At 42.0% G+C, this 140,637-nt stretch overlaps 7 protein-coding genes, 4 non-coding genes and 4 pseudogenes across 17 annotated transcripts; 10 read left to right on the forward strand and 5 right to left on the reverse strand.

The window, feature by feature from the left end:
* Positions 1-1,705: 1,705 nt before the first annotated feature.
* On the forward strand, positions 1,706-2,915 carry LOC127761979 (uncharacterized; annotated as a pseudogene).
* Positions 2,916-7,181: 4,266 nt separating this feature from the next.
* Positions 7,182-13,452, forward strand: LOC127762102 (NADPH:adrenodoxin oxidoreductase, mitochondrial). The gene is made up of 13 exons (XM_052286464.1): positions 7,182-7,891; positions 8,287-8,391; positions 9,417-9,530; positions 9,638-9,691; positions 10,112-10,228; positions 10,691-10,800; positions 10,913-10,986; positions 11,100-11,161; positions 11,418-11,613; positions 11,684-11,747; positions 11,967-12,034; positions 12,152-12,294; positions 12,699-13,452. Exons 1-13 carry the CDS (start codon positions 7,730-7,732, stop codon positions 12,927-12,929), a joined length of 1,500 nt encoding a protein of 499 aa, XP_052142424.1. The 5' UTR covers positions 7,182-7,729; the 3' UTR covers positions 12,930-13,452.
* LOC127762100 (probable leucine-rich repeat receptor-like protein kinase At1g35710) lies at positions 13,452-16,642 on the reverse strand (annotated as a pseudogene).
* Positions 16,643-30,815: 14,173 nt separating this feature from the next.
* LOC127762101 (probable leucine-rich repeat receptor-like protein kinase At1g35710) lies at positions 30,816-33,453 on the reverse strand (annotated as a pseudogene).
* Positions 33,454-36,048: 2,595 nt separating this feature from the next.
* LOC127761980 (glutathione S-transferase T3-like) lies at positions 36,049-37,984 on the forward strand. The gene is made up of 2 exons (XM_052286314.1): positions 36,049-36,161; positions 36,928-37,984. Exons 1-2 carry the CDS (start codon positions 36,049-36,051, stop codon positions 37,982-37,984), a joined length of 1,170 nt encoding a protein of 389 aa, XP_052142274.1.
* Positions 37,985-39,080: 1,096 nt separating this feature from the next.
* On the forward strand, positions 39,081-40,423 carry LOC127761981 (uncharacterized). The gene is made up of 2 exons (XM_052286315.1): positions 39,081-39,204; positions 39,987-40,423. Exons 1-2 carry the CDS (start codon positions 39,081-39,083, stop codon positions 40,421-40,423), a joined length of 561 nt encoding a protein of 186 aa, XP_052142275.1.
* Positions 40,424-42,234: 1,811 nt separating this feature from the next.
* Positions 42,235-44,090, forward strand: LOC127762103 (probable leucine-rich repeat receptor-like protein kinase At1g68400). The gene is made up of 2 exons (XM_052286466.1): positions 42,235-42,686; positions 43,639-44,090. Exons 1-2 carry the CDS (start codon positions 42,251-42,253, stop codon positions 43,770-43,772), a joined length of 570 nt encoding a protein of 189 aa, XP_052142426.1. The 5' UTR covers positions 42,235-42,250; the 3' UTR covers positions 43,773-44,090.
* A 2,676-nt stretch (positions 44,091-46,766) lies between these two features.
* On the reverse strand, positions 46,767-54,319 carry LOC127762098 (MDIS1-interacting receptor like kinase 2-like). 5 transcript variants are annotated; one of them, XM_052286460.1, is made up of 4 exons: positions 54,075-54,319; positions 53,911-53,974; positions 48,149-50,555; positions 46,767-47,920 (listed from the first exon to the last, which is right to left on the reverse strand). In XM_052286460.1, exons 1-4 carry the CDS (start codon positions 54,218-54,220, stop codon positions 47,544-47,546), a joined length of 2,994 nt encoding a protein of 997 aa, XP_052142420.1. In that variant the 5' UTR covers positions 54,221-54,319; the 3' UTR covers positions 46,767-47,543. The 5 variants fall into 5 exon arrangements, with proteins under 5 accessions (XP_052142420.1, XP_052142419.1, XP_052142422.1 ...); XM_052286459.1 differs by having other exon boundaries at positions 48,149-50,588; positions 54,075-54,318; XM_052286462.1 differs by having other exon boundaries at positions 48,149-51,225; positions 54,075-54,137.
* A 2,812-nt stretch (positions 54,320-57,131) lies between these two features.
* LOC127763801 (zealexin A1 synthase-like) lies at positions 57,132-63,356 on the forward strand (annotated as a pseudogene).
* A 4,239-nt stretch (positions 63,357-67,595) lies between these two features.
* TRNAS-CGA (transfer RNA serine (anticodon CGA)) lies at positions 67,596-67,677 on the reverse strand. The gene has a single exon. It is a non-coding gene; the product is annotated as a tRNA-Ser (tRNA).
* A 2,703-nt stretch (positions 67,678-70,380) lies between these two features.
* Positions 70,381-80,375, reverse strand: LOC127763326 (ent-copalyl diphosphate synthase 1, chloroplastic). Of its 3 annotated transcripts, none has more exons than XM_052287993.1 (15): positions 80,084-80,375; positions 79,837-79,992; positions 75,568-75,662; positions 75,152-75,461; positions 74,601-74,784; positions 74,200-74,414; positions 73,961-74,081; positions 73,725-73,837; positions 73,374-73,600; positions 73,127-73,242; positions 72,920-73,018; positions 72,570-72,644; positions 71,763-71,889; positions 71,435-71,683; positions 70,381-70,817 (listed from the first exon to the last, which is right to left on the reverse strand). In XM_052287993.1, exons 1-15 carry the CDS (start codon positions 80,205-80,207, stop codon positions 70,590-70,592), a joined length of 2,439 nt encoding a protein of 812 aa, XP_052143953.1. In that variant the 5' UTR covers positions 80,208-80,375; the 3' UTR covers positions 70,381-70,589. The 3 variants fall into 3 exon arrangements, with proteins under 3 accessions (XP_052143953.1, XP_052143950.1, XP_052143951.1); XM_052287990.1 differs by having other exon boundaries at positions 72,570-72,812; positions 80,084-80,374; XM_052287991.1 differs by having other exon boundaries at positions 72,570-72,812; positions 80,087-80,373.
* Positions 80,376-93,040: 12,665 nt separating this feature from the next.
* On the forward strand, positions 93,041-93,147 carry LOC127764884 (small nucleolar RNA R71). The gene has a single exon (XR_008016022.1). It is a non-coding gene; the product is annotated as a small nucleolar RNA R71 (small nucleolar RNA).
* A 34,285-nt stretch (positions 93,148-127,432) lies between these two features.
* Positions 127,433-130,515, forward strand: LOC127761622 (tobamovirus multiplication protein 2B). The gene is made up of 5 exons (XM_052285940.1): positions 127,433-127,603; positions 128,809-128,874; positions 128,938-129,002; positions 129,174-129,355; positions 130,144-130,515. Exons 1-4 carry the CDS (start codon positions 127,475-127,477, stop codon positions 129,304-129,306), a joined length of 393 nt encoding a protein of 130 aa, XP_052141900.1. The 5' UTR covers positions 127,433-127,474; the 3' UTR covers positions 129,307-129,355; positions 130,144-130,515.
* A 1,286-nt stretch (positions 130,516-131,801) lies between these two features.
* On the forward strand, positions 131,802-131,884 carry LOC127764854 (small nucleolar RNA U61). The gene has a single exon (XR_008015996.1). It is a non-coding gene; the product is annotated as a small nucleolar RNA U61 (small nucleolar RNA).
* Positions 131,885-132,016: 132 nt separating this feature from the next.
* Positions 132,017-132,105, forward strand: LOC127764856 (small nucleolar RNA snoR14). The gene has a single exon (XR_008015998.1). It is a non-coding gene; the product is annotated as a small nucleolar RNA snoR14 (small nucleolar RNA).
* The last annotated feature ends 8,532 nt before the right edge of the window (positions 132,106-140,637 follow it).

The following is a 140,637-nucleotide window of genomic DNA, read 5'->3' on the forward strand; positions in this document are numbered from 1 at the left end:
AAACCAAGAGAGTGGTCGTCTAGAGTCGCGGGGCGGGGGATCCGGTGAATGTAAGGAGGAGGCCGATGAGGAGGCGGTGGACGACGCGTACGCCGAGATCATCGAGAGTCACGCGCGCACGCGGTTGGTGAGCGTGGAGGATGATGGCGGGAGAAGAAGAAGATACGACGCATGCAGACTGTAGTTGCCGCGCGCGCAGGGAGGTCGATCGGCGAGAGGATCGATCGATGGCGCCGCGCGTGGTGCGTGGCGGGCCCTTAATTTGCCGGCGCGCGATGCGATTTCGAGATCCATCCATCCATCTCCCCGCCTCGTTTTCAGCGCTTTATTGCAGCACGCACGCACGCACGCACGCGTCCGGGCCCTTTTATAGTTTTGTCCAGCGTCGATTAGCCAGGATCGGAAATCTGAATAATCTTGCATTTTGTTTGGGCTCTTCTCCTCCTAGCTTTTAGCTCGGCCGGTACGGTACAACAAATCATATGCGTCTCCGTTGATGGACATGGATGGTCAACGAGCGAGCGAGGTAGGCGCGCCCGACACCGCGTGCGCACGCTCATCATGGCGCTATCGGTCGATCGATGATGAGCGGTGAAGACCGGAGATCGACGTACAAGTGTACAACACAGATAGTAAGGTCATTGGTCGATCGGCGCCACCACGTACGTTTTATTTTTTTATTTTTCCTTTTTTCTGAGAATTGGCGCCAAGCATCACCAACAGTCTACCTATATGATTTCCAAAATTGATTTTAAGGGATTTTAGTTCAAAAATCAGCTCTAACAGATCCCTACTCTCCTACCCGAGTTTTGGAGTTCCCTTCTCCCGCTTCCTCGCTCCGTTTATATGCGGGCGCGACACTACTACAACATTGATTATCCTGGACGTCCTCCTTTTTGTTTCCATGCGGTCCGTTAGTGAAACCGCACGGAAAAATAAAGAACCGACGCTGGGGTGTCGCCCGCACGGAAAAATCGATTTTCCCGTGCAGGCATCCTAACCCAACCGGACGGGATATTCCTACCTCCTCCTCCCAACCACTTCAAAATTTTCCTATCTCTCTCCTCCTTTTTTCTTTTTTCCCGTGTGTCGAGGGGTTACCCTCTCTAGTGGGAGATCGTGAGACCCCCTTTTTGTGAGTTCGGCCGGGGGAAGAGGCTCGCTTGGAGAGATTGTGTAGCCGCCCTGAATCCTGCTAAAGCACTCTCGGGCACCGGGGTTATACAGGTTCTTGCCGCTGTCGAGCATAACACCCTACTCATGTGTGTGGAATTATGGATCCGTATTACAAAGGCTCCTAAACTCCTGAGAGCTCGCCTGCCTTCTCTTCCTAGAGTTTAAGTCTACTCAGTGTCCTCTCCTTTCACGGCAGGCACGGTCCTCCTTTTATAGTCCAAGGGGATATCGTATGCACCGCCTCTACCTACTTTATTATGAGAAGGGGCCCATTCTACCTTGACCAGACCGTGGTCTATGCCTTCGCCCGGAAGCTACGCCGCGATTGGCCCTTCAATGGGACCCAACGCTGCACCTCATCTGACACGGGGGACAACTATGTCATTCGCCCTTAAATGGGCAAAGACTAGTGGCCGTCCTCCTCATGTGGAGAGGACTCCGGATGACGCCCCGATGTAACGGGACGTACCTACCTCCACTCCACCGGAGACAGAGGCGACGTGGGGGCGTGACCGCGCGTCAACCGGACATGACCGACGACAGGCTGGTCACAGACCGGTCACACCCGATTTGACGCGGGCCAGTGGCACGGTACCGCACGTCCGCCCTTACTGCATTAAACGCGGTGAGGGACGGTTGGGGCGCCGCGCATTGATGGCTGCTCAACCTGGGGTTCCCCTCTCCCTCACGCTCTGCCTGCCACGTGGCAGCTGGGGAGGGCCTCGGGCCGTGGCAACTCGAGGGCCCGAGGGGCCTGACATGGCACCCCGAGGGGCATGACGTGGCACCCCGAGGCCCCCTGGCCGCGGCCGCGACTCGCGAGGTGCGGGGGTAGGACCAGGCTGTAGAGCCACGTGTGAGGAAGTGAAGGGAACTCTCCCTCACTTTGCATACCCCCGGGCCCATATCTCCGACACCGTGCAACCTCAACCACTCCCACCTCTACCTTATCTCTTCTCCCTCAACTACTCCCACCTCCACCTCTCTCTCTACCTTATCTCTTCTCCTCTTCTCTCCGGCTTCCCACCGGCCTCCTCCTCAGCCGGCGACGGGGCGCGACGGCGGCGGCTAGGCGAGGGGGCCGGGCCAACGCCTCGTCTCTTCCTCCTGTGCATGGCGCCGACGCCTCCTCTCCTCCAAGTGGCTCTCGGCGGCAGGGTCGACGGCGGCTGGCAGGCGCGGCAGCAGCGGGCTCAACGGCGGTGGGCGGACGTGGGGAGGCGGCGGCCGGGAGCAGCGTGCGCACGGCCGACGATGACGACGACGGCGAGGCGGCGGCCAGGAGCAGCGTGCGCCCGGCCGATGATGACAACGAGGCGGCGGCCGGAAGTGGCGTGTGCGCGATGATGACGACAACTGCAAGGCGGCGGCCGGGAGTGGGCCGACGACAGCGGCCGGGAGTGGGCCAACGACGACGAACAGGCCAGGCGGCGAGCTGGCCGCGACAGCGAGCGGGCGAGGCGACGGCTGGGCGAGCCAGGCGCTGGGCGGGGCCGCGACTAGGCCAGGCGGCGAGCTGGGCGCAGCGGCGGGCCAGATGACGACGTCGACGAGGCGGCGGCAGCGAGCGACCGATTCGCTTTTTTTTTAGTTTTTTTTGGTTCCGTGCGGTCGGTATAACACAACCACATGGGATAAATCGATTATCCCGTGCGGTTGGACCGTCCGCACGCGAAAATACCGATTTTCCCAGACGATTGGCTCCAGGCGGGCCGGACAACCGCACGGAAAAATCAAAATGCCCGTTTGGAAAAGTCTTGAATGTAGTAGTGCGAAAGGCGCTCCCAATCACGCAATCCCGCCTCTCTCCTTCGTTCCCGCGCGTGGGAGATAGCGATCTTTCTGCGCGCGTGAAAAAAAAAACGAAATTTTCTGTTGATAGTTTAACAGAAGGGCCCACTTTTAATTTTTGGGGATTGAATTTAGGCTATCTGTTGAAGGAAGGAGTTTTTCACTTCCTATTTTCAGTTTAGAAAATCAAAAACAAATTTTTAGAAGAAAATTATAGATAATCTGTTGACGATGCTTTAAGTAGGAGTATGCATACCCAACGGAGACAGACAGACAGACAGCAACTTTATACCTTCCCACTATACGCGCGCGCTTGGCATATTCTACAATCTGGACCAGATATATACCCTATAGAATACTACTCTATAAGGTTAATTGGATTCATGTCATTATATATTCAAAAGGAATGTTAATTACGTCGTCGTACACACATTTATAGCTCTCAGATAAAAATTAGAAGTGGATTTAGCCTCTTGTACCAATGACATAATATGGCGGGGTCTTGTTACATGCATGTGAGTTATGAGGGTAAATTTTCAATTTCAGTCTAATCGAAGGATATATATTCAAGCTTATAACTAGGAAAAAAAGAGATACATGGTCAAACTTTCTCCAAGAAAGTTATCCATCTGATTAACAGTCCGGTCAATTATCACTCGGCCAACAGCGCGCAAGCGTGCGTTCCTTCCTAACAAGAGCATAAAGGAATAAGTCCATTTTAGATCCCGTAATTTATTATTGAGTCTAAAATTCATCCCTGAACCACAATATTAAATATGGCGCGCCCCTCAACCACAGTAAAAAAGACCACTGGGTGACCTCGCCAAACTCTAGGTTCTCCGGTCCGCTTGTTTGACCAGTCACGCGAACGGTCGAGCTACGGTTCATGTATATACATCTGCTTCATTATTCCTATCCACAAGCCATGGAATAGTATGATGGTTATCACTGGTGGAGAAACCATTTTTGGTCAGTCGACCCAAATCCATAATAGTCCCAGATCCATTAAAAATCAGGACTAAAAATGATTTTTAGTCCCGGTTTATAAGCGTAACAGGACTAGATCATCTTTAGTCCCGGTTGTCTATATGTCAGACCATGTCAGGCGGCTAGGATTTTTAGTCCCGGTTGGTAAAATCAACCGGGAGTAAAGATCTAACTTTATTCTTGGTTGGTGTTACTAACCGGGAATAAAAATCAATACGTACTATATAATCCCTATTACTTATCATCTTTTCCCGTCCACACAAGAACTCTTTCTCTATCTCTTTTTTCCTCTCTAACTCACTATCCTTATCCTTTCTTCTTCCTTCTTCCTTAGTTCTTCTTCTTCCTTAGCCCGCTTGGATCGGAGCGAGAGAGGCTAGCCGCTTGGAGCGAGAGCGGGCCGGGTGGCAGCCAGCGCGGCGGCGCGGAGGGACGGGCGGCGGTGACCGGCCGGCGCGGAGAGGAAGCCGGCGCGCAGCAGCGCGGAGGGCCGCGGCGGCGGCGCGGGGGCCGGCCGGCGATGAGGGGAGGCGGCGCGGCGGTGGGCAGCGGCGCGGCAGCCGGCGGCGGCGCGGCGTCGGGCAGCACCGCGGGGGCCGGCCGGCGCGGAGGGGAGGCGGCGCGGCGGCGCGGTAGCGCGCGGGCGGCGCGGCGGTGGCCGGCCGGCCGGCGTGGAGGCTAGGCGGCAGCGGCCGGCCGGCTCCTTTGTTGTGTTTTTTTTAAGAATTTGTGATTTATTGCAGGATCATGTGATGAATTTGATTTGTGTGTGATGTGAACTTGTGATGTATTTGTGATGAATTTTGTAGAAACTTGTGATGTAATTTGATTTGTGTGTAATTTTTTTTAGGATTTGTGATGTAATTTTTTAGAACTTTAAAATTTGTGATGTGGACTTGGGATCTTACTTCGATTTGGGATATGCAAACCATCTATATTTGGGAGAAAATACACCCAGATTCGGGAGAAAATAAAAAAGGAAAAAAAACTTGGCTATCCTCTTTAGTCCGGTTGGTAACAATAATCGGGATAATCTTTAGTCCCGATTATTTTAACTGGGACTAAAGATGTCCATCTTTAGTCTCGGATTGCTACTCCCAGTTGGAAACCTAGGGCTAGATGGGTTCCTAACCGAGAGTAAAAATGATTTCTCTACCGGTGTGGTGTATGGAATGGTGTTCTCGATCAACTAGCTGGCCAGGAATCGATTCCCACCAAACGATAGCAGAGCTGATGGTTCGGGGCGGTAGGAGCGAGATAGCGGGGCTGGTGGATGGTGGTCAAAAGCTGCCCGGCCACCCCCGTAGTTGGCCTTCTCATCGCCTGCTGCAGTGTTGCCTGTATGAAGAATGGCATTAGACCAAGTAGCCCACGCACTGACTTCAGCTCGGCGCTCCCCACCTTGCCATGACGTGTGCCACCTGGATGCTGATGAGGCAAAGGTGAGAGCCGTATAGCAGCAGCAAAGGTTGCATTGGCGTGGCCGTAGGGGAGCGTGTCGAGCCGCACAGCGTCCCTCCCCGCATCCGACATCGCCATCGTCGAGGGCATCACCACCAAGCGACTCCGCCAGCTACTGCTACGAGGGTCCCATCATAATATTTTTTATTTTTAACAAATATATGCACGAACATGTGGGTTCCACATTTTTTCCTTGATTTAAGTGTCACTTGAACGCCATGTAGAGCTGAAACTGTCTTGGAATCTTATTTACACTGGTTTTAGAAGTTGAGGGACACAACTAATTTTAGAATCGACGATAAATTGAAGGACCTCAAGTGAACTAACTCCGAGGATAAATCCACATGGAAAAAGTACACCAAGGTCCCTCAACTTGTTATCGGGATAAAAAACGTCCTCAAACCGCAAAACCAGATACCGCGAGTCCCTTAACTATACAAAACCGGTCACAATAGGTCCCTCGGTGGTTTTGATCCCGGTTTACTCCTACGTGTGTGCTGAGTCAGCGTGGGACCCACGTGGGTCCCACATGTCAGGTGTCCATGTCATCTCTCTTTCCTCTCTTCTCTTTTCCTTCCTCCCCTTTCTGCTCTCTCTCTCTCTCTCTCAGGCCGGGCCGACGGCGAGCGGGGCTGAGCGGCGAGACCATGACGGCGGCCGCGCACACCACTCCCACCTCACCGCTGTCGCCACGAGGCCCGAGGCCCCGAGCATGTCGTAACCCAACGCCAGGCTCGCCGCCTCATCGCCCACGACGACCTCGCCGAGGCCACGCGCCTCGTCGACCGCTCACGCGGGGAGGCACCCGACGCCGCCGTCGCCGCCTTGAAGACAAACGCCAACGTGCCCCCTGTGCCGCGCCGACGTGCCGGTTCCGGCGAGGCCGACGAGCTCGACGATGGCGAAGGGGAAGCAGCAGCAAACTGCGGACCGTGCCTTCCTCCTCATACGGCCTCGCCGCCGGCCTCTCCGCCTCTTCTCTCTTTGCGCCCTCGCTGCTGGCCTCTCCTGCGCCGTTGCAGCCGCCCCCTACCCACCACCGCCACCGCCGGAGAGGCCACCCCCGCCGCCAACGCCGACGACGAGGCCCGCACCCTCCTCCCTCACCCGGAGCCGCCGACGACGACAAGGCCTAGTGGTGCGGAGTCGTCGGCGCCGCCTCTCCCCATCCGCAGTCGCGCTTGCCCACCACCGCCACCGCTCTCTCTAACTGACGCCACGCCGCTCCGTCTCCGGCGACCTCATGTGCGTCGTCAAGCGTTTCGTCGACACCAACGGCGGCAGCAGTGGCGGGGAGAGGAGCGGCACGCGGGCGGGCGCAGGCGGCGGGGGAGCAGCGGGGCACGGCCGGCGAGCGAGGAGGTCGCGCCTGGGCGGCACGCGCTGGGCTTGGAAGCACTTTCTCCTATCCGGCGACCGCGACAACGCTAGGGTGATCGACTATGCCTTCCTCCTTGACAACCACCTCGGCAAGCGCCTGACTGCCGACCGCCCACGCGCTGCTGCTCCCTCGTCGCCTGCGCCCGCCCTTGCGCCACTCCTCCCCCCGCCGCCTCCGCTTCGCCGGTCGCCGCGCTCTCCCCTGCCTGCCGCCACCGCCACTCCACTTCGCTTCAACGACCGCCGCGCTCGCACGCCGCCTCCGTCGGCCGCCGTGGCGGCGCCGCCCTCCGCCTCTCCCGCTTCGCCCCTGCCGCTGCGTTCGCACGCTGCCTCCGCCCTCCGGCTTGCAGAGACAGTGAGAGAGATGAGGAAGGGAGAGAAAAGGGGAAGGGAGGAGAGGAGGCTGACATGTGGGGCCCACGTGGGTCCCATACTGACTCAGCTGCCATGTAGGACAAAACCGGGATCAAAACCGCTGAGGGATCTCGGGTGACCGGTTTTGTATAGTTAAGGGACCTCGTATATCTGGTTTTGCGGTTTGAGGACGTTTTTGTATCACGCTGACAAGTTGAGGGACCTTCGGTGTACTTTTTCCAATCCACATTTGCAACAATCACGGTCACATGATGCGCGTGTGTTACGAGCATGGCCCATGTATGTGACAAAGCCCAAGTTCATCAGTCTCCCACTCTCTCTGCACCCAGCCCAGTCCGAGCAATTTCTATTACGTTGGGCCGAGCCCACCATCTCCTGCTAGCTCAGCCCACTTAGCTCCGCCCCCACCCCCCCCCTCCACCTCGTCGACGTGCTCAGTTCCGGCCGTTCACCGCCGCCTCCATCTCCCTCCTCGAAGCGCCTCCGCCGCCGCCGCCGCCGCCGAGGAGAGGTGTGTGTCGGCGAGCCCCTCACCTGACTCCAACCGCCGCCTTCGATGGGGCGCGTGAGGCCTCTCCACCACGCGGCGAGGAGGCTGCTGCTGCTGTTCCCGCGGCCGAGGGCCTTCTCCTCCGCCGCCGCTGCCGCGCCCTCGCGCGAGCCGCTCCACGTCTGCGTCGTCGGCAGCGGGCCCGCCGGGTTCTACACGGCCGACAAGGTACGGGCTGCTACCTCTCTTCCTATAGGGTCCTTTCTCCAATTTCCCCACTGTAATGTAGTTGTCAGATGACCTGAAATCCACTTCTAGTTTGCTTCTGAAGATACTTGCTTGTGAAATTATTTTAGTCTGAGAGCGTGTAGATGTCAAATCTCAAATGTGGTGGAACCTAGAAATATTATTTTGCTCCAACATGCAGATCAAAATGCTGAATTCTGAACCATGTTCTGTTACCAATTAACGCACCTGAACCCGTCATTGCTTATGTTTCGCTGAATAAAGAAAAGTACATTGGCAGGCAAATTTTGTTGCAAATCTGTTCCTTTTGCAAGCTATTGTACCCTTTCTGAACTTCTGTGGGTGTTTATCGAGTGCTCTTATGGTGGATTGAGCAGATGCTTAAGGGCCATGAAGGAGCACAGGTCGATATAATTGATAGGCTGCCGACACCTTTTGGGTTAGTTCGATCTGGAGTGGCTCCAGATCATCCAGAAACAAAGGTGAGCGTTCTCCTTATTATTTTATAACCACCAAACTCAAATTTGATCTATTATTAGTCTATAACAAGTCGCCACCAGTAATTTTAGGTGAGCGAATCACGTTTTGCTTAGAGGTTGTGAATCATTTTCTATTTCTTCAGTGGCTGCATCATTTTTAAGAAGTTGCTAGTCAATTAGACCAATATTCTGCACATGTGGTTCTCTTGTTCTTATCAACAAACTAGTGCTGACTAGGCTGCTACTAAATGCCTTCTCACCAGTGTTATCTGATCGTCTGATTAATCGTCATGATCGGTCCCCTAACTCCGAGCAAGGACACTCATTCGATCAGAAATCTGATTGTCTGATTAATCTTTGATAAAGCACGACTAATTGTCCGATCAGAGCACCTATCGATCACTTTTAGAACAAGTGTTAGAGTTTAGCACATGTGAATATGTGCTACTACTGCTACTACTGCTGGTTGCTTTATACTCCCTCCGTCCCAAATTATAAGGCCTATATTTTTTTACATGATCTTCAATGATATACTTTGACCAATAATTTATTCCATGTTATGTTCCCAATGAATATGAAATTAGCATCACATGAAAATAATACAAAATATGAATCTAGTGATATAACATGCATAATACTTAGCATAGATATGGTTAATATGATTATTAGTCAAAAGCTATTGAGTTTGATTTCCTAAAAAAGAGAGCGTCCTATAATTTGGGACGGAGGGAGTACTTTGATTGCATTATACTAGGGCAAGTAAGTGACCATCTTACCATCAATTATTAGTACTTTGATTGCTGTATACTATGCACTATAGGTTCTGGTATACATGGTACCGATCAGGTTGATTAATCGAGGTTGATCAACGATTAATCATCCTGGTCGGTCCCTTGGCGATCAGGATCGATCAGCGATCAGATAACATTGCTTCTCACATCATGGTTTTATCCACCTTCTCTATATGCATTTTTGTAACACTAAATGCATTTCTTAGAGGATTAAGTTCACCTTAAACTTTCCAACAGATTGTGGTAAATCAATTTTCTCGTGTAGCTGCAAATGACCGCTGTCAATTCTATGGGAATGTAACACTAGGAAGGGATGTATCTCTATCAGAGCTTCGGAAGACATATGATGTTGTAAGTTTTAGACTATAGCCAAGTGGCTACCTTTTTGTGGCAAACTGATATATATCTTTTACCATCATTTCTGACTGTGTTACACTGATGTATTTACTGCTGGACAGGTTGTTCTTGCTTATGGTGCAGAAAGTGATAGGTCACTTGGTATTCCTGGGGAGGTATACCTAACTTGGATTCCCTTGGTCTCTATGTCAAATATTGTTTATGGGCAACTGTAGTATTTTGTTATTTGTGAACAATTGTTCGGAATTTGTTTATGTATCTTTATGAGATGGTTGTGTCTAGGTATCGCTTAATAAAGAGAGTGCATATAACGTTTACAACCATACTAACACAAAGTGAAAGAGACAAGATAAGTTGTGTAATCACCAAATAATTGCATGCAGGGAATAAAACACTGAAGAAACAAAATTCATGTATTTATGCTGAAACAGGATGTCACAAGCCATTGAAATAACAACTTTTTTATTTCGGATATTGGCAAGATTGTGTAGTGCTATCAATTTATCTTATGATTTTCGTTTTGTTTTTTCATCATGCGTGTGAGTTGTTTATTCTCAGTGTCATCTTTGTTATAGGATCTGAGGGGAATACATTCGGCTCGAGAGTTTGTGTGGTGGTATAATGGACATCCAGACATGTGCAACTTGGCACCTGACTTGCAAAGCACAGATTCTGCTGTTGTTCTAGGCCAGGTGTGTTGATTTTATGATTGCCAACAATCTAACATGCTGCCAAGATAATTGTTTCATATATTCTATTTCTATTCGAAGTACAGTCTGTCTATGGTTTCATTTGAATTGAAGAACTCTTCTGGTTCATTAAAATTGGCAGATTTATTTGTAGATATATCCTGTAGAAGTATTCCCAGAATTTTAATGGAGAAAATCTTCCTTTCATATATGATTTCTGGCTCCTTCCATTTGAGGTTTATGTTGTCTGCACTCTGCAGTGCTTACACTTCAGCATTATATAGCTGTGTTAGACACATAAGTTCAAGTGTTCATTATCCTGAAGAAAATTTGTTTTGTTTCTGCTAACTTACTGCAAAAGAAAATATCCTTTTATGGGAAATGTGTCATGTGCCCAGTTAAATATTCTTTTTTTTGGCCCATCCTTTAATACCAGTTTTCTTCTGTGCTTCTGATGATATGCAGGGAAATGTTGCTCTTGATGTTGCCCGTATTCTTCTTCGTTGTACATCTGAGTTGGCTGCTACAGATATTGCTGATTATGCTTTGGATGCTCTCCGTGGCAGCACAATAAAGTGTGTCCAATCTTTTGAATTTGAAACAACATGTTCCATTTTTTCAATCCCTTCCATCAGTTCAGTTTTAATGGATGATAATATTTGTATTGCATTTTTTTTGTATGTAAAGGAAGGTATACTTGGTTGGGAGAAGGGGCCCAGTACAGGCAGCATGCACAGCTAAAGAACTACGTGAAATTTTAGGTAGTTTGTTTTACTGTTTCATTAGCTGTAGCTTAATGTTGTCTGTATTAGTTTTCTGTCATTTTAAATATTTTTCTCATTTTAAATAATGAATGTTTGATGCATATATGCAGGTTTGAAAAACGTCCATGTCTTCATCAAGGAGGCTGATCTTGTGACCTTGCCTGCAGATGAGGTTTGTACAATGACATGAGGTGTTTCATGTTGCTACTGGACCTGTAACTGTTCTTTTCGATATTTATTCTGGACTAGAGACCTCATTTCCTAATATTTAAATTCATACGAAATAAAACTTACTCATCCATGTTGGTAGCTACTACAGTACCTTGCTGTCAACATGATGCCAATTTGGTTTTCGGAATGTTCCATCCACCTTCTCTCTTAGGTTATCTTGCTTGTGATTGTGATAGAGCAAAGCAATCTGATTGCAGGAGGAGATTAGGAATAGTAGAATTAAAAGAAGGGTGTACGAGCTACTATCTAAAGCTGCAATTGCGCATAAAGGAAAGAATAATAATGGCCAAAAGGAGCTTCACTTTGTGTTTTTTAGGAGACCTACCAGATTTCTCCCATCAGAAGATGGTGTGACAGTTGGTGCCGTGCAACTTGAAAAGACTTGTTTAAAAGGTCAGATGTCAGAAACGAAATACCATATCTTTGCAGACTTTTTTTAAACATTATTCTGTTGGTTATATAGATGATGGTGTGGCTGGAAAGCAGGTCGCAGTTGGAACTGGTGAGTTTGAAGATCTAAAATGTGGGTAAGTGCTTTGGTTCATACTTTCCTGAGTTTTTTTGACCAGGCAGCTCTATGGGGTTTCCTAGATTCATTTAATGTATTTTGTGTCTTCTTAGACTGATCTTGAAAAGTATTGATTACAATCCTTGGGGTGTGTAGATTCATCTAATAATCTTTCTTCTTCTTAGATTGGCCTTTAACAGTATTTGTTACAAATCCTAATACATATCTTTCTTCTTAGGTTGGTCTTGAAAAGTATTGGATACAAATCCTTGCCAGTGGAAGGTTTGCCCTTTGACAAATACAGAGGTGCATGATATTACCTTTGTGTTTACTCCCATGGAGCTTTTTTGTGTTTGTTTTATCATTTAATCCTTTAATAAATTTTGTAAATACAGTTGTGCCACAATCCTTTGTTTATTGCAGGAATTGTCCCAAATTTGAAGGGCAGGGTTTTGAGTAGTGAATCTGAGAATGCAACAGTGGAACCAGGGCTGTATGTGGTGGGATGGTTAAAGAGAGGGCCAACTGGCATAGTTGCCACAAATCTCCATTGTGCCGAAGAAACAGTATGTGCCTTTTTGTTTTCTTATGTTCTATCATTGCGTTTGAGGAGGTTTATGGGCACCCTGATGCCTGAGTGTAACTTTATAGTTGCTTACCTTAAATCTTATAGTAGTTTTTTTGGTTTACTCAACAAATGCCTTCAAATATATCTTGGAGTAGCTTGATTTATTCGTTTTGAAAGTTCCAACATGGAAGTTCATTAGGTCCATATACACCTCAAATCCTCAATTATTGTGGATTTGCTCATCCACTACTGTCTTTGCAATGGAATAGCTACTTTGTAGAGGAAGGCTGTTCTTGTGAAATAATCATGATGACTCTTTTTCAGGAGTTATAGTTCTTGGTTAGCTGATAATTTTATTTCACTAACAGACTATCTACATATTGTACTTACTGTTATATACAGGTGGCGAGCATCCTTGAAGATGACAAGAAGGGGTTGTTCATGGGACCTTCTGATTCAAAAAAGCAAGGCAGGAGGGGACTCCTTGAGATTCTAGAACAAAAGAACATCCGCTTTGTTCCTTTTGATGGCTGGGAAAAGATTGATTCTAAGGAAAAGATGGCAGGTGAGCTGAAGAACAAACCTAGAGAGAAGATAACAACCTGGAATGAAATCCTGATGGCTTCAAACTAGGGATGAAAGTGAGGGCAGTCAATTTTGTTCTCTAGCATGTCTTGTAGAATTACATTAAAGCCAATTCTGCTCTTATAGAGATACCAGGAATAAAGTTTCAACTGACTTTGGCATAGTACACGGAAAAGCTAGAATGGAAAGCTGTAACAAGTGAAGTATTGCAACAATGTGCAAAAGTGGTACTTCTTATCATACAAATGGTTTCTCACTGTCCTGTGGTATCCATTTTTGAAACCTGGAGACAATTCGTTGCCAACTTTGGAGAAAATATTATTCCTGACAATATGCATAACAATTCATATTATCTGTGCTTGTTGATGGCTCGGCTGGATTCATATTTTCCTGGTTGCTTGACTGCTTATGGCTTGTGTTTTGAAATTGCACTTCTCCTTCCAATTGAGCGTTCTTACCTTGGAGTATGCACAATTTCAATAACTGTACTCTCTTTTGCTTATGTGGTCACAGACGTCACAACATATGGAGACAAACATCACACGATTGACATGTCCAAAAAAAAAAAAGTGTACATGTTCAGGCAAAAAATAAATAATTTTGTTCGACGTAGAAAAACAATCAAAGAACTACACTGCATGTAAAATGATCTCTCAGATAGAAGCAAGCCTAAAAAGGGAGTGTCCCTGAAGCCAGTAGCCGTTGTAACTTCAACTTCAGATGCTTTGTGTAGCTTACATGAACATATCCTCTCTCTTTTTTTAATGCAAAATGCGCCCCTTATGAAGTAAATTTCATCATATATTCTGTATGGTTCCACAAAAATCATGGAAATGCTGCAGTTTGATCTCATTAAGGGGCTTCTCTTTTTTTTTAATGCAAAATGTGCCCCTTATGATGTAAATTTCATCATATATTCTGTATAGTTCCACAAAAATCATGGAAATGCTGCAATTTGATCTCATCAAGGGGCTTCAGGATAGGAGCAGGTAAACTTCTAGTTGTCATTGCTTGACAAACCTGCTGCATTGTTGGCCGGGATTTTGGGCAGATTTGCAGGCAAGCAAAAGCCACCAGAACAAGCAGGATGATATCCTTCTCTTCGGTGGACGGCGCCATGATGCGTTGGTCCAGGATATCCTTGAGCTTTGTATGTTGTTCTGTTCGGCAAAAGAACGGTAGCAGAAGATCTCCAGGATGTTTTCCCATCACCACTTCCAGCATAACCACACCAAAGCTATACACATCGCACTTCTCCGTTAACACCATTGTAGATGACAGTTCTGTGGCAAAAAAAATGTTCTGCTAGTTAAGAAAAAAAAACTTTTCTATACTAGTATTTCTTTTTATGAATTAAGTGTCCCTTTGAACTGTAAAAATTCTACAAGATTTTTGTACCGATCAGTTCAGTTCCAGCCGGAATCTAAAAACTTGCCAAGTTACAAAGATATTTTGCTTGATAAATCATGTCACATTGTCATCTTAGCTAAGGATTAAAAAGTATATGTACCTGGGGCTATGTAGCCACATGTCCCTGCAAAGATAGTGCTCCAGCTAGATGAATTGTCCTTCAACTTCTTTGCCATGCCGAAGTCGGATAAATAAGCCTTAAAATCATGGTCTAGCAAGATGTTGCTACTTTTAATATCGCGGTGCACGATCGGATCATCACAATCATGGTGCAAGTAAGAGAGAGCTTGAGCTATATCCATCACAATAGTGACTCTTTTACACCAATCAAGTTCCTTTGCCAATTCTTGGTCATTCCAAATGGACGCTAAACTTCCTCTTTCGATGAGATCGTATACAAGAAATTTGCACTGTGAATGAGAGCAGTAACCGTGCAACTTGACAATGCGACGGTGCCTGATTTTTGTCAACACTTCAATCTCAGCAAGAAATGCTCCAATGTCAAAGTAATCTTCCATTCTGTGAAGCAGCTTGATGGCAAATACACCTTTTCCTTGGATCTCAGCTCTGAAGACAGATCCATAACCTCCAACACCGATGCAGTATTTTTCATCAAAATTTTCTGTTGCGTAAAGTACATCTTGAAACGCAACCTTTGCATCAAAGTTCCATATGGAAACGAAGTCTCCAGGGATGATTTCTTTGCCCTTTTTTGCAAGTTTTCTTCTCCAACAAACCACTGTGATGCTTCCACCCACGAGGCAGATGCAAGAAAACATTGCAAAGGCAAGAAGTAGCCTCGGAACAAGATGTTTACTGTCGGAATTTTCATTTTTATGTAAACTGTCAGGATTTGGATTTGATGGTTCACATGGTGTCAAGCCATATAATGGATCACCACAGATACCTGTATTATGGTCTAGTGAAACTACAGGAGAGGCTTCAGTTGTGTAGAAACCAAAAAATCTGCCGCCCAAACTGTTGTATGATAAATTCAGCTCAAGTAATCGGTAAAGCATCATGAAAGTCATTGGTATGGCACCACTTAAATTATTTCTGCTCAAATCCAACTCAGTTAGGTCGGTACAATACCCAAGCTCTTCTGGTATTGGTCCTGTCAGTAAGTTGTTTCGCAGGCGCAACGAGGACAAATGGTGAAACTGTCCTATCTGAGGTGGAATGCTTCCCGTAAACTGATTGCTGCTTAGATCTAGAACAAAAGATTACGTAGAAATCCTAGTTCTGGTGGCAGTATAGCATTTAGCACATTGGACTCAAGTTTCAGTGTTATTAAAGATTTAAGTTTCGAAAAGGTTGAAGGGATGGGGCCAATGATTCGGTTGTTGGAAAGATCCATGTTTTGTAAGCTCGTTAGATTTCCTATACTTTCAGGAATGGAACCCGTGATTTCATTTGTGGAGAGATCCAATTTTATTAAACTCCTTAAATTTCCTATACTTTCAGGAATGAAACCCGTGATTTCATTTATGGAGAGATACAATTCTATTAAACTCAAATTTCCTATACTTTGAGGAATAAAACCCATGATTTCATTTGTGGAGAGATGCAAGGACTTTAAACTTGTTAGATTCCCTATGGTTGTAGGTATGGAGCCATTGATATTATTATGATCCAGATCTAGCGCAACTAAACTATGAAGCATCCCTATCTCACGTGGAATATGACCAAAAAGATTGTTAAATCCAAGATCTAGAAAATACAATCTAGCCAGGTTTCCCAAACTGGAAGGTATTGGGCCAGTTAAGCTGTTGTGGCTTAAATCAAGGTACTGCAAGTTATGTAATGTGTCAGGCAAGCAACTGAGTATCCCTTGTGACAAATAATTGTTAGAAAGCTCAAGGAATCCTAGGTTCGTAAGATTACCTATCGATGGCGGGATGGATCCAGTGAGCTTATTGTTAGAGAGATCCAAGTAAGAGAGCTCAGCAAGACGACCAATATCAGACGGAATTGGTCCATAGAGAGAGTTAATGCTAAGGTCGAGAAAGACAAGACGAGACAATTGTGCAAATCGGAGCTTGCTCAAACCACCGGAGATGTTACATGAGAAAAGTGTAATGTTTGTCACAACTAGGATGGCATCACGCTCATGGCCACGGCGCACCTTGTAGCTGCAGTATATGCCTGACCAGTTGCATGGGCTGGTTGCGTTGCTCCATTCCTCTAGCCCGCAGTAGGAGAGATCGCCCCTTAGACCAGATTTCCATTGGAGAAGTGCTTCAGCTTGGCGATCCAACGCAGGATTTGCAATTGCAAGGCAGGAAAGACACTGCAGCGAAATCAGCAGAACCAGCAATAGCTCCTGTGAGGCAACTAGTCGTCTCATCTTGTGTTTTGAGTGGCAGTGTAGGTGAAGCTCTAAAACACACATAGTACATATTGATGGGTCGACAGAAAGCGAGAGCCACTTTAACCAAGGAGACCTTGACTCTGACTGACTTCAGGTAAATGGATCAATAATGCACGCTCTTGACAGGACTAGTGGAGTCAGTCAATGCCCCAAGGAATAAGGTGCACCTCCATCACTCCATGTGCAAGACAATGAAATCCCTGGCTCATACAAGAACACATCGTTGGCACGTTTAGAAAGGAAATCCGCATGTAGCAGTTCCATAAGTTCATGTTTAGTTGGGAGGTTATTTCTCTGTATGGATATCTTTAACAATATTCCAAAACATTGGTTAGAGGGCAATTGCATGCTTTTCGCCCACCCTAATAAGCTTTAATTTTTTCTTTTGGCTGCTCCTCTTAAAGTTTTTAGAGCATCTCCAGCAATAGACCTTATTTTGAAGTCTCTAAAAGTTAAACGAGGGCTGCCCCCATTTCCCAAGGACAAAAAAAAAAAATACCTCCAACTCCACCAGTAGCCCCTATTTCTTAGCCTCTATTCATGTTTCTCTTGTATTTTAAAATACAATCTATGTTTACACTATGTTTAACACCACAATAATTCAAACTTAAATATTTCTGACACGTATAATTTAACCATACTTAAATTCACAATTTCAAAGTACACAATTCAAATTCAAAATCAAAATTTTCAAACATGTAAATATGGTGTGGTGGCAATACCATATACTCATTTTTCAAACATGTAAAAATTTTTGGAGCAAGAGATGCAATAAAATTAAAATAGACTAGTAGCAAATGCCAAAGGCCCATATACTGTACACTGCTGCTGCTTCTTTTATGCATCAGTTCAGTAAAAAGACCTTGTTTTCCAGTTTTTAGAATATTGAGTTATTGATCCAACCTGTCACTAATTGATGCAATTATCGATGAGTAATGCACATTAGCAATAGAAGGTTGATTTCTGCAGATTAATGATTAAATTACAAGATTCATAACCATGGAAATAAAATGCAAAGGGGAAAAGGGGCAGAAGGAAGTGGAGCAGCGATGTGCAAAGTATAGATCTAAACGAGCGACAGCGTGGGATGTTGATCGCCGGAGTTGATGAGTGCGAGGTTGACGACGGCTTACGCAAAAAAAGGGAGAATGGCAGCGATGGCGCATCCAAGGCGCGAGAGAGACGAGAGAAGTGCGCGCTTGGGATTTTCCACCGCGCCAACAAAAAAGAGGAGAGATGGGGACTGGGCCTAGAGTCCCCAGGATTGAGGGCTAGGAGGAGAAATTTGGGAGCCTTCCTATTTTGGGCCTTTGATAGGAGCTCTACTGGACCTTTATTTTTCTCCCTTCACCTTAAAAACTCTTTGGGGGCTTAATTTAGGTGCTCTGCTGAAGATGCTCTCCACTCTTTGTGGCTTTCATTTGATTTGTAATCTGCAAACCTTTTTCTGTTTTGGCCATGTGGTCAAACTTTTCCATCTCTCAATACCGTCGCAGTTTTTTTTTTTAAAAAAATCTTTAACAATATAAACCAGAAGCTCATTGTTTTGATGGAGTTTCTTGATTTTTCTTTTATTTCCCCAACAAAAAAAGTACCTGTACTATATTGAGCTTTGCATAATAAAAATGCACAAGGTGTGACTGTACATGATATATCAATTTAGGCTCATTAATTTATTTTAGCTTATATGCATGGTTTATAAGCCACTGTTTCTAAACCTTAAGTTCAATGATGAAGTTCAACCTATTATTCACATAAGTTAAAAAGAAAAAGCTATCTCCGATCATGGGTTATTCTCCAGAAACCCAATTTGCTGGACTTTGTCACTTCGGATTGTCTACATTTGGAGCAAGTGGTCAAGGAGTTTTTTACCCCGGCATATGGGTGGCGACCTAGTCTTCGGGTTGTAGGGCCTTGATCTTGCACGCTGTTTTTATTCTCTCTTATTTTGAGTGTGTTGGAGTTTGTTGGCTGTGCGCACTGTTGTGGTGCAGAGGCCAGGAGTATCTTTGGATGACTGAGATCAATAAAGCTTCTATTATCTTAAAAAAAGAAAAAGCTACGCAAACAAAATCTAACTTTTGCATGTCCTGCAGGGCACATAAATTAAACCCCAAATAATTTTTGGGTGAAGAGGAAAAAATCAAGATCCAACAAAACCAGCACTAAACCCTCAAAATAGGAAGACACCTAAATCCCACCTCTCAGCCCTCAATCCTAGTGAATTTGCTAATTAGCGCGTACGCATTGGCAGCACGGACACTGCCAACAGTCACGGCGCTAGTCCCTCCCCCCCTTTTTTTTGGGAAATAGGCACTAGTTTCTCTTTTTTTTTTCTTGGAAATCACTCCCTTTTTTCTCCACACACACATGCAATTTTCTTTGCGATATTTTGTAAATTGAGTCTTTCACCTTCAATATCAGTTGAGAGATTTGAATTTGAGTTGAAAGTTTTTAAATTTAAGTTGCATGTTTTGAATTTGGTATGAAAGTTTTCAAATTTAAATCGAATGTTTTGAATTTTGATGTGAGAGTTTTTAAATTTGAGTTAAAAGTTCGGTAGCGCTATTCCACGCGCTACAGTGCGGAATAATAATTCGAGCGCCGCACACCGCCTTCTCCTTCCAGTTTTCCCCTTTTTTACCACCCCACCTGTCCTCCGCATCCCACTTTTTCTCGGTTTGTTTTTTTTCGTTTTTTACCACCCCACCTTCCGTGTTTCTTTTTTCTCTTTAATGTCTTATCTGTGCTTCATCAATGGGCCCGGTAAAATATTAACCATCCAGATTTTTCTGTTATTCATTCCTTCTCTAAAGTTTTTCTGTTTTCGCGTTTTAGTAAAATATTTACCGTCTAGTTTTTCTTTCCAAGTTTTCCGTTTTTCTAATATCTCCGCACGTTTCAAAAGTAACGAATTTACTCGTGGAGTTTTTCATTTACTCCCAGCCTCCCACATCTGCTTATTTTAAAGTAACAAATTTATTCGCATGAATGTCTCCACATCGTATGATGCCATACGTAGATGGTCGTAAAAAAATTACTACCAGCTTACAACTCTAGTACTTCTTTTACCAATATTATTTAGATTTCGTGGTCTGCGAGTAAAACAATTACGACCTTCCTCTCGATATAGCCATGATCTCATAGCCAGCGTGTAGTAATATGTTTACTTATGTATTCAATATACAATATAAGTGTAAAAACTGATACTAAGAGTATTGTTGATCTGTATCACAAAATAGTCGTATGAATGAAAAAAATTATAGGCTCAATCACACACAAGCGATAAAATTACTCACAGGTGAATCAAACTAGAAAAGAAAAAAAATGATTCAGCTAAAAATCCATCATGGAAGGATGTAGCGGTGTAGTATAGAGATGAGCTTGACGTTGCGCAATAGCAGCCATCCATCATCTAACAAGCACAAAAAAAAAATGCAAAAACATTCTCGTTCATGTCAATACAGATGACGAGCAAAAGAAAAATTGCAAACAATCTCCATCACCGGTGGACTCCACCCTATCCTCTGCGGCCAGCCATATGGAGCACGATGTGCAAATGTAGGACTTGTGCAACCCATCAATTGAGATCAGGTGATATTGGAGATTGCATGTTAATTTGATTTGCAAAAAAAAATTAGGGCTTCATGCATGAAGTTGAAGGAGAGTATGCAGATGCAAATCAGAGTGCCATTTCCTTACTTGCTTGTTCTATCAATGTCGCCGACATGGAGCAGCCGCTGGTTGTTGCTATTGGCTCAGGTGAACACCTCCTTGCTGGTTATGGTGCTGCCTAGAGTCCGGCAGCGAGGCTCGAAGTAGTGCCTTTGCCTCAACCGCCGCCGGCCATCGCTCGCCAGCCACCGTCATCAACCGCCACGGTGTCGTCGTCCTCCTCCATGGTGTGTCGCCGATCTGTGGGCTGGGATGGTGGATCGATTCAGATCCGAAAAAAAAGTAAAAAACAGAGTGGGGACGAGAGTGGTTGGTTGGGTACAGGAAAAATAAATATATACCGGAAGCAGAGAAGTTGTTTTTATCGTAGTAAATCATTTACTCCGATAATGGTGGGTGCACGATGCGGGACGTGGGGTGGGATCGGAAGCAGGGGAGTTGTTTTTATTATTGAAGTAAATCGTTTACTCGAATAAAGGTGGGTGTTTGAGGCGCGCGATAGGAGTAAATCGTTTACTCCGACAACGGTAGGAGTTGGATGACGGGATGTGGGGTGGGGTGAGCCTGGGCTGATGAATATTTGGCGCTTAGAATATTAGGAGCGCGCTGCACTCCTAATAGTAGTTCTATTAAAAGTTTTCAAATCTTGGCTTAAAATTTTTTAAAATTTAAGTTAAAAGTTTCAAATCTTGAGTCAAGAGCTTTAAATCTTAAATTAAAAGTTTGTTGCAGTTAACCCTCCGTACCTATCCTAATTTTCCGCGTCCTATCCTTAAAAAAAAAGAAATAAAACGTGCTAAAGGTTATTTTTTTTCTTCGTGCTAAAGGTTATTTTTTTTTCTTCGAGAAAAGCGAAAGGAAAACAGAAAAAATGAAAAGCGACTCCGCGCTGCGGATCCCGCGAGCGATTTAATCACCCGCGCACGCGCGGGGTAGGAGCCCAGTCTCCATCTCATTATAATTTAAGCGCCCTCGCTGCGCCGCCGTCGGACGTCGGGATCCCTGCTCCGCCGTGCACGACTCCGTCCGAGGCCACAGGATCCCCACCATTGCACTCCCCAATGACGAGCTACCCGTGAACGACAACGCCCTCTTCAGGAATTTCTTGGCCTTGCTCTCCCCGGCGGCAGCACCCTCTATAACTTTCTATAAACGTTTTTAAATCACCATGTGGCACTCCTACAAACACTACAAACACTCCTAAATCGCCACATGTCATATCTCTAAAAAGTTCTACAATTTTAAATACAAAGAAAATATCTAACCGTCAATTTTCACTTAAATCAATGACCTATTATTTTAGACCATTAAATTAGATCTATTAAAGAAGGCAAATCCCTTCCTCCTAACTCCCGTACATTAAAAAAAAAACACTCCCGTACGTTTACATAGAAGTAGGGAAAAAAAATACGTACTACTATATTTGCCAAAAAAAAAAGGCTGAACACTATTCATCGGGAAAAAAGCCAAAAAAGAAAAACGAATATATATGTACGCTCACCTCAAGTAATGAAAAAACACAGAAAAATAGCATACCATGCCTCGCCTGATTTTATAAAAACATTAGATTATTACAACTAAATTTAAGAGATGTAAAACAACTAAATATTTAAAAATTCCCGACTGTTACGAAATTATGATATGCTACTATAAATTTACCATTAGATTTATAACAAAAACTGCAAGAAAAACTAATTCCATTTATTTATTTCATCATAAAAATTATAGCAAAAATAATTATATCAATTATATCATCATATATAACTTCATAAACATGGATAACAAAAAATATATCTATGATTATTCGAAGTAAATATTTCGTTCATTATGAAAATGTGATAAGTTACAATAACATTAGAGTCATGATAACATTATCAGATTGTCATATAAACTACTTTCATGTATTCATATTTTTAATTTTTATTGTGAATATATTGCAAGAAAGACCAGATACAAAGCTCTTACTATGGTACAACCTGCATATGTTATACGTGGATAACTTAAAGGTATCAACCATATGTCCCATTAATCTTGAATGTGTGTCCAACCCACTTACAAATTATTATCCACCAAACATCAAGCTACAATTACTAACAAGGTATTTGTGCATCATATCGAATATCTAAGATATGATGAACATGTGTACCATTAGACGCACAATAGAGATAAAGGGCATTTTATAAGGGACATTCGCTCATTTAACCCTTTTCTAAAGCTTAACTATCAATTTAATCATTTTTTTAAAAAAAGTTTGCTTATTTGACCATGTTTTTCAAAATCGAAGTTGTCGTCTGACCCTACTTTCACTACATCCTGAGTTTTTCATTTAGAGAAAAAGAAAAACATGTATTTACAAGCCCAAATGTCTAAAATAACACTGAGTACATCAACCTTATCCTCAACCACTCATTTGCTCATTCCTTATCCCCATCTCTCCTCTCTCTCTCTCCAAAGCGTGAAGGGTAGGAGGAGTGGTGGCGGTGGCACCGCGACAGCTGCGGAGGGTAGGAGCGGTGGCAGAGAGGCAACATTGACTCGCCGACGAGGAGGACCGCTGGCGGTGGCGGAAGGGGCAGAGACAACTCGGTAGAGGGGAAGCAGCAGCTCCATGAAGGGTAGGAGGGGTGGCGTCGGCTCAGCGACGTGGAGGACCGCCGGTGGTGGCGAACGGGAGGCGGTGGCTGTGGAGGGGCGGCAGCAACCACGGATATGGTAGGAGGAGCGGAGGCAGAGGGATGGTGTCGGCTCGGTGATGAGCGGATATTGAAGTTGTAAACAGATTCAGTGATGAGGAGGATAGGCAGTGACGGTGGAGGGGCCGCGGCACGGTGACGAGGAGGACCACCGGCGCCCATGCGCATCTCTGCCATTAGCTTGCTACCCGCGGTTTCTTCCGCACAAAATTGGACCAAAGGAGAAAAATTAACTTTGGAAAAAATATGGTCAAATAAGTAAGGATAGAAGTGGTATTTGGAGCTTTTGTTAACACCGATGAACCGATGAATGCCCTTAAGAGAAGAGGGTCAGAGTGTAGCTTCAGTTTTGAAAAGGAGGGTCAAATGAGCAAAGTGACCAAAACAGGGTCAAATCGGTAGTTGGACCTTCAAATTGGGTCAAATGTGCAATTGCTCCATTTTATAATATAGATTATATCATTTTGTATCATTTTATATACATACATAGCCAAAGACACGTGTGATGTACTTTAATCTATCTAAAAAAACATGTCTACGATAATAAGAATCATAGAAATTTAAAAGACAAACTCAAGAGCATATACCCTAATAATACACTAATAGTAAATAAAAATATCAATGGCTAATCCCTAGGACATATAAAATTATAAAGTATTATTTTATCGGTTTATTAAACTCCCTAAAGAACCCTCCTACAACGTCTATTAAAGTCTTTAACAAATAAGAGGAAACTTTAAATTTCTTTTGTAACAGATAAAGCATCTAAAACTTAATCCTCATTAATTTAATTCTCCCATTAATTTTGGCTATTGGGTCATTTCAATGGGTATGTGTATACACACATTATTTAATAAAAAAATTATTCATCCAAGCATGTTATCTAGCAGAAAATTATTTGAGATGTCAGGTGAGGTTGTAGTGACCTGTTGCATGGTTTAGAGGGTTGTTGTAAGGATGACTAGCGTTGAGTTTTACTAGGTTGCCAGCCATCCAATGCATCACAAAAAGAGCCCATAGGAGATATTTTGTGTTTTGTTGATCGAGCCACCATTAAGAGAAGGCAACAAGGGAACCCCAGTACAAATTTTTTTTTATGACTAAATCTTCTCTTAAATCAAGTATCTATGTAATTTTATTTAAGTCGCGTTGGCTTGAAGCATGCATAACTTGGTATATCTAGAAGGCTACATGTTAGAATATTCAATTAACCCATCTTAGAAATAATAATACTTGGCAAGAACTCAAGCAGATAACAAATTTATATCTTTAATTTTGATATTTAATTTTAATCGTTGGAAAGGGGGAGATAGAGTGAATGGTTCAAACAGTTATTGAATATTATCCAAAGCAAGCTAAATATCTTTTTAAAAGAATGAGATACAGATGGTTACTGATTCTGAAGTATTATCATACTATTCAAGAGTAGAGCAAGTAGTAATCATATCCAAAATACACATAAAGAACCATCATACATAATTTTAACATTCAGAAAGATAGAGATGCCTACGCAACGCACGAGCTACCTTCCTAGTTATATAATTAAGTCCATTAACCTTCCTACAAACGCTCTCAATCCATCACATGTCACTCCTACAAACACTCATAAACTGCCACATGGCACTATATAATCTCACCGTCGATTTTCACTTAAATTGGTAGACCGATATTTTAGACCATTGGATTAGATCTATTATTTAAGAAAATAATCCCTTCCTCTGCTGTGGGCCAGAAAAAGAAAAAAAAAAGAACATACGTATACGTGTGACTTCGTACAGCCGTGGGCCGGAAAAAGAAAAAAACATACGGAAAAAGAAAAAAACATAAGAACAGTACGCTCTCCCTGTCTCTTCCTCTTCCAGTTCTTTTATATCTCCATCTCTTTCTCTTCCTAATTATTTTATGTTATCAAATTAAAAAGAGAAAACTAAAATTTTAGTATTAAGTTGACCATAATTTTAAATGTACACAGCTAATTTATATTCTATCTAAAACGTTGCTCTATTTATAATTAATTGACAATTTTAGATCCAATGTTTTGCTATATATAAGCAATATGTTATTGTGGTATAGACGGTGCATTTTGCAAGTTTGTATGCCATCTAAATAAATTAAATACTTATTAACAACATATATTATGTTATTATACATCATTCTTCAAACGTGCATATATAGTTTCACCATTGGTTCCAAGACAGGTGCACATAGGTTTTGTGTTTTTCTTACACCAAGGTGCGGGGCTCACTATGTGGAAAATAAAGAATTAACTCAAATATGAATAGCACAAAGCATAACATAAAAAAAAAATCTGATGTCTTTAGGTAGACCAAACAATCCAATTGGTTCGTGATTTTCCTCAGAAAATATGATCAAATAATAAAAGCAAGAAGAATGAATTAGGGAGGCATTATAAAAATCACATCCCAAAAGTAATGATGCATCTTTAATTATATTTAGCCATTTGTGCTCTCGCTTTGCTGCTTCAATCGATCCCAAATGGGTCCCAAATGGGTGTTTCCCACACTGTAAGAGACCATGAATTTAGCGTAGCCTTACGTCCCACGCCCAATCTATTCATTAATAAACAACGATAAAATATATCAATCTTGGCTGCTTACATAAAAGATGATTGATTTTTTTTTAAGTTGACACCTAAGGTGTAACACTGTCATTATTTATCATCTCACGACATTTGAACTTAAAAATAATACTTGCATAAAATAAAAAAAGAAATAGAAAATGCCAATAAGGAGTAAAGCAAACCAATTAGAGAAATTATTATAAAGTTTTAGAAAAAATTGGTTCTTTCTTTTCACCAAAACTGGAACACCTGTTACCATAACCATTGTATCATTGCGACACTTTTTAGTGCTTAGATTCTAATACCCTTCACTCAATCACATATGGTGGTGTTATTAGTTTCTCTACATCATGCACATATAACCTTCTAAGGTAGAAATATATAATTGGTTTAAAAGTTTTATTGAACTTGATGTTGACTATGTTTTTTTTGAAAAAAAATCTATAGGTCTCACACATTGTAACGAAGCAGGGTCTAGATAAGTATCTGAATTATGTCAATATGAACCAGTAAGAGGGATGGTTAACTTCATGGAACAACTAAAACATAATTATTAGCAATAACAGTTTTAGAAAAGATGTTAAAAAAGAGTGAGCCTCTAAACATTCCGTTTGAATAAACAAGCACTTTACTTTTAATTTACACTTACCTATTTTTCCAAATCAAACTAAGTCTACCTTCTTTTCTTTTGGATGATAAACCAGCTCATAGATAATTGCTTACGAATGAATTATATAGTCTAACGGCAACGAATAGCTTAGAAAAAGTTACCCAAGCAATACCGATTAAGAAGGTTTTTCAAACATATCATAATTTTGAAATATTGTATTAATAATCTGGTTGATGGTATACAAGCCTTCCAAGCCGACCCTAAGATATAAGCCCGTGCATTTGTGCGGACTATCTTTCTAGTTAATTTAATTGCTGTTGAGATGTTGCTGTTGCAGCGAACACGTCCACCGAGCGAGAGGTGGTACATATTGATTTGGTTCAGATTGGTCTGCAGATTAGACCCTCAACCAAACAGAGCAGGCACATGATTAATTAGTGCAGATTGATTTGCACTCAACACACATATACGGATTTTATTTTTTTTAGATAATGACACACATATAACGGATATACCTAGAACAACCAAGAAGATATTAGTTTTCACGCTTCAAATTACTGAAACTTTGGTTTCAAGTTTCATCAGGATTTTTTTCTGAGGTGTATTAGTTGAACACTTGATTATTTGAACAATACCTAGAACAACCAAGATGTTTTTGCATCTTTTTTTTTTTTTGAGCAAGGGGTTTCCCCCCATTTCCATTACCAGAAATGAGATTACCAGAGTACAGGTCCAGAAAAAAGAAAAAACGACCATCCAGATTGTTATTACAAAAGTAGAGGCACCGCGTCCTCCAAAAGGATTAAGCATGTATCAACACATCCAGACGCGCCATCAGAGTCTTCGCAGATCAGTTCTCAAGCCTCCTGTTGTTGATCCTCCATCCAAATCTTGATTGGTAGACTTCACTTGTCACCCGCCTTATGAGCTTGGCACCCAACAGCAAGTTTCTTCGATTTGCCTCCTGTTTCTGCAGAATTGCCCAGGTTTCAACCCAGTGACATGCCAAAAAAATCAAATCAGTAGGGTCATCTGGGAGTTTTTTTTGTCAAAACAAGCTCTATTTCGAGTCTTCCAAATAGCCCATATGACAGCTGCAAACCCAATTACCACCAAATTCCTGGTAGATTTGTCAATAACATTTAGCCATTGCCCAAACAAGTGTTGAGCATCCAACATTGGTTTTATATTAAGAGCACAAATAACATGCCAAATCAGTTTAGCCATGGGACAGTCAAAAAATAAATGCTGCACTGTTTCCTCCAAATCACAGGACTGACATTTTTTATCACCTTTCCTCCATCCTCTCCTATACAAATTATCTTTAGTGAGAATTTTGTTTTTGACAAACAACCAAATAAAAACTTTGATTTTCAGTGGGACTTTGAAATTCCAAACTTTCTTAAGAGGGAAAACTGCATTGTTTACTTTGAGAGCTTTGTAAAAAGATTTGACACTAAATTTAACATCTTTACAGAGATTCCACCAAACTTTGTCCCTACAATGTTCATGAATCACTACAGTATCCCAACTTTGTTTTATTTTGTCCCAATCCCTGATTTTGTTGCCATGTAAGGTTCTCCTAAACCGGATACTATCAATACCTCTATGATGAACATCTGCAATTGTCACTTTGTTTGTCATGACCACATTATAAAGCTCAGGAAATTGGTCACAAAGGGGTCTACCCCCCAACCAGCTATCTTCCCAAAAAAGAGTGTCTCTTCCATCACCCACCTTTTTGGTACAATATCTATAAAACAGCTCTGTGATCTCCATAATCCCCTGCCAAAAGTGTGAATTGCCAGGTTTTTTCTCAATTGCAGACAGAGGTTTTCCTTTTAGATATTTTTCTCTTAGCATGCCTTGCCACCACCCTTCCTCATTTTCCAGTCTCCATATCCATTTACCCAATAGAGCCTTATTCATGATATCTAAATCCAGGACACCCAAACCACCCTGATCTCTAGGAGAGCAGACAAGAGGCCATTAAACCAGGTGGTATTTTTTTATACCTTGGTCTTCTTGCCACAAAAGTCTTCTCCTGAAATAGTCCATCCTATCCCTAACACCCTGTGGCAGCCTATAGAAATAGATCATGTACAAAGGAACATTGGTCAGACTTGAATTGATCAGCACTAATCTCCCTCCAATAGACTGAAGTCTTCCTTGCCAACACCCCAGTTTATGCTCCATTTTATTTTCAGCTTTCTTCCAGTCTTTATTTAAGATTCTCTTTTTGTCAATAGGGATACCTAAGTAAGTCATGGGTAACTCCCCAATCTTGCAAGTGAAAATCTAGCTATATAGAAGCTGATTCTCCTTAGCCTCTCCAAAACAAAACACCTCACTTTTGTCAAAGTTTATTTTAAGTCCAGAAATTTTTGCATCTGACAGGATGTTTATGTTCAGGTTGCAAAGGTTGCAGTGTAGTGCAAGGTGGTTTGTCAGGTCACAATGCCCACCTCAGACTACAAAACTTTTTCAAGGTTTGTTTGACACGCTTGTATTTTTTTTCCTGATGCAAGAAGCGAGTGGTCAGTGTGCAATGCCTACATAGCAGGACATGGTCTTTTTTCAAAGAAATACCGGATGCCGTTCGTGCTGTCATGGATCAGAAACACGGAAAGAATGGACGTTGGGCAGCTCAGAAAGAACGGGTGGAAAACACCCTGGCTTTTCTGGCCTGACCTATCCATGTTACAGCTGGGAAAGAATGGATGAGAGGTATATAGGTATAAGAGCATCCCCATGCTGGGAAAGAATGGATGAGAGGTATATAGGTATAAGAGCATCCCCAGCAGCTTCTCTATCTGGTCCTCCATCCCTAATTTGACGTATAGGAGCGAAAAAACCACCTCCAGCAAATGTGCCATCCAGTCATCCAAAACTAGGGCATGCGCCAAAACCGGAGAGAGAAAGGGTAAATATAGCGTGTCTCTCTCCTCACGCCATATCACAATGGCCGCGCTCCTGCCCCTATCCGGAGTTCCGCGACCTCCCCTCCATCATCGTCGTCGCTGGCCCCTTTTTGATTTTTTTTTACACACGTCACCTGGCACTTCATTTGATCAGCTGCCTTGATTCCCACCAACACTATGCCATTCACTCGTTCATCCAACCTTGTTAGATTGGTTGTGTGATGTTTTTCATTATTGCAATTTGCAAACTGATCTTTCCCAAATTTCCCGTTTTAGTACGAAGATTCGCCAAGGCTTTTGTGTATTCCCTAATAAAAGAAAAGGATGAAAGAAAATCTCAGTTGTAATATTCTAATGCTCTTTTTGTTAAAAATAATGGATATAATATCATCAACATCTGAAGAGCAAATAGAGAAAAGATCATACAAAATATACAATCCAAATGATCTCCTAGGCATTGGCTCCACCAATTGAATATAAGTTAGGGTTAAGATTATTTGCCACTTGTTATGAAAGTGTTGAATTAATTATTTGCGTGATAGATTACCATGTCGTACACAATGGATAGATGTGAATCCTCAGACAAGAGAAAGAGAAGAAAATAAAATAATTAAATGGCAGTGGTGATCCTCTTACCTCACCTCGCAAGTAATCTTGATGATGGTGATCGCCACAGGTGATGAAGCGGTGTTGCCGTCATTGTTCAGCTTCGGCTTTCGGCTCCAGCTCCAGCCAGCAACCGCCATGGACAACTTGTTGCTGTAGCAGGGGCATTTCTGGCATCACAGACAACATCCCATATGCTGCAAATGGTATCAAGCTCGTACAGAAATAAAATGCATATTACCTCATCATGATAGTACTGATTTTATGTCTAGGTAGGAATTTAGCATTCAAAGGATGGTTTCGTCTCCTAGCCCTGACAACAATCCCTAACACCGGTGACCGCGACCCCCGCCATTGCCGCCACCCAACCAGCCCTCCACATCCATCCTACCACCCCATACTTCCACTGCCCCAACCCCTTCCCATCGCACATCATCTCTACTCTCCTTTCAGGTTGTGAAAACCACCTTTCGCCGCAAGGCAAGTGTCTCCTTTTTCCAGATCCAGATCTTGATTCACATCCGGAAAGCCATGTGGCCGGCCGCACCAGGTTGTGCTAGCTCACCTAGCCGTCGGCCTCCTGGCAGCACCGTTGGTGTGCCGCCACCAGCCGGATCCGGCGCGGGGGGTGCTAGATCCGGGTGCCCTGTCGCCGGATCCACCGTCTCCACCACCGCCGCCGTCACTCCGCCACCATCCCCGCCGCCATGAAGCTCCCGCCTCTGTCGAGACCTCGCCGCCCTACCGCTAAGACTCTGTTGTCGCTGTCACCATCCACGCCACCACTACCGACGCTGTCTCCGCTGCGCCACCACCCCGCCAGATCCGGCCGGGGCGGCACAGATCTAGCGGTCTCGAGAGCTTGGGAGGTGGCGAGGCGGAGGATGAAGGAGGGGGAAGGGGGCGGCCAGGTTTGTCACCTCCCGAGCCTCCCTGGGATAGGGCGACGCGAGAGCGAAAAATTGAAGAGAAAACTTTAACAAGTATTGGAACGTGTGGTCTTATTCTTATCACACAAATGGCTTTCCATTATCCATGGTATTTACTTTCGAAATATTGGAGCCGATTCAATGCCAACTTTGGAGATAATTGGAAATGCATACTGTATAGCATCATATATTCCGTATGGTTTCACAGAAATCATGGAAATGCTGCAGTTTGATCTCATTAAGGGGCTTCAGGATGGGAGCAGGTAAACTTCTAGCCGTGAGTGCTTGGTAAACTTGCTGCATTGTTGGCCGGGATTTTGGGCAGATTTGCAGGCAAGCAAAGGCGACAAGAACAAGCAGGATGACATCTTTCTCCTCATCGCTTGTTGGCTCTACGATGCGTTTGTCCAGGATATCCTTGAGCTTAGTATGTTGTTCAGTTCGGCAAAAGAACGGAAGCAGCAGATCTCCAGGATGCTTTCCCATCACCACTTCCAGTGTGACCACGCCAAAGCTATATACATCGCACTTCTCCGTTAACACCATCGTAGACGACAATTCTGTGGCAAGAAAAAATATGTTCAGCTAGATGAGAAAAAGAACACTAAATTTGTAACTTTTTATGAATTAAGTGCCCCTTTGGAGCACAAAAGTTTTGCAATATTTTGTTGCCATCAATTCAATTCCGGTAGGAATCGAAAAAAAATTCTGCATAACGAAGGCATTAATCCTTTCTAAATCATGTCACGTTCTAATATTAGCTAAGGATCTACAGATATGTACCTGGGGCAATGTAGCCACATGTCCCTGCAAAGATGGTGCTCCAACTAGAGGAATTGTCCTTCAACTTCTTTGCCATGCCAAAGTCAGACAAATAAGCCTTAAAATCATGGTCCAGCAAGATGTTGCTACTTTTAATATCACGATGCACGATTGGATCATCATAATCATGGTGTAAATAACATAGAGCTTGACCTATGTCCATCACAACAGTGACTCTTTTAGGCCAATCAAGCTCCTTTGCCAATTCTTGGTCATGCCAAATGGATGCTAAACTTCCTCTTTCGATGAGATCGTATACGAGAAATTTCCACTGCGAATGAGAGCAGTAACCGTGCAGCTTGACGATGCAGCGGTGCCTGATTTTCGTCAACACTTCAATCTCAGCATGGAATGCTCCATCATCAAATGAATCTTCCAGTGTGTGCAGCAAAGGTACCTCTTCCTTGGAGCTCAGCTCTGAAGACTGCTCCATATCCTCCAACACCAATGCAGTATTTTTCATCAAAATTTTCTGTTGCATTGACGATGTCTTGGAATGCAAGGTTACCATCGAAATTCCACATGGAAAGTAAATCCCCCGAATTTCTTATGCTACAAACTTTTGCCAGCTTTCTCCTTCGATAAGCAACTGTGATGCTTCCAATTGCAAGACAAAAGACATAAAACAGTGCGAATACAAGAAGTATCCTCAGAGCAATAATTTTATCATCATACTTTGATGCTTTACATCCTGTCAAGCCATACTGTGGATCACCACAAATACCCATATTGTGGTCAAGTGAAACAACAGTAACACTTTTAATGGTAGATAAACCTAAAAATCTTCCACTCAAACTGTTGTAAGATAAGTTCAGGTCTTGTAGTTTGTAAAGGTAAGAGAGTCTCAATGGGATGGCACCACTTAAATAATTTCTACTCAAATCTAGCTCATGCAGGTCAAAGCAATAACCAAGCTCTTGTGGTATTGGACCTGTCAGTAAGTTACCTGACATTCGTACAGAGAACAAATTGCGACATTGTCCTATCTGAGGTGGAATGCTACCTGTAAATCGATTGTTGCTTAAATCCAGATCAGTAAGATTACCTAGAACTCCTATTTCTGGTGACAGAACACCACTTAAGTCATTGGACTCGAGTCCTACAGTTCTCAGATTGGTCAATTTCCAAAAGGTTGAAGGAATGGAACCTCTGATTTGGTTGTTGGAAAGATTCAATAACTGTAAAATTGAAAGATTTCTATGCTTGCAGGAATGAAACCCATGATTTCATTTTTTGAGAGATCCAAGGATACTAAACTATAAAGCAGCGCTAGCTCTTGAGGAATAAGGCCAGAAAACTTGTTGAAGCTAAGGTCTAGAGAAGACAAGTTGGCCAAGTTTCCAAAACTATATGGTATTGGGCCAGTTAAGTTGTTGTGGCTTAAATCAAGGTACACTATGTTCTGTAATGTGCCTATTGTAGCATTCATTAGCCCTCCTGACAGAAAATTGGAAGAGAGGTCGAGGTAGATTAGTTCTCCGAGATTACCTATGGATGTTGGGATGGGTCCAGAAAGCCTATTGCTGGACAGATCCAATTGATAGAGCTCAGCAAGACCACCGATGCTTGATGGAATCGGCCCAAAAAGAGAGTTGCCACTGAGGTAGATGGTTTGAAGATGAGGCTGTTCTGCAAAGCGGAGCTTGTCCAAAGTGCCGGAGATATCACACAATGGAAGTGAAATGCTACCCACAATTAGGACGGCATCACTCTCGTTGCTGATGCTGCAGTCGACGCCGTTCCAGTTGCATGGGCTGGTGTTCTTGCTCCATGAGTCCAGGCAGGCACTCTGGCCGTCTAGTCCAGATTTCCATTGGAGAAGCATGCCTGCTTGCCGGTCAAGCTGGCTCACTGTAGAATTTGCAAGACAAACAAGGCACGGTGAGGAAAGTAGCAACACCACCACCAACAGCTCCAAAGCATGGAGTTTCATCATCTGTAGTGTAGGCATGGTTGGGATTCATATCTTTGATTTGCTAAACTCGCGTTTACTCCTTTTATAAGTGCAATAGGCAGTAGGAGACACATACAAGCAAGGAGACCTTGACTGAGTTTTGGTCAGTGGATCATACTGATGGCTACTTTTTAGGGACTCAGGATTGCTTCTCGCAACAGTACAAGTGGAGTCAGTCAATGGCCCCCAGACTTCCGCGTGCAATCAACAGACCTTCAATTCCTGGTTCCCCCTTTTAGGGAAAATTGGAACCATGCCATTATAATTTTTTAAAATTTGAGATATGCCATCCTGACCCACATGTCATTGACTCATGTGGGTCCTACATGTCATTGAGATACCGATGGCATATCTCAAACTTTGCAAAATTATAATGGCATGGTTCCAAATTACCCTCTTTAACCATCCCAGGCCACCGGTTCCACTATCATTCTCATAACGAAAACTCTGCACCATGCAGACTGAAATAAATGAGTTTTTCTTGGAGGCAGAGTATCGTAATTGGTTCCCTCTCTCTTACGAAAAACTCTTTTCTACAAAGCTTAGTCCCTAAATATTTGAATATATGTTTTAGAGTCATACTTATTTTTGTACTTATTATTTGATTCCTTAAGGGATTTCTAATAATTTTCAGGTATTGCTAATGCTCATAAATAAATATTATATGTCATACACCACTTAAATGTATTATGAAGTGAAATAATTATTCATAATGAAGCTCTTATCATTAAGCACTATTGATCTCACGCACCGAAAAATTTTCTCATTCTCTAAAGACATGTCAAATTATAGGCAACTATAGCAAGTCCAATAAAATTATTATATAATTACTACCTCCATTTCAAAAAATGGCTTTCGGTTTCCTTTCGTGTGTAAAGGCATCACTAATAGAGTAGTTTATTAAGATTACACTTCTTTGAAAGCCATTTTTTGAAGTCTTCGCAGTCCTTTTGCGCATGTCCAAGTTTATGCCAAAATTTGCAGACATTAGTGGTACTTGACTTAGGCACATAGTATAAAAACTCGGACCGGACGTCGAACCGGTGAAGGACTCGGTTCACAGGTCCAACGGTTCAACCGTTGGGTCGCCGGTCCGACCGCGGTTTTCAATTATTAAAATGTTTAGTGTTTATCGCACATCACGTAGTGGTGGGGAACTAAACCCTCCAACCAGCAGACCTGGGTTCGATCCCACATGCTTCACCCCATTTTTGTACAATAAACCATAACTGTTTTTCTACTATGCTTAGGCATGTGCGCTTCATGTGTCTTTCCCTTCTCTTACTATGCTTAGGCATGTGCGCTTCATGTGTCTTTCCCTTCTCTTTAGACTTATAGGAAGTTTCAGCTTGCTTCCATGATCATGAACTTAGGCTAAGCATGAGAGCAGCTAGTTTTCTTATGCGGAATTAAGGTGGGTACTGACCGGTTGAAGATGAAGCCTTAGGAGCCACCTTAGTCTTATGATTGGTGTACTTAGAGTTTTGGGAGTGGCTGACTCATACTTATGTTGTCACCTACATCAGGATCGTTGTCCTCTTTTTTTTATATGCATAGAGGGAGGTAAATGACACGTCCGATCGTCGTGCGGAAATTGAGGAATGTGCATGAGCGAGTCCTGGAAATCTGTTTCTCTATGTTTTGGCATGCGTGAGCATGAGTGAGCCAAGCCCATCGCACATGCCAGAGATCGACCAACATTAAAGACATCCAAACATAAAAACAGACTCGATCACACGAACCTGTTGGGAATTTTTTATATAAAAAAACGAAACGCTCATATGCAATTCTTGATACGTGTCCCATAATATAAGAGCTTTGTCTCTCTACTTTGTCCCCAAATACAAGGATTTCGGTGTATTGGTTATCACATCAATTAATTATATATAATTCGAATTTCATTCCATCTTATCTCTAACTATCTTGCCACCCATAAGGTCACAACCATATATCATTTGATAAGGGTGTTCTAGTTTTTTTTTTTGAGCTTAGGGCACGTACAGCGGGTCTTTTTGCCCCGTCTCTGTGATGTCTTTTATGCAAAAAACCCCCCGGTTGAGTCAAGCGACGGGAGCTGCGTCCTCTCGCCAGGCGACGGCGACGACCCGTGCTCCGAGGCGGAAGAGGCAAGCTCAGCACCGTTGTACGAGCTCGTCGTCCCGAGGCGACGGCGCGGCAGGATCCCGCGCGGAGAGCGCGCGCGCGGGAAATTTCCCCGCGAAATCCAGGTTCGTCCAACTCCCCTCCCACTCCCCCAATCCGGGAAATTTGCTCCAGCATATAGCGCAGCAATCTCTCCCAATCTCCCACTCCTCCAATCTCCAACTCCCCTCGCTTGATTTGGGTGCTGCTGAGATGTCCACGGCGGCTGCAGGTAGGAAGAAGAAGGGAGGCACACCTGAGGCCTCGGATGCGGCAGCGGCAGCCCCAGCCCATACCCTAGGTCGTGGTGTTGGGTCGGCGACGGCGGCTCTCCCCTTCAGTCATGGCGGCCGCGGTGTCGGGTTAGCGCCGCCGCCCCGCTCTCTCGGCCGCGGTGGCGGGCCAGCAGTGGCAGAAATCCCTCCAGGCGGCTTCCCCAGTTGTTCAGCGTCCATGGATGGATTTCCCTTCCCTCCACCTTTTGATGGATCCTACGGAGGTGGATTCCCCAGCTCTTCAGCTTGGTTGGATGCGTCCGGTGGTGATGAATCTTCTCCTGGATCATGGTAATCTTTGATTCTTGTTCTTTGTTCCAGCAGAATATGCTTGTGTGATTTGTTTCCTTATGGATGTTTGATTCATGAACTGCTAATGATTCTTGTGGGTTAAAAATTGCCCCTTACATCACAAGAGAACATATAATATGCTTGTTTTTTCCCATCTGAATGCCTACTATGTTCTGTGTTAGAACTAATTTCAGTGTTACAAAGTCATAAAAATCAGGCTTTATTGTACATCCCCTGCCATGGGTCATAAGAAGGTATGCTCGTTTCAATGTTGTAATGTAGAGTAGTTTTCTAGTTTGGTTTTCAAGTGTGATGAGCTTCTCTGCATTCTGCAACTTAACCATTCACAGTTTACTCAAATGTTTATAACTGGTAATTTAGTACTGATTGGAAAAGGCATTCTACAATTTAATTACTTGACTCTAAAATTTTTTGCATCATGCAGCATGTTATCCTAATGATATTAAGGTTATATTCAACTTTTGAGAGAAATAAAAATCTGATGGTTGTTTATATTATGAATTGCTTGTGGATTGGATGAAGCTATCTCTAGATGTTACTCTGTTTATACTACCTGATTATTAATGTTAGTAATCCCTTCCTTTGTTATATGGTCATAGTAGTTAGCTAGAACCCTGTAACTGAAATGAACTAGCTGCCATGAGATAATTCGCAAAAGCGAGCCAAACTCAAATGCAGAGATTATCCCTGTGATCTAAGATATTATCCAATTTGTTTGCCTTAAATATATGCTATTATCCTACAGGGATAAGGATGTACATCCACGTGGTGGTTTCATGAGCTATTTTGGAAATCATACACAAAACTCTCATTTGGTTGGCGCACCTATTTACATTGCTGATGCTAGTTCACCACCAGAGGTGGAAATTTTACAAGGCAATGATGATGGAAATGGCAATGGCAATGTTAGGACTGAGAAAAGGATACTGTGGACAGAGGAAGAAGATATCAGATTGATGAGTGCTTGGATAGAGCATTCAACTGACTCTACATGTGGAGCAGATAAGGGAGGTGGCCAATATTGGGGTGAAGTTGTTGAATCGTACAACAAGACTACCCCACCTCTCAGAAAAAGAAATCTGAAGCAATGCAAGGATAGATGGCACAAGATTAATAGGTGGACGAATCTTTTTGAGTGTGCTTATGTAAAGGCTCGTAGAATTTTTACAAGTGGATATTCTAATCAAATGTGGATTGATGCAGCACACAAGTTTTATGTGGATGACAATAAAGAGGCAAAGCTAGGACCCTTTGTGCTGATGGAGGTTTGGAAAATATGCCGAGAAGTGTCAAAGTGGAAAACATACAATGAAAACCTGAGGAATGCACGTAAAAGGAAATCATTTCACTTGGAAGGAGACTCTGAGGAAGCTGATGACACTTTTGATGAGATGCCAAAGCGACCAATGGGTCAGAAGGCCGCTAAAAAGGTAGCTCTAGATGCAAAAATCAACTCAAATGGTTCGGGCAGTAGTGATGATGGTCACTCAAAGGAGTCTCCTATTCAGTTAGACAAATTTGATAGATATAGCAAATTCCAGGAGGAAACCAATGACAAGCGCATGAAACTATTGGACAGACAGGAAAAGATATCTTCTGAGAAGCTAGAGGCCACAAAAATTGCCCACCTTACAGCACAAGAGTACAAAGAAGGAAGGAAGCTTGAGAAAGAGTCAAAGATGATGGAGACTTATAACAGCCTCATCTCACAAGATACAAGTTCAATGTCTGCTGAGGAAAAGGCGCAGCGAGTTAGTATAATGAAGTGTCTTATGAAAACTCTTTTCCCTGAATCTGATTGAACAGGTAAACACTAATGCAATATCTGAAACTTACATGTTATTGCCACAAATATGTGTGATTACAAGTGTCTTAGGCAGTCCCTTCAGTGTCTAATGTAAACCTTACTGTTATTGATACAGATATGTCAACTTTGCAAGCGGAGGCTACTATCGTTGGCTATCTGGTGAATGCCAAATTATCTTGTTGTTTTTTCTATCCTAAACCAACTTTTCCACTTTTTCTATCCTAAACTCTTGCTATTGGCAAGTTATGTTTAATATTTCAGCAAGTTCAGTGTATGTCTCAGTTTATATAATTTTTGTTCATGCTCAATCCACTAAGCCTATTTTGGTGCTTGTTCAGTGATACACTATACTACTGATATGGAGTATATATAATCTAGGTAAAAAGATGAGCATATTAGCCTTTTATTGCATTCCTTTTCTTTTTGTACTCTCTCTATACATATATGCAGTTATGTTTAATCTTTCAGCAGGTTCAGTGTATGTCTCTATACATATACTTTGATGAGAATCTGCAAATGATCAGAAAGGGGAAATTTAGGAAATAAATTCAGAACTTGATCATTGGAGGTATATACTGGGAGCTAAATATTGATTTGATTGTGGTCATGGCTGGGAGGTATACATCCTGGGAGATATATACATCCTGTGAGGTCAGTTGGAATGCCGAGAGGTCTCATTCAGTTTCAGTTTCTGAATTAATGTGAATGTGATTTGTAAATGCGAATGTGCACTTCAGTTTCTGTTGGAATGTGAATGTGCATGCTTCAGTTTCAGTTGTTGCAATGTGAATGTGCATGCTTCAGTTTCAGTTTCTGTTGGAGTGCCGAGAGGACTAATTTGCTTATGTGAATGTGAATGTACCCTTCAGTTTCTTTCTGGAATGTGAATGTGCATGCTTCAGTTACAGGCATTATGTATATGTGCTCCTTTATTATGTGAATGCTTCAGTTATGTGCATGCCCGTTTCTGTGAATGTGAACGTGAATTCAAGCCTCAATTTTATACTATAAAATGGAACCATCTACTCCTTTTCATTATGTATATGTGCTCCTTTCCACCACCGTACCCTCTACTCCTTTTCATTCTGTAAATGGAGCCGCATGAAGATGATGACTTCCTAGAAGCCGACGATTTTGAAGTGTTCACCGTAGAAGAGTTGCTAGCAGAGGATGAGATCATTGAAGAGTTGCTAGTAGAAGAATTCAAGGCTGCAGGTGATGGAGAAGCTTCGTCCGTATCTCGCCGTCGTCGACAGAGTGGACCAAGGAGGTACATACCAAGAAATCGAGAACGAGGTCATGATGATCTTGTCGCTAATTACTTTTCCGCAAATCCTATCTACACCGATGAAATGTTTCGTAGGAGATTTAGGATGAGACGGCCGTTGTTTTTGCGTATCGTACATGAACTTAGTGAGTGGTCTCCTTATTTCACCCAACGAGTTGATGCAACTGGTAGGAATAGTCTTTCACCGCTTTAAAAGTGTATAGCAGCTATCAGGATGTTAGATTATGGAACCACGGCTGATAAACTTGATGAAGTCTTGAGGATTGCTGCAAGCACTTGTTTAGAATGTTTGGGAAAATTTGCTGAAGGGGTGATTGAAAAGTTTGGTGACGAATATCTACGCCCGCCAAGAGCTGATGAATTGGAAAAAATCTTACAAGAAAATGAGGCTCGTGGTTTTCCTGGAATGTACGGAAGCATCGATTGTATGCATTGGCCATGGAAGAATTGTCCGAAAGGTTGGGCAGGCATGTTCACTAGTGGTAACAAAGGCGTTCCTACTATGATTCTTGAAGCAGTGGCAACTAAAGATCTTCGTATATGGCATGCTTTTTTTTTGGTACCGCCGGGTCTCAGAATGACATAAACGTTCTAAACAAGTCGCCACTATTTATTCAAGCAATAAAAGGGGAAGCTCCAACGGTACACTACAACGTAAATGGAACACAATATGACATGGGTTACTATTTTGCCGATAGAATATATCCAGAATGGGCAGTATTCGTGAAGACAGTGACGGCCCCTCGGTTGGCGGAAGACAAATTATTTGCATTGAAGCAAGAAGGGGCGGGGAAAGATGTCGAGTGCGCATTTGGTGTGCTGCAATCACGCTTTGATATTATTCGTCGACCAGCAAGGTTATGGAAGCAGGGGGACGTTATCAACATAATGCAAGCTTGTGTTATCCTTCACAATATGATAGTGGAAGATGAGAAGGAAGCAATTAGAGATGTCTTGGATTTGAATTATAATCCAAGTGCGACGATAGTGCTCCCGCCTAAAGTGCAAAGAAGCGACAACCCAGATCCATGCTTCACAAAGGTACTTCGTAGAAATTCCGCTATCAAAGCTCGGCCAACACATAGAAAGCTAAAAAAGGATCTAATTGAGCACATATGGCAACGCTATGGAAACAAAGAAAATTAGACTAAAGGCATTGTAATATAATTATTATATTTATGGTTCCTAAAAATTATTGTAATCATGTACCTTATTCATGCTTGATAGTATTATATCAAATATATAGCCACACAATGGTATACACAAATACATTTGCAGTTGATCAAAGCTACATGCAAAGCATTAAATAGCTTACAGACAGACCCTCTGTCTGTGGGTTGTATAAGCTGTCTTTATATCCGTCTGGATGATAACTTCGAGGTTCTTAAAGACGCACCCCTGTCTGTGGGTTGTACGCACCTCTCTTGAAAAGAGATGAAGTCCCTTATATTTATGGACGGTCAAGGGAGGTAGTATTTCTTCTAATGCAGCCAACTATGGGTATCCATCTAAGCCAGGATTTCATGGTGTTGTACAAGTGATAAATGTGCATTAGCTTAGCCTATTCTTTGGGCATGCATTGGCTGATTACATTAATCCTGTAGCAAGCGTGAATGATTCATTGAACTGAAGTCAGCGTCAAGATCTCTTCTCAATCAATGGAAATGTGCTTCTCCAATGGAAATCTAACGCATAGATATACCCCTTTTGTTCTTACTGGATGAACACATGGGAGATGAATTCATTTTCTAAAACAATTATGGATAGGATAAGTACCTAATGATTTTAAAGTGGTCTTCTGTTTTATTCCAGCAAAAAGAAAAGGGGGTAAAGTTGTCAGTTTCATGGTGAAGTTAATTAGAAACTGCAGTCGTACAATATGATCAAAGACGTGTGCTTGCATGAGTCAATATATCAAGTTGTTGAAACGCAGAGTTTTTTTTTTAAATCCCGTAGGGTGCACTTGTATTAAGTAAGAGGGAAAAACTGTACAAAGGCCCAATAATTAAGGAAAAACTGTCCAAAGGCATGTGTCCTACTTTTTGAAACGCGGAGTTGCGCTATTACTCTCTCCGTCCCATAATAATTGCATTTCTAGGAAATTAGAGACATATTAACAACAAACACAATTTACCACAATAACCCTATTTAATAACTACATTGCATGCACATATTCCATATGTATACTTTGTTAAAAGGAAGGTTGAGGCACACATTTCATATGTAAACTTAATTAAAAGGAAGGTTGGGATACAAATTCTATTTATTGGGTCTCATCTTATCAGAAATATAATTTTTGTGGGACAAAATTTAAAGAGTAGAAATACAATTATTATGGGACGGAGGTAGTATTTCTTTCGAAACTTTTAAGAGACTTGCTAGTCATCATCTATAGTAGCAAACACTATTGTCTATTGACTTTGATGGAAAGTAGATGTCCTCTTAATTAGGGATGCAAATAGGACAGGGATGTGGGTTTTTTTTCCACCTTTCCAAATTCTAGTTTTTTTTAAAAAAAAATTAATTTGTGCTGCCATAAAGAAAATGAACAATTAAACAAGTGTTTATGCGAGTAACGGAAATGCATGATTACCCACTTTCTTCATTAATGTTACTCCCTCCATTCTAAAATATAATATTTTTTAGTCTTTAGAATTTATCTCAAAATATAACTATTTCTCCACCTAAATTCTTTTTTCAACCAATCACAATCCTCTAGCACTAAATTTTCCAACATATCTCCGCTTCTCATCTAATCACAAACATTCCCATATTTAATTCTATATATTTTCTTAATAACTGTGTTTACTCCTAATTAAAAATTCTTATATTGTGTTATGGAGAGAGTAATTAGAAGGTATGATTCATTGACCTCAAGTCAATGCCCGTTTGGGTATAATTAATATACGCGTAGCTCACTTTCTCTCCAACCATCTGTATTACCATGTGTGTTTGGAGCTTCACTTACACAAGATGAAACTCCTTGCTCTAGAGCTGCTGCTGCTGCTGCTGCTGCTTTCCTCGGCATGCCTTCTCTGTCCTGCAAACTCTACAGCAAGTGTGCTGGACCGGCAAGCAGACGCTCTTCTCCAATGGAAATCTGGATTAGATGGCCATGGTAGCTGCCTAAACTCATGGACCAAGGGCACCAACACATGCAACTGGACCGGCATCGTCTGCAGCACAAGTGATGATGCCCCAGGTATTCTCAGTATTTCGCTTAACTCGTGTGGCATCTCCGGCAGTTTGGGCAAGTTCTGGTTTGCAGAATTCCCCCATCTTCAAGGACTCGACCTCGGAAACAACTCTATCTCTGGGCTTATCCCATCAAGCATAGGTCGTTTTGTCGACCTCTTTGATTTGGATTTGTCCAGCAATAGGTTTTCTGGATCCATCCCAACATCCTTAGGTAATCTTACAAGACTAAATTCTCTTTATCTCTCTTCCAATTTGTTATCACAAGAGCTATCTGAATCAGCAATTGGCACACTAAACAGCTTGCAGTTCCTCGATATAGGCAACAACAAGTTAACCGGCCCAATACCTTATAGCTTGGGAAACTTGTCCACGTTGTATTTTCTAGACCTTAGCTTCAATAAGTTTTCTGGTCCTATTCCTCGTGAGCTAGGGATGCTTGAAAGTTTGATATCCTTGTATCTATTAAGGAACGAAATCACGGGTTGCATTCCTACTGAGCTAGGGATGCTTCAAGATTTAGTATCGTTGGATCTATCCAATAATAGAATCACCGGTTTCATTCCTAACTTAGGAAATCTAACAAGCTTAGTGTCATTGGTTCTCTCCAACAACCAAATCACAGGTTCCATTCCTTGAGCCTTTCGGAAATTGACCAATATATAGCAATACGGGAATTTGAGCTAGTCCAATGAGTCAAGTGGTGTACTCTAAAGAAAAAAAAGTCTAATTAATTTAACCACCTAACATAGCTTTTCTTTTTCCTTTTTGGGATTTATCACCCTAAACTACAATACATAAATCCCAAAAAGAAAAAAAAACTATTTTACATGGGTATATTAGACTTTTTTTCTCTTTAGAGTACACCACTTAACTTATTGGACTAGCGCCCAAGTAGCCCAAGTTCTAGATCTAGTAGGATGTGGTTTTAGTAACCCCTGTGATAAAGAAAAAAAGGATGATTCAAAGTTTAGTGATGTTGGATCTTGCATAAAATGTAATCAGCACATTTTTAGGGTATAATTGTTTCACAGAACACCATGTTTTGAGCCCAGTTGATTACAAAAAGAAAACCGAAATCCGATACTCCCGCCGCCCTGGCCTTTAGCTGACATACGGACCCCACCAGTCAGCTTCACGTCTCTCTTCCTTCCTCCTCTTGTTAGATGGGCTGGGCCGCTGGGCATTGCAGAGATCGCCGCCGATTTGCACCCGATTCAGTGCCCATTCTCCAGATTTAACAATGGAAGGAAAGAGCAGATCTGCGACTTCGCCACAAAATTTTGGTAAGGGAAGCTAGGTGGTAGCGGCGACGGAGGAGCTCGTCGGACCTATGCTTCGTCTTCCTCATGATGCCACATCACTGTCAGAGAGGCTGTCAAGTAAAATGGGCTAGAATGGCTGGCTCTGGCTGCCTCCAATCAAATAAAAAAGAGTGATGACTTTGATTGTGACCTCATGTCTGTAGATGTAATTGATCTCTCTTTTCCATCTCTTTTACCTCCTGAAAATCTGATGTAATCGTGTCCATGCCTTCATGTGTTCTTATACACTTGTATGCAGTTGTGTTGTACCAAAGTACTCCCTCCGTTTCATATTATAAGTCGTTTGATTTTTTTTCTTAGTCAAAATTATTTAGGATTGATTAAGTTTACAGAAAAAAATAGCAATGTTTATAACATCAAATTAGTTTTACTAAATTTAATATTGAATATATTTTTGATACAATGTTTGTTTTATAATGAATATTATTATATTTTGCTACAAATTTTGGTTAAACTTAAAAAATATTAAATAACTTATAGTATGAAACGGAGAGAGTGCAACAATTTGAAGCAATAGTTTTGGTTCCCTAGCTACATGAGCACAGCGCCGCCTGCCTTATGCCAATGTGAGGCTGGCTGGTGGGGCCTTATGTCAGATGATGGCACGCAGCCTGCAGGCAGAGGCAAGGTTCAGTATCCCGATTCGTATTCTAGTATCTTACGATATTACGATCCTACCAAGCCGAAACGATACCGATCCCATCTAGTATTCTAATTTTATAGTATCTCGATCCTACTATTCATTACTACACGATCCTACGAAATCTTAGGTGGTATCTCGATTCGACGATCCCTACGATACTACAAAATATTATTTAAAATAACATAGTTTGAAAATAATGTAACTAAATATGCTCAAATTTATATGAAAATCAGTTAAATATATCAAAACCAACATGGTTTCTCTTGATAAATGACTCTATTTGCATGACATATATCATTACTACATTTTTTTATATAGAATGGCTATATATAATTAATATAAATATTAATTAAACTTAAAAAAAGAAAATCTCATAGTATCCCGATACTACGATACGATATTACTTTGAGCAAAACGATACTACCTAGTATCCCGATCTTGACAACTTGGGCAGAGGTGGAAGGGTAACGGATTTTGGTTTTCAAAGCTACTCCCTCCGTCCAAAAAAAGACAAACCCTGGTTTCCGTGTCCAACGTTTGACCGTTCGTCTTATTTAAAAAAAATTATGAAAAAATTAAAAAGATAAGTCACGCATAAAGTATTAATCATGTTTTATCATCTAACAACAATGAAAATACTAATTATAAAAAAATTTCATATAAGACGGACAGTCAAACGTTGGCACGGGAACCAACGGTTTGTCTTTTTTTTTTTTGACGGAGGGAGTAGGTTTACGTGCACTGTCATCAAAGCTAGGTTTAATTTATCCTGCATAATTAATCTAGCACCACAGGTAGCATTTCACCTCAGATATATAGGACAATGTCAGAATTTGATTTACCTCCACCTTTCAAGAATTTTATTTACCTAAGAATATCAGGTAACTTAATAACTATAACAGGTCCAAATGTCCAATACTGCACGAGAGCTTGATCATTGTATTAACCTGTATGAACTATGAACTCAGATCGCAGATAGTATTAGAGCATCACCAACAGAACAGCAATAATCTATCCGCAAAATTTGACTTTTGGGTCTCCTAAAAGAAAGCCTAAATTCTATTTCCAAAAACTAAAAGTGGGCTTTTCTATTAAACTACAAATAGAAATTTCCATTTTCTTCCTTCCCCCATGCAGAAAGAGATCGCACCCATGCGCGGGAATGGAAGGAGAGAGGCGGGGAGCGCGTGATTAGGAGCTAACCGGTCAGACAAAATATGTATAGTGAGTGCGGGTTATTTCCAAATCTAGTCAATATTTCCCATTTTCTATCTTAGGCTGTGTTTAGATCCAAAGTTTGGATCCAAACTTCAGTCATTTTCCATCACATCAACGTGTCATACACACACAACTTTTCAGTCACATTATCTCTAATTTCAACCAAAATCTAAACTTTGCGCTGAACTAAAGACAGCCTTAGATACCAAATTTATGTGTCAACATTTTGGTGGGCTATGGCCTGGGTGAGCTAGTCTAGCTGAGCAAGATCTATCCAAGGTCCAAACGTACCCTAAGAATCTGTCCATACCTTAAAAATCCTTGAAAACAAAATTTTGAGGATAGATTGTTGGGCATTATTAATGATGTTCTTGTTAATTTGCCGCCGTGGTAAACGTTGTTGTTATTTTGATCCCCAAAGTTAGCAGTCCCTCTGAACTTTTGCCAATTTCTCCTCTCTTTTTTTTAGAATTTTTTTGCCAATTTCTCCTCGTCCTATTTTCATTTTCGTTTTCAATCTTTTAGTCTCAGGGTCTCAGCACCTGCACAGCCAAGCCAAATCCTTTTTTCTCTCTCTCTCCAGGTCGATCGAGGGAATGACGGAGGCAGGGCTGGCCGGCCATACCACCTTCTTCTCCATCTCCGTCCTCGCGCCGGCGCCACCGCCAGCGGCCCACCATCACCTAACACCTGTGTCGCTACTGTTGCCCTACCTGAAGAATGGGGATCTTCTACCACAAGTACCCAGATCTTGAAGGCCGGGAAGGATTCGCCAACTCAGTGAGTCAGAGTACTGAATCTTGTCATGGTTCAGTTATCTCAATGGTGAATCATTTTTTTTTAAAAAAAAGAGGTACTATTCCCCTCTATTTGCTGCTACTAGGACGAACTGAAGCCCTGACAGGATTCTTGTGCGATTCTGCTTTCGTATTCAGTTTGCATGATTGGTGTTTCTCTGGATTTTGCTTATATTCCACACTGCCTAGAGCTTAGCATTTTGGTAAAAAAAAAAAAAAGAGCTTATCCTAGTTCAGTCACATATCAGCATTGGCGTTGCTTTCTACATTATACATTATCAAGTTTTTAGTATATTTTTTGTGTCCATCTTGCTAAGATAAATACCCGAGGAAAGAAACAACACACTATGGTATAAAATCAAAAGGGGTAATTTTGCAAAATTATAATGGCATGGTTCCAATTTTCCCTTAAAGAAAAGGCCAACTGGCGTAGCTCCCACGAATCTCCATTGTGCTGAAGAATCAATAAGTGCATTTTGTAGACGAAGGATGTTCTTCTGAAACGATTAAAATAACTTTTCACAAGTTCTGTTTGTCAGTTGTTAATTAAATTTCACTGACAAGAAGGGATAGTTCATGGGACGTTCTGATTCAAAGAAGGCAGGAGGGGAACTCCTTGAGATTCTTGAATAAACCCATCTGCTTGAGGTCATCAGAAATTCAGAATTGCTACAAGCCTAGAGAGAAGATCACAACATAGAATAATGAGCTTCTGATGGTGCATTCCTCTTACTACAAATTAAAATTCCTCAATTTCGTCCCTCTTACTACAATTTTGTAGTAAGAATAATTGAGGGCATTCCTCTTACTACAGTTTTGTTCTCTTGCATCCATCACAGAATTACTTTAAATAAGACCATTTATGCACTACATAGATAACAGGAATGAAGTTTTCAACTGACTTTGGAGTAGTACCCGGAAAAACTTAGAAGGGAAAACCTGTAATCAGTGAAGTATTAAACAACGTGCAAAACTGATCTTTTTCTTATCATACAAATGGTTTCCTATTATCCAGTGGCATCTATTTTTGAAATGGAGACAATTCATTGCCAACTTTGGGGACAATTGGAAGTGCATACTGTATAGCATCATATATTCCGTATGGTTCCACAGAAATCATGGAAATGCTGTAGTTTGATCACATTTAGGGGCTTCAGGATGGGAGCTGGTAAACTTCTGGCAATGAGTGCACGACAAACCTGCTGCATTGTTGGCCGGGATTTCGGGCATATTTGCAGGCAAGCAAAGGCTACCATAACAAGCAGGATGATATCCTTCTCCTCTTCGGTGGTCGGCGCCATGATGCGTTGGTCCAGGATATCCTTGAGCATTGTATGTTGTTCTGTTCGGCAAAAGAACGGTAGCAGAAGATCTCCAGGATGTTTTCCCATCACCACTTCCAGCACAACCACACCAAAGCTATACACATCGCACTTCTCCGTTAACACCATTGTAGATGTCAATTCTGTGGCAACAAGAATGTTCAGCTAGATCAGAAAAAAAATACTTTTTTTGTACTAATATTTTTTTTATGAATTAAGTGTCCCTTTGAACTGTGAAAATTCTACAAGATTTTTGTACAAATCAGTTCAGTTCCAGCAAAAATCTAAAAAATCGCCAAGTTACAAAGAGATTTTGCATGATAAATCATGTCACATTGTCATCTTAGCTAAGGATTAAAAAGTATATGTACCTGGGGCTATGTAGCCACATGACCCTGCAAAGATAGTGCTCCAACTAGATGAATTGTCCTTCAACTTCTTTGCCATGCCGAAGTCGGATAAATAAGCCTTAAAATCATGGTCTAGCAAGACGTTGCTACTTTTAATATCGCGGTGCACGATTGGATCATCACAATCATGGTGCAAGTAAGAAAGAGCTTTACCGATGTCCATCACAATAGTAAATCTTTTAGGCCAATCAAGCTCCTTTACTTGCTCTTGGTCATGCCAAATGGATGTCAAACTTCCTCTCTCGATGAGATCATATACGAGGAATTTGCACTGCGAATGAGAGCAGTAACCGTGCAGCTTGACAATGCAACGGTGCCTGATTTTTGTCAACACTTGAACCTCAGCAAGGAATGCTCCAATATCAAAGTAATCTTCCATTCTGTGAAGCAGCTTGATGGCAAATGTACCTTTTCCTTGGATCTCAGCTCTGAAGACAGATCCATAACCTCCAACACCAATGCAGTACTTTTCATCAAAATTTTCTGTTGCGTATAATACATCTTGAAATGCAACCTTCGCATCGAAGTCCCATATGGAAACGAAATCTTCAGTGCTGATTTCTTTGCCCTTCTTTGCCAGTTTTCTTCTCCAACAAACCACTGTGATGCTTCCAGCGACGAGACAGATGCAAGAAAACATTGCAAAGGCAAGAAGTAGCCTCGGAACAAGATGTTTACTGTCAGTATTTTCCTTTTTATGTAAACTGTCAGTATTTGTATTTGATGGTTGACATGGTGTCAAGCCATATAATGGATCACCACAGATACCTGTATTGTGGTCAAGCGAAAGTACGGAAGGGATTCTAGTGGGGTAGAAACCAGAAAATTTACCGCCCAAACTGTTGTATGATAAATTCAGCTCAAGTAATTGGGAAAGATTCATGAAAGTCATCGGTATGGCGCCACTTAAATTATTTCTGCTCAAATCCAACTCAGTTAGGTCGGTACAATACCCAAGCTCTTGTGGTATTGGTCCTGTCAGTAAGTTGTTTGACAGGCGCAACGAGTACAAATAGTGACACTGTCCTATCTGAGGTGGAATGCTTCCCGTAAACTGATTGCTGCTTAGATTCAGAACTACAAGATTACTTAGAAATCCTAGTTCTGGTGGCAGTATAGCATTTAGCACATTGGACTCAAGATTCAGTATTTGTAAAGATAAAAGTTTCCAAAAGGTTGAAGGGATGGGACTGATGATTCGGTTGTTGGAAAGATCCATGCTTCGTAAGCTCGTTAAATTTCCTATACTTGTAGGAATCAAACCTGTGATTTCATTTGTGGAGAGATCCATGTTTTGCAAGCTCGTTAAATTTCCTATACTTTCAGGAATGAAACCCGTGATTTCATTTATGGAGAGATCCATGTTTTGTAAGCTCATTAAATTTCCTATACTTTCAGGAATGAAACCCGTGATTTCATTTGTGGAGAGATCCATGTTTTGTAAGCTTGTTAAATTTCCTATACTTTCAGGAATGAAACCCGCGATTTCATTTGTGGAGAGATTCATGTTTTGTAAGCTCGCAAAATTTCCTATACTTTCAGGAATGAAACCCGTGATTTCATTTGTGGAGAGATCCATGTTTTGTAAGCTCGTTAAATTTCCTATACTTTCAGGAATGAAACCCATGATTTTATTTAGGGAGAGATCCAACAAGTTTAAATTTGTTAGATTCCCTATGGTTGTAGGTATGGAGCCATTGATATTATTATAAGCCAGATATAGCAGCACTAAACTATGAAGCATCCCGATCTCACGTGGAATATGACCAGAAAGATTGTTAAAGCCAAGATGTAGATGATACAATCTAGTCAAGTTTCCCAAACTGGAAGGTATTGGGCCAGTTAATTTGTTGTATGTTAAATTGAGGTACTCCAAGTTATGTAACGTGCCAGGTGTGCAATCGAATATCCTTCCTGACAAATAATTGGAAGAGAGGTCGAGGAAGGCTAGGTTCGTAAGATTACCTATCGATGGCGGGATGGATCCATTGAGCACATTGCCAGAGAGATCCAAGTAAGAGAGCTCAGCAAGACGACCAATATCAGATGGAATTGGTCCAGAGAGAGAGTTCATGCCAAGGTCAAGATGGACAAGATGAGGCAATTCTGCAAATCGGAGCTTGCTCAAACCACCGGAGATGCCACATATATAAAGTGTAATGTTTGTCACAACTAGGATGGCATCACGCTCATGGCCATGACCATGAGCCACCATGGAGCTGCAGCCTATGCCTGGCCACCTGCATGGGCTGGTTGCGTTGGTCCATAAATCTAGGTCGCTGTAGTAGGTTAGATCAGATTTCCATTGGAGAAGTGCTTCAGCTTGCCGATCCAACATAGTATTTGCAATTGCAAGGCAGGAAAGACACTGCAGCGAAATCAGCAGAACCAGCAATAGCTCCTGTGAGACAAACAGTGTCATCTTGTGTTTTGAGTAGCAGTGTAAGTGAAGCTCTAAAACACACACATTTATTGAAAGTTGGACAGAAAGCGAACAAATTTAACCAAGGAGACCTTGACTCTGACTTCAGGTAAATGGATCAATAATGCATGCTCGTGACAGGACTAGTGGAGTCAGTCAATGCCCCAAGGAATAAGGTGCATGCACCTCCATCACTCCTTGTGCAACACAATGAAATCCATGGCTCATACAAGAAAATCAACAACACATTGTTGGCACGTTTAGAAAGAAAATACGCACGAATCGGTTCATAACTTCATGTTTAGTTTGGAGGTTATTTCTATGTATGGATATCTTTAACAATATAACAATATAAACCAGAAGCTCTTTGTACTGTTTTGATGGAGTTTCTTGATTTTTCTTTTATTTCCCCAACCAAAAAGTACCTTCACTATATTGAGCTTTGCAAAAAAAAAAAAAAGCACAAGGTGTAGGCTATGATAGTAACATTAGTAAGGATAAAAAAAAGCATGGATAGGAAAGCAGCAGCAACGAAAAGCTCCAAGACGAGGAGTTTCATCTTTGTGCAGGTGAAGTGAAGACCAGGTCACCGAGATGCATGATGTGTTGTTGATGGCTGCAGTCAAAGAGACACTTTATTATAGCCAAGGAGACCCTTGACTCCATCTAGATCAATGGAACGTACTGATATTGATGTGATACTGATACTGATGCAAACAGATACTGGCAATCAATGGTTGCTGTCTTGCAGAGAGAGCCATCCTTCCAACCCTCAATAGAAGAAGACTAGCAGAGGCAGTCTCGGTCATTGGCCCCAGGAACAAGGCAGCACAGCGTGCAAAATCTTAAAATCCTAATTCATATCACCAGAGATCCATGGCCAATTCCTAGATTTTTCTAAGGGTGAAGGAATGTGAAGCAGAGCACGAGCATGCGGGCCGAATCCTGTTAATCGATCGGACATACTCCTATGTGACATGAAAAACAACGAACATTGATTAGTTATACCTTCCTAGCGATGAGTCGATGCTAGCTGCAGATACAAAGTAGAAACCTAGGAAGATTCAGCACGCTGCAGCTGCAGCATCTTGCCATCTAGCCCTCCACGGCCATCCAATCGCGCCTCGGTTGGCCATCGCCAGCCTCAGGATTTCCACCATCCTGCAGGAACACGCTGCCGAAGGAAGGAAAGGAAGAGGGTAATGCATTGGCCATTTGGCCAGCGGTGGGAGAGGAACATGGTGGGGTGGTTTTCCTTTTTTAATCTTGAACTGATTTACTGTGAATTTCTGTGTTCAGAACTTCAGAAGATGCTTTTTCAAATAAGTTTTGGTGAGTTGCTTTCCTTCTGTTGGCAAGCATATATAGCACCCCATTTCCCCCATTTACTCAAATAAATTCATATATCTATTTAGGCCCCTTTATTTTGGCTTACATTGTTTTATAAGCTGGTGTTTTTAAACCTTAATTAAGAGTTCAGTGATGAAGTCCAAACTATTCTTCACACAAGTTAAAAAGAAAAACCTACTCAAACTATTCTTCACACTTTTGCGTAGCGGAATAGTGGCTTATGACTTTAAAACAGAAAAAAAAAAGGCTATATGTTTTTGCGCTTGGACTTTTTGGCGTATAATGATATGTATAACGGTCTCTAGATGCATGCAAGGCTTAGTTCGAATTAGATGTTGTGCTTGCATCATGCAGAACTATGTGAGCCATTAGTATAGGATTCAGTAAGTAATAATTATTATAAACTTAAAAACGTATTTATTTGATTTTTTAAGGAACTTCTATAAATAAAGTTTTTGCATGAAATATATCGTTATTAGTTTGAAAAATGTGCCCGTGGTAAGCCAAAATGAACTGAGCCTTGAAGTTGCCAACAACCACTCTTGACGAAAGAAACGTACGTGGTGATAATAGGAGAATATGGGCGTTTACAGGGTAGTCTTCAACAAGAGTTCATATTCGGGTCCAATGCGAAAAATGCGTTTTTTGGCACAGGGATGAATTATTGGGAGTGCGCGAAATTGGCTTTAGAGGTCGGATGGGAGCGGAGGAGGCGGCACAGTTCATCCTGCAGATGTTACCGCTCGTCCACTGCGTGACCGCCACAATCGACGATGGAGTGACTGACACACGCCTCCTCCACCATGCCGCGACCACTAGTCCTCTACCATGATGTCCTTTGCTCCACCACTCGGCTACTCTGCCACTCTTAGTATAGTGTGCCAATTGTAGAATTGATTAGTCCTTCTGACAGCAAACTGGAAGAGAGATTGAGGGAGATGTCCTCTAAGATTACCTATATATGGATGTTGGGATGGATCCAGAAAGTCTATTGCTGGAGAGATCCAATTCAGAGAGCTCAGCAAGACCACCGATGCTTGATGGAATTGGCCCCGAGAAAGAGCTTCTACCAAGATTGAGGATTTGAAGATGTGGCAATTCTGCGAATTGGAGCTTGTCCAAACCGCGAGAGATATGGCACGATTGAAGCGAAATGGTAAGCACAACAGCTGGGACGGCATCACTCTGGCCACTGGTGCTGCAGGCGATGCCGGTCCAGTCACATGGACTGGTATTGTTGCTCCATGAGCTTAGGCAGTAACTCTGACTGTCTAGTCCTGATTTTCATTGCAGAGGCATATCTGCTTGCCGGTCTAGCTGGGTCACTGTAGAATTTGCGAGACAAAAGAGGCATATATTGTAAGGAAAGAAGCAACACCACCACGAACAGCTCCAAGGCAAAGAATTTCATCTTGTGTAGGTGAAGTTCCAAACCAAACTCATGTACCGATGTACGCATCTGTGGATGGGTTTCTTATATATATTCTTGTGTTGCTGTTTGGCCTGTGATAAGAGTCTTGTTTTGTTTCTACCCTCTCTCTCCCTTTGATTTGGCTGAACTCTTTGTTTACTCCTTCACTATGAATTGTTCAGAGATATGTAGTACATGATCAATCGATGGTTCAGAGAGAGGAGACATTGACTCTTGACTCATCAGGTCAATGACACTAACATGGCACCTACTGTCCATCAAGATTGTCGTGCTTCCAAATGGTCATTACAGGATTACTGGAGTCAGTCATTGCCCCCAGACTTCCGCGTGCAAGAGACCTTCAATTCCTAGTTTCTTATACAACGGATTGTTGTTTCTAGCTTTTTTCATGTGATTCGATCAGTGAAAAGAAAATGATGAACTTTTTGGCTTCTTCCTTGGGTACTTAATTATTTTAGCAAGATGATAAAAGCAAAGCCAATGCTGATTAATGTGATTGAACTAGGTGAAAGAATTTACCAGGATACTTAGCGAACCACGACGCAGTGTAGAAATTAGGATAGAATTCAGAGAAACACCAACCCTGCAAAATTGAATACGAAAGCCAGATTCGCGTCTCCGCCGTCAGGGCTTCGATCGTTCGAGTAGCAAGCAAATAAAGGGGATTATTAGGGAATCTGTACCTCTTCTTAAGAAAATGATTGGAGCCTGGGAATGATTGATTCCTCGAGGTAACCAAATCATTCCTGGCCTTCAAGAATCCCGACTTGTGGGAGAAGATCCCTATTCTTGACAGGTTAGGGTTCGAAGCTGCGGCGGCCGCCACCATGACCAGACGCGCGCTCCCGCGACCGCGAGGGGAGGGAGGAGGTGGCGGCAAGTCAACACAGGTGTTAGGAGGTGGCGGCGTGGCCGCGACAACGGAGATGTAGGCCCTGTTTAGAGAGCTTGTCCAGCTGCAGCTTTTCCTAAAAGCTGCTTCTGCTAGAAGCTCTCCTAAATAGTTCACAGCTTCTACGAATCTATAGAACTAAGAAATCTATAGAACTAAGAAGCCAAAAGCTGGGTTTCAGAGCTTTTCCAGATTCTCAAAAACTGACTACTTGTTTCTTAGAATTTAAAGCTCCACCAGGCCCGTAAAGGGACTGAGAGAGGCCGCCAGGGTGTGCTACTTTAGTCAGCAACGTAACCAAATAATTTTCCTTTGGCAAAACTGATATTTAATTATGACATTTATTAAACGGGAATTGATTCTGCACTCTCGACTCTCCGAGGGCCTTCTTAAATATATAGATGCCATATGGCCCACCCAATGCCCGGTGATTTTGGCCCGGCCCAGGCACGCATGGCTCGACTCGGGTAGTGCCCGTGCTGGCCCGGCCCAACAGTCGTGCCGTGTCTGGGCTGCTACCTCGGTACGCAGGGCTGACACGGCCCTACCCGAAGTTTAGGGATATGAAACAGACTTATTCTCAACCAAATGTAAGGCACGTCACAAAGTATAGGGAGAAAAAATAGACTTATTATATGGCATGTCCTAAAGAGTAGGGATGCAAAAAAGACTTATTTTAGCTCTATATATATATATATATATATATATATATATATATGTCACAGCCCAAAGAGGAGAGATGGGAAATAGACTTATTTTAAAGAAGGCATGATGGGCCGCCTGTACCTTCGGGCCGGCACGGCACGGCCCAACTACTGGTGGGCCGTGCCTAGGCCTGAGATGCAGCCCGTGGCCGGCACGGCATGGCCCGGAGTGTTGGTCGCGCCGTGCCGTGCCACCCCGATAGATTCTGGCCCGAGCACGGCCATGCCTGGGCTGTGCCGCCCAGATGGCCATCTATAGTTAAGAAAAAGAGTAAATTTACTATTTCTCCTTATAAGATATACTAATACGTGATACTCCTACCAGGGTTTCCCAAACCGCCAAGCCCGGGGTTACCGCACCCTAGCGGTAAGCACGGTTACCGTGTTGTAACCGTGAAAAACCGTACAAAACAGTGCAAAATTTATCAAAAATTTAAATTATTTTTTAAATTTATTTGAATTTAAGGAGGTTACAGTGGTTTTTCTATTACCGTACCCTGTGGTAAGGCCAGTAACCGTGCGGTTATCGACAGTAATGTAAACCCTGGCTCCGACAGCACAGGTTCACATCAGAAACATATAAGTTTAAATTCCACTGCTAGGCCTATAAGTTATAGATGTGAAATCAAAGTATATGTTGATTTTTTTTGGGATGAAAAAATTGAGTGATGAGATAATAGGTTTTGATATTTGAAGATAATTGTTGAAGTGGTTTTGTTCTCTGAACAGAGCCGGTCAGAGGGGGGTTTGTGCATTGGTCAGACCAAACAAATATTGTAAATAGTGATCGAATGGTGAACAAGATTTTAGACTGAGTGAATAGTGATCGATTGTGGAGTCGAATTTGGAAGAAGTCTAAATTTATGAACATTGGAGTTTGAATTGTAATGCGATAAGTTGGATACTTGTATGGGAAGATTTTCTAGCGGATTAGGACTACTCGTACAAGTTGGATTCAATCCGTGGTTTTTGAGTAGCCACCTTAGGGTATAAAAAACGAGGGGTTAAAGCCTCTTGGTATTGATTTTTATATAGACTAGTTGAGAGAAAAAAATAGGGTTTAGCCAAGATTACTTTGTAAACACAATTAAGAGTAATAAAGTTGATCTACTTTCCTATAGTCTTCGGTTTGAGTTTGTCTTCGATCTAGGTGGACTGACGAGAAGGCATCAGTTAGACCGGCAAGGCATCATTGATCAAACTGGCGGTGTTGGCTCGGCGGGTCATAAGGCAGTTGGACATGTAGCTTTCTTCTGGTTAGACCTACAACATTGGTACGGTTTGACCGGTGATATGACAGTCTTGGACTCAGTTAGGGATTTTGTGGAATTTAAGGGATTTTGTGGAATTTAAGGGTAACTTTTAATTGGTGTTCCTATCATTCATGCCTCTATGTGGACTTGGTTTTTGGGTATTCCTTCTTACAAACAAAAGAACATATTAAATTATAGCTAGCATACGTTAATATTCGTTTTCAATTGGTAAAAGTTAAATTTAAAAATCCATGCTTGTGCAACGACATATCAAATATTTTTATAAGTATTCGGTGACATTAGAAAAACATGATCATGACAGTTCTTTTTTTTTTGGGTTCATATCACACAATCCCAAAGTCTAAAACCACACGTGTTCGGCGCTGCCGGTTCCTAACTTTGGCTGTGTTCGCATATGACAGTTTCCCACCAAAACAGTACACACGGAAAATAGAGCGGTCCATTAGCACGTAATTAATTAAGTATTTGCTATTTTTTTAAGAAAAAATGGATCAGATTAATATGATTTTTTTAAGCAACTTTCGTATTAAAACTTTTTAAAAAAATGTACCGTTTAACAGTTTGAAAAGTATACACGTGGAAAACAAACCAAGGGAGTTGGGAACTTGGAGCTTCGAACACAGCCTTTCTCCTCTCGTTTTACATGCGCACGCTTTTCAAACTGCTAAACGGTACGTTTTTTGCAAAACGTTTCTATACGAAAGTTGCTTAAAAGAATCATATTGGTCCATTTTTAAAAAATAAAATTAACTAATACTTAATTAATCACGCGCTAATGAACCACTCCGTTTTCCACGCGCACTGTTACCGGTTGGTAACCCTCTCGAGTATGAGAAGGCAACCCTTCTCCGCCACTGGTTGGTCTGATGATTGGCACAGTGACCCGATCATCAGATATTTCCATGGCCACCATCGATAATTTGCCTTATCCCTTATGCCTCCATGGATGAGCTGTCGATCCAAATCCATTCTCCAATCTCCATGGATGAGCTTTCCTTCGGAAGCTTGTGCTTGGTCGCTATGGCCACTCTCGCCCTCGCGTTGGCGCTCATGGTCGTCATGGGAGCTCATCGCCGCGGCGGCGAGAAGGGAGCAACCACCGGAGCCAAGAACCTTCCTCCGGGGCCATGGAACCTCCCCGTCATCGGCAGCCTCCACCACCTCTTCTTCGCGTCGCCGCCGCACCGCGCGCTGCTCCGCCTGTCGCGGCGGCACGGCCCGCTGATGCTGGTGAGGATCGGCGAGGTGCCCACCGTGATCGTCTCCGGGTCGGACGCCGCCATGGAGGTGCTCAAGGCGCGCGACCCGGCGTTCGCCGACCGCGCCCGGAGCACGACGGTCGACGCCGTCAGCTTCGGCGGGAAGGGCATCATCTTCGCGCCCTACGGCGAGCACTGGCGCCAGGCGCGCAGGGTCTGCCTCGCGGAGCTCCTCAGCGCGCGCCAGGTGCGCCGCCTCGAGTCCATCCGGCAGGAGGAGGTGTCGCGCCTCGTCGACTCCATCATCGCCGGCAGCAGCAACGCCGCCGCCGCCGTCGACATGACCCGGGCGCTGGCGGCGCTGACGAACGACGTGATCGCGAGGGCGGTGTTCGGCGGCAAGTGCGGGCGGCAGGAGGAGTACCTCCGGGAGCTCGGCGTGCTGACGACGCTGGTGGCCGGGTTCAGCATGGCGGACCTGTTCCCGTCGTCGCGCGTGGTGCGGTGGCTGAGCCGCCGCACCGAGCGACGCCTGAGGAGGAGCCACGCGGAGATGGCGAGGATCGTCGGCTCGATCATGGAGGAGCGCAAGGAGAAGAAGGCGAGTGACGCCGGCGTCGGCGCGAAAGGCGAAGACGATGATCTGCTCGGCGTGCTGCTGAGGCTGCAGGAGGAAGACGGCCTCACCTCCCCTCTCACGGCGGAGGTCATCGCCGCCCTTGTTACCGTGAGTAACTGCCTATATACCCTTTACATGTTTCTTCGTCTCTAAGAGCATCCCAGCAGATCCTTCAACTGGTACTCCATCCGAAATATAGCGCACGGGAGAAGAAAACGGCGCTCCAGCAAATACGGCATCGAGGCCTACTCCAAAAATAGACGATACCAAATCGGAGAGAGTTCGGCCAAAGTGATTTTGTCCTCATGACATGTCTCAACGTCTGCGCTTCCGCCCTCATCTGGAGTTCCGGATCAACCTCCCTTTCGTCATTGTCGTCGCCCGCTGGCTGCCGCAGCCGCTTCTGCGCCCGCTCGCTGTAGCCGTTGCCGCCGCTTCCGATCCGGTCGCCTGCTCGCCTCAGCATTCGCCGCCGTCGCCTGCGCGTTACCACGCTCGCCGGTAGTCTGTGCCACCCACCCGCTTCAGCATCCGCCGTCATCGCCTGCGCGGCTCTGTGCCCGCTAGCCACCTCGGCTACTTCGGTGCCGTACGCCGCCTATGCCGCCCACCCACCTCAGCATCCCCTACCGTCTCCTATGCGGCTCCACGGCCGCTTTCGCGCCCGCCAGCCGCCTGCGCACCTCCGCTCCTACTGGCCGCCCCGACTGCTCTGCGGAGTCATATTAGAGAAAAGAGCAAAGAAGGATAGAGAAAAATAGAGAAAAAGATATAAAGATGAAATATAGTCCTTCAAATATAATATATAAGTGTATGGTAGTTGGAAAATATTACTAAAATATAGAAGGATGTGATATGGAGAATGTAATATGTATGATCGGTTGGAGTGGGAGGGGAAATGAAGGAGAAATCTTTTTTGGATGGCCATCCATTTAGGCATATGGAGGATCAAATTTGGATGAGCTGTTGGGATGCTCTAAGAGCAAATACAATAACCGGTGACAACAGTTACACGTAGGATTTTTGGATGACATGGAGGAGAGAGGGGAAGATAGAGGGAACCGACGGGTGACTAATTTGTCACCGAGCTGCTCACGCTGTCGAGATTGTGGGCCCATTGTCTGTAGATGGAGAGCATCCCACGCCTCTGGTTTCCACCATGGCTGCTTTGCGTTTGCCGGGCAGGCGCCTTCATCCATTGCGGTCGTCGCCCTTAGCCAACCTAGTCGCCATCATCTCCTATGTGTGTCGGACGACCGCCCTCGTCTAGCCCAGCGGCCGGCGCCGAATCGCTACCCCATGTCCACCACGGTCGGTGGCATCTCTTGCGTCCACCGAATCGCCACCCCCTGTCCCCCGCAGCGTCTCTTGTGTCCGTCCTGACCCCCGCCGACACCCTCGTCCATCCTAGCTTCCAACAGCATCTGCCTAGTCATCACCTCAACCACCCAGACCTATGCTAGACTGCATCCCCCATCACCGCCACCATCGTGCGCTGCATCTCCCTCATCCTCGCCAGTGGCATCCACCGTAGCTGCCGCTCTTCCCCATCGTTCATGCCACTGCACTCACCCGCGTCCCCGTGGCTACCGCTCTTGCCCGTCGCCCGCAAGGCCATGACCCTCTCCCCCTGGATCTGCAACGGCTGCCGCCGTCATCTGCACCGCTCCATCGCCCGTGTCTTGCCCGTCGCTTGCATCCTTCTAGCCGCCGCCGCCGCCCGCATCTGCCGCTGTTGACGCAGCCCCGCTCTAGCGCGCTCCTAGCCATCGTCTTCACTGGTTACTCGAGTTGCATCATTTGCATAAGAGGAAGAGAAGCTAAAGTAAAGGAGGAAGAAACTGAAGAGGATGGTGGGCCCTATGAAGTTAATAGAATATTCGTATTACAATAAGATATTTCTATTATATACATTGGCTATATTTTTTGCTATAGGTGATGTGGCCATCAGTGGGCTCTCTTATTGACATTGCTCTAACTAGTTACTATTCAATAAACTTAGTATATGAAGTTGCATGTTCGTTTCCATTACCTTCCTCTAAAGTAGTTCTAATATTATACTCACTCTAAAATATAAGGTATAACCACACTTAACCCAATTATTATCACCTCTTAGTTTGGATCATCCTACTAAATATAAATATAATGATGCACCCAATAAGTTTAGAAATCTTAAGGATAGAGGATTTTAAAAAAATAAATTAATGGAGAGAATGTGCTAGTTAATTGTATACATGTCTTATCTCTACTATTATAAAAATTGAAGATGTTTTTGCCGGTATTTTGGTACGTCATCTATTTTTGAGTCGGTTTTTAAGATCGTTCGCTTTTGGAAATACATATCCGTGTTTGAGTTGGATTTTAAACTCGTTTGCTTTTGGAAATACAAAAGGAGTCGTATAAGAATTCTCTTTTACAAAAACTCAGCATGCTAACTTGAGAAGAAAGTCGGACTCCTAATTGTAGCTCATGATTTTCATAAAGAAATTACAAGCGAATTCCCACACTGAATTTTACCCTAGCTAGCTAAACCATATAAGAACAATAAGATTAAAATAGCATTCACCTGTTGCAACGCACGGGTATTTTTCTAGTATTATGAAACATATAAAAGGATATAGTTGTGTTTTATATTATGGAATGAAGGAAGTAAATAGTGAAATATGAAATGCCCCACCCATCTTTTACCGATGGTGAGTGCAACAGGTTGGGTTAGTATTTATTAATCTTTTTTTATCTCTATTTATTCATCATTTATGGGTCATTGTCTTCGTGTCCATCGTTTCCTCTTCCTCTTCCATTTTATGAGTCATGCATACTGGTGTCACTGATATGTGTTTTATATGTGGCTTGTTCCCGTTGGATTTTGTATTTTTACCTTTCACTGATATAGATATGCATTAATTGTTCTAGTATTTTCGTCATCCATACACTATAATATTTCACCTTTTTTTTAATTTGACTATAATTTAGACAAGTTTTTTTGGCAAATCATATGGATAGACCCCTAAATATTTTGAGAAATTTCCTTAATAATCAAAACGCATATGTTATAATATATTTAGGTTATATGCTAATAATTAATTTTCAGGATATTTTTGGAGCTGCTACTGATACCACAGCTTCCACACTTGAATATACACTACTGGAATTCCACGGGGTCCCTAGGGTTTTCAAATGTCCCCTAGAGCCCAAATTAGAACCCAAGGGGATAATAAGTTCCCTAGATCCGAAATTAAAACCCAAGGGAACTGAGATGATCTCTAAAGTTTTTGCTTGCTCCAAGGGAAACTTGTACAGCTGGCACTAGTAGGAGAACCACTGTGACAAGGTCCACTGATTTTTTTTCAGAAACCAACCACGTGGAAAGGCTGCAATAGTTTCTCCCGCCTTGTGAATCCAAAATTTGAGATGTGCGCCCTATTCTCTTTTCATTGGAAAGTAATAAAGTACCCCAAGCTGCTAACTTTCCCCTTTGTTCTTCCTTCAACATGTTCTTTCATCTCTTCCTCCCCAAATCAACTCCCTCTCCAGTCTCCACCACCAAATCTACCCTCAAGTAGTAGAGATCGACAGGAGCTTCGACCTTCGAGGGTGGTTGCAGCAGCACTCCTGAAGGCCGTGGTGGGCGTGGGCTGATTGCATTTGTTTGCGGCTGAGAGGCGACGCCGGGACAGGGGTGAATCAAGGCCACGGTGACCTGTGCAGCCTGGTGTTGTCGAGCTGCTCTCTAGTTAGCAAAGGTACTCGAGCAGATATTTTTCTGTGCATATTTTGAAGTTTTGATTTTTTTGATGGATTATTCGCTGCTTGATGCAGATCGATAAGGCCGAGAAGTCAAGAACTTGAGCTACGCTTGCAAAACTTGCTAAATGAATCATATTACTGCGGTTAGTAATCAAAGCTAGAAATCATGTGCTTATTATATTGAACAAATAGAGAATCCCACGTATGTAGCTGCCGATTTCCATAAGTACTTATTTTCTTCAACCTTCCTACTCATTTTGCAGCTTGATGATTTCTGGAAGTGCTATTACGTACCATTTGCTTTGGATACAACTACTGCAGAAGGCTATATTTGTGTTTTATCATGTTTTTTGAGAGAGCCAAGCCACAATCTATTAAGTGTTTGTCAATTTTCAACTCTGGATGTACTCCCCCTCTGCGTGTGTGTGTTTTTTTCTTTTGTTTTTCGATGGGCAACTCTGCATGTACTCCCAATTTTTACTGTTGAGATTAATTTTGTAATGCAGTATATATATTTTTTTGTTGAAGCAAGTTGATGACGAAAATATGATTGGAATGCGGCTTACTGGCTTGTTTGCAAAAGAAATAAAATAAACAAATAAAACTCATCAACGATTAATCAAGAGCTAAATTAATCTGCATTAATTTCTAAATGAACTACTCCAATAAAAATGTTCCCTAGGGTGTTGTACCACTTTCCACGTTGGATTTTTCCTTGTCAGGTGGCATTCAATCTCTATCTTTTGGAACACATGGAAAGTTTCTTTCCCTAGAGTAGTACCAAGAAAACCCAAGGGAACCAATTTGTTCCCGTAGAATGCTTCCCTAGGGGCCATTCCCCAGGGTTCACTCTAGGGAAACCTGATCCCTAAAGTTTTTAGCTCTTCCCTAGAGTTTTTGGCTCTAGGGATACTTGTGAATTCTAGTAGTGAATGGATTATGGTGGAGCTCATGAGGAATCCAAGAGCAATGGATAAGGCACAACAGGAAGTTCGAAACACGCTTGGCCATGAAAAAGGCAAATTGATTGGCACCGACATTAGTGAGCTACACTACTTATGTATGGTCATCAAGGAGACCTTACGGCTGCATCCCGCTTCTGCACTAATTCTATGACAGAGCAGGGAGAACTGTCGTGTTATGGGCTATGACATACCACAAGCGACACCTGTTCTAATAAACACATTCGCCGTAGCAAGGGACCCAAAGTACTGGGACAATGCGGAGAAGTTCATGCCAGAGAGGTTCGAGAATAGCGGCGCAGATATCAGGACATCTATCGCACACTTAGGGTTCATCCCATTCGGAGCTGGATGCAGGCAATGCCCTGGAGCGTTGTTCGCGACCACCACACTTGAGCTCACATTAGCGAACCTCCTTTACCACTTTGACTGGGCACTTCCTGATGGGGTGAGCCCCAAATCACTCGACATGAGTGAGGTGATGGGGATCACTTTGCATAGGAGGTCTAGTCTCCATTTGCATGCAACTTTGAGCAAGTCTGGTTTCTTTAGCCACTCTGGTCGATAGAGGCTCCATGCATACTGGTGATCCTTTTTTTTTTGAAACATTAAACGGCAGGAGCTCTGCCGGATATATTAGAAGGAATAAAGGTTGCCAATCATTACAATCAGCGAGCAAAGACAAAAGCAAACTAGGGGAAAGGGACAATCAGATCGTCGATTACAGAGATAGATGATAACGACTAGGAAAGCTCCGCAAAGCGTTAGCCATTAGTCTTTTTTGAGAGCTCTATGAGATCTATGTTTTCTTTTATTAGGTGTGCTACTTGCAGCTCGGTCTGAGATTGCTGATTGAAAATTCGTCGGTTGCGCTCCAGCCAAACATGCCACCAAGTGGTGAGTAGTGCCCCTACCATCCTTTTCTTCGCTCTTTTTTCTTGCACTGAATGGAGCATAGAATCCCACCATACCGAGATATCTTCATTTTGCGGAGAGAAAAGAGATTGGTTAAAACCTAACCAATTGCATAGCCGATTCCACACATTCCTTGTGAAAATGCACCCCTTTGCCAAATGATTCGCATCCTCGAAAGCTTCAGAACAAAGGCTGCAGATCCAGTCGCAAGGCAAATGTCTTCTTAACAAATTCTCTGATGTGAGAGTTTTTTGATGTAAAATGAGCCAGCCAAAGAAACGTTGTTTTGGTTCAGCCTGTGCTTCCAAAGAGGGGAGAAATTTAGGTTTGTGGTTGTTTCGGCGAATTGGGCTTCATAGGCACTTTTTGTTGTGTACTCTCCATTCGCAGTCCACTTCCAAAAGATGTCATCTGGCACATTTGTGTTGAGCGTAACCTCCTGCAGGTAGCTTCCAAGCCGCACCAGGGCATCTATCTCCTTTATAGATGTGATGGGATTAAGGATTGCAAGCCAGTGATTATTTTCTAAGCTGAGCTTTACGTTGTTGATCTTTCTCTTGGAAAGCCTGAAAATCTCTAGGGCAATATTTGTTGGGATACGCGTAGGCTACGATAGCATAAATCAAAATTTTCTATCGCGTAAACCAGGAACCATGCAAGTATTAGATCATAGATCGTTACCACTCGACGCGCTGCGCAGCGGAAGAAGACGCTGAGAAGTCGAAGGAACTCTCGCGAAGTAGCGCGCGTCGATGTAGAGGAAGTAGTCGATCGCACCGGCTCGACCTTCTCCTCCTCGTGCGTTCTCCTCGCCGTACTCCCACGCCGATCAGCACCGCAAACCAGCGGCGCCTCTACCGGTATCCACACGTACAGGAACGGAACGCCACGCGCAGATGTGCTAACACCCACGCGTGGCTAGGGTTTTGCTCGGGGAGGGAAGTGACGGCTAGGGTTTCTCACGTGATGCAATGCCTCCGCCGGTCACACCCCTCACGAATATATAGGATTCATCACTCGGGCCTCCAAGGCCCGTAGAACTCCTATTCGGATCCCTATCCGGATTAAGCTTATATTGGATCTCTATCTAATCCCCTTATTCCAGTCCATTAAGCGTGCGACCCTGTAGGTTCATATATACTCGGTTATAACCCGAAAACTCCTTTTCGGTCAACGCGTCAACAGCGGCCCCTAGCAGAACGTACTGACCCACCGGGCATACATAAAGATCATATCGGCTGAACCTCTAGTGTATTTGTATGAACCCCTTTGCCTCACGATATCGATTAAGCTCAAGGCTAGATATGTGCCTCTAATAGCTCAATCATTCACTCGAACCTGTTGATAGATTATATAACTTGTGATTGACTCCTCAATCACCTTTGGCATGGCCATGCACTTCCATAATCTACAACATCGAGGGGCCTAGAGATATCTCTCTATAGGAGGGGCAAATCCCATCTTGATTATTCTTATCCCACTACATGTTTCATAGCATACCCGAAAACTACTTTTATAACTACCCAATTACGGAGTAGCGTTTAGCAGTCCCTAAGTAAGCTACTACACATGTTGAGAACCATGATAATCTCAGGTCTAAGGATTCAACACCAACACTCAATGAGATCACTGATGGCACAACACATATGGCTCTTGCAGTGTCTCATGTTAGGTCTATCCAACAACATGTTCACCAACATGTATCCACATTATTAATTTGGTATCTCTATACCATGATCCATGAGACATGATCATCAATTAATACTTGTGCTGATCATATAAACATATTTGTTCCACATATGATATTTGATCAGGGATCCTTTAGAAATAGCAACACATAACATAAAGAGTCTCATGAAAGAATCACATATTCATTAACCAATAATGAGTTATCTATTTCAAGGAACAATGTCGGATAAATATGTAAACATAGTATGTGATACAATCATCTCTATAATTGCCTTTAGGGCATATCACTAACAATATCCTTGGACGATTGTCCCAGTAGCCAGTTATCAGACCAAAAGGAGCATTTTCTTCCATCCCCCAGAGTAATCACTGTTCCAGCTCTGAACAGCACTCTATCCAGATCATTACAAGGAAGTCCCATTCCTTGCCAGGGCCTGTGTTCATCTTTCCAGCCAAACCAGAGCCAACGCAGGCGCAATGCACGCGAGAACTTTTCCAAGTTAAGAATACCAAGCCCTCCTAAGGATTTTGGTTTGCAAACATTCTGCCAGTTAACAAGGCTGCTGCCTGAGCTCACTTTTTCAGGGTCGTCTCCCTTCCAAAGAAAAGCCCGCCTAAGACAATCGATCTTCTTGTAAAGCTATTTGTTTTGATGTAGGACTGTGAGGTGATAAACAGGTATCGAAGAGAGAGTTGTTTTAACGAGGGTCTCTGCCTGCTGAACTGGTGATCCTTTGGTATCGGCTAAAAATGGTATAACTTGTGAAGTTGCGTTTATTCATATAGTCATAGAAAACTTCGGAATGAAAGCTTATTAGATGCATGTATGAAACCTCTAGCCAGAATCAGTACAAGTCAGTACTGTACTAGGCGTGCTACATTTGAAATGTTATTTTGGGTTTGATTCTATGCTTAAATCGTTTGTTAATAGATATCACTAGTCGCCAATCCGTGTTTCATGGCTGTTTTCATGTATATTTTAAAACAGAGTAAAGTGTACGGGCGGTCCTTAAACTTGTAGTGGTGTGTCATACAGATTTCTAAACTCTCAAAATGCGTATCCAAGTCCCAGAACTTGTCATAGTGTGTCATCTAGGTCCTAAATCGCCACAACCCCTTTAGGATCCTACATGGCGTTGATGTGGCATGCCACACGGAATGACGTGGCATCATTTTGACTAACAAATGGGTCCCATTTAAAATTTTTTCTTCTCTTTTTTTCCCTTTCTTCTCCTTTCTGTGTGACCCGAGCAGAAGAAAGGAAAAAAAAAGAAGAATGAGAAGAAAACGAAGAAAAAGTAAAAGAAAAGAAGAAAAAAAATAAAATGACACGGCACGTCCATGTGGCATGCCACATCAGCGCCACGTAGGATCCTAGAGGGGATGTGTCGATTTGGGACCTAGATGATACACTTTGACAAGTTATGGGATCTAGATATGCATTTTAAGACTTTAGAAACCTATATGACACAACCTTACAAGTTTAAGGACTGCCAATGTACTTTACTCTTTAAAATATATTGAAAAAGATATGGGGCCTATTCGGTGCAGCTTATGATGTGTCTGTACGCTGTGATACAGCTGCAGCAGTAAGCTGCACTGAACAGGTCCATCGACTTGTACTAGATCTGAAGCTGAGCGCATTATGAGCGTGTGCATTTGTACTCTGCTTCTCAGAAATAAAAAAAGAAAAGAAAAAGATTTTTTTTGTCTGAATTAACTTTGCAAAGCGAAAGAGAAGAAATCAACATGTATATCGAAAAAGAGATGTGAGTAAGGTACGTGATGAATGATGCTCCCTCATTTAGAAATGCATGTGTTTTAGAACACAATTTAGTCAAACTATATTAACTTTGGTCATAATATTTCAAATGGTATTTGAATTTTATATATGTATAAGCGAAAGAGAAAACTATACTAGTACTTTGCAACGGTTACATTAAGTATTGAAAAACATGTTCAAGACCAGGCGTTATTCAACTCTAACTACCAAAACTGTTAATTTTCAATCTTAATTAGATTAGATTTCGAATGGATTTAAATGACATAGAAATATAGTTTAATGCCAAAACAAAAAGAATTCTTCAAAATATTAAACGTATTTAGAAAATTCGAAAAAGGTAAACCGTTGGAAATTTGGAGTATAGTTATTAAAAGTTCAAAAAACCACACAAGGCAGAGGCAAGTGGAATGGAGGCAAAAACGTCGACAGCAGGATTCGAACCTGCGCGGGCAGAGCCCAGTAGATTTCGAGTCTACCTCCTTAACCACTCGGACATATCGACAATTGTGTGCATAATTTTTCTGTCCTGATTTTAAGTAAATTGTTTTGCACATGTTTCATATAACATCGCTGTTCACTGTTATGTGCTTGGCCGTTGGCAAAGGTACGGTTGAAGCAGTTGGAGCCCTCTTCATCCCATATATTTGTTGTTTTCGCTAATATTCCAGCAAACAAGAAATTAATACCTCGTGTGAGACAGTGAGATCGATGATAATTCAGAGACAATTAACAAAACTAGAGATCACACAGGACGATGAATACTACTACTAATTGGAAACAATGACCACGGCAAATCTGCTACTAACAAAATCGTCTAAATCTGCTTCTAATTCGTTTTCATGCATGCTACGAGCTAGTTCTGGTCGCCGGCGACGCGCCGGAACGAGAGCACCTTCCACGTCCACGCCGTCGACCCGGGCACGCCCCACACCACCGCCTCGTACGTCCCCACGCCGCCCGCCGCGCGCAGCAGGAGCCGGTAGTTGTTGCCGGCGCCGGCGGCCTGCACGCTCCCGGCGACCACCTCCACCAGCGTCAGCTCCCCCTCCGCCGCCCCGAACGCCAGCATCCGCACCACCAGCGCGAACCTCGCCACCTGCCGGTACAACCCGTCGCCCCTGATCACGTGGAGAGCTGCTCATCGTGGCCGAGCTATACATGTTGTTCACTTCTTCTCAGCTCCAAGCTTAGCTCCAATGGCGATAGCTAGCTAGCTGCAGCTTTGCTTATTTATAGTGGTAGCTTAGCTAGGGTTTCGCTCGTCGTCGACATGGAAGCTTAAGCTTCTTGAAGAGAGTGATCAAGGTCAGCTGGCCCGACGAACTAATGAATCAATTAGATCACCAGCTGGCATTCCAATCGACGAGGAAAATCAATCTTGGCAGTATTCGTATCAGGTAGCTGTTGAGGTGTAAAATCTTCTTGACCAGAAACCGATACCTATTTTCATGGGTGTGTTAGGTTAATTAACGAGTTAATTCACCATCCAAGGTTGGCGCTGACATTTGGTAGTGTGCCTTGCATGGACACACTATCCTCATGTATCCATATTCATATATCAAAGTCAAAGATGGAACCTAGTTCAATTATCCGTCCGAGGTCGCAGAAAAATCGGTGTTGGGATGCAGTTTGTCGCACGATTTCGAGGCTGATTTGTGGCCCAAACCGGCCCATGAATCGGATGAGATCAGAGGAGAAGAACAGAGAGCAGAGCAGAGTAGTGAATTGCTCTGTTTTTATACCAGTCCTGCTGTTCATCTTACAATGTGTGTGACATTGTGAATTTGTGACCTGATCCTTGACCGTTGGATCACCATCCAACTGCTAGTGGCTTCATGGTTAATTACTTGGTCATGCACTTGACCAAGTTTTTTTTTTTTAACCATACTTGACTAAGAATTTTGTTCATGGAGCTTTATACGAAAATAATTGTTTGAAAAAAAAGGGGAATATAAACAGAAAGTTATTTTTGGTTCAACTTCGCACGTACTTGCTGTGCCATTATGGCGAACTTTGATAATCTTGTTTGGTGAAACAGTTTTCTAGACATTTTGGTTTGGAAAATTCTTTATTTTAATATAATGGTGAAAAAACAATGTTATGAAGTTTTGAAAAAAAAATGAAAGAGACATAACAGTTGAAGAGCATATATTATCTAATCGTAATTTGATGAGTAAAGCAAGCTATAACAATTGAAGGCAGGTCCTCTGCAGTGCTGCAGAGGATGTCTACTAGTTATTACTACCTCTTTCCCTAGTTCCTAAATTAATTATCATATAATGGAATTCAAAATTTCTCAAATTGATCATCATATAACTGCATGGACACGGATTTCATCATAATATAACTAAATATGGGAGAATATGTGAATGCTAAGGTGTAATTAGCATGGTGTTTTAATCGATGCATGCATTGTGGGAGAATGTGTGCATGGTGTGGTCTTGGTACATATGATAATCAATTTAGAAATGAGGGAGTATATGCTTTATTTTCATAGCGACTACTATTATAAGTTTTATATAAATGCTTAGTTTAGACATAGTGAGCATTTATGTATCTCTACCTTCTCTACTCTCACTCTCGGCTCTGATCTATAATTATTAACATTTAAGACAATGACATGGTTTTCAAAATATATTTTTGAGTATATTTTTCTATTATGATATATACAATAAATAAATATTTTTTTATTTTATTACATTATTTTGTAAGACAAATTCATATATGTTGTTCTTCTGCCTATAAACTAAACGTCAATAATAGTCAAATTTATAGAATTTTGTCCTTAATCTTTTCAAAACTTCAAGAATTATAGACCAGCGGGAGTAGCTCTTATAGACTTATGTGATTACATATGAAGCAAATTTAACGGTAAAACATGGCAGCCAATGAAAGAACAAAGGAGCTGAGGACTCATAGAAGCCACCAGTCACAACGAAAGAACAAGACCCTTGACTGGGCTGGATGCAATGCCATTACTCATTCCTCCGTCGGTTTCATATTGCAAGTTACTTTGGGTTTGTCCTAAGTCAAAGCTTTTAAGTTTGATAAAAAATATTAAAAAAATATAGCAATATTTCTAACACTATAAATATACTATAAAAATACATTCAATAGTAGATTTAATGAAACTAATTTGGTGTTATAGATGTTACTATATTTTTCTATAAACTTGGTCGACCTCAAAGAAATTTGACATAGAACAAACCCAAAATAAATAATTTATAGAAAATGTGTCCCACATGTAGAACCATACAGAGATACATCATTCACTTGATGTAAAAATTGTTAGCTTTCAACAATAATACTATTGTTTATATGCTTGTTCTCTCTCATTCTTTACATATTTTTTCTGCACAGAAATATTTACATGCGATTCAATCTGACAAATGCTCTATTTGCCTAAACTTTATTTCAAATAACTTGCTCAAAAATCACTTCAGAAATGTGTTGGTCAAGCATATGTGGTGAGCAATTGGCAGCATAGTAACAGCTTTTCACAATGCTCAAGAAGGTCTGCTTGGTTTTGTTGTTAATTCTTCTGTCATCAACTCTTGGAAGAAGATATTGAGCAAGTTCTTGCATATCCAACTCAATTTCCTTGTCAATTTGATTTATTGTTGTCTCATTTTTCTTGGTATCCTACAAAATTGTATCAACAGTTGAGTAGCTGAATACATTGACATTGAAGCAAATATAGTAAATAGAACCATAGCTCTGATGTAACTGCTAAAAAAAAAAAAACTTCAGTCCTTGGAGATGCCTTGAGAGTTAGAATTATCTTTTGTACCGTTACTTATTTTTTACCTCTTGACACCTATTCGTAGTGGTACCTAGGAGGTACATCTACATTGCAATAACCCCCAAGGATCGTAAGAATTTCATATATTTATACTGAAAGTGCATTGTTCAGGACCAAAGTACCGACTTGTTATCATGTTACAACATCTATACTGGAGAATATATAAAACTATTTATTACAAATGCTGATTTCATTTTTATAATTAGTTTTTCATCATCCAAGTGATTATAACGTGCCCAATTCAGTGAATACAGCTTGTCAAGTCGGTGAGAAGTTTTTATCGATGAAACTATACTAACATATAAAGTTTTACAATAAACTTTCTAACCACTATACACATAATTTGATCAAACAAAAAACAACCTACACCATTCTTTAATTTATATAACTACTGCAAAATTACACTAGTATCAGAATAAAACTCTAGTCAACAGACTATGTAATGTATAAGAGTTACCTGTGAAAGTAACATCTTGGCATGAAGAGAATCGCAAATAGAGGAAGCAAGTTGAATAAACCAAGAACCTTCGGTGTTATTTATCATAGATGCTGCCTCCTCAATTCGTCCAGCACAAATTTCAACAATTTGAGCAATAAGTAAACATGTTTCTTTATTATGAACAGTGCATGACCCTGGATACATAACTCTGCCTTTGCCATATCTGCCATCCTTCATATTGATTTGTTGCATCATCCATTCAATCCACTAGAAATGCAAACAAAGATCTTAGCATTTTTCTGGCTACAACACTGTAATAAGAAGTTTATAGTTATGTTTTACTTACAGCACATCTTATGAGATTATGAATACACTTTTGACCTTCTCGAACTGGCGGTGTCTCTTGAGACAACAAATCTATAAGTTGACAAAGTGTCCTCGCAAGGATTCCATCTTTTGCATATCCTTCTAGCCTGAACGAAAAATTTTAAGTTAAATACTGAGAAAAATCTTAGTAGATTTTTTTACATTTTATGGCATTATGATAAGAATTTTCTAGATACATCTTTACATTGTAATATGTGGTGTACTCCAAGGCAAGCATTCTTCTCTTTTGTTATATAAAAAAAAATATAAGCATTATATTAGGCTGGATAGAACAAATACCAAGTTTGGAATATTCTTCTGTCATTTTGTAATAATCCTATGATCACAAATTGTTCTTCCAAATAATTCTCAAGAAATGAGTTCATGATCTAATTTATATTTACGAAATGTTTTTTTTAAACCTATATATTTACCAAATGTTGTAAAAACTAGTCCCTCTTAAATGGTTGTAACTTTCAACATTCCATTTTAATGCTTTTACGTACTTACCTTCCTTTACTGTTTTCCAGGTGAAAAACATTAGTTTTGCTCTTATTTTAAGAGCTGAAGGACAATTTGTGCTCCCTTCAAATAAAAAAACCTAATATATTCATTCTTTTGATTGTCAAAATAGAAACCATTTACCATTCAATTCAGCTTCCCATTTTTCTCATAGAGAGGACAAGCATCAGAAGCAATTAGTAGTAACTATCCATAAAAAAACCCATCATCATGCTGCACGGTGCAAAATCATAATTTGAAGGAATTTCAGTTTCGCAGTACTCACCCCAAAACATTGCCATTTTCTTCATAGAGGCTGCTCCACATGAAACGCTCCATCCTTTTCATGCTTGACATATCGCTGTAAAAATGCATAGAAATAGTGTTGGCCAGCACTGATACTCTAGCCCATGCAAGTCGCTCAGAGGCACGGTTTGGTTCGAAAATGCACGCGGCAGCCAAAAAATAAGCTCTCAAAACATCTTCAGGTGTCATCCCAAAAGCTTCCAGGCCATTCTCAATGAACCACCTAAATATATATTTGTGGTGCCAAAACAAATTTTATCTTTGTTTAAGATAAGTTCACAGAGGAAAATGTGTGGTGAAACAGAAATGAAGTTTATGGAGTTGATTTACTTTTGTAGACCCTGCAACTCATGCTGATGTAGAGCTTGACAACGGTTGAAATCCTGTTTCGCCAACTCGAGATATGTAGCGTTATTCACAATTGGCATCCTGACAAAAGGCACCCAACAATTATCAGCAAATCTTAACTTCAATTATTTTGAAGATAATCATGTTGAACAATGTTTGAAGTTGGAACAAAGTTGTGAAAACTTTAACCTGTAGAGTGTCTTTCCAATCCAGACATCATCATTTCCACCATATTGACCTATGTATGTTCTTGCCTCGACGCGTGGCAAGCTCGCATACCAAGGAAAATCTAGTGTGTATTGTACCTATTGATCCAGTGCAATGTTATATCAGAACTCAGGAACTGGTAAATATTTGCAAAGAGAACAAATTTAAAATAATGTACTATGAAGTTTATAAAGAAATTATTCTACAATCAAAAGTAACTAGATTATACCTCTCCTGGTAGGTCCTTGGAGATGATCCATTTATCATGAAGTGTCCCCTGGGCTTCTCTTTCTCTAAGGAACTCATATGAGAAATTCCTTGCACGCTGCAAAATGTCTTCTCCTGGAAAACTTATCTGAGATGCTCTGTTCAGGTTATACATCCCAGTGACTGCTTGAGTTGATTGCCCCACAAAACAGAAGAACTCCCCATCCTTCTCAAAATTCTTGAACACACCTGAATTTACAATAGCAATTTGTGATTCAGAAAAGGTAATATGATCTTGAAGCGTAACACGATACAGTTTTTCCCAGGATATGTGATTTCATCTGAATTTGAAAGAAGAAAAACAGCTCCATACTTGGTGATACATTGTATCCATGGAGGCGTAGTAGACGGAAAGCCATAGCGGTGTCATCCACTTCTTTTACATTGGAGTTCCTAGCCCAGCAAATCCCATCTTCAGTCCAGTGCCTACACAGTGAGAAACACAGGTTAAAAAACTCTGCTCATAAGGTTCCTAAAGTAACTACAGAAGACACCACACATATCATTTTGAGAAATATTGCGCTAATAAAACAAAACATTATGAAAAACCTGTTGACATAGTCCATGTTCTGTTCAATCTCTCGTTGGAAGTACCGTGATATCCCAAGACGCTCCAACCGATCGACAACCCATATGTGCTCAAAAAGATCGACCGGGTAAACGTTCGGAACTGAAAAAATTGTCAACATCACATGATCTGAGATCAGCTGCCACAAAATGGCACCTAGTGCACTGTAGCAAATCAGATTTCCGAAACAGTGGTCAGTGAAATGCCACGAATCTTTTACCGCCTCCGTCGAATTTCTTAATGATCCTGTCGATGTACGCGAAGCATTTCTTGTCACCGGTCTGCATGAGAGCATAAGCAGTAGCTGAAGGGGAGAACAAGAAGGATCCATCACTGCATTGGAGCTTCAGAAGCCTCTGCCAATCCAGCCCAGGCATCCCTTCAAGGCTATGCAGAATTGAAGTTGGGACTATATGCATCATGTCCTTTGGGATCCTACATTGTGAGTTTTTGTCAACAAAAGACAAGCGTCATCAAGTTTTTACTAGTTAAGCTCTCCAATGTTTGCCACTATATACATATCTTTTGTAAGATAATGAAAGTAACTTCCGATCTCTGCACCAACTACAGATGCACGACAGCGGTCACGATATTATACATAGGACGCGTATGGATTTATACCTCTTAAGCTTGAGTTCTCTGTTTGCATAAATGCCCTTGAGAGCAGGGTGATCATATGGGAAATCAATACCCAAACCCCTAGCTGCCTCCACAAGAGAAGGGAATGCAATCTCAAACCCAATCGGCATCGTATCCGGCTCCTCCTCTACTAACCTCCACAAGTTCAGATTCAGAAACTGAAGCCCTGAACAAGAGCAAAAAATTCAGAAAACATCAACATCATCTCACACATTGCCTCACTTGCAATCTGGAACTAACTAATCATCACCTTCAAATTAATTACTCCCTCCGTCTTAAATTATAGCAACTTAGCACTACCGGATTAAACACAATCTAGTACTACGAATCTAGATGTATTAGACCGAGGGAGTAACCAACAATCTATCTGAAACTGTAAAAGGATTGTTATTAAATAACAGTCTATCTCACAGACTGCATTAACAATCTATCTGAAAAGTTAACTGTAACAAACCTATCTGAAACTGTAACACAAAGACTGTAATTAACTGAACTTCACTAATCTGTGATAAATGAATTATTACTGATGATACCTTGCTTGCACTGGTCATGGTGGAGGGACCATCTGGTGAGGGCGACGACGCAGGCGAGGGTGTTGATGACGCGGTCGTAGGCGGAGAAGAGCGCCTCGTCGCCCCACGACCCGTCGGCGAGCTGGCTGCCGACGATCCACCGCACGGCGGCCGGGAACTGCGCGCCGCCCTCGCCGTCCAGCCGCGGCACCAGCGCCACCCACGCCGTGTCGTACGCCGACGCGGTGATCACGCCGTCCTCCATGGACGACAGCATCGACCTCACCTGCTCGACCAGTGGCTGCAGCTCATCATCTGCCTCCTCATCAGCCTGACGTAAACAAATTAATTAATTAATCAAAATGTGCTTAATGAGATTACGTACGAGAAGAATGTGACCATGAATGATTACTGTAAGAAGGTAGTGGATGATTCACCTCGTTGTTTTGTTGGTGATCGTCGAGGTCGCGTGATTCATTGGGCCATTTCGTGATCCGGGGGGTCTCATGTTCGATGATGTTGGCTTGCAGCCCTGCACATGGATTACAGCATTTCCATTTATAAATGCCAAAAGAAAAAAAAAGAAAACAGCATGTTTTCATGAGCAAAGTGTTGAGTATCGCTTGTATATGGCGTACGTATGTGCCGCATGTTTTTGGTATAGTTTTGTGAGTAGAAGTTTTTAGAATTACCAAATGTTGGTAAGGATTGATAAGGTCGTGTGATGGTAAAGTCTCATTTAGTTTGTTGTCTTACCAGAATTTGACATTGCAAATCAAACTAAACAAGCCCTAAGAATCTAAGAGATACTATTTTTCGGAAGCTTCTGGACCATTTTGGGATTATCTGTAACAAAAATACGAGACAACGACATTCTCAGTGGGCAGAAAAGAGAATCCAATGCAGTTGGCCTGTTGCTCTGGCAGGATCCTAATCACAGTTTGGATTTTGGAGTATACATAGAACTGAAGCTTATATGCAGTTTGAACCTCTCAATTGAGAGAACATATAATGGCCTCATCGGTTGGCCTAATAAACCAAGGCAAAAGTCAAAATTTAAAATTTAAAATTTAAGTTTAAAGTTGATTTTAAGATATTTTCAACGTAGATTTTTTTATACACTGACTTTTAAATCGCTAAGAATAAATATATAAAAGTTTTATTTATAGATTAATTTTTGTTCCTAATAAACCGTTTTGATTTATTAGGGAATATGGGAACAGATGGGAGTAAGTTTCAATGTCAACTGTATACTCGAAGGATGTAGGAGTATCTTAATTAAGATATGTATCCTAATTAAGCTTCACTTCTCTGTAATTAAGCTTCTGTGAGCTGCCTCTATTGATCGTTGTAACTGCGCACGAGGCTCACAGCATTTAAAGTTTGAGAAAGTTTTGATGATGTTCCAAAGTATTTCCCTTTTTTAAGCAACTAGCCAAAAAAGCTCTACCGTTTAATACTATTAGATGAGGAAGAATACAACTTTTATTAAGATGTTACTAAAAGCACGTCAAAAAATAGATGTTACTATCACATTAAACTTTTGTCTCTCTTAAATGATGAGATGCCGTTTTTCTCACCTTTCAGCATTCCGGAGACTGAAAACTAGACAACCTATTTTTATATTTTCACTTGATCAGCGTATCCCAATGTCAAATACACCTTGTCCTCCATCCAAAAAAATATAAAGCACAACTACCTTTTTTTTCATAGTTCATGGCATATATACATTAACTAGCACATCTTCCTCTAATTTCGCTTTGTTTTAACTCCTCTACCATCAAACCCCCAATCACATTAGTTGTATGCATCGAGGTGATTCAACTGAGTACGTAATTAAATTTTTTCTTGGTTTTTTTTTAGTGATGGTTGTGCCTTATATTTTAGGATAGGGGAGTACATTAATTTGCATTATAAAAAAATATTGTGGAGCCCAACTAAATTATACTTGTACTTCTTCACAAACTAATAAGTCATCCTATATAATACGTGAAACTATAGGGCAATTCAAAATATGAAACCTAAAGGCATTGGAGATTCACGAGAGCTAGCCCAAGTATCAAGGGCAACATATATAATTTTATTGACTAGGATCGATGGGAATAAATATTATATTCAACCATGCATTTCTTTTGCTATAATCTCTTAACATTTATTCTCAGTTGAAAAATCTTAGGATTCATGAAACTGACCCCTAAATCTAATCCTGTATCTGCAGTGCTAGTCTGATGTGGCAAATCTACGCGACAGACAACGTCAAGTCCCAGTCCAAGCCCAATCGATCGAATCTTGGGCCAATTTTATTCGATAACCAAATTGATATGCTGGCCATCTGGCTAAAGCAAAGCATGCCTTACAAAGAGAACAAGGTCCCCCAGAACAAACCCGTACATCAATAAAAAAAATTGGATAGATACAAACAATCTTGCATTGAGATTTTTTTGTAAAATTCAACCGATCAACAGTTGTGATAGTAACAACGAATAATGATGCTGGATTCTGGTAGAAACAACGAATAATGAACAGTCTAACTCGCAGTGAACAGCTTTATTAATTTGACAGCTGCTGGAAAGATAAATGCGATATATGCCAATTGATTGCGACATCGTACGATATATTTGAATCCACACAACACTGAATGGACTGCAAGAGCGACGGCAACACTAACTAGTTGCAGAATAGGCAATTGATTTGTTCTTTTTTATCTTGTTGGTTCTGTTTTTATATCATATTAATTTGTCTTCAGCATTTATGCGTTTATGGACGTGGTTGGAGATTAACTTCCAAAAACTGAATTTCGGAGACAAATTGCCGTTCAGTTTTCGTCCAATTTGATTTATCACTATTACTAGAAAAAAGTTTGTGCATTGCAACGGGTGAAACCTATTTTAATCTTTTTATTGATATATGGTTTAGTTAAGGTAAAATTTACTTTGAGAATTCGCTTGGATATATATTTTTCTAGAAAATCATAAGCTGCAATTAGAAGTCCCATCATCTCAAGTTAGCATGCAAGTTTTGTATTTCTTATACAACTCCTTTTATATGTCCAAAGACGAATAAACTTAAAACCCAACTCAAATACAGATCTATATTTCCAAAAACGAACAAACTTAAAAAATCAATTCATACACGAATGACGTACCAAATACTGGTAAAAACATCTTCAATTTTTATAATAGTAGAGATATAAGTAAAACCATGGTTCTTTTAAGTGAATATCACACAATGCAAGATTGTTGTGGTGTTATACAAATCAAACCATGGTTCAATTTTTATAATAGTAGAGATTTAAGTGAATTTCACACAAAAGATTATTGTGTTGTTATACAAATCAAACCAAGGTTTTTTTTTCTGCAAATTTTATTAAAAAAATTATTGCACCCCAACGAAAATACTTTAATTCCATAAACATTTTTTTCTAACACGATAAGGTAACTGCTGATATTGTTAATAGATGGTAACTGTTTACAAATAATTATTTTCAAGATATGCTGACAGCGAGGCTTTTCTGTCTCCATAAATTTCAAGATATATTATACTCCCTCCGGTTTCATTTTAATTGATGCTTTGGACAATGACACGCTCTATAAGATATACCTTTGACCTTATTTTTCTATTATAATATATACAATAAATAAATGCATGTTTACTTTTATTATAGTGTTTTGAAAGACAAATCTATATATGTTTTTCTAGTTTCTTTAAACTAAATATTTTTAAAGTTATTGATGGTCAAAGTTATAAAAGTTTAGCCTCAACCTTGTCCAAAACGTCAATTAATATAGAACCGGAGGGAGTATTAGTTCAATGTTTGGAGGTGCTCATATGAGTAGGGTATGTGTGTATGTGCATTTGTATGAGTGCCCGCGTGTACAATGTTTCACAAAAATAAAATAATTATTTCCAGTTTTTTTTTACACAATAAGGTAACTGTTTACATAGGTAAGAGGCGGTGGTGAACTTGATTGTACTTCATGGCATGCCTAATAATTCAGAAGTGTCAATCAATCGCTACAGATAAAAACTCACTCATTTTAAGCACCGACATAATCTCAAGCTGTGTGTCCCGAGCCACTAATTTACCTTACTATAAGAGGTAATACTTTTTCTACAGAAAAAGTAAATCCGCCAACGAAAAATCAACTAGCTTTATATCCTCAAAGTAACTTCTCAAAAAATTCAACCCACTTTATATATTCTCTCCCGAGAACCTCCATCCAAACTAAATCTATCTCTGTCCTCCTCTGTTCAGTGACTATGCATGAACCCAAACCAAAAAAACAAAACTACTTTTTACCCTCATCACATAACCCAACGTCACAACGCAGTGGATCAAAATCCTTCGACTATCGTAAAGTCAGAGGAACATGATCGCCGATATATACAAATCCTACTGTTCTTCGATCGGGTTCATATGTCAGCGACCACATCAAAGATCTTTGAAGGAGTCTCTCCCTCACCCCCCCCCCCCCCCCCCCCCCCCCACACACACACAGTGTAGATCATCTACGTACCTAAAGTGATCTCTGAACGAAACTAAAGCGTTGGCACAACCAAAGGCAGCTGCTCACTAGGCTATGCAGGTGCAGGAGTGCAGTGAATAAAGCATGCAGTGCACTCACTGACTCACCCCCGTCGACGACCCGGAAAACGACAAGACCAAAAGCGGCGGAAGAAAGATCTCTCATGAGCCCGTATACTACCTTTGGCTGTACTGCTGGAGCTCGACACGCCGGCGGTGGTGGCCCGCGCCCTCCACGCCGCTCCTCCTCCGCCGCCGCCGCCGCCGTCGGCGTGATGATCCTCGCCGCCGCCGTCGTCGCCGCCGCGCCGCCAAACGCACGGACGAAGATGGCCACCTGCACAGAGAGACGACGTAAGTAATTAAAGAGATCGACCGATCGACTGAAGAAACGTATAGACCGGCCAAGATATATCGAAATGCACAACCACCTATAGCCACCGGAGCGCGGGACGACGACGACCATGACCACCGCCGCCGCCGCCGCCAGTCCGCCGAGCCGGCGCCGCCGAATGCGGCGGGCGCCGTCGGCGGGGAGTGGAGGTGAATCATCGTCGGCGGCGGAGGAGGGAGTAGAGAGCTCGTCGGAGATGCGCGCGAGGGATGGAGGAATGGAAGACACGAGTAGAGAGGAGGATGGGGAGATGATGGAGATGCGATGCGGGAGGCGAGAGCGAGTTAAGCGCGGGGGGATGCAGTGCGTATATATAAGTGCAGTTTTAGCAAAACTAGTTAGCCCCATACCTATCCAAACCTGCCTATTTATAGCCCACTTCCCGCGCCATTACCGCTCTCTTAAGGATAACTATTACGTATGCCCCGTAACACCCCCCCCCCCCCGCCCCCCCCCCCCCCCCAACACACCACGTGTACCGTGCATGCATGCAAACGTACGTATACACACCAAATGTCTCGTACATATATATCTATCACCGACGTATATACAGCAAAATATATATGTAGTGTAAATTAACCTGTAAACTACCGTCAGATATATATTCATGTCAGAGTAAGTAATCTTTTTACTTGGAGGACATACATAAATCTCAGACGTCTATTTATGTATTACTCCCTCCGTTTCAGGTTATAAGATTTTTTTTTTTGACTTTAGCCAAAGTTAAACTGTTTTAAGTTTAACTAAATTTATAGATAAATATAATAATAATTATAATACTAAATTATTTTTATCAAATCAATAATTCAATATATTTTCACAATAAATTTGCCTTGGATTGAAAATATTACTACCTTTTTCTACAATTTTGGTCAAACTTAAATCCACTTAATTTTGACCAAAGTCAATCTGAAACGGAGGAAGTACATGTTTTCTTCCGTACGTAGACGCATGTACCTATGCATATATACCTATGGACTATGTATATATATACGTGTATGTATCTATGTAGGTGGTGTGTAGCGATAGCGAAGGGCGAGAGGGGCGCGCGAATGATTCTTGCGGAGAGAAAGGTGGGGTAGTGGACAAAACCGAAAGCTTAATTAAACGTTTTTGTGATAATATTTTATTTTGGTAGTGTTAATGGGTGGTCAGAGAGGGACATTCCTCGGACCTTATACACCCAGATGCCGCTCCGTAATGCCTCCAGATCGAGTTTGTTCGCATGCATCTCTTCAGTCAAAAATTACATGGAGATCCTCAAAATTAATTAAGACAGAGAAATTAATTCTTGTTTTTGTTTGGATGCATGTCACGCGCCAAACGTTAGACACGCTACGTTTTTAATTTGTATAAGGTGAGTGTTTAATTTGGGTTCACTTGCTTGCTACAACTGGGCGCATGGTATACTTGTGAGTTGTCCCTTGTCTAACATAGTACTAAATTATTTATTAAACCTTTGCATAAGTATATATGATTAACAAATTATTGGTCACACTTGCATTAAGATTTGACATAAAACTGTGCCAACGCGCGGATAATCCAAACATATATATATAGTACCGTTTGAATGTTCTCAAAAAAAAGAAAAACGTTTGAAATACAACTGTGCTATGTAGTATTGTACTATAAGATAAACAAATTAAAAACAAAACTAGAGTTTGTTATAATGGGATTTTCTTCAAATTCTGATCTGATGGTTAAGCCTTACTTTAGGATCCACTAAAGTATACTAGATGAATACCCCACCACGTTACTGCGGAAAATTAAATTGCATAATATGTACAAATAAGATGTAATTTGATTATCAAAACTAAAACAATTTTGAGCCTAAAAATAATTGAGATTGCATGTTTTTAAGAGAGAAGAAAAAAGAGACAATTTGGACCATAGATCTATCATCCAAAGGCTAAAAATAATTGGGGTGATATGGCTTAATGAGAAAAGAGAGAAATATCATTAACTATACTTAATGAGGATGAACAATATAAGTATATAGGTATCATCCCAACCAACCTCTTCTCCCGCAGCATCCGATTTTTCCTCACACCATATCCCAATGAGAGCACCTCAATGGAACTCGAATGGATTAATTCAATGGCCGTGGTCGTGGACATGCACGGATTCGGGGACGACGGTTGCGGCGGTGCTCACGTATGCGAGTGGATCCGATAAAGGCAATGATCTGGCGTAGGGAGCGGAAGGATCCAACGACGGCAGTAGTGGTACTTGCGGATGGATCTCCGGCGGTGGTAACAATGCGCTTCTGGCAACGTAAATTTCATGCATGCAGGTGCCCTTTGCGGTGTTTGCTCCTGGGAAACCGTTTTAGACACTCGGTTGGACGTCCATCCATTTTTTTTTCATGTTATCTAAATAGTTATGAAAAATTTTCGAAAAAAATGACATGATAGGTTAACATGTAATATATCACTTTACAAATATGCAAGTTCAAATTCGACTTCTACAAGTTGTAACAAAAATAATAAATTTGACTGTGAATATACATATACTAGTTAGAGTTTAATTTGTTATTTTTGTTACAACTTGTACAAGTCGAATTTGAACTTGCATGTTTGTGGAGTGATATATTACATGTTAACCCATCTTGTAAATTTTTTTCTAATTTTTTCATAATTATTTAGGTGACATGTAATACTCGGGTGAACGTCCACTTCTCCCCGCCTTCTTCCCCTTTCCCATAGCTGGCTCCCCACCTTCTCCCCTCGCCCATGGCAGCAAGCAACTGTGAGACAGAGTAGCAGCATCATAAGGGAGGGAAGAGTGAATTTTCTATTGTTTGTGGCCGGCTTTATGTAAATGGTTACGTCAACCAATTAATAGATTCCTATAAAATTATTCACACAATATATAAATAGCTCTTAAAGGTTTAAGACACTTTCTATTTTTACATTATGGAATCCATAATATGGATGTACTCATCTTTATATCCTCTCAACTCCTAGTACAGTAGTACTAAGGCTCCAACCCAAGCTTCTTAACCAACCATATACTCCCTCCGTTTCAAAATGTTTGGCACCGTCGACTTTTTAGTACGTGTTTGACCATTTATCTTATTCAAAAAATTTAAGTAATTATTTATTCTTTTCATATTATTTGATTCATTGTTAAATATACTTTCATGTACACATATAGTTTTACATATTTCACAAATTTTTTTCAATACGTGTGCAAACCACTACCACCTCTCCTGCCGTACAGCCTACCTACTACCATGGCCCTCTACATACGTGTGCTTAAGTTAGTCCAGTGGTATACACACGAGATGCGCATATGTAGGCGTTTATATATAAACTCCTACATGTTAATAGTGCCACCGGACAAGATTATAGCACCATTAGTTTTCTACTCATTCTGCTTTAAAATATATAACATCGTTAACTTTTGAAAATTTATTTGATCATTCATCTCACTAGTAACTCAATACAAATATTAAAAAAAATATAAGTCATGTTTAAAAATATCTTTGATAGTGAAACACATCACAACAAAATAAATAGCACGAAATTAGACCTGAAATCCGAAAGAATGAATATTTGGCTTGAACTGGTGTAAGCACGTAGTAATAAGACGAAATTAACATGTAGGAGTTTATATATACACCTACAGATGCGCATCTCGTGTGTATACCACTGGACTAACTTAAGCACACAGTCCACTTATATTCCTTCCCAACTGATCTGGAAATGAACATCAATCAGGAATTGTTATATCTCCATATTAAGGAGGACCATTTAGCCATTTCTTTACTAATTTTTAATTAGAAATAAATTAATTAATACCCCTATAAAATGCGTCGTATGTTTCAAAATAAATGAAGCAACATCTCTTTAATGACTTTTCTTTAAGAGTAAATTTTACAAAACTACATATATATGCTTTAACCAAACTATAAAAAAAAAACTTCAAATTTAAGGTCTTGTATCATAAAACTATAGATTTACCTTGAAATTTCTCACAAAACTATAGATTTAGGAACAAAGTGTCCCAGAATAAATATTAAGTAGGAAATTTATCACAAAACTACATATCAATTTATCCCGAAATTACAATGTTTATAGCTCCAACAAGAGAAAATCACTTGTATACCCCTAAAATTTTATCTAATCTCTTCTATGCCCCTGAATTTTGCTTACTTCCTTATATACCCAAAAATTTGATTTTGATCCCTTCCATGCCCCTCCTGTCAGTTGACCGTCTAATTTCTATAAAAATGACCATTTTACCCTTTGAATGAACATAGAAATTTATGAATTATATTATTGAAAATATAAAAGTTTGTTACATGAGACTATTATAGTGATGAGTTTGTTGTGCGATACATTATTTATGAACAAACATATTTTTAGATAATGAAATAAAAATATGTATTTATTTTTTTAAAAAAAATTCATAAAAATTGAGGAGCATTCATATAAAGATAGGACTACAAATGCTCACGATATTTTTTTATGAATGCTCCCGATAAAAAAATATTGTCCTATTAAATTTCAAATAAAAAATTAATTTATTGCATTTGTTTTATTTTTAAAATTTATGTCAAAATTTTCCGCACTAATTATTTAGTATCGTTAGTTACATAAAATGCACATGTTGTGCATTCAAACAAAATTTCAATCTTTTTCAAGGTTATATTCAAACCTAAGTCATCAAGGTTATTAAAGACATTTGCCACCAAAATTAATAGTGAGATGAAGGAAAATATAATGGCAGGGTCATGAAAGAGATCAAGTTGAAATTTCAGGTGTATAGAAGGGATCGGGTAAATTTCAGGGGTACAAAAGGGATTGAGTGAGTTTTCGAGGGTATAAAGGGAATTTACTCCTCCAACATAGTGTTAGCACTAGGGATTTAAACACTAGATAGAATCTGTAGTTTTGTGATAACTTCAATATTACATTGGTAGTTTTGTGATAACTTCGATATGAAATTTGTAGTTTTGTGATACTTGACCTTAAATATATAGTTTTGTGATAAATTGACAGCCAAATTTGTAGTTTTAGGGGGTGTTTAGATCCATGGGTGTAAAGTTTTGATGTGTCACATTGAGTATTTTATAGGGTATCACATGGGGTGTTTGGACACTAATAAAAAAATCTAATTACATAATCCGTCCGTAAACAGCTAGATGAATTTATTAAGCCTAATTAATCCGTCATTAGCAAATGTTTACTGTAGCACCACATTGTCAAATCATGGAGTAATTAGGCTTAAAAGATTCGTCTCGTAAATTAGTCGCAATCTGTCCAATTAGTTATTTTTTTTAGCCTATTTAATACTTCATGTAGGTGTTCAAATATTCGATGTGATATGATGTAAAATTTTTGTGTGGGAACTAACCATGGCTTTATAACACAACGTTTTAAATGTATAGTTTTACGATAGTTTGATCAAAATATATGTAGGTTTTGAAATTTACTTTTTTTTAATTATAGGTCGCGTTTGTTAGGGTTGCTAATGGAGCTAATGCCCATCAAACAGTACAATATCCACCGATAGATATAGTGAAGCAGGTTGATTCCTAATCTCCTGTATGGAAGACACACAGGCCATCACAATCATTTACCCACGAGTACATATCCCCATTAATACACACCCAAACAAAGATCTAGGACAAATCCACAAATTTCACTAAAATTTTTAGTAACGACATATTTACATGTGTGTAATTGTAGTCTTGATAAATAGAGTAATGCACGCACAACTTTACCATTGCACCTCTTATATGCCCATAAGTACTTATACAAGGAAAATTTTATGTTCTTAATGCAGTCGTATATATATTCGACCTAATTTGACATGCTTATATATATATATGGAAAAAGTACGAATTAACCCCCGAACTATCGCGGTCGTCCGAATTACCCCCTTACCACAAAACCGGACATTCTTCACCCCCAACTATACAAACCGGACGAATTACCCCCTCGACCCAATCCGTGGTGGTTTTGGTCTACGTGGCGTACGCGTGGCAGTCCAGTCAGCATTCTATATTTAAAAAAATGTGGGACCCACCTGTCATACTCTCTCTCTCTCACCTGTTAAAAAATGTGGTATTTCTTAACTACATTATTGCAAATATAATTCCCAGCAATGGCGCAGAAATACTTCTGGTATATTATGGTTACAGAGTTCATCCGCAAGCGCACGGATATACCATTGTAGCATTTCACCCGAGAGTATTCTAAGGGTATTGTATTTATTTTATCCCGTGGGAAGATCATGTAGAGAGAACTCAACTAATAATTTATATATTACTTTAATAATCATATTCTAAGCAGGGGTTAAGATAATCCAAGGGTAGAGTGACACACAAGCATTAACAACTCATTCTCGTAATAAATAATCTAAGATAAATAGAAAGAAAAGAGAAAGAAAATCTATTCCTATACTTTTAATATACATAGTATACATACATTCTAGTTAACTGATATACTAGCTAATACCCTCTATCCGATGCCCTCCTGGTACTTCGAGAAGCCACCCCTGACTGCCGAGTTCCTTACGACAGCCCGTCATGACCATACAACCGGGGCTAAATAAGGAGGAATATCCTCCCCAGGAAATTAACTTAGGATTATATACCGGCGCGGAGGAATACCCGTACTGAGCTGTCACCATCAGCGGCCCACCTCTCATCCGCAATATATAACCCCAAATAATGATATCCCGTAATCTAGACACCACGTCTAAACTACCAAATACTACTCTAATATTATCGTCATGACATAGAGTAATTGCATAAGCAAACATTATACCCACACCAAAGCATCTCCCTGATAAGCTAGCCGTATATTCAGTATAACATGAACATAATATAAAGTAGGTACTCATATACTCGGAAAGTATTTCAATACCATAAATATATATATAGAAGAGTATTCTAATAAAAGTACAAAGCTTACAAAAGAGGAAAGGAAAGCTGCTAAAGCCATACCCGAACTCTTCCGAAGACTTCCGGACTCCTGATTTCTACTCTATTCCTATTCCACCAGCTAGATACTACTAAACTAAACTTGAGAGAAATGAGAGAGCTATTACTTGAGGTGTGTGTTGAAGTGAAGAGAGTGAACTCCTTAAATAGGCAGGTAATGACGGTTATGGCGATTGGAAAGGTCGGTAATACCCTCCAACCGCCATAGGGGAGCAATCCACACCGTCCATCCAAACCCTGCATCCAGCGGCTTCACGGCAGGTTCGGCCGAACCCCCAGGTTCGGCCAAACCAGGGGCCGGCCCAACCAGCCCACATTTTGGCTGATGGCCTCCTCCGCTGCTTCACTTCGTAGACTTATGAATTTTGGCCCAATTCATCGTGTCAATTTTGTGTTCTTGGCCCATTCATACATAAGTCTGGTTATCGACATCGTCCGATTGATTTATCGTCTGAGTTGATGTCGATTCTCCAACACTTTATTGTCATTCTCTGCAAAAAGGTTATTCTAATACTAGTAGAATATTATTATTCTAACAGATATATGCATTGCAAGCATCACTAGTTCTCCTCTATTTTGGTAATATTGACGGTGGAAACTGATCGATAATGACCGTCAACAAAACCCCCCAAGCTTGAACCTTTGCTCGTCTCGAGTGAAGGATGAAAGGAAACAATGACTTGGTTGTTGATCAGGAGTTGCTACTATGCTGCATATCTCAAAGATACAGGTGCAAGGTATATGTACTCTCTATCAGATTAAATAATCTTTGGCACGGTGGCTTACCCTTACCCCTGATTCCCATGAGACACTGCTTCTCATTGCCTTGGGCGGTTGAAAGACAGAACAGCAATTAGAGCACCAATCACCCAATTTTTATTCAACTCTTATTCCGGAAGTTTTCAAATGATTTTGCAAAAGAAAGCCAAGTTCCTCAATTGATTCACTCAGCCTCTCTAAGTGTATCAATATGAATTCCTCACCAAATGTTGCCTTGTTGATTCCTACTCTAAGGTTTATATGTGGAGCTCGGTAGGGGTCAAACATGGCATGCTTACATTCACATTTATTACTAAGTCAAAAACTTAGACTAGAGTAGATAACTAAACATACTCAAGATCATGATCGTGCATAATGTGTGTGTGGTATATAGTGGAAATGGTATATGAGGAAAAATAAAAGAAAAATGCTTCACCTTTGTGCTTACTTTCTTCTCCCAAAAATCCTTCTTTTATTGATTAGGAGAGGGCATGGCTACATATTTTTTTTTCAATCATGCTCATGCTTGATGGAGCATAACTTTATTTATTTTTTTTTCATAACCATGCCTTTCCCTCCTTTTCTTTCTTTTTTTTTCAAAAGGATTTTTCTTTTTAGGGGAAGACAACACATGAAAGCATGGAGAATTTATTTTGGTGGTAATATGGGAATGGAATGGAATATTGCTTAGCTCCCAGTGTATGAGTTTTAGCATGTGCATATATGTGGGTGTATGATCTTGATCATAGAGCATGAGAAGTATCTACACAAGTCACAAGAGTTTGACAAAGTTCAATGGAATGTCAAGCAACCAAAATGTATATGGTTTAATCATGATAGCATATTTTTGGCTCTGGTAGGAATTTATATCAAATGAGGAACTTTCAATTTGTCATTTTGAAAAACAAAGCATCCGGAATTCAAGTCAAACTAGTATCAGGATCATAGTAACTCTCATTCACTATCTCATATCTCGCAACAACCTAGACTTAGATCAGCAGGTGCAGCCCATTTACCTCAGGTTCCCAGATAATTGTTGGCTACTTATATTTAACCTTTTGAGAGAGTATTTACTAAGAACCCATATATCAGAGATATAAAATAGAGCAACTATTCATCATTTCAACAAAGAGAACTAGCTTGTCTTACCTAGCATGACTCAAACCTATCTTATCTTTTTGGTATTTTCTATTTTGCAAATTTTTATGTTGTTTTCAAGTTTTATAAGATGCAATTGGAAAGCAAATATGCAATTGGAAAGGGAAATATGCAATGGGATACATGTTACCTTAGTGGGGAGGAGAGATATCCCCCCCCCAAGCTTGGTTTCGTTCAGGGTCCTTGATAAGGATTGAACCCCTGAAAACGGAAGTACGCTTGAAGGTCATCGTGCTGTTGCTGCATCATGTTGTTGATGTTGGTGAACTGAGCATCAGCAGATTGTTGCCATTCTTGCGTTTGAGCTATGTGTTCCATTAGGTTGTACTGGATCTTCCCCGTCTGCATATCAAGGGTGTCCATTCTCCTAGTGATTTCACCCAAGTCCCAACAAGAGGAACTTGAGCGCCATTCACTTGGAGATGGAGGCACACCACTTGGTCTGGGAGGTTGATTGTCCCCCCCATTGGATGTCATGAGGCGCATGCCACCGGTCTTCATTGGCGCTTGTCCAGGTTGAGACTCCGATGCTATGGCGTGGAGCTTGGGTCCATCTAGGTGCATCCCTAGTTGGTGCCCAACCTGCCTCATACATCTGTACAGGTGTTGAGGATGATGAACTTTCTCATTTGTTTCTTGTCATGTTGCGCATCTCCCTGTATGTTCCAGCTGCACGAGATTCTTCTATGGTCTGCAGGGGAATGGTTAGTTCATGGAAGTTGTACAAATGATACCCCGCATTTGGCAACGGGATTTCATTTGTACAATCAGGGAAAAAGTATATCAAAGATCCATCTGCTCCATATTTCAAAATATGCCCTTGCACTAGATAAGCCTCATCAATACGCGGACGAGTGGCTGAGATAAAAGCAATTTGGTTGCTAACGACCCCTAGCCCTTTTGCCATCCGAGTAATCAGAGAAGTACACTCAACAGGAGCAGAGAACTTTATACTTTCCAACTATTGCCTTATCATACATTTCACAAGAGCAATTTTAATTTTTCTAACCATGGCAAACATGATAATTAATTCATCCCCCCTAATGGGTCTCAGATCACCTCTAGGAAACAAAGTCATAGCAATCCATTTGTGCATGAGCCTAAGTGTAGGATTATGGATATAATTCATTCTAGGTTTCTTGCAAATTGGAGCCCAGAAATGTCTTCCCAAAACCTATTTTTCTCGAACCCAGAAATTCCTTTCTGGAGATCGATTATACAGGAATCGTGAAAAACCAAGAAGTGTACTTAAGCCTTTCCATGTGAGTGTGAACTCCTTACGGAAAAAGCGAAAAGAGATACCATCTTCTATTTCTTTCAAAGTGCACAGAAATTGCAAAGTAAGCAAACCAGATCCAGGCTCGTCTACCACAACAAATCTCTGCCAACCAACAGCTTTCCAAATAGAACGAAATTCAACATCCATACCTATCTTTTTCAGCAGCTCCGGTGAGTATTCTCGTGTGTGAGCATACTCCCGGTCGCTCAGCATGTAGTAGGCTTGCCTCTCCCGATCACTGACAAGGTCGAGGTCAGTGTCGTTTAGGAGTCGTCGCGGAGCTTCGGCGTCTTCCATCGAGACATCGGCTAATGAATGAGTACTAGACTCGTCATGATGACTTGACGAAGAGCCGGACCCTTTTAACAGACGAGACAATCGCCTCCTCATTCTGCACAATGAAGCAAGAACGGACTAACTCGGCAGGGGTTAGAAATGACAAGAGTTTCACCCGCCGGTTAGTTTCACCAAAGCAACTTGTATATATGCAACTAAAGATTTGAATTTGAGGGAAACTATCAAAGCTTGAATGAACTTGAGAGCAAACTTTGGAGAGGGAATGAAAATGTGTTGAAATGGGGTGAAGTCCCTTCTCCCGGCCGGTTGGCTTAAATAGTGCACCCACAACGGTCAAAACCGACCTGTGGGGCCCACTAGCCGTTGCCTCAAAGAAAGAGGCAGCCGACCGTTGGCCTAGCCGGTTCGGCTGAACCAGGGTGTTCGGCCGAACCCCTGGTGGGCCCAACCGGCCCCACTTTCGGCCGTTGGATTCCAACGGTCAGTGCGGTCGTGGCACAGTGAATTTTCGTTGAAAATTTTATTTTGGTTTGCTCTGAAAAATTCATTTGAAGAATTTCCTCAAAATTCAAAATCCTAAATGCAAATTTTGAATTTCAAACATGCGATGATGAAAAAATTCAAATTGTTGAAAGTAAATATGCGGATACATACCAATTTACCTGTTGGCGAAGGTCGCGTCGTTTAAAGTCTGACGTGCAAGACCGTACCTACTTTCGGTTTAGTTTGCGGATTTTCCACCCGTCTCCAGAGGTGATGGAGCGGGCGCCTTTGGCTTTTCCTTCCACACCTTCTTTGGTTTTGGTGCGGAAGACAGCTTCTTCTGAGCCGGCTGGTCTAACTTCTTGGCCGGTACGGGTGATTTTACTAGCGTTTTCCAATAACGGTTCCTGGGCATCGTTGTTTACTTCTCCAAGAAGTTCTGCATAAATTTCACTAGGCTGTCTATTTTGGGTGGCTCTACTGTGACCACTTGAATATTCTGAGGGTTCGGCCCATACTTTATTCTGACCATGGAGCATTGTTCCGTCCTTGGTTGGAACTCAAACTTTTCCTCCTTCCGATTGATATGGAAACAGATATTCCCCGTTCCCACGTCAATGTTGGCTCCTGCGGTGCTAAGGAACGGACGTCCTAGGATGAGCGGCGTCTCCTTCCCCGTGTCCATGTCTAGCACCACAAAATCAACCGAGATGAAGAAATCCTGTATGTTGACTGGCACATCCTCCTCTATCCCTGCCGGGTAATGGACTGACGAGTCAGCCAGTTGAAGGCACATCGGTGTTTGTGACAACACCGTGAAGTTGAGCTTGTCGAAGACGTCTTTTGGCATGACACTGACGCTGGCTCCAAGGTCGCATAAGGCCTGGTCGAATTGTTGTGCCCCGATCGAGCAGGTGATCGTAGGACACCCCGGATCTTTCTTCTTTTCCGGGAGTTTGTGGAGTATCAGGTTGCTGCAGTGTTCCGTCAGCTTGACCACCTCCGTTGTTGGGAGCGGTCTCTTGTTGTTGAGTATGTCCTTGAGATAACGGGCGTATGTTGGCACTTGCATAGCATCCAACAACGGCATGTTGATGTGGATCTTTTGGATCACTTCAACAAAACGAGCGAACTGCTCGTCCACTGATGGTTTCCTCATCCGTTGGAGGAACGGCAGTAACCGTGTGTCGCAGTATTCCTGCGGCACGGTCTTGTCTGGCTGAATCTCCTTGTCAGCCAAGTCATTAGATGGCGCTTCTTTTGACATCCCATTAGTTCCTGCAGGGTTAGGATATGGCGGATCACGAGTGGACTTACCTCCCCTCGTTGTGATCGCCTTGACATTTTAAATGGAGGAGTCGGGTTGCCCCGGAATCCTCCCAGTTTCATTTGCAGGGACTAAAGATGCTAACTGAGCTAACTGGGTTTCTATCATTTTGTTAAAGCTCAGCTGATTTTGAAAAGCAGAAGCGAAGCCATCTAATTTGACATTAATGTTCTCTAGGATCTTATCATTGGCAGCAAGCTTTTTGCTTAGCGCATCAGTGGTTTTGGCTTGCGCAAAAATGAGATCCTTTAAAGAGGGCTGGTTAGAGAAGTTACCGTTATTGTTACCTCCTTGATAATATGGGTGTGGTTGGTTCCACCCCTGACCTCCTTGTGGACGGTACCCGTTGTTGTTGCCCATGTACATCGCCTCCTCATGGGTTTCCGGGCAGTCATTCCCAGAATGACCCGTGCCGCCGCAGACCTCACACGTGACGTGTGAGTCCAAGGCCTTGACGGTGCCTTGTGGCCTTTTCTCGTGGTCGTCCAAGCGTTTCATGAGGAGGTCCAGCTTGGTAGCAAGTAACTCCGTCTCCTTGACGGTGTGCATGCCTCGCTGATAGGTCTAGAGTCGTTCCTCGCTCCAACCCATATTGGAGACCATCTTCTCTATGAGTTCAACGGCTCCTTGAACCGTTTTAGAGAAGAAGGCTCCTCCAGCTGCCGCGTCCAGGTGATCGCGGAACATTGGGGTGAGTCCATTATAAAAGTTCTGCAGGATCAGCCAGTCGTCCATCCGATGATGAGGACAGGCGGCCACATACTCCTGCAGACGCTCCCATGCCTCAGGAATAGACCCATCCCTTGTCTGCTGGAAACTTAAAATCCTTCCACGAAGAGCATCGGTTTTGCCCATCGGGAAGAATTTCCAGAGGAATGCCGTAGAGCATTTGTCCCAGGTGTTGACAGCAGCACGGTTGGCATAGAACCACTGCTTCGCTCTCCCGAGAAGGGAGAACGGAAACAGCCGCAGCCTGATGGTGTCGGGACTGAAGCCCTTAATGGTGTACGTGCTACAGATCTCCAGGAACTGTTGCAGATGAGCATTGGCATCCTCATTAGGCTTGCCACAGAACGGGCTAGCCTGCGCCATCGTGATAAGGCTGGACTTCAAGTCGAAATCCATGTCTCCTATGTTGACTTGCAGCCCAATCGCAAACTCGCGAAGAGTATTGCTGGCCATAGTCTTGAAGGTCGGTGGCACTGGTATGGCTGGTTTCTCTGTCGGAAGAGTTTTCTGCGGAGCAACGACTCGCGGCCTGACGCTCCGGAAGAAAGCTTCTGGATTTTCTTTGAAGTTTTCCAGCAAGTTGAAACCAGTCATGCACCACCCTATTTTCACAACAAAAAGTGAAAACAACCAAGGTTAGCCTGCAAAGGAAATGATTATACAGAGGTAAATATAAAGTAATTAGTTCAAGTAATCTCTACTATGAATCTTCCCCGGCAACGGCGCCAGAAATGCTTGTTGTTATTTCTTAACGACATTACTAGAAATATAATTTCCAGCAATGGCGTAGAAATACTTCTGGTATATTATAGTTACAGAGTTCATCCGCAAGCGCACGGATATACCATTGTAGCATTTCACCCGACAGTATTCCAAGTGTATCGTATTTATTTTATCCCGTGGGAAGATCATGTAGAGAGAACTCAACTAATAATTTATATATTACTTGTAATAAGAATATTTGTCGACGGGTGATACCCGTAGACCGGATATAGAGGGTATTGGGGTACGTTGGTACAAGGATCTACGTAATACGACATCAAACAGACAGAAAACGAAGATTATACTGGTTCAGGCCCCTTGATAGGTAATAGCCCTAATCCAGTTGATATGGGATTATATGATGGAAATCACAGGTTACAAAGGGAACGATGGAACTCGATGAAACCGGCGAGATCGTAATTGAGTTGGTTCGACTAGATCTCCCGGCGACTTGGCTCCTGTAGGCTCTGACTTCGTAGGCTGTGATGGTTGTGTTGGCTCTAAGATTCGATGCCTTAGGTCCTCCCGGGGGGTCCCTTTTATATCGCAGGTCAGGTAGTTCCCAAGTAGGACCCGGAAACATCGGACCCTGCACGATACATTGACGACCCAGTCCTGTCCGAGTAGGACTCCTTCCATCTGCAAACTCCGTGAAGGATTTCCTTAATGTATACAGAGAACGTCCATATACGCGCAGGCAAGCCATATCGATATATGACATATATCGAAGGGTAAAGGGTATGCCTTACCCGTAACCATGACAGTAGCCCCCGACTTTTGCTTAAATGAACTCGTGTAACCGATCGCGACTTCTGGTGTCGAGGCTGTTGTCGTTCTCAATGCGAGGACCGTAAGACGTAATCGACAGCACCATGTGAAGCCCAACGGTCATGAGTGAATTTAAACTGAAGTCCGAGAAACCGCCGCGCGTAACGGACCCAGAAATTTCCAGCGGGCATCTCTCTCTCCTTTCCTTGGAATTCGCACTGTCGGAAATGTGTCTATTTAAGAGGATTTTGGGGATCCATTTTGAAGTCCGCCTATTTGTGAAGAAAAACTCTCCAGCCTCCAAGCACTCCTCGTCTTCTCCGCTCGCGCACAAACTCTAGCTTGTTCATCCCGGTCCTTTCTCCGGCGATCTCCGACGGCAATGGACCTCGACAAGTCCACTTCAACCAGTGCGTCCTTGAAGAAGTTGCAGGAGGAGGGCGCCCTCCCCGGTCGTGGGACCATGGAGAGGAAACCAGGAGGTACTGAACCTGAACCTGTCCTAGGCCGCATGGTTGCGGTAGAGGATTATATTCTTTGTGGCTTTCTCCCTCCACCTTCTGAGTTTCTCCTCCTCGTTTTGAACTTCTATGGTCTTTCTCTGCTCCATCTGAACCCCAATTCCATCGCCTTCCTCAGTATCTTTTCACATCTCTATGAGGCCTACATTGGGGTAGAGCCGTTTCTCGATCTCCTTCGTTTTTACTACGAGTTGCGCTGGATGGAATCCACCAGGGTATCTGGATGTGTTGGTTTCCGACTTCGGGATGGCCTGAAGTCGTGCTATATCCCCTTCCAGTGCCCTTCTTCTCGTAGCAAGTGGTGAGCAAGATGGTTCTATCTTCAGATAGAGGATTCGGATCCGATCTTTGCTGTTCCTGAGGAGCAGCCAGATAAGGTTCCGTCTTGGACCGCCAAACCCACCTTGACCCCCTCTCTTCAGCCCTTCATCGATGCCATCGATGACCTCCGAGTACGGGGCTTGTCGGGGTATGAAGTCGCTGCTAACTTCATTGGTAGGCAGATCCAGCTGCTCTAGGCTCGAGCCCACCCAACCTTTGACTACTCTGGGCCGGAGGACACGACCCGGGTTTCTCGGGGTATTTTTCTTGTGTTTAATTTGGTTTCCTTATGTGCATGTTCCTCCTGTCTTACCGAATTTTGGTTCTCGGTCTACAGGTTTGAACAGCGAGACTTTGGAACGTCGCGTCGGTCAGTTGATGATCACCGGCCCGATAACAGCGAGCGACGTCCCTGTCCCCCTTTGCGAGAAGGGGAAAGCTGAGCGTGAAGCCGCAATCAACGTGAGTGTGTTTGTCGACCCCTTTGCTTTTGGTCCTAGATCGCATAACGATTTCACGTGATGCAGGCTCTCCCTCTGACCGACGTCATTGGACCACTCGTGGACCACCAGGCGGCGGCTTCGTTGAAGGAGGGCGTCGCCCAGGAGGCGTTCGACGTGGCCATCACTGCTGCTGCTGCCACGACTAGTGGCAGCCGTGTCCCGAGGAAGGGGAGAAAATTCACCTCCGTGCTCGGCAGCCGCCGAAAAGTGTCCTCCCCATCAGTAAGTCACTCGAGTTGTTAACTATGTAGTCGGAAGACGTCCCCCTCACGTCGTACTGGTCTTACTTAGGCGTTGGATGCGTCTCCGCCACCTCCACGACGACAGAAGCTGGTGACGCTGGGGGAGAAGTGAGTAGACGGAAATTGAGGTCCTTCATTTGGTTGAATTTTGGCGACTAGTCTTGATGTCCGGATACGATGATCTTCTGTAGGTCGGCACGGGCGAAGGCGGCGCACGACGGGTCTGGAGGGAATTCAAGCGCGTCTCCTGTGGTGGCCTCGACCGATGTCGTGGACGTGTCCAGCAGCCGTGAGGCGACGCCTAGCGGCCCTGCCAGTGATCTCGGGCCTGCTCGCGGCCCGCCTGCTGACGTCCTCACCTGGGGGGAGCTCCAAGTCGAGATGGGGCGCATCCTCGAGGCTGGCGCTCGCGGCATAAGCCGCGAGATTGTGGAAGCGAGGACGTCGACGGCGTCGTCGGCAAACGAGCGTGCCGACAAGCTGGCACGTGACCTGGCGGAGGTTCGTGAGGACCTCCAGAAGATGAGGGAACTGGTGGCCAGCAACGAGCGACAACGGCGGGGACTCGAGGACCGCATGTCGGAACTTGAGGACAACCCGTCGAGGATCCGCGGCTCGTTGCGGGTCACCTACACCGGCCTACACCAGCTCGCCGGGGAATGTGGTGTTACGACCACCATCCCGGCGAACCCCGACGAGTTCTCGCTGACGACTTCACTCGCGGAATTGGCCACGTCGATGGAGGCGATACCCTCCAAGCATGCGGCCAGGATCGGGGAGGAGGCGTCCAACGGGATCTATACCGGAGCGTGTCACGTCCTTGTGTGTGTGAGGTTACCGCACCCTGAACTCGATCTTCAGCGGATCTTGGATCAGGGGGCAACTAACGACGCGCGTAAAGGTGTGATGGAGGAAGTCGGCGATCTGGGAGAGTCTGTTCTCCCACTTTTTGAAGAGTAGGATCTCAGTTCTCTTGTACTCTTTAACCAGTCATGCCTTGTAAAACTGTGTTGGCCTGTGTGCGGTCGTCACCTTAGTTTTCTTCAGCATTTTGATTCCGAGTACTTTGTTGTCTTTGTAGAGATGTTGATGTCGAGGATGTCCAACAGCGTGGGCAGCCTGAGTCGCCAGTGATCGTCCCGGCACTTGCGTTTGAGCCACATGTGTCGCCGGACGATGTAGGTCAGAATTTACCCGTGGAAACGGGGATGGCGACGACTTCCTTAGGTTGGTGGTCTTTTCATCTCCTTTGCTCCTCCGACTTAATTTGCTATGTTCTCGAAAGAAAAGAGTAGCTTGACTTAGTCGTTTCCATGCTAAGCAGATCTCGAGAGTGCACTTGCTGACCAAGATCGTCGTATCCAATATTGGAAGACGAAATTTGAGGTAGCGGAACTCGAGAGAACTATGCTGGAAGTAAAGAAGGAGGTGTGGTTGGAGGGTATCGTACTTGAAGGTAGCGGAACTCGTGAGGTGTGGTTCAACTCGTACTTGAAGAGTTGCTGCACGTCCATGGCCAGAGTTTGTAGAGAGCTCCGAGTACCCCGTGGAGATCCCGAGGAGTCGGCGGCTAGATACATCTCATGGCTGAATGGGGCCTGTACTCAGCTCGAAGGCGTCGGCAAACGTATTGACGAAGCCCTGAAGCAGGAGTGCCGTCGATCGAGCCGATATGCCAGAGGGCACGTGTTGGCTTGCATACGAGATCATCGTCCGCAACTACACCTCGAGTTCCTCCATGAAGGGTTTTCTCGTTCTCGGAGAACTCCGGCAGAGATAGATCACCTGGCGAAGTCGATGGCGCCGCTGGCTGAGAAAGTCTTCCAGTCTATGGACTGGCGTTGGCCTTCCTGGTAGTCTTTGTACCCTGTAATAGATATCTTAGAGAAAAGTGTAATATAGTTCTGGATTTGTGTGAAATTGTAAGAAATACTTGTGAAATAGAAAAGAAATCTATCTTAACTAAGCTTTCTTACTCTGGATGTAGTGTGTAAGAGTGTCTTCTCACTTTACAACTTTGATCAGTCGTTTGAGTCATACACTCTCCCTAGCCCCCAGTCTTATCATCGGAGAATTCTTCTCGGAAGATAAGGCTCTTGGACCTTTGACCTGCCTCGGTTGAACAAGCACTGATCCTAGCCCCCAGCCGTGAAGTTGGAAAGTTAATTTCCGATTACACGGCTTGGTTAATACGCACGGCGAGAACTCTTACACGACCAGATCTTACATGGTCTTTCGTCTATACAGGATCCGACAAGGCCTTATCGGCTCTGGGCGTCCCCAGCCGAAGATCCCTTAGGTTCCTCGGAGGCCTTGTCAAGACGGCGTAAAGGGACATGAGGATATGTTTCAACACTAGGTGTCATCTGGGTAAGGGATCATTGGGCAGGAGCACTTTGATTGTAATCTGCACCTGAAAATAGGCTTTATTGAGGCTATAAGGTGTCTTACAGGTATGGATACTATTGACTTATACATAGAATTTACGTAGTTGATCAATGTTCCAAGAATTTGCCAACTCGCGACCATCACCGTCTGCAATTTTGAATGCGCCTGACCGCAAGACTTGTGTGATCGTGTATGGTCCTTCTCATTTGGGTGAGAGCTTGCTTCGCCCTGCTTGGCTTTGAACCCGTCGGAGGACGTAGTCACCGATCGAAAGTATGCGTGCTCGGATGCGCTTCTCGTGGTAACAGTGGAGGGCCTGTTGGTAGCTGGCTGCTCGAACGGCAACTCGTTCGCGATATTCCTCGAGTAGGTTCATATCGTCGTTTCGCTGCTCCTCCTGATCCTCATCGGTATACTTCTGTACTCGTGTACTTTGATGTCGTAGCTCGCTGGGGAGCATGGCCTCTGAGCCGTACACGAGAAAGAAGGGTGTTTCCTTGTTAGACGTTGTCGGTGTGGTACGTATGGCCCATAATACTGATGGGAGCTCTTCGACCCATTTCTTGTCATGTGACATGAGCCTGTCGTAGACGCGGGTCTTGATTCCTTGTAGTACTATGCCGTTTGCCCTCTCGAATTGTCCGTTGCTTTGAGGGTGAGAAACCGAGGCGAAGCAGATCTTGACTCCCAGCCCGATACAGTAATCTTGGAAGTCGGCGCTGATGAACTGGGAGCCGTTGTCGGTTATGATGCGGTGCGGCAGTCCGTATCTGCAAAATATCCCTTGAATTTGATGGCATTGTTGGCCTTGATTTCCCCCGTGGGTGTCGCTTTGATCCACTTAGTGAATTTGTCTATCGCCACGAATAGGAACCTGTAGCCGCCCTGTCCTCGTGGGAATGGCCTGAGTATATCTAGCCCCCAGCACGAGAACGGCCAAGTAAGAGGGATAGTCTGGAGCGCTTGCATGGGTAGCTTTGTGTGTTTACTGTGGAATTGACAGGCTTCACACCGCTGGACCATGTCGCATGCATCTTTGAGGGCGGTTGGCCAGAAAAACCCTTGTCGAAAAGCTTTCCCGACCAATGTCCGACCGGCGGCGTGTGACCCACAGATCCCTTGATGTATGTCAAGGAGGAGGTGTCTGCCGTCGTCGAATGAGACGCATTTGAGAAGTACCCCGTTTGGCGCTTTCTTGCATAGATCGTTGCCGATCGTACAGTAGATTTTTGCTTTACGGGTTATTTTCTCGGCTTCTGTATCATCCTCGGGCAACTCTTCGTTGTTGATGAATTTAATCAGTGGGGTGCGCCAATCGTCTGTGGTCTCGATATCGGCAACGGCGCGTTCTGCCTCTGTAGCCTCCGAGCTGATGTCGGGGACGACTGGGTTACCTTCGCCGCTAACCTCTTTTACTGATGGCTTTGTCAGGACGTCCAGAAAAGTGCCGGGCTCGAGTGGTTCTCATCTGGACGCACGCCGTGCTAGATCATCCGGCTCGATGTTGTCCTTGCGGTATACGTGTCAGACCTCGATCCCATCGAACCTTTTCTCCAGCTTCCTGACTTCTGCAAGATAGTTAGATAACTCGGCGTTAGAGCATTTATAATCTTTGTGCACCTGGTTCACAACTAGTTCGGAGTCCCCTTTCACGATCAGCCAGTTGATTCCAAGTGCAGCTGCAGCTCTTATCCCGGCGAGTAGTCCTTCGTACTCGGCTATGTTATTGGTTGCCCTGAAGTTGAGGTGGATTGCATGCTTGAATTGATCTCCGGAAGGTGATGTCAAGATGAATCCTGCCCCTGCTCCTTGGCTGTTGAGTGCGCCATCGAACGCAATTGTCCACGTTTCGTTGTCGATTTGGTTGTCTGATTTGTTATCAGGCATAGTCCAATCGGCTACGAAGTCGGCGAGTACCTGCGACTTGATGGCTGTTCGTGGCACAAAGTGGACATCAAACTGGCTTAGCTCGACTATCCATTTCGCAATGCGGCCGACAACGTCTTTGTTTCTCACGACTTCACCGAGAGGGAAGGAGGAGACAACTGTGACTCTATGGGCTTGAAAGTAGTGGCGTAGCTTTCTCGATGTCATGATTACCGCGTAGAGCAGCTTTTGGATCTGTGGATATCTTGTCTTTGCGTCGTGGAGAGCTTCGCTGACGTAGTAGACTGGTCGTTGTACTTTTTCTCTCTCGACAACAATGACGGTGCTAACGGAATATGGTGTGGCGGCAATATAGAGGAATAATTCGTCATTAGCTTGGGGAGCAACAAGTACAGGGGGATTTGATAGGTAGCGCTTGAGTGCAATGAATGCCTCTTCGGCTTCCTGTGTCCATACAAATTTGTCTTGCTTCTTCAGCAGAGCGAAGAAAGATTGCCCTCGCTCTCCCATCCTAGCGACGAACCTGCTTAGTGCCGCCATGCATCCAGTTAGCTTTTGTACTTCCTTGAGTCTTGTGGGTGACTTCATATTCTCGATTGCCTTGATCTTCTTGGGATTTGCTTCTATTCCTCTGCCAGAGACGAGGAAATCGAGCAGCTTGCCCGACGGTACTCCGAACGTGCACTTCTCTGGATTGAGCATGAGGCGATATCGTCGGAGGTTGTCGAACGTTTCCCGCAGATCGTCAAACAATGAGTCGCTTGTCTTCGTCTTGACAACAATGTCGTCGACGTAGGCTTCGACGTTGTTTCCAAGCTGGTCGCTAAGTGCGCCCTGGACCGTGCGCTGGAAAGTATTCCCTGCGGTTATCAGTCCGAATGGCATCTTAATGTAGCAGAATACCCCGAACGGCGTGATGAATGCTGTCTTCTCCTTGTCCTCTTTTGCCATGCTGATTTGGTGGTAGCCGGAGTAAGCGTCGAGAAAGCTCAATAGCTCACAACCGGCTGTTGAGTCGACCAGTTGGTCTATTCAAGGAAGAGGGAAGTGATCCTTGGGACACGCCTTGTTGTGGTCGGTGAAATCGACGCACATTCTCCATTTCCCGTTGGCCTTCCGCACCATAACTGGATTGGCTAGCCACTCTGGATGGAGTACCTCTCTGATGAAGCCCGCTTTGAGAAGCTTGTCGTGCTCTTCTCGTATGGCTTGTTTTCGATCTAGTGCAAATCTCCGCAGTTTTTGCTTTACTGGCTTGGCGTCGGGTCGCACCATGAGTTTATGCTCAATCACCTCCTTGGGGACCTCCGGCATGTCGGACGGCTGCCAAGCGAACACGTCAGCATTGTCGCGGAGGAAGGTGATGAGCGCGAGTTCCTATTTCTCGCCTAGTGATGCCCCGATCTTGACGGTCTTGTCGGGGTTGGCACTAGAGAGTGGAACGATCTTGATCGCGCCGTCCGGTTTCGGCGTCTTGTTTGTTTTGCTCACTTTCTTGGGTGGCTCAGCTGTGGCGGGTGGGCTAGGCGTGTGCTCGACCATGTCGAGGCTCCGCTTGTCGCATTGCACTGCCGGCTTAGCGTTCCTTTGAATAGTGATTGTTCCCTTCCGTCCTGGCATCTTGAGCACTTGATACGCGTAGTGAGATGCGGCCATGAACTTCGCGAGTGCAGTTCTCCCGATGATGGCATTGTATGCTGTATCGAATTCAGCGACATCAAAGGTGATCTGCTCCGTTCGGAAGTTGTTTGCTTGGCCGAAAGTCACAGGCAATGTAATTTTGCCCAATGGTTTGGACGAGGATTGGGGAGTGATTCTATGGAAGGGTTGATCGGTGGGTGTCAACTCGCTTCGTGGGATTCCCATTGCATCCAAGGTGCTGGCGAAGATAAGGTTGATTGAGCTACCACCGTCGATGAGAACTCGCGCGACCTTGATATTCCGAATGGTAGGTTCGACCACGATCGGATAGCGTCCTGGGATGACGGCAGTCTTGGGATGGTTTTCTTATGAGAATTCTATCTTCTGTTCAGACCACTTCATCTTGGGTGCAGTCCCCTGCCACGTCGAACAGACTTCACGTTCCACTTTTCTTGTATTCTCGCTTCGAGGAGTACGTTGTGGAGCCTCCGAAGATGTGCGAGACGTGGAGATCGGAGTCTGGGTATGCTGAGTCTGATTCCTGAGTAGCTGCCTCCGCATCCTTCTCGACTACACGTACTCGCTTGCCTTTTTCTAATGCCATGTGCTTCTCGAGCGACTTTTTGAAAACAAGGCAATCTTCCAAAGAATGTCTGTCCGACTTGTGTATAGGGCACCATGCTTTCTTCGTGTCGCTACCTTGTGGGCCTGGGCGCTTGGGAGGGTTCGCGTATTCTGCTGCGAGAACTTCCGCTTGAGCTTTCCTTTTCCCATTATTGCGATTTTTCTTCTTGCTTGACTCAGGTGCGTCCTTGGCCGGTTTCTTCTCTCTCCCGGTCTTCGGCTTATCGTTCTTGCGTCTCAGTGCATCGTCCGCGTGGGCGCATCGATCGACAATCTCGAATAATCTCCGAGTAGTCGTGATGCGTCTTGTTGCCAACTCCTGGGTAGTATAGCGATCTCTGACACTGGACTTGAAAGCGCGGATTACAGAAGCGTCGGTGATTTCGGGGATTGTATTTCTGCACTCATTAAAGCGCCGAACATATTCCCTCAAGGATTCCCCGGGTTCTGTGTCAACGCTTGTAGGTCGTCTTCGATCGCGTGGCACTTGTAAGTTCCTTGGAAGTTGGCGACGAACTGCTGCCACAGGTCTGCCCACGAAGAAATCGAGTAGGGCAGGAGATGCATCAGCCATGAACACGCAGAGCCTTTCAATGCAGTTGGCAAATAATTCGCCAACGCGTTGTCGTCTGCTCCGGTAGCGTAGAGTACTGTGGAGTAGACTTGAAAGAATTCTTCTAGGTCGGTACTCCCATCGTACTTCTCTATTGCTCCTGGTCGGAATCTCTCAGGCCATCGGACATCACGCAGCGAACGACTGAAAGCTCTACGCCCAGCGCTGGGGGCGGTGGGTTGTCGGCGATCGTATGTCCTTCGTGGATGTCTGTCTGACGATGAGGATGAGGAAGAAGATGACGATGATGATGGGTCACTTGGTTCCGGTGTGCGATTACGAGGACGTCGGCCGGGTTCTCGAGAATCCTGTCGTCGCCCTCCGTTGTTGTCCCGGCGCCGATCTGCATCGTCGTCGTCATTATGGCGGTGTCCTCGACCAGTATCGCCCGGCACCCGCCGTTCACAATCGTCGTGATCATGGCGGTTGTGGCGATTATCACGGTCTCGGTCTTCGTTCGAGCGACCTCTTCGCTCTTCATTATCGTGATGTCGTGAAGAGATGCAATGTCGGGAACGGTTCCCGTTGTCTCGTGTGCGTCGTGCCTCTCGGCGGCCATTCAGGTGATCACGGAGATCGCCGGTGCCGCGAGGTGGAGGGGTAGCTCGATGAGGCGATTCCTGCTGTTCAGGGTTTTCGCCATTGTCACCGCCAGTGGGTGGCTGTTCCGGGTGTGCTGCAGCAGCGGCCTCTTCGAATGCGTTGCTGAGGTTGGTCACCGATTCCCATAGTCGTTCTGTCCACTATGTGAGATCATCGTTCAGAACGGGATCGTAGGGGGTCTCCCTCAGTATTGCATTGATGGTCCTGATGTGCTGAGCCGGTGTAGTCACTTGATTTTCCGCTTCCGCATTAGCGCGTGCTGACGTGCTGGTCCCGTCGACAGCCAATACCTCGCGTGGAGTACTCGTTGGCGACGAGCCATAGTCCTCGAGTAGATGCAGAACTGATGGTTCGTGGGGATCGACGTCGATTACCCCAACGAATCGATCTGAGACCAGCGTCGCTCCCTGTTCCTTATCTTCATCCCTAAGGGATATGCCTGACTGCTGGACCTTAGGAGATGATGTCTTCATGGCGCTGAGAAAGACCTTGCAGCTTGAGAGGTCGTGATTCTTTGTCTTGTGAATAGGACAATAGACATCATGAGTTGGAGAAACACGCTGAATTCCACGCTCTTTGTAGGCGCGAATTTCAGCGTGGACGTTGAGAAAGACCCAGCAGGCTTGCAAAGTGTGTTTCCTAGTTTGGTGGATAGGACACCAGGACTTTGTCGCTTCGGAAGTTATCCTCGTCGGCTCGTGGTTCTTGTTGGAACGACAAGGTTTGGCCGCATTAGAATCCTTCTCGAGCTCGGATGTCGTCGACGTTCTGTTCTCCGCTTCGGCGGGAGGATCCTTCAACATGGAGTCATCTTGGGTTGTAGCCACTGCGTTCTCGTTTCCGGTCATTGATGGACTGGCTGAGACCGGCACCGTGGTGTAAACCGGGAAGATGATTTCGCCGACTTGAGTCCACACCAGCATTGTTGAAGCAGGAACTCCCTGGTTAAGGTTGCTGTTGACGTTGTTGTCGACGAAGCTGGATGACATAGTAGTAGAACCTTGAGCACCAAGTCCCCCTACCTGGCGCGCCACTGTCGACGGGTGATACCCGTAGACCGGATATAGAGGGTATTCGAGTACGTTGGTACAAGGATCTACGTAATACGACAACAAACAGACAGAAAACGAATATTATACTGGTTCAGGCCCCTTGATAGGTAATAGCCCTAATCCAGTTGATATGGGATTATATGATGGAAATCATAGGTTACAAAGGGAACGATGGAACTCGATGAAACCGGCGAGATCGTAATCGAGTTGGTTCGACTAGATCTCCCGGCGACTTGGCTCCTGTAGGCTCCGACTTCGTAGGCTGTGATGGTTGTGTTGGCTCTGAGATTTGATGCCTTAGGTCCTCCCGGGGGGGTCCCTTTTATATCGCAGGTCAGGCGGTTCCCAAGTAGGACCCGGAAACATCGGACCCTGCACGATACATTGACGACCCAGTCCTATCCGAGTAGGACTCCTTTCATCTGTAAACTCCGTGAAGGATTTCCTTAATGTATACCGAGAACGTCCATATACGCGCAGGCATGCCATATCGATATATGACGTATATCGAAGGGTAAAGGGTATGCCTTACCCGTAACCCTGATAACATTCTAAGCAGGGGTTAAGATAATCCAAGGGTAGAGTGACACACAAGCATTAACAACTCATTCTCGTAATAAATGATCTAAGCTAAGTGGAAAGAAAAGAGAAAGAAAATCTTTTCCTATACTTTTAATATACATAGTATACATACATTCTAGTTAACTGATATACTAGCTAATACCCTCTATCCGATGCCCTCCTGGTACTTCGAGAAGCCACACCTGACTGCCGAGTTCCTTACGACAGCCTGTCATGGCCATACAACCGGGGCTAAATACGGAGGAATACCCTCCCTAGGAAATTAACTTAGGATTATATACCGGCGCGGAGGAATACCCATACTGAGCTGTCACCATCAGCGGCCCACCTCTCATCCGCAATATATAACCCCAAATAATAATATCCCGTAATCTAGACACCACGTCTAAACTACCAGATACTACTCTAATATCATCGTCATGACATAGAGTAATTGCATAAGCAAACATTATACCCGCACCAAAGCATCTCCCAGATAAGCTAGCCGTATATTCAGTATAACATGAACATAATATAAAGTAGGTACACATATACTCGAAAAGTATTTCAATACCATAAATGTATATAGAAGAGTATTCTAATAAAAGTACAAAGCTTACAAAAGAGGAAAGGAAAGCTGCTAAAGCCATACCTGAACTCTTCCGAAGTCTTCCGGACTCCTGATTTCTACTCTATTCCTATTCCACCAGCTAGATACTACTAAACTAAACTTGAGAGAAATGAGAGAGCTATTGCTTGAGGTGTGTGTTGAAGTGAAGAGAGTGAACTCCTTAAATAGGCAGGTAATGACGGTTATGGCGGTTGGAAAGGTCGGTAATACCCTCCAACCGCCGTAGGGGAGCAATCCACACCGTTCATCCAAACCCTGTATCCAGCGGTTTCACGGCAGGTTCGGCCGAACCAGCCCACATTTTGGCTGGTGGCCTCCTCCGCTGCTTCACTTTGTAGACTTGTGAATTTTGGCCCAATTCATCGTGTCAATTTTGAGTTCTTGGCCCATTCATACATAAGTCTTGTTATCGGCATCATCCGATTGATTTATCGTCTAAGTTGATGTCGATTCTCCTCTACTTTATTGTCATTCTCTGCAAAAAGGTTAGTATACCTAATACTAGTGGAATACTATTATTCTAACAGATATATGCATTGCAAGCATCACTAGTTCTCCTCTATTTTGGTAATATTGACAGTCGAAACTGATCGATAACGACTATCAACACAGGCCCATCCTTCATGGTCGCGGGGGAACCGCCGTCCTCCCTATCCCCTCCTCCTCGCTTCCAATTCCGGCCACCGTTGGTCATAGCGGCGGCAACGGCATCATCTAGGCCGAGCGGCGACGCGGCGGCAGCACCACCACCGGCGGCGCCTCTGCCGCCCTTAGCCGCCGCCGCCTCCGCGTCGAGGCCGCCGCCCTCAGCCGTTGCTCCCGCCTACCGCTGACTGTGAGAGAGAGAGGAAGAGTGAGGAGAGTGAGAGAGAGAAGAGAGATAGGAAGAGTGAGAGAGAGCGTATGACAGGTGGGCCCCACATTTTTTTAAATATAGAATGCTGATTGTACTGCCACGCGTACGCCACGTAGACCAAAACTACCGCGGATTGGCTCGAGGGGGGTAATTCATCCGGTTTGTATAGTTGGGGGTGAAGAATGTCCGGTTTTGTGGTTCAGGGGGGTGATTCGGACAACCACGATAGTTCGGGGGTAATTCGTACTTTATTGGACTTGCTTAGAATGAGCACAAAATTAATTAACTAGGACAGAATTCTGCGATAATAAAATAATACGGCATCTTCTGCAGGAGGATTGGATACTATTTATAATTATAGTGTACTAGTCCTAGCTTACAAATCTAATAACGGAAATATTTTTATATTCATAATATTAGCATGTGTCTTATCTCATATTAAATTGTTATATTTGTATTCACAAATTAAAGCTATACCCACTTTAATCGACCTCCTGACTACTACTGCCTATAAAGAAGAAAGAAGTAATAGGTTGGGATAGGATTTGAACCCTTGACATTTTCTACCCAAAACAAACGCGCTACCAAGCTGCGCTGCTTCCCATTTTCAAATTGTTGTACAATGTCATTGTACACAATTCCTATCTTGTTTTCCACAGCTAATTTTCTTCTCTTTTTCTATCTATAGAGAATCCTCTTGTCATTTTTTGGGTATCATATAATCAAGGAGTGGTATATATCTAAATCCAATCTAATTTCACCTATAAAAGAAATATTACTATTCCTGGGTAGTCTATACGAAGGGATTGTCTTTTTGGTATTTAGTTCAGAATTTTGCCTAGACAAAAGAAACACAGACAACCTTGGGCAATAATATCTGATCATATAAGTATTCCAATAAGGAAATAAGGAAGGAGGATTTTCAATGCGGGATATCAAAACATCTCTCTCTATAGCACCCGTGCTAAATACTATATATGGTTTGGGGCTTTAGTAGATTTATTGATAGAAATTAATCGTTTATTTACATATGCTTTGTCATTCTCTTTTTTTTATTCTAAGCGTTGTTGCTATGTGAGGAATAGAGTTCTTCGTGACATGATAAAAGTTTCCCACATTTCAATAATTTTTTAGTATAGAAAAGACAAAGAGAGAAAAGATAGATTGGGTTGGACCTTACGGTCATGAAAATTTTACTAAATCTCATTTTTGAAAAAAGAAATCCAATTATAAGCAGTATGCAAGCTAAATCAGGTCTAAGAAATTATAGCATAGAAAGAGCGGGGATTGGATTTTGAAGCAAAATCTTTGCTAATTTGACAAGGATTATATTCCTTAATTATTTCTCTATTTTATTACTTAATTAAAAATTTTCCAAAAATAATTCTAATGGATTTTCTTCTTCCTCTTCGGTTTCAAAATAGAGGATTAATAAAAGAACCAAATAGAAGAACAAAATAATAAGTAGAAGAGTTAAGTAAAGTCAAAAAAAAGAAAGGAGGCTCATGGCTAAGGGGAAACATGTTAGAATCATAGTTATTTTGCAGTATGTAAGTTGTGTTCGAAAAGGCGCCAATGAGGAGTCGGTAGGGATTTCGAGATATAAGTAATCAAAAGAATCGTCACAGTAGACACGGACAATTAGAATTAAGAAAATTTTGTTATTATTGTAGTAATAAGCATACGATTCCATGTGTACAAGTACGGAAGATTCAATTTGTGGGTGCCTAGTCATAGTGATGATGCCACATCTCGTGTATCACGCGATCGATGGAAACAGCTAATTTAACCACAAGTTGGCTGTTTCTGCGGTTAATTCTTGCAAGACAGACGAGGAGTGACACCCATTCATTGGGACCGTACGTCTAATAGTTCGTATCCCGACTCATCAACCATAATCATATATCAGCTTGCATTGCTTCACCACTTGTTTCTATCTAGTTATAAGTTTTATATCCTAGTACTCCCTCCGTTTCAAAATATTTAACACCGTTAATTTTTTAGTACGTGTTTGACCATTCGTCTTATTCAAAAAAAATTTTAAGTAATTATTTATTCTTTTTATATCATTTGATTTATTGTTAAATATACTTTCATGTACACATATAATTTTACATATTTTATAATTTTTTTTAATAAGACGAATGGTCAAACATGTACTAAGAAGTCAACGGTGTCAAACATTTTGAAACGGAGAGAGTAGTAGATGACCCACTAACTATTAGTCACCCAGATATAGTATATATATATATATATATATATATACTAGAAACACTAGTTTTATGAGTGAGTACCGTCCGAAATTTCTAAGTCGTCCTCACCAGACATATGGCCTATGATCTTGGCCTGGACATATGTGTGGGCTGTTGTGTCACCACTGTGACAAGTTCGGCCGATGCCTTCTGTCGAGCTCCGTCGTGATAGTTTAGGTCAGGTTAGTTAGTGTGGTGTTGTAGTTATGGTTTTCGTTCAGTTTTCCCTAATTAACTGGACACTGTAAGGTTTGGTCTGTTTGCTTCTTAAAATGGAACACCTTCTTAGTATAAAACGTCGGCAACGGTATAACCGTTAAAAAAAAGATCTTGGCCTCGACATATGGCTCTGCTAGCTGCTGATGTTAATTAGTCCTAGGATACAGCACGCATAAAAAACCCAACTACTGCTGTAAATATGCAATCGCTAATTAGCTTGCTTGCAAATCGTCAATCACCTGAATTATTAGTCTTATTAGGTTAGTGCATATTATTAGTGCTTGCTACTTAAGAATATTATTACTCATAAACAAGATAGACAATTTACCGCTCCATTTTGCAAAGATCTATTTTTAGTTCTTTTTAATATTACAGACTTTAGTTGTTCTTGTGAGTCATGAAGAGAAAATGGCATTACATTTAGCATCTATTATTATTATTATTATTATTATTATTATTATTATTATTATTATTATTATTATTATTATTGCTGCTGCTGCTGCTGCTACAAGTTGGCCCTAACACATTTAGTATGTCCTACAAATTTTAGCACAATCAATATATACTGTAAAATCAAAGTAAGTTTATTGGTTTTGATATTTGGAGATTATTGGCGAAGTGGTTTTGGAGATGATCGGATTTTCAAGTGATGAACAGGGACTGCTGTTTTGTCGGGTCCGGTTAGATCGGCCAGGTGCTGCCGATCAGACCGGCCAGGTCGCGGTTTGACCGGCCGACTCTGTGTCAGTTTCGGTTTCGGTTTGTTTTGTTGGATATCCGTGGATGATTCATGTTTATGGCTTCTAGATGGATACTATGCGTATGTAATACTGTTGTTGCTAATAATGAGTCAAGTTGGAGATAGCTTGGTCTCGAAATATGGTTTCATTGTTTCATTCATGTGTAGGTGTCTTTATGCCTTGGGAGAGTATTGCTGGTGATGGATCGAGAGTCAACTTGAATATAAGGTGACGTCCGGACAGTCAAATATCATGCGGAATACTTAGGCTAAAGATCAATGCACATGGTTGGTGAAGATTCCATATGGCATACGATGAAGATATTGTGTGTGTATGGGATGCGGAGTCAAATTTGGAAGGAATCCAAATTTGGTATGATTGGAGTTTGTAAAGTTGGTTTCTTGTACGAGAAGGTTTCCTAGGTGGATTAGGACTTCTTTTATGAGTTTGGTTCGTGGCTTTAGGCTGCCTACCTCATGTATAAATAGAGAGGGAGAATGAGGCTTCCCGGTATCGCTTTTGAGAGCATTGAGTTGAGAGTTGAGTTAGGGTTTCAAGTTTAGTCAAGATTTTCGTGAGGAGTGCTATTGTTGCACTTTATAAACACAGAGAGAAGTAATAAAGTTATCATCTATATCAAGAGTTCTTCTATTTGTGTTTGCTCTGGTTTAGTGGTCTAATCGGTGAAACACCATCGGTCGGACCGGCTGCATTGCGGCGGTCAGACTGGCGGAGTAGCGGCGGTCAAACCGGCGGTGGCTTCAGGCGATGACAGCTGATCTCGGCGGTCAGACCGGAGAATCAATCTCGGTCAGACCGACTGTTTCCAGGCGGTTAGACCGCACATCTACTTTGGTCAAACCGCGATTCATCAAAATAGAGGGTAACTTTTGATTCCGCTAAAAGTTTTGGTTTTTGGGTACACCAACCATTCACCTCCTCTCTGGTTGGCTTAGTTCTTGCTATTCGGTCCTACATATACTGATTTGAAAAGAAAATTGCTCTAATATATACTGTACTAAATTGCAATCAAAGGCACGAAAATCATGTTTATTTTTTATGCAGTAGTGCTAGCTATTTCTATTATTATTATGCAGTAGTGCCACCTAGTATGTTAGACTTGGCCCTTGTATCAAAATCCTGGCTTTCCCGCTGCTTCCATCGCATCAAAACCTATGTGATACCAAATATTAGTTATCGAGCTCTCTATGATCCAATCCCAGAGACTTGTTATTGAGCTTCCCCACCATACCTTTGCATCTCAGAATCTATGTGATCCCAAACACTTGTTATCGGTCTTCCACATCATGCGACCTAATCCTAGAGACTTGCATGTCACTGGGCTCCCCCACTATGCCATTGCATTTAGAACCTATGTGATTCCAAAGATTCGTTACTCTACTCCCTCACTGTGTGATATATGAAAATCATTCCGCGTCTTTAAAACTAGGCTTTGATGCCACTTATTAGAGTGCGAAACCTGCTCCCATCAATCCGTGCACCCAAATTATATTGGGTATGCTAGCTCCATCACAAACTCAACCGGAGTCATAACTTTAGATTTTGTCCTACATAACCCAAAAGATAGATTTAATAGGTGAACACTGTTGGAAATTTGGTCATAATTCGGCATAATTTGATCCAAAATAACAAGATAATAAACATGATATTTACAATGGGATTTGATCCAGTGATAGTGGTGAATGTAATAAATATGAGCATGCTTAACATAGAATAAGCATCAACAATCACATAATAACGCAATGTTGACATTGTGATGAACATTAACAATAAAACTTCTAATTGAAATAATATAAGAAGGTTATACCCCAAAAATGGTCCTCCGCTGGAGTTTGAGGCAGTATTGCCTCTGAGTTGTTGATGGAAACCTCCTTCTCCTTGGGAACCTCCTTCTCCTTGAATCCAGTGTTGCCGTTGTCTCCAGTGTTCGACATGTTGGTGAAGATAAAGTAGACGTTGACGAACAGTGAGTAGTCGCGTCTTGCGCTCCCCAAAAACCTGATTGCCCACCCGTCCGTGCAAACGTCGCAACGGTGCATGGTTTCGGAGGCCTACTCTCCCAACGCGTGTGCACACACTCGTCGGGATGGGATTACCGTAGCAGCAACAGCCTTGGAAATGGATGAAAGTGACTCACTTCTTCTTAGGGAGATCAAATCCATTCTCATTTTATAGGAGGAATGGAAGATGAAGAGTAAGAGTCATGGAATAGGAAGAGGAATAGAGTAACTAATTCTCATCAATTAGCCATCAACCATCCTCCACTACACAACCATCAATTAGGAGTAATTGATGTAGGTTACCAATGGAATAGGAAGAGGAATAGAATAACTAATTGTCATCAACTAGCCATGAACCATCCTCCACTACACAACCATTAACCATCCATCAATTAGGAGTAATTGATATAAGTTACCAATTCCCTAATCAGATGGATTAATTCTCAAAACTCTTCATCCCATTGATATCCCATAAGAGAATGAATACACATGAATTCCTAGCATAATGGGTCTTGTAATTTATTTGATTTAATTGATTTAAATGGATCAATTACCCAATTAAATCTAACAACCCCTATTTTTAAGTCATGCTCCACACCATCAGTTTTCTATGTGAAATTAACTAAACTTAACACATATTTTCTTTGTCCCAAAATAAGCAAACCTAATACATGGTGATATTATCCTATTACTATGAATTTGAACAGGGCTATCCAGATTCGTAGTACTAAAATATATCATAGTTTATATTAGATTTGTTTATTTTGAAATGGAGGGAGTATTTACTTACAATTGATCACACATTGATTTTAACACCATTCAGTAGTCTTGCCTCACACTAAAGGAAATGACCTTGGTGCCCCTTTTTTTATCTTTGAAATTCTTTTTTTCCTAGTAGTTACATATGGATCAGAAATAGCATTGGCATGTACTACCTCCCTTTTTAATTATATGAAACCGTTGACTTTTGATATAAATTTGATCATTTATCTTATTAAAAAATTATATAAATACTACCATTTATTTTGTTGTGACTTGTCTTATCATAAAAAAACTATAATTTTAACTTATACTTTTACTTATTTATAATAAATTTTGGAATAACATGAACATCGGAGCCACCACCGACACCATGCGTCAACTCAATTAGCTTGTCCGCCGCCAATTCGTAGTAGGGATTTAATTAGTGTTATGGCAGTGATTGAAAATAATTTTTTTATAGCAAATACATATATAATATAGTTATATTTGTCCAGCTCTAAAAGTTTTCCAGGTCCACCATTAGTATAAATATAGAGGTTGTATCAGATCCACAACCAATCATATACACCATGTTCTAGCCCGAATACAAAGCCAAGATCTTGGTGGTACAATATGTAGGCCCACTAATATGAACATCACTTTTGCACGGGTTTGGTGTGGCATCTAATTAAACTGATGTGCAAGGATTCCTTTCAGACACCACATAATTGTGTTGTCCAAAAAGACCTTTAGCCATCTCTATTCATTGATAATGCACTTTGAGGATTATATTCCGACTGCCATCATCATTCTCACCCTCCTTAATCCACATAGTGCACCTTAATCTTTCTTCGAATGAGGCAAAGACAAAAAAAAATAAATAGTCCCATAATATTGTGCCAGCGGAAAATGCCAACTAATTACTTCATGTTAACAAAAGTCATCAAAATACAACAGACAAATTGGAAAAATAGTACATAGCGCACAATAATTTTCCATTTCTTAATTATGATAGAGTCGGAATTTTCTAAGTGGCCACACAAATCCTATCTACAGACCTGTTTGGCACAACTCCAGCTCTAGCTCTACCTCTCCTGATGCTAGAGCTCAGCCAAATAGTTTCAGTTTCACCTAAAATGGGAGTGAAGCTGAGTGGAGCACTCTTACAAAATGAACTAGAGAGGTGGAGCTGGGTTTAGACCCAACTCTTAGAGCTAAATTTAGAAGTTGAAGCTCTTCCAAACAGGCTGTACGGAATTAATTGTACAAATTAAACTTTGATGCGAAGGCCATATTAAATTCCATGATGTAATAAATTAATCAAATATAGCCAAACTTTAGGATTGGCCCACTCACATCTCTTGATGGTACAAACATATCTCCCCACTCACCTTTAGCAAATCCTTAAGGGTGGCCAACTTTAGGAAGAGAGACAAGATTTGAGAGTCTATACATCGCACACGTAATGAAGATCAAAAGATATATGCCCTAAGCTATAGCTAGCTATCGACAGGAATACAGCTTTTGATATCGAGAACCCATAATATTTGCCACTTTGTTCTCCTGGCCTTTGGAGAAGACATATCCCTTCAGCTCCATCAAACTGTGCCTTTCCTTTCGGCCCCCTTTGGGAATCATAATCTTCTGATGATTGTATATTTTTTTTTGAAAAGAATGATGATTGTATATGCAACACACTCCCTCTCTTGATCTGGTCCCTCAAAGTGAAAGACTTAGTTAGGAGTTAGATTTTCTCATTATTTATGTACGTGGGATTGTAGGCTACCATACGTACGTTATTTGTGTTTGGCAATATTTGCCACGTGCGACTATATATGATATGTAATCTTTAAAAAATCTGGAAAAGAAATACAGATGTCAAACGTATTTTACGCATGAAGTAAAAGTTTGTGAAAAAAATGATGATATCTATACTACTTCAAAAACTCGAGTGCTACCACAACCACTATTGACATGTGGAGCCATGACATGACCATGAGTTACATAAGGTCAGTGTACTAATCTACCTGAGTATGCTCCTCCATCTGTTTCAAGTTTGAATAGAAAAAGGAGATTGAGAGAAGGCCGGTCAGCTCTATAATTTTCTATTAATTTGCGTTTTTTTCACCTCAATTCAAATAAATATTAGTTTTTTCTTTTGTCAAATAGGGTTTCGATCTATATTCAAGTGTCTCACGCTGAGAACTACAATCCTAAATACGGCCTTCCTCTTTTTGGTGTTTTTATCATGAAAAATCTTATTTAAACCAGGTAGAAATATTTTTTTCAACCATGAAAGTAAATTAAAGACTAAACATTCTCACATTAATCGGAAAAGCTAAAAATTCTCATGTTAAACCAAAAAAATATATGAAATCATGTGTATCTATCAAATCTGCAGCTATTGAACTATGATCTTTCTGTAGATTACGTGATTTACTAACAAGAGTGCTATGCCGAGAGATAAAATTCCCCAACACTTTCACCAAAAAAAATATATGGATTTGTTATATTAGAAATTAATAAATACCTATTTTTGTCCGTTCGGTGTCTTAATCATAGTATTTTTATAATTTAATAATTCCAACATTTGCAATTCATAGATAGTTGTACAATTCCAACAGTTGCAATTAATAATAGATATAGAGTTCTAATCAGTTTTTAAACTAAAGTATATTTTTTATGATTTCATAATTTTAAATTCTAAGTTAACAAATATCAAGTTATATGCGATATCTAGAGTCTTAATTTTAGTTTTTCTTACACGGTTTATTATTTTTAAATTAGTAGACACCAAGCGTGTGTTTGGTTCTGGGACTAGGTGGGATGGGATGAAACCATCCCTGATTTGAGGATTGGGATGATTCCATTCGGATGTTTGGTTTGTAGAATAGGACGATCCCAGTTTTTTGTTTGGTTCAAGGAACGAGGGAGGGATGGGATGAGCGCCATTTGCAACCACCTACAACGCCGTTTGCAACAACCAAGGCCGACGCCGCCTCTGCCCTCACCTCCGGACGTGGTTGCCGCCGGCCTCCTTGATGGCGTCGATGAGCGGCTGCGGGGGGCTCGGCGACGGCGGCGGTAGACGGCTCGGGCGACAGCGGCGGCGGCGGGCTCGGGCGACGTCGGCGGCGGTGGGCTCGGCGACGACGACGGACGGGATGACCCAACCGAGCGCTGGCGGCGATGGTGTCGGCCTTCGTGCAGAGCAGCCACGGCTCGGCGACGACGACGGTGGCGAGGTCCGCGCGGGAGAGGGAGAGGGAGAGGCCGGTGGAGAGGAGGGCGAGCACGACCACCATCGCGGTCGGGCGGGCGGAAAAGCGCGACGACGCACGGTCGGCCTTCGCGCAGAGCAGCCACGGCTCGGCGACGACGACGGCGGCGAGGTCCGCGCGGGAGAGGGAGAGGGAGAGGCTGGTGGAGAGGAGGGCGAGCACGGCCACCATCGCGGTCGGGCGGGCGGAGAAGCGCAACGACGCACGGTCGGCCCGCCGCCGAGTTCCCCGCCTCCGGATCCGTCGCCACAACCTTCCCCATCGCCGGATCCGCCGCCGCCACCCTCCACACCACCGGATCCGCCGCCGCCGCCCTCCCCACCAATGGATCCGCCGCCACCGAGCCCCCCCGCCGCCGCTGTCGTCGAGCTCGCCGCCGCCGCCGTCGTCGAGCCCATCGCCGCCACCGTCGATCGAGCCATCTACCGCCGCTGTCGCCGAGCCCCCCACCGCCGCCGTTGCCGAGCCCACTGCCGCCGTCGCCGAGCCCGCCGCCGTCTCCTGAGGAAGAGCGCGCGAGCAAAGCGGCGGTTTCACGCCGTTGCTCGTCCCAGGTGGGATGAGTTCGTCCGCCAGTTTTGGCCAGACCGATTGGTCCCGGATCTGAGAGGAATATTCCTCTGTAGGGACCAACCCATCCCACTCACCCCTGAACCAAACACTCCTAAAAATGGGTTCATCCCATCCCATCCCATCCCATCCCATCCTAGCAACCAAACACTACCCAAGTCATTCAGCCTCAGTATAGTTTTCCTTTCCTTATTTAACAATTTAAAATTTTAAAATTAACAAATACCAAGTCATACCCGACCAGATTCTCAATTATAATAAATTTATTTGTAATATTAATTAGTAATCATGTAGTAATATTGAGTTGTGCTTTGTCAGATGCCTCTTTTATGATTTAATATTTCAAAATTAATATACTTCATATTGTCCTTAATTAGTTTAGAATATCATTTATATTATCTTCATGGTTTAATAATTCTAATATCTTAGTAAATATCAAGCTGATAATGAGCAACTGCATGGTGGAACCAGGAGTGGCCTAGTTAGGGCTAGAGCCTTACTCTGAGCCTAAATACCCATTGAAACAACACTTCAAATTTTAAATTTTAGAAGATAAACGGCAAACCTATGAAAATTACACTAATATAGCCGTAGGCTTGAGAAAATGCTGGCTCTTCCACGGGTAAACAATTAGTCCGGGCCTTATGACAGATTCACACTTCATAGTTAATACTGGTGTTCATGAGAGTTAGACCATGTTTATTAGATGGGACTAATTTTAAGTCCCTATCAGATCGGATGTTTAGACACTAATTATAAATATTAAACATAGACTATTAATAAAATTCATCCATAATCTTAGACTAATTCGCAAGACGAATCTATTGAGCTTAATTAATCCATAATTAGACTATGTGATGCTACAGTAAACATTATCTAATTATGGATTAATTAGACTTAAAAAATTTGTCTCGCGAATTAGCTTTCATTTATGTAATTAGTTTGTAGGTAGTATATATTTAATACTCTAAATTAGTGTCTAAATACAGAGACTAAAGTTAAGTCCCTAAATCCAAACACCACCTTAGAGTAAGAGTTGTATCATTTATTGGCTCTGGGCCCCTCAGACATGCAGATAGAAAAACCCATGAAATATGGAGAGGAGATTTTTGGTAGCATCACATGAAACTAAGAAAGCAAAGTACACTACTAGAAAAAAAAAACACATAGAAATCGACACTATATGTACTGAAAGTGCTAAAACCAATACTATAGACATTTTCCCACCACCTCGGGCTAAAAACACAAAAAACCAACACCTTTAATCAACTATATGTGCCAATTCTAAAAAAAAAACCAACACCTCTACTATAGATGGTTCCTTATATTATATTATAGGTGTCGGTTTTTTTAAAAAGAAAAACATGTACCCTAAAATCGAACCGAGCCGAACCGATGGCCTCCCCCTCATCCTCATCCTTTCTCTTCCTTCCTTATCCTCTCCTCCACCGCACTCTCTCTCTCCCCCCTCAGGCGGCGGTGGCCTCCCCTCCGCCAGATCCAGCGGGAGGGTAGGCGACGACAGCGTCGTGCGGTGGCAGGAGGGAAGCGGCGGGGGGTGCCCTCCCATTCATCAGATCCGGCGGGAGGAGAGGTGACAGCAGCATCATGCGGCGGTGGGAGGGGATGCAGCATCGGCGAGTGGTGTCCTCCCCTTTGCCAGATCTGGCGGGAGGGGAAGCGATAGCAGTGGCGTGTGACGATGGGAGGGAAGCGGCAGCAGGGACGGCGGCGTCCCCTCCGCCAGATCTGACGGGAGGGGAGGCGACGACAGCGTCGTGCGGTGGCAGGAGGGAAGCGGCGGGGGGTGCCCTCCCATTCATCAGATCCGGCGGGAGGAGAGGTGACAGCAGCATCATGCGGCGGTGGGAGGGGATGCAGCATCGGCGAGTGGTGTCCTCCCCTTTGCCAGATCTGGCGGGAGGGGAAGCGATAGCAGTGGCGTGTGACGATGGGAGGGAAGCGGCAGCAGGGACGGCGGCGTCCCCTCCGCCAGATCTGACGGGAGGGGAGGCGACTGCAATGGCATGCGGCGGCGGCGACGCCCTCCCCGACGTCGCACATTCTTAGTTGTCTTAGTGTTCTTAGTATTCTTGGTTTGGTTGGGATGTTCTTGGATGTTTTTGGATTGGTTGGGGTGAAAGGGAGTTGCTCGATGCATCGGCTCGAGCCAGCTTTTTTTTTATTATTCGTGGAATCTCAAATGTGTCGGTTATAAAGCGACACCAGAACAGGCACCTATTTACTCTCCACGTCAGTGTCGCCTTCCAGGTGCCGGTTGGGAAATCCGGCACCTTTGTGGGGTTCTCAACCGGCACCAATTAAGGTTTCTATAGTAGTGATAATGTCTCCTTTTGAATTGAAGGAAAAAAATAAGAGTTTATATGATTCTAATCTTATAGGATTTTTTTTATATATACCCTTTTAAGACAAAGGATTAGAGATTCCTTAATCCTACAGAATACACTGTTTTGCACTTGCATATCAAAATCTAGTGTTTAATCTATTCTTCCCTTTTCTCAATCCAGTGTTTAAAAGGAGCCTTTAAAATTTTCAAGCGGTTAGACCTCGTACTTATTTATCTTATAAAATTGATCCGTAGAAATGCATACAATCCTATGAAAAGTCTCTTATATCCTTTTCCAAAGGGTTGTATAGAAAAATTTTCTTAAAAAATTGAATCCTTCGAGCCCTAATTAAAAAGCAAGAAAAGCAAGGGCAAAAGCAGAGAAACACCTTGGGATCTTCTGGCTAGCTTCATAAGGTGGTGGGCTAGATGCTCTGGGTTCGAAGTCTCAACCCTTCTAATTATTTGATATTAGTTACTTCTCTAATATTCGTGTATTTTTTTTTTCAAGGGCAAAAGCAGAAGTGATCAAGCAGTGAGACCGATCGACCAAGACGCTGTTTAATTTGACCCACCGATCGACGGGCTGCCTCCTCAGCCGCTCGTCAGATGCCGTTCATACAGACGGCACGCATGCTCGGTGTCGTGTCGGCAGAGATCCCTCCCCACCGCCGCGCGCAATGGTTGCCGCACCACGTACATATTCGATCGCGAAAATCACGTCTATTAAATATATGTTGGTAATATATTTGTTTTATATTAAAAATACTATTATGAACTTAATCGAATTTATAGAAGTTCGGTTAGAAAAAAAAAGTTAAAACACTTTATAATATGTAACGGGCAGGCAGCGCGCGGCTGCCATCAACCATTCCATTTCATCCGGCCCTCTCCCCTCTCTTTTTTGCTCTCTGCTTTCTCTGGTGCCTTCTATCTATCCAGCATGATAGCGATGGCAACATGTTCCTCATGTTATGAAGATGCATCTGATTATGATATTTGCATTGCCTGTGTATCTTCTCCACTTATTTTGGTTAGCACGATGATGTGAATGGAATTCGATCTCAGGAATTGTGAATGGCATGAAAATGGAGTGAATCGGGTTAAAACCCGTACAAAACGGATTAAAATCCACACAAGCGTTGTCACACGTATAGGCTAAGATGCCTACCCGGGAAATAGGTAAGGCCGTTCGATTCTATGAAACTAAAAATATGAATGACTGCGTAGGAAGGTAATGTACGGGAGGATTGGGGAGGAATCGTTGTCATCCTCAAAGTCATTATTTGCGGTGACAGCGATGAATGGAGAGCTCAAAGCGGGACTTGTGACATGTTACGGATGAGCCAATCAGTCGATGTGACTGTGGTTGATGCCACTATCTCCCGAAGGCTAATAATCAAGGTGTGTTTAGTTCACGCTAAAATTGTAAGTTTGATTAAAATTGAAAAGATGTGACAAAAAAAGTTAGAAGTTTGTGTGTGTAGAAAAGTTTTGATGTGATGGAAAAGTTGAAAGTTTGAAGAAAAATTTTGAAACTAAACTCAGCCTCAGTGCCGGCTCTAAACCCTCCTTAAGCACCATGAGAGCGGTACCGATGAAGGGGCTATAAGTGTTGGTTGTAAAAGCCATCCTTAGCATGTTAGGATTAGATGGTTGTCACATCTCTAACTTACAAATTACTTATACATTAAAACCAATTAATTACTGATATATTATATATTATCCTAATCGGTTCATAATTATATATCCATCCCTTTCCTTTTTATTTACACCCACCCCATTCTGCTGTCGTATCTGTCCGAATAAAAAAGAACTTTATTTCTACCGAATCCGATTCGACATGGATCAGATGGGAAAATCATCCGTACAATTCACTCATACTAGTACAACGCAGGCGCAAGGATGCATGGCAATCTCCTCTCTTCTCTATGTGAGCTTTTTCTCCTGTGTTTTTCTTTTCCATGAGCTTTTTATTCTACCTTTTGCAACACAATGGAGATGAAAGAATGGTGCGTCAATCGATCGACCAACAGTGCCTCCGCTTTATGCTGTTGTGTCTAGTCAATCTTTATTTCAGTAAATACTATAAAACCGTAACACTTTGTTTTATAAAAATATACAGTACAAACGTAGACGTGGCACACACTCATCCTTATAAATGTACGACACACACGCACACACTATATCTTTGAGATTGATCAAGTCATCAGGAACACCTTGCTGTCGACGGATGTGTCGCCTAATATTAATAGAAAATTAGTCGTAAATATGAGAATCATAACATCTTTATAGTCAAAGTTGTAAAAAATAGCTTTATAGTAAATATTTGTACAACTGGGTACTTACGTTTGTGGAATTGCTTAAACTCTTTTGCATACTCCCACCGTTTTAAAATATAGATGCCTTATCCCAAGTCAACTTTTGAAAATTTTATCTAATAAATGAACTAAAATGTCATGCATGTAGTATCATCATTAAAGTAGTACTGCATCTATTTTCAGATTACTTCTTGTGTTTTAGGTTTGTTCTAAGTTAAATATATTAATCTTTTTTTGAGGAAAATATATTAATCTTTAATCATTAATTTCTATAAATTCATATAGTTTGACATTATAAGATATATATTTTTATATTCACTATGAGAAATACTTTCATGATATATGTCGACGGGTGATACCCGTAGACCGGATAAATAGGGTATTGGGGTACGTTGGAACAGGGATCTGCTTAATACGACACCAAGCAAGCAAAGAGACAAGGATTATACTGGTTTAGGTCTCTTATCAGGTAATAGCCATAGTCCAGTTTATATGGGATTGATATGGAAAAACCATAGAGTACAGCAGGAGTAGACGAATTCGACGATACCGACGAGATCGTAGTCGATGAATTCGACGAGATCTCCCGGTGACTTGGCTTCGTGTGCTCCGGCTTTGTAGACTATGGTGGATATGTTGGTGGTGAGATTCGATGTCCTGAACCCCTCTCAGGGTGTCCCTTTTATAGCGTGGGTCACCTTGGCCCTCAAGTAAGACTCCGAGACATCAGACCTCGTGCAATATAGAGGAAACCCTATCCCTTCCGAGTAGGATTTTGTTAATATCTCGACTCGTAGGGATATTTTCCATAATGTCAGGGTTACGGATTAGGTATACCCTCTATCCTTGGATATACGTTGTATACTGATACGGTATACCCGCGCGTATACGGATAGTTCCTGTATACGTTAAGGAAATTTATCACGTGATAGGAACAGAATCCACGTATGGGAGGAGTCCTACTCGGACAAGATTGGGTCTTTACCATATCGTGAGGGATCCGATATCTCCGAGTCCTACTTGGAGATCAACTGACCCGCGGTATAAAAGGGACTCCCTGGACAGGACCTAAGGCATCGAATCGCACCACCAACACATCCACCACAGCCTACGAAGCCGGAGCCTATAGGAGCCAAGTCGCCGGGTGATCTAGTCAAACCAGCTCGACTACGGTCTCGTCGGTATCATCGAGTTCTGTTATTCCCTTTGTAATCTGTGGTTTTCATCATATAATTCCATATCAACTGGACTAAGGCTATTACCTACCAAGGGGCCTGAACCAGTATAATCCTTGTCTTCTGTTTGCTTGATGTCGTACTACGTAGATCCTCGTACCAGCGTACCCCAATACCCTCTATATCCGGTCTATGGGTATCCCCAGTCGACACATAATACGTGATAAATCCTTTTAACGTGTACGGAAACAACCCGTATACGCGAAAGTATACCATATTCGTATATTCCATAAGTCATAGAATATGAGGTATGCCTTATACGTAACCATGACAATATACAATTCACATGTTGTTAAACTGCATGAATTTCTAAAAATTAGCGGTTAAAAATAGCATGTTTAACTTAGGACAAACATAAAAAAAAATTGAAACAGATGTAGAATTTGAAACTATTGCCATATGTGTTAATTTCGTAGTTGTTCATAACATATTTTAAAATAAATTAATAGTTAAATCATAATGTTAGAAACGTATAAAAACCTAATATGTCTCATATTTTAGAGCTGAAGCAGCATGTTCCCCCCCCCCCCCCCCCCCCCCCAAAGCTATGGTGCATGTATGCTAATGAAGGTATTGTGTGTTTAATTAGCGATAGCATTTCAAATATTTAGTAACATTTTAAAAAGATAAAAAAATAATTGTTCATTGAAGTACTTTCGACAGTGTCACACTCATCTGGAAGACTGCATCAACAATATATCCCTAAAGCTAGCCATGGGAAGAACCTTTATTGTGTATCTCTCAATATCTGCATGCATAATCTACTTTGCTATAGAGTAGGCACATCAGGTGACGGCTGGGTATTACTCCTCCATTGATTTTATTGGGTGAACTGAAATTTGGAAAGCTCAAACTTGGTATATTTTAACCAATTTTCACTCATATTATAATCTTTCTGTTTCAAATTACTTCTCATTCTAGTTTCGTTCGAAGTCAAATATTTCTATATTTGACTACAATTTTTAGAAATTCATATGGTTTAACATCAGAAGATTTATATTCTTTATATTTTCCATGAGAAATACTTCTATAATATATAATCCATATGTTCTTGATGGCCAAATATAGAAGTGTTTAACTTAGATAAAACTGAACCCAATAAATTTAAAACGGAGGTAGTAAGTTCTTTTATATATGAAGTGTAAAAAACCATACCAATATATTTATATTTCAAAGTATGTTTTTCTACTATATATGTTAGTTTTATGGCTAGCAAAAATAGTTATGAGAAATCTACTGATGGTCCAGGTTTTGTTTTAGTAATTTTCAAATTAGATTACGTCCTATGAAATCAAATGACATATATGGCAATATTATCAAGTACAGCTGTTAAGAAAACAGGCAAAATTACAAACACAAAAAAAAATTGGCATCAAAATTGGCTAAAAAAACAACATAAACATATCGATTCAACCCAACAAAGGGCAGCATATATATTCTACCTTTGGTGTCAAACGGTCAGGTAAACTCATTGTCCCAAAATGTCCCCAGCTACCTACAAAACTCTCCTCTCCCTCCCATTTTCTTTCTTTCTTTCTTTCTTTCTTTTCAGTTTCATAATTGCACGTCTTAGTATATTCAACGCTAAAATGTGGAAACCTCCTGCCAGCATATGCAGAGTGAGTAATACATGACACATGGTCACATATATTCAGGGTAACACATGACATATTTATTCCCTCCGTACTCATAAAGGAAGTCGTTTTGGACAGCGACACGGTCTCCAAAACACAACTTTGACTTCTGGTTTCTATAAAAATATTTATTGAAAAGTGATATATGTATACTTTTATGAAAGTATTTTTCAAGACAAATCTATTCATATAATTTTTACATTTTCAAACTAAACAACTTGAGAGTTATTCATAATTTATATTCCCAAGATTTGACTTAAACATTGTCCTAAACGACTTCCTTTACGAGTATGGAGGGAGTATATTGGAAGTGGAAGGGTGATTGAAGGGAAGATAAATAATAATAATAATCAGAGGTTAACTATCGCTGGGATAATTAGTACCGCAGAAATAATACTTACAATGTGTATAAAATTGCCACTATTAAATGTGGCAATTAACCATTTACCACCTAAATCTACATGTCATATACACAAAAGAATTCACGTGCATTGACCCATGAGTGATAAATGGTTAAACGTTAAACCTAAAAATTACAAATGGTTAAACATCAAACCTAAAAGTTGCAAATGGTTCAACGTTAAATCAAAAGAGTGGCAGATGCCCCTGGGAACGGAGCGAGTACACTTTAAAACAATGACATCCGGTCAATCAGGTCGCCGGGCTATCGACCAGCCATAGCGCCATCCATGTCGCCTCGCCCATCGACATGTGTCATGTGGCGCGGCCACAGCAAACCGCAGCAGTTCATGTCTTCAAGATCTCGCATCCGATCCTCTTGACTGTCTGTCAGCTAGCTGATCGATGCCATTTTGAAGCACTACTGGAGATCATCTTATTCCAAAAAAAAAAAAAAAAAAAAAGGTACTGGAGATGGAGCAAGCTAGATAGCCTTTTGAGCTAGTCAAATCCCTGCATATGTGCTCATCCATTCCATTTCTCCTGCCGTCCTTGCTGCCAGCAAAAGGGGGCACAGTCCTGTGTGTGGGCAACTGTTGCACGCGGTGGAGATGACCAGCCAAACATGGGGTGTTTGATGCAATGTTGCACACAGTCCTGCGTGTGGACAATTTGTTTGTTCATCCAATGTTTCTACTACTAGGTTTATGTTTGTAAGCACTTCCATCTTGCATGTCGGCTTGTTGAGAAATAATATGATGTACTCCCTCCGTTTCATATTGTAAGACTTTCTAGACATATATATGTGTCTAAATTCATTAATATCTATGGTTGGGTTTAGTTCTGCACCGAAATTGGAAGTTTGACTGAAATTGGAAGTTTGAAAAAAAAAGTTAGAAGTTTGTGTGAGTAAGAAAGTTTTGATGTGATAGAAAAGTTTGAAGTTTGAAGAAAAAGTTGGAAAGGCCTATATAAATATGGAGAATGCTAGAAAGTCTTACTTCGTGAAACGGAGGAAGTAGTCATTTTGGGTGCTTAGATGGCATTGTGCTTAATAAAATTTGGGTAAAAACCCATTTTTAACCCCTTGAACTTTACCCGAAGTCTAATTTTCACTCTAAATTACAAAACCGGTATTTTTCTCCCTAAGCTTTTAAAACAGGGGAAAAATGCCTGTAAAATTACTTTTTAGTGATTTTATTCAAAATGGAGGTGGCCTTTTCCTAATTCATATTCTTATTGTTTACGTTTTATTGTTGTATATGTCACTTAAGTAGGTCCAGAACTATGAAACTTACCTAAGCAAAGTTCATCGCATTAGAAAACTACTGTCATGTACTCATATCTATTTTCGGATATTAGCTGATTCCATATTAATTTCTTTTTCTCAAAAAAAAAACTTAGCAACTGGTTGCCATACCAATATTTATGTAAAATCCTTAAATAACAACAATTCCAAATAAAAAATTGAAATGCTTTGAAGTAAATATATTTGTGGAAAATTCATGGGATATTTGACTAGTTGCTATGAAACTCAAGTTGCTGTGCTTGATTTGCATGCGCAGACAACAAATAATGCCATCGATAGACATTCTGCCTTTATTCGGTTTTATACTAAAGTTGTTTTGTTTGCATGGTCAGTCAGCCACTGAGGTAAAATCTCCTAGATGTGATCCGTGCTGAAAAGTAAGCTACCTAGATAACGCACATATGACATATATGTGCAGGAAATATAGATGTGAGAAAATTAAGGAAAAGAAGGATGATGCATCAGGAGGCATATAGCAGCCAAAGCCAGAAAATATGTTAAATGTTGGCTTTGCTAAACATGACTCTATTGGCTGAATCACATAATCCTAACAAAAGTTGCCGACATAGTGCACCTGTGCATGAAAAACACAGGAAATTATTTCAGGATAAGGAGGAAAGGGATACATAGGGGGCATATCATATCAGATCAACAAAGCTATTTCCATCAAAAAAAAAAAAAGAAGGATCAACAAAGCTATAAAATGTGTCGAATGCTGGATTGACTGCACGAACGCCGCGTCAGCCGATTAGTCTTACTGTTGATTTCTTGCATGTAAACATAAAACGTCGAGAGTAGTGTAGTGTATTGAGATTAGTCTACATGTTGATTTTGAATGTGCAGGTTGAATTCAGCATATTATCCTGTTTGAATCATATATAGCTCCTTTCGGGTTAACCTTCTGTATGAAGCGAGTGCAAAATAAAGTGTTCTATGCACATTTGCGCACCCCTCCGCACTAAGACACCTAAAAATGAACTAACCTACATCAAATAAAAAAACAAAGAGTATACGAGATGGCATGCCAAAACATATATCAGGGATTAAATCCTAATACCCACGAATATTATTCATACGTAAGTAGTCTTTCAAAAAAAAATTAATGAGATTAGAGATATGCAGTTGGTTTCACTCTCTTTGAGCGTGTGTTCAGGAACTACTCTAGCAGCCTTGAAATGCAACGGATTTTGCTCAAATTATATTTGGGATTTTGGTTCAAAATTTAAGGTAGAGGCAATTGTGTCATCCAACCAACCAAAGTGGAGTTTGTTTGGATGGGCCGGCCCAATCCAAGTGGAAAGAAGTAGCCCAGCCCGGCACGGAGGCAAGCCCAGAAGAGGAAAAAGGGACTCAAAAAGAAATCCAAAATCCTTTCCTTTGCACGCCGTTCCACGCGATGGCGGCGGCGGCGGCCGGCGGCGGGAGGGGCGGCGGGGCGCAGGCCGCGGTGGCGGAGCAGATAGCGCAGGCGGTGCAGTCCACGTCCAACCTCCTCCAGCTCATGGAGGAGTCCTCCCCGGCCCAGGTATCCTCCCCCCTCCATCTCGCAATCCCCTTCTCTGCTTCCTTTCCTTCTCTCCCCTCTCCAGCGGAGGAGAGGCGCGGCGCGCTTGGCGGCTGTACGGGCGCCGGTGGCGGCGAGGGACCAGCGAGCAGAGCATAGGGAAAGAAGGGGCAAGTTCCCAACCCTGATTTTCTCAACAGGGAACAAGGATAATTCTTCGCCTCTTTCTTGTTTCCTGACCTGTGAGCTTTGGCCAAGTCTTTTGTGTTCGGCAAGTTGAGAAATCGTGGATGGATATATTCCTAGTTTGGTAGTGCACATTTATGGATTGCAATTTAGCAAAAGTGAAGTTCTGGAAATCTAGCTCAGATCATTTCTCAGTTGATGCTCAATATACTATATTGTAGTGAAATTGCATTTAAATGGAACATTAAAGTTGTAATGCCATGTTATGTCACAACACTGCTCTTTACTACAATGAAACAAAGTTTGGCCTTTAACAAACCTTGTTGATGTCTAGTTGGGAGTTCTGTTCTTGCTTGAGCAGTGGTCCTCTTGTTTCTTTTTTATCCTGGCCTCTTGTAAAGATTGGATTTCTTGCTGAATTGCTTAAACTATGCATCGATTTATTAGCTACAAATGAGATAAACAATCAGATGCACCTTGCACGCTATGTCAGAATTCCAAGTGGGTCTATTTAGTGTCACATACAAAATAAATTGAATTTTTCCCAGCCAAAACGGCTTATTAGGGAATAAAAATGAATTTGTAGGTAAAACTTTTATATATATGTTCTTGGTGACTTAAAAGCCAATGCTGAAAAAGAAACTATGTTGAAAATATCTCAAAATTAAGTTTGAAAATTTAAAATTTGGCTTTTTCTTTGGCTGATTAGGCCATCCGATGAGAGCCGTAATCTCAGAGTGTTCAGACAACAGTGTTTTTTATTATATATTTTTTTGCTGTATAGTTCACTCCGGTACTCTGTCACACCTCATTTTACTTCCTCCTCTGCCACTGAACTACTTAAATGCTAATTCACTAAATTAAGGAGTGTTGGTATATCTTTCTGTGATTGGCATAAATATCTTATGTACTGCTGCGAGCCTGTGATATACCTTAAACATTCTACTTTCATGGTTACTCCGTTTTGTTGGTGTGTTTCCAGTTATCAGTTTCTGAATCCGATTAATCACATTAGCTAATAGAGGATCTTTTTTTCACAGGCTCACCTGGCAAAACTTCCCAAGAAACTCTTGGCAAAAGCATCTCTTGCAAAGAACACAGGGCAGGTAAGGAATACGATGAATTACTTCCTGCTGTGAATTCGCTATTAAAATTTGTGTCTTCTCTAGGTCCTGCATCAACTACCTAGTGTAATTTCTTCCTTGGATGCTTATATGGACGCTAGTTTGCAAAGGTGATCTTCTCCAATTCATTTCCTTTGCATACACATTCTGTTCATTAGACAATTCTAAGAATTTATTTTACTGATTATTTGTTATGTAGCCCATAGATTTAAACTGACAGCGTGGTTGAAGTTTTCTCCCTGTATATCATCTTTGCTAACCTCCCATTTCAAACTCTGCAGTGCTTCTCAAATTAAGACTGTTACACAGCTCTTGTCAAACATGGAGAATAACCAGCTGAGATCTATCCTGCCTGCCTCTCGGTTAGAGAAAGCACAGAAGAAAACTGAGACTGGAGAACTCAGGATTGAATGATAAGTTTACCAATAGGATATAATAACCAATCTGTGTTCTCCTAGTAAAGGTATATTTCTTTCGACTACCTCTTTTTTTGTTTGCAGATACTCTATCCGTTTCAGGTTATAAGACGTTTTGACTTTGGTCAAAATCAAACTATTTCATGTTTGACTAAGTTTATACATAAATATAGTAATATTTATAATACTAAATTAGTTTCATCAAATCAATAATTGAATATATTTCATAATAAATTTGTCTTGGATTGAAAATGTTATTACTTCTTTTCTACAAACTTGGTCAAACTTAAATCAGTTTGATTTTGACCAAAGTCAAAATGTCTTATAACCTGAAACGGAGGAAGTAGTAAACTACAGTGTAGCTTAATTTTGTTAGTAAATGCTTCCTCAAAAAGGTAATTTGATTGAAGAGGAACACACTGAGAATTTTCATCTATAGCATCATGTATTGCTAACTACAATCATCTACAGACTGCAGCAATGATGATTATGTGTCTGTTTGCAAAGATTATTTATTGTCTACCATGGCAAGCAAAACAGGAATTATTTTGAAATAGTATGTGTCAGTCTAATAGTTAAGAAAGACCAACGTTTTTCTTGGCTCTGTGGAACTCATAACTAGGGATGCAATCCTGCTACCTGCATAAAAGCCCACTTAATAGTTTTTTATTTCCTACTTGCTAGTACAAAATTTGGATGAAAAAAATTAACTAGAATTGTAATAAGGAGGTCAAAAAGGCAATGTCCTAGTTTTCAATCCCAAGGAATTTGAGTAATTTTGGACAAAAATGTGCTTTTATTTTTTCGTTTTTTACAATGACTGCCATTTCCATAGGTACCTTTGCCATCTTCTACTGACGAACAGGAAAAACTGAAGCCTTACAAATGGTTCAGGTGTTGGCTCTGCTCATGGCAAGTGGACTTGCTCCGTTGCTCATAACCGGTGTTTGAAGACCTTGCTTGATTTGGATGGCTGCGTTTCTATTATGTTGGCTAATATATTTCTGGATGGCTTGAGCACATCAAATATGTTGTTCCATCTGGCTCTATAATCCCCCTACCCTAGTGCTGGCTGCAAATTCAGTCCATTTTTGTTGTTTTCAGCACAAATATATATAGAAAGGAACCGAAAACAAGATTCAACACTCGTGTAACCTTTGGTTGTGTCCACTTATGAATTTGTGGATATAGAGACTGAATTTCTGTCCATTATCTTTCTTTTTTTAAAAAAATGATTCAACAAAGCTCTGGTTTTGACAAGGACAAAACTGTGCAAAGTAATGATCGAGGAGGTGAACTCATTAGTCACCTGAGATTTTCACCGAGCAAAGGCTTGGAGATGTTTTCAAGCGTAATCGGGGGAGTTCGTTTGTATCCGGAATCCTGGAAACGCCTTTTCGCACATATCAATCAATTCTTCTCAAGCCGGGTTGTTGATTGGACCACGTGGCGTGACAACGCGTGAGAAAAATAATTGGGAATTAGTGAGGATAAAAATTTGCTAGGCTATGTAAAAGAAAATAAATAAAGAAAAGTATCTAGATATATGAATTGTGATGTGGGCTAGAAGAAAGATAAAAGGAAACAGAAAGGATCTAGATAGACCCTGATGTGTGTGAAGTTAATTAAAAATCGAGATCAACGGAGTTTCAGCTTTTAGTATCCATAGTTTATAAAATATAGTTACATCAAAATTAATCTTCCCAAATCATAAATCCAAAGTAAGTGACGTTTGTACACTTCCCAAATCAATCATAAATCCAATTTGCACATAAAATCAAATCTATAATTGATTATTGATTTTTCTGTAAGAATAAGTAACGGACATGCTCAAACATATTTTCTTAATACAATCTTCATTCGTTTGACATTGATTGAAACAAAGTAAAGGATTTTTCAGAAATTGGATTAAGGCTGACAAAATATCTTCAAGATTTTTTTTCAAAAAGGATCATAGCAAGGATTATACTAGCAAGGAATGCCAGCAGGCGTGCCGATTTTCTAGTATAATTCAAAAGCAGAGAGGGACATTTTTGCGGTCGAATGATAAAATGTTTTATACATGTATGAGAGTTTATCATGGAGCAGTCCAAAACATGAAATTCTCACAGTGGGGCCTTATTGGGCCCAAGATTTCTGGGCCCATCGTTCTTGGGCTTGGGCTCTCGATTTCCGACACACGCGCTTCCGCTCCAGCGTCGTTAGGGTTTTTCTCCCAGCCGCCGCCTCCTCTATAAATCCCACGGCCACCACAACGGCAGCCCTCTCACCCGCAGCCGCCGCTTTTGTTTGCATCAGTGTCCTCTCCCTCGAATTCTAGATTTTGGTTGTTCTTCAATGTGTTGTTGGTTTCACCTCTCGTGTTCTTGATCGTTCTTCATCAGCCTGTTACTGTTTTTTCCTTGATTTTTGGATCGGTCAAATCTGTTGATGCTGCTTGCGAGATTGGTTTGGTTTGGTTTGGTGGTAATTATAGTGGTGAGGTTGGGGGGCGGGCTATGAGGAAAGAAAACCTTGTGCCGGAGGCGGATGCGCCGGTGTCGGTAACACAAAATCCTCTAAGAAGTTCTGAGCTCCTCCTCCTTTCTCTATCCTACGTTCTTGCGCAAGATCTCGATCCAGATTGATTTGGTTTTTATGTTTTCTTGGCCTTTTTTTTGTTTGCTTTTCTCTGCGACGTGGCTTAATATTGGATTGGATTGGGTGTTGCGAGGTGATGATGAATGTATGAATGTCTGTCAATCCCCTGATGTCACAAAGTGATGACTCCTCATACATCCCGACAGGCTCTGATCGCAAACCCTAATCCACCAGCCATTCTTTACTTGCCTTTGTCTGAAATTTGTTCGATTCTCATATTTTAGGCACTTTTTCGTCTGTCTTAATTTGTTCGATTTTGGAATTTTCTAAAAGCAAGTTGATTTTTCTCGAGCAGATTTTAAACACCATATCAAACAAATTATATAATTTAACAAGATACCCGAGACCAGAGAATACAGGATTTAATCTCACATTAAGAAGCTCAAGTAAATGAAAAACACATCAATATAATCGTTACGTATTTGAAGCGGATTGGCATGAAAGGAACTAATCAGAGGTCTGGTTGGTCTGACGATATCAGATTCAGGTGCTCACAGAAGCCAGTGACCCAGTGTTGAATGAACCAAACCAAGAACTCAAGAAGGCAAGAATAGCCGTATCGAGGCATTCCTTTTGTGCTTCTGCAAAATTCTGAATGATTCGACCACAGTTTCCTAGTTCATCCGTTTCACAATGTAAATTTATTTTAGCATTTTTCACATTTTTATTGATGTTAATGAATATATATATATATATATATATATATATATATATATATATATATATATATATATATATATATATATATATATATATATATATATATGTGTGTGTGTGTGTCTAGATTAGAGTATTTGGTTTTGGAGTAAAATAGATCACAATTCTGTAAAATTCCGTGAAATAAGCTCGAATAATGGCCCAAAAAATGACGAGCGGTTTGGGAAGCAAGCGATGAAATTCAAAAAACGGCAAGCGGTGAAATTCAACCGAAATTGGTACTTCATCCGTACTATAATTTGACAACTCGTCTTATTAAAAAAAATTTATGTAAATATAAAAAACAAAAAGTTATTAAAAAAATTTGTGTAAATATAAAAAACGAAATGTTATTAAAAAAATTTGTGCAAATATAAAAAACGAAAAGTTATACTTAAAATACTTTGGATAATAAAGTAAGTCACAAATAAAATAAATAATAATTCTAATTTTTTTAATAAGATGAATAATCTAAAAAAAATTAAAATTCATTATATTATAGAATGGAGGAAGTAATTAATAAATCCGTAGTATTGTTTATTTTTTTGGGTGCCTAGCAATTAAACTGTGTGAACTGTGGTATGACGAGATCATTGTTACAAACCTCGGTTGTCACGCTTTTTGTTTCAATTCAAATGAAATTGGCAAAAGAATATACTGGAATGCTTTAAAACAGGAAATAGCTAAGGCAGAATTTATGTACTAATATAGAAAACTCTTGATAAAATGGTTTGAACTTTGTATAATATACGAAACGATACCTCCCTTTCTACTCTACACATAAAACCGATGTAAATAACAAGAGGGACTTTGTTTTGAATTTGAACGGAAAAAAAGGAATTCTATCCATTTTTATTTCCCATTTTTCTATTTAGTTGTTTCTTAATAAAATAAAAATAAAGGCATATAAAAATAAAAAAAAATTGCTTTTGGAAAGTGTCGAGGAGTGATCCTCTCTAGCGGGTGGTCGTGAGACCCCCCCCCCCCCTTGTGAGTTCGGCCAGGGGATATAGCGCGATGATCAAGAGCGTACTTCCGTTTGCCGTCTAACTACTAGATCGCTCACGAGTCTGTGTAGAAGGTAAGGGATTATACATGTTCGGGCCGCTGGGAAGCGTAACACCCTACTCATGTATGTGGGATTATGATGAGTTCTTACAAGAGGTCTTGAGCTCCTGGGGAAACCTAGCTGTTCTTCCTCTAGAGCTCAAGCTATTGAGAGTCGTCCCTTTTCTTGGTGGGCGAGGTCCTCCTTTTATAGTTCAAGGGGATGCCACATGCACCGTTTATACCTACCCCTCCATGGGACGGGGACCCACCTAGCTTGGATCAGACCGCCATTCGTGCCTTCAACCGAAAGCAAGGTGGTTGTGCGTCTCTAGGTGGGGCCCAGCGCCGTCCTCCACCTGACACAGGGGACGCCCCTGCCATTCCCTCTTAAATGTATGGAGACTTTGGCAGGCTCATCATGCGCTGGGGGCGCTCCTGGCAGTATGCCGATGGGACGGGGCATACCCGTCCCCATTCCGCCTGACACAGGATGGGACGTGGGGTACTGCTACCCGTCCAATTGCTTGTGACCGGTCACAGACCGGTCAAGCCCAATTGACGTGGGTCAATCGGGCGGCGCCGCACGCCCGCCCACGCCGCATTAAATGCGGCATCGGACGGTTGGGGCGCCGCGCATTGAAAGAGCTGAGGGGCGCTCCTGCGCCACCCACTCTCCTCGCCACGTGGTGGCCCGGCGGGGGCCTCGGGGCAGTGCGCGCTGAGGGCCGAGGGGCGTGACATGGCACCCCGAGGCCCCCTGACCACCTCAGCGTTACCTGATCGCCCCAGAGGGGGCGGGGGAAGGCCAGGCCGCGCGGCCACGTGGCCAGATGGGAAGGTGACTCCCCTCTACTGTGCGTACCCCCGGTCCCATATCACCGACAGAAAGCGACAATATCCCATGGTTAATTGGCTTTTATCGAGTTGGTATTTATTCATAGAACATCGATAAAACATGCTATGTTGAATTAAATTTAACCCTAAGAAAAGAAATAAAATTTAAACTAAAATTTCAGTGTTTACCAAAATTTCATTTAGTATTTTTGTACTGAGATATAACCACTAGGTTAATCGTGGTTATTAAAAAACCGGTTGACAATTTTTGGTGGACAAAAAGGTTTATAAACCTTTGGAAGAATAGAAAACTATGCTTACAATCACGTCCATCATCAAGTATTTAGATGTTTATCAAGCGAGAGATTTGATAATTTATCACTCATCAAAACTATTTGATATCTTAGTACGCTTTTATTCACATAAATAGTACCACATGTGGTATGAGTATTAATAAGGGAAAATTCCAAAAACCATTCCAGAAGTTACTTGAAGTTTGACATTTCATCCTATAAGTTATTTTGTTGCAAATATTCACACTCCTATTTGGTTTTGTTACAAAAACCACTCCAGTGTGCACATGCTTAACTGAATCGGTATGTTTTTCTTTTCATAAAGCGTGAGACATCAATATGGTAATACCAAAGTTAAATACTTCTATGGAAATTCCACAAATAGAATTGCTGATGAGAGCTTAAACATTATTGCACTAAGTTTCATTCATTGTGTGCAGAAAAGAATTAAATGAAACACGAAGAATAAATCTAATACAAGTACTTGAATAAGATTAATTCAGCCAGATTAGCCTGTGGAGCTCTACTTCAGCGATAACACATTGATTCGGTTAAGTACATGCCCAATAGGGTTGTATAATTTTCCCATCAATTAAAGTAAACTGACAACGAAAAAGTGTCAAATCCTCAGATTTCTCCTCACACGCCGGTCTCCTTGAGCGAGTTTTCTGGGCCCGAACGTGGCCCGGCCCAGCCCGGCCCACCCCCTAACCCGCACATGTAACCGAGCTCGTATTCGCGTCGTCGCCCTTTCTCCTCTCTTCTCCTCTCCTCCCCCGTCTCCGCCGCTCGCGATCCCCACCGCCGCCGGCGACGCGCGCGCGGCGGTCGCCGGGGGTTGTGTCCGCGCCGCCCCGACGAGCCGGCTCGTCGACGGAGACGGTGCGGCTGTTCCTCCGTACTCGTCGCCCGCCACCTCATCCCGCGGCGCCGTCTCCCTCGATCCCCTCGCCAAAGCGCGCAAGGAAGGAAGGCTCTCCCCCGCCACCGACGCCGTCCGTCCAGATCTAAGGTATGGATCGAACTGTTGTTCCCTCCTCCTCCTCCTCTGATGTAGGTGTGGTTTTCCATGGGTTAGGTATTCAGTGTGGAGTGGATGTTTGGAGCGGGGTTTTGGGAATTTGGATTGTGGATGGAGAGGATTCGTTATCATGTCTTAAGTAATTGTTTGTAGCCAGTAACCTAATAATGTTCTACTCGGTGATAATGCATGCTAAGAATCGAGTAGCTTGATCAGTTCTGAAAGATCACTGCAACTACAACTTGCTTGCATGTTAGGATCAGTAAACGTGTTTCTTGCTTTCAAAGTCTTTGCGCTGGTACTAGAGGACTGAGGGGAGCTTCTGAGAGCTCATGCGACAATATTTTTGGTGTCTTTTTTTTTTCTTCAAGGAGACATGAATTGCTGTTTACTTAAGCATTATTGTCTGAGAGTACTTGATGTGAGTGCTATCAAGAGGATCAATGTGTTGTAGAGAACACCATACACAGATATGCCATTGGCACTTACAACTTTCTTTTGAAATCTTTCATCTTAAAAATGAAAATATGCCCTGCTTGGATGTATCTTAGCACGTCAGTAGGGTCAGTTAGATATTTGCTTCTTAGAACCTATGTTTTGATGATACAAAGCTATGGGCTAGTGATTTCATTTATTCCGAAGTGTATTCCTCAAGAATAGTGAGTTATGAGCCAAACAGATGTAATGCTTGAATCAAAATCATGTAGTCTCTCTGCACACAGTACAATTTTCTTTATGCACTTCAGACTATTATTAAGGTAGCATGCTTTTTAGAAGAAAAAAAAAAGCATACTTTAGTGTCATGTGCTCGCTGTCTGCAACAAGTAGAATATACGCAAATTTGCCTAATTTGTTTGTAGAATGTCAGGATGTAAGGCTGTAACAAGCAGAAACATTATAATTATATAAACTTTGTCTGGATCAGTATAAACTGTATGATTTATTCACTTTCACGGTTCTTAAAGCATGTAATATGGTCTTTTTTTTCAGTCCTTTGTGGCTTTTTTGAAATCTAGCTATTATAATTACTTAAAAATTCAGGAATTTGATGTATGCTTCTGTTTCTTTAGTGCCTGTGCAATTTACCGGATATAAATGCAGCGACCTTGTATTTTGACTCTGAAATTATTTACAATTTAAAATTTAATTGGCCCTGCTGTTCCATTTACCCAACCTGGAAAAGCATGCCTTATCTTGGCATTTGGCTATTGACTTGCCCATTAATAGAAAAAGATAGTAATTATTTGACATTTGTTTCATTTCTCCATTCATAGAATCAAAATTATTATGTACTGGGATTACCCTGTCATTCTTTTATGACATACTGTATGAATTTGTATACTACCTCCGTCCCAAAATACTTGTCGCTTTGAGATTTTGTTTGCAACGTTTGATCATTCGTCTTATTCAAAAAAATATAAAATTATTATTTATTTTGTTTGTGACTTGCTTTATTATCAAAGTATTTTAAGTATGACTTATCATTTTTTCATATTTGCACTAATTTTTCAAATAAGACGAATGGTCAAGCGTTGCAAGCAAAAAGTCAAAGCGACCACTAATTTGGGACAGGGGTAGTATGTATTAATTTTGTTTATACTTTTCATATGCCAGACTGCAATAGTTTCAGATAATGTTCACTGTTATTTTTCCAGATGCTGCCTTATTTTTATCCTTTTTATTACTTTTTTGGTTAAATGGTATGCATATATGTCACATATGTTTTGGTTTGATGGGTCCAAATCTGCAGTGGTGGCAATACTCTAAGCCGCTACTTTCATCTTAATACTCTTTTTATTTCAGGAAAAATAACTTTCAGATTATTTCTTGTTCCTACCTTTTTTTTTTAGGTTACTTATATTTTAGGGTGATTCCTGAAAGCATTTAATAAAGTAAATTACTATGTACTTTAGTCCTAGTAATGATACTGTGAATTCAATCCATTGGGGAAAAATATCCTATGGGAGCCTTGGATTGATGGATTGCTCCAAAGGAATTCCGACTTCCCTGCAATGTAATGGTAAAACTGGGAAAGGATTGGAGTTATGTAGTTATTAAAATGCTTTAGCAGTGCTCTGGATCATGAATCTCTTGTGACTGGTAGAAAAACACCTTTACTGCAGTGCTTCTAGAAATGTGAAGTATGCATGATTCACTAAAATTCACTATTTTTATGTTTTGCATCCTGAAACTCTTGAAATTTTAGTCATTGTAATTACTTAAAAAACTGGCCTATATATTTTTTTATATTTGTTTTTGGTTGTCTAATTTCCAAAGGAAACTTGTTCATGAGCCTGAGTTTGGTTTACATTGCAGGTTGGGCATGATCACTCAACCTTAGAGATTTTTGTCATTCCATTTGTGTAACCTGCCACAACACAACTGACCTTGGCACTATTTTGTTGTTTTCCCATGAGTGCTTAATGGATTGGATAGTTAGAGTTACCGAATATTGCATGTAAACGTAGCACTTGCTGACTTATGAGTGGCTTCAAGTCTCATTGAGGCTTAGTGCATTACATTGCTTCACATTTGGTAGGGTGTATGTAAGTTTATTTCGCTATATTGATCTTAGCTACTGATTTACACAGGTTACATATTATCTCGATTATTTTCTTGACTTGATAGCTATTTTGGCAGCAATACTATCTGATGAATGAAACCTCCTATACCAAATAAGGGTTTTCATGTTCTATGGCCTCCACCATTTTTAATTATCTTCTGCATTCTCATACTTCATTAAAATTGCATTTACATATCCATAACCATTTATTCTTTGTTTCCAGGTTTTGACACAATGGGGTTATTCAAGGGCAGCTTCACATTCATGGTGGGAATGGGATGTGGTGTCTATGTAGCTCAGAACTACAATGTTCCAAACATCAAGAAGCTTTTCAACACATATGTTTTCATGGCAAAGCACATCGAGGAAACGTATCGGAAGCCAAAGAAAGATGATGACTGATGATTTCCACAGATTTTCATTTTGGTGCCCCTGGAAATCAACGTGTAACTAACATGATACAGAAATATGATGTTCATGAATGGGGAAGTCGGTAAAGTCGGTTCTGATCGTCGGCAATTGAACTATGGTGGCTTAAATGCTTTACCGGTGAACCACTGTTTACTACTTTACTATACTGCTTTTAGGGGGGTTGTTAGAGAGACAGAAGTTGCTGTCCAGATGACAATGACTCCCTTTTATCTTTTGTTGGTGCTACGAAAATGCACTTGACCTTTTTTTGGCTGTTGAAATGTGTAGGACTGGAAATCCACCACTATTATCATGTCCATCTGTATATGTCATGCTTAGATTTTCAAGAGGCCACTGTTTACTATACTGTTTTTAGGGGGTTGTCAGAGAAGCAGAAGTTACTGTCTACTCGATGACAATGACTTCCTTTGTGGTTTGTCGGTGCTAGGAAAATTTACTAGACCTTTTTTTGGCTGTTGAGATGTGTAGGCCTGGAAAATTTACCACTGTTATCATGTCCATGTGTATATGTCATGCTGAGATTAACTTTTCAAGAGGTCACTGTTGTTTGTGCATGCAATTATAGGGGTGATTAATCGGAATGACATGCTGAAACTGTTTTTCGTGTGATTGTCAAGCTTAGGTGGATATGCGTGATCAACGTTGCCTAACTAGTGATTTCAGTATTTCACATGTGCCTAATGATATTAACACCTTGTAAGCATATTTAACTGAAAATAGACCTTTATCATCATAGTGCCACGCCCAAAAACCATCAAGATCATCTCGCAGTGGTATGGCTAGTATGATTGATGCATCATCTTGATTAAAAAGTTTGCTAGAGCAGCTGTGAGTCCCATTGCAAAGTTATACGATCAATCAACTCATTAACAGTATTCAACAGAATACTGACTTACCGAGAGCTAACTCTCCTTCTTGTGCCCCTAGGGATCCAAGGATCAGTCCAGACGTTTATATTTCATATTTGTGCCTTTACCTACTCGATATATATGATGCCTTCTTTAGTAGCTCCAAATAACCATTCAATCTGTACTGTGTTTCTCAAAAAAAAAAAAAAAACCATTCAATCTGCTGCGCCATGTACAAGGACATATGCCTTCCATTGCTTCAGCATTCAACACAGTACCTTCAGGGAAATTCTTTTCATGAAGAATTCTTGCATAAAGAGAATTTGGTTCTTGTAGTGTATGCTTGGCTAGCATAGCAGATTGAAAACAGGAGATCATGAAACCCGATGCATTTTCTTTTTTCTTTTATCTTGCTGGCACCACCAATATCAACCAATCACTGCACTCACTTCATCACAAAAATTTTTTGTAAGGTCAAAACATGACATAGGTTGGGATCGTTCGAGCTACTGCCTTCACAAGTACCCCCCCCATCTACTTTTGATAGGCATATTATTAAATTTGAAAAATTTACTTTTGATAGGCATATTTCAATTCAACCACCTATGCTCTTAATGACTTTCTCGGATTTAATGCGTGACTCTCCATTCTTCCACAAAAGATTGGCTACATGGACATCGAGAAATGTAAATATTAATGAATCGCTTGTTTACGAGGAATAACTAGTAGCATGTTTAAATGAATGATAAGTAAAATTACTTATCCTTAATTATTGTGCCAAGATGAAATATGACTATCAAAAGTATATGGAGGGAGTATCTCCTTGCTTGCCTTTGGGAACATTTTTTTTTCTTTCCACCCTTGAATTATTTTCCAGATTTTATCTTGGCAACATGCTAGCAGCTGGCTCATAATTTTTTTTAACTAAACGGATGACTTACACATACAAAGA

Source organism: Oryza glaberrima, chromosome 2 (genome assembly GCF_000147395.1).
Source record: "Oryza glaberrima chromosome 2, OglaRS2, whole genome shotgun sequence".
In the NCBI taxonomy this organism is placed as follows: domain Eukaryota; kingdom Viridiplantae; phylum Streptophyta; class Magnoliopsida; order Poales; family Poaceae; genus Oryza; species Oryza glaberrima.

Coding starts and splice junctions, on each gene's coding strand:
- LOC127762098 (XM_052286459.1), bottom strand. CDS start 54,220: ATGGTGGCGGCCGCCGCAGCTTCGAACCCTAACCTGTCAAGAATAGGG. Junction 50,589..53,910: donor GTGGTTCGCTAAGTATCCTG/GTAAATTCTTTC, acceptor TTTGTCTCACAG/GAGCTATTGCTGGTTCTGCT. Junction 47,921..48,148: donor ATGTGGCTACATAGCCCCAG/GTACATATACTT, acceptor TTGTTGCCACAG/AATTGACATCTACAATGGTG.
- LOC127761981 (XM_052286315.1), top strand. CDS start 39,081: ATGGAGCCGCATGAAGATGATGACTTCCTAGAAGCCGACGATTTTGAA. Junction 39,205..39,986: donor AGAAGAATTCAAGGCTGCAG/GTGATGGAGAAG, acceptor GAATATATCCAG/AATGGGCAGTATTCGTGAAG.
- LOC127761980 (XM_052286314.1), top strand. CDS start 36,049: ATGGATGGATTTCCCTTCCCTCCACCTTTTGATGGATCCTACGGAGGT. Junction 36,162..36,927: donor GAATCTTCTCCTGGATCATG/GTAATCTTTGAT, acceptor ATTATCCTACAG/GGATAAGGATGTACATCCAC.
- LOC127762103 (XM_052286466.1), top strand. CDS start 42,251: ATGAAACTCCTTGCTCTAGAGCTGCTGCTGCTGCTGCTGCTGCTTTCC. Junction 42,687..43,638: donor ATCCATCCCAACATCCTTAG/GTAATCTTACAA, acceptor TCCTCTTGTTAG/ATGGGCTGGGCCGCTGGGCA.
- LOC127763326 (XM_052287990.1), bottom strand. CDS start 80,207: ATGATTCACCTCCACTCCCCGCCGACGGCGCCCGCCGCATTCGGCGGC. Junction 74,415..74,600: donor AGAGAACTCAAGCTTAAGAG/GTATAAATCCAT, acceptor CTCACAATGTAG/GATCCCAAAGGACATGATGC. Junction 71,890..72,569: donor GAAAATGGCAATGTTTTGGG/GTGAGTACTGCG, acceptor TTTTTCGTTCAG/GCTAGAAGGATATGCAAAAG.
- LOC127762102 (XM_052286464.1), top strand. CDS start 7,730: ATGGGGCGCGTGAGGCCTCTCCACCACGCGGCGAGGAGGCTGCTGCTG. Junction 9,531..9,637: donor TTCGGAAGACATATGATGTT/GTAAGTTTTAGA, acceptor ACTGCTGGACAG/GTTGTTCTTGCTTATGGTGC. Junction 11,614..11,683: donor TGAAAAGACTTGTTTAAAAG/GTCAGATGTCAG, acceptor TTGGTTATATAG/ATGATGGTGTGGCTGGAAAG.
- LOC127761622 (XM_052285940.1), top strand. CDS start 127,475: ATGGCGGCGGCGGCGGCCGGCGGCGGGAGGGGCGGCGGGGCGCAGGCC. Junction 127,604..128,808: donor AGGAGTCCTCCCCGGCCCAG/GTATCCTCCCCC, acceptor TTTTTTTCACAG/GCTCACCTGGCAAAACTTCC. Junction 128,875..128,937: donor TTGCAAAGAACACAGGGCAG/GTAAGGAATACG, acceptor TGTCTTCTCTAG/GTCCTGCATCAACTACCTAG.